At 43.4% G+C, this 144,179-nt stretch overlaps 1 protein-coding gene across 1 annotated transcript; it reads right to left on the bottom strand.

The window, feature by feature from the left end:
* Nucleotides 1-83,145: 83,145 nt before the first annotated feature.
* On the bottom strand, nt 83,146-135,834 carry HSPA4 (heat shock protein family A (Hsp70) member 4). Its single transcript, XM_517930.8, has 19 exons — nt 135,239-135,834; nt 122,541-122,598; nt 120,015-120,155; nt 117,081-117,203; nt 114,258-114,357; nt 113,461-113,594; nt 110,690-110,934; nt 100,714-100,790; nt 99,017-99,168; nt 98,412-98,518; nt 97,878-98,011; nt 96,197-96,378; nt 94,782-94,871; nt 91,340-91,492; nt 90,297-90,422; nt 87,937-88,044; nt 85,711-85,830; nt 83,599-83,760; nt 83,146-83,390 (listed from the first exon to the last, which is right to left on the bottom strand). Exons 1-19 carry the CDS (start codon nt 135,343-135,345, stop codon nt 83,187-83,189), a joined length of 2,523 nt encoding a protein of 840 aa, XP_517930.2. The 5' UTR covers nt 135,346-135,834; the 3' UTR covers nt 83,146-83,186.
* Between the last annotated feature and the right edge of the window lie 8,345 nt (nt 135,835-144,179).

Genomic DNA, 144,179 nt, shown 5'->3' with positions numbered 1-144,179 from the left:
CCTGCAGCTGAGGGTCCTGTCTGTTAGAAGGAAAACTAACAAACAGAAAGGACATTCACACCAAAAACCCATCTGTACATCACCATCATCAAAGACCAAAAGTAGATAAAACCACAAAGATGGGGAAAAAACAGAACAGAAAAACTGGAAACTCTAAAAAGCAGAGCGCCCCTCCTCCCCCAAAGGAACGCAGTTCCTCACCAGCAATGGAACAAAGCTGGACGGAGAACGACTTTGACGAGCTGAGAGAAGAAGGCTTCAGACCATCAAATTACTCTGAGCTACGGGAGGACGTTCAAACCAAAGGAAAAGAAGTTGAAAACTTTGAAAAAAATTTAGAAGAATGTATAACTAGAATAATCAATACAGAGAAGTGCTTAAAGGAGATGATGGAGCTGAAAACCAAGGCTCGAGAACTACGGGAAGAATGCAGAAGCCTCAGGAGCCGATGCGATCAACTGGAAGAAAGGGTATCAGCAATGAAAGATGAAATGAATGAAATGAAGCGAGAAGGAAAGTTTAGAGAAAAAAGAATAAAAAGAAATGAGCAAAGCCTCCAAGAAATATGGGACTATGTGAAAAGACCAAATCTACGTCTGATTGGTGTACCTGAAAGTGACGGGGAGAATGGAACCAAGTTGGAAAACACTCTGCAGGATATTATCCAGGAGAACTTCCCCAATCTAGCAAGGCAGGCCAACGTTCAGATTCAGGAAATACAGAGAACGCCACAAAGATACTCCTCGAGAAGAGCAACTCCAAGACACATAATTGTCAGATTCACCAAAGTTGAAATGAAGGAAAAAATGTTAAGGGCAGCCAGAGAGAAAGGTCGGGTTACCCTCAAAGGGAAGCCCATCAGACTAACAGCGGATCTCTCGGCAGAAACCCTACAAGCCAGAAGAGAGACGGGGCCAATATTCAACATTCTTAAAGAAAAGAATTTTCAACACAGAATTTCATATCCAGCCAAACTAAGCTTCATAAGTGAAGGAGAAATAAAATACTTTACAGACAAGCAAATGCTGAGAGATTTTGTCACCACCAGGCCTGCCCTAAAAGAGCTCCTGAAGGAAGCGCTAAACATGGAAAGGAACAACCAGTACCAGCCGCTGCAAAATCATGCCAAAATGTAAAGACCATCGAGACTAGGAAGAAACTGCATCAACTAACAAGCAAAATAACCAGCTAACATCATCATGACAGGATCAAATTCACACATAACAATATTAACTTTAAATGTAAATGGACTAAATGCTCCAATTAAAAGACACAGACTGGCAAATTGGATAAAGAGTCAAGACCCATCAGTGTGCTGTATTCAGGAAACCCAGCTCACGTGCAGAGACGCACATAGGCTCAAAATAAAAGAATGGAGGAAGATCTACCAAGCAAACGGAAAACAAAAAAAGGAAGGGGTTGCAATCCTAGTCTCTGATAAAACAGACTTTAAACCAACAAAGATCAAAAGAGACAAAGGAGGCCATTACATAACGGTAAAGGGATCAATTCAACAAGAAGAGCTAACTATCCTAAATATATATGCACCCAAGACAGGAGCACCCAGATTCATAAAGCAAGTCCTGAGTGACCTACAAAGAGACTTAGACTCCCACACATTAATAATGGGAGACTTTAACACCCCACTGTCAACATTAGATAGATCAACAAGACAGAAGGTCAACAAGGATACCCAGGAATTGAACTCAGCTCTGCACCAAGCAGACCTAATAGACATCTACAGAACTCTCCACCCAAATTCAACAGAATATACATTTTTTTCAGCACCACACCACACCTATTCCAAAATTGACCACATACTTGGAAGTAAAGCTCTCCTCCGCAAATGTAAAAGAACAGAAATTATAACAAACTATCTCTCAGACCACAGTGCAATCAAACTAGAACTCAGGATTAAAAATCTCACTCAAAACCGCTCAACTACATGGAAACTGAACAACCTGCTCCTGAATGACTACTGGGTACATAACGAAATGAAGGCAGAAATAAAGATGTTCTTTGAAACCAATGAGAACAAAGACACAACATACCAGAATCTCTGGGATGCATTCAAAGCAGTGTGTAGAGGGAAATTTATAGCACTAAATGCCCACAAGAGAAAGCAGGAAAGATCCAAAACTGACACCCTAACATCACAATTAAAAGAACTAGAAAAGCAAGAGCAAACACATTCAAAAGCTAGCAGAAGGCAAGAAATAACTAAAATCAGAGCAGAACTGAAGGAAATAGAGACACAAAAAACCCTTCAAAAAATTAATGAATCCAGGAGCTGGTTTTTTGAAAGGATCAACAAAATAGATACACCGCTAGCAAGACTAATAAAGAAAAAAAGAAGAATCAAATAGACGCAATAAAAAATGATAAAGGGGATATCACCACCAATCCCACAGAAATAAAAACTATCATCAGAGAATACTACAAACACCTCTACGCAAATAAACTAGAAAATCTAGAAGAAATGGATACATTCCTCAACACATACACTCTCCCAAGACTCAACCAGGAAGAAGTTGAATCTCTGAATAGACCAATAACAGGAGCTGAAATTGTGGCAATAATCAATAGCTTACCAACCAAAAAGAGTCCAGGACCAGATGGATTCACAGCTGAATTCTACCAGAGGTACAAGGAGGAACTGGTACCATTCCTTCTGAAACTATTCCAATCAACAGAAAAAGAGGGAATCCTCCCTAACTCATTTTATGAGGCCAGCATCATTCTGATACCAAAGCCTGGCAGAGACACAACCAAAAAAGAGAATTTTAGACCAATATCCTTGATGAACATTGATGCAAAAATCCTCAATAAAATACTGGCAAAACGAATCCAGCAGCACATCAAAAAGCTTATCCACCATGATCAAGTGGGCTTCATCCCTGAGATGCAAGGCTGGTTCAATATACGCAAATCAATAAATGTAATCCAGCATATAAACAGAGCCAAAGACAAAAACCACATGATTATCTCAATAGATGCAGAAAAGGCCTTTGACAAAATTCAACAACCCTTCATGCTAAAAACTCTCAATAAATTAGGTATTGATGGGATGTATCTCAAAATAATAAGAGCTATCTATGACAAACCCACAGCCAATATCATACTGAATGGGCAAAAACTGGAAGCATTCCCTTTGAAAACTGGCACAAGACAGGGATGCCCTCTCTCACCACTCCTATTCAACATAGTGTTGGAACTTCTGGCCAGGGCAATTAGGCAGGAGAAGGAAATAAAGGGTATTCAATTAGGAAAAGAGGAAGTCAAATTGTCCCTGTTTGCTGATGACATGATTGTATATCTAGAAAACCCCATCTTCTCAGCCCAAAATCTCCTTAAGCTGATAAGCAACTTCAGCAAAGTCTCAGGATACAAAATCAATGTGCAAAAATCACAAGCATTCTTATACACCAACAACAGACAAACAGAGAGCCAAATCATGAGTGAACTCCCATTCACAATTGCTTCAAAGAGAATAAAATACCTAGGAATCCAACTTACAAGGGATGTGAAGGACCTCTTCAAGGAGAACTACAAACCACTGCTCAAGGAAATAAAAGAGGATACAAACAAATGGAAGAACATTCCGTGCTCATGGGTAGGAAGAATCAATATCATGAAAATGGCCATACTGCCCAAGGTAATTTATAGATTCAATGCCATCCCCATCAAGCTACCAATGCCTTTCTTCACAGAATTGGAAAAAACTACTTTAAAGTTCATATGGAATCAAAAAAGAGCCTGGATCGCCAAGTCAATTCTAAGCCAAAAGAACAAAGCTAGAGGCATCACGCTACCTGACTTCAAACTATACTACAAGGCTACAGTAACCAAAACAGCATGGTACTGGTACCAAAACAGAGATATAGATCAATGGAACAGAACAGAGCCCTCAGAAATAACGCCGCATATCTACAACTATCCGATCTTTGACAAAACTGAGAAAAACAAGCAATGGGGAAAGGATTCCCTATTTAACAAATGGTGCTGGGAAAACTGGCTAGCCATATGTCAAAGCTGAAACTGGATCCCTTCCTTACACCTTATACAAAAATCAATTCAAGATGGATTAAAGACTTAAACGTTAGACCTAAAACCATAAAAACCCTAGAAGATAACCTAGGCAATACCATTCAGGACATAGGCATGAGCAAGGACTTCATGTCTAAAACACCAAAAGCAATGGCAACAAAAGCCAAAATTGACAAATGGGATCTAATTAAACTAAAGAGCTTCTGCACAGCAAAAGAAACTACCATCAGAGTGAACAGGCAACCTACAAAACGGGAGAAAATTTTCACAACCTACTCATCTGACAAAGGGCTAATATCCAGAATCTACAATGAACTCAAACAAATTTACAAGAAAAAAACAAACAACCCCATCAAAAAGTGGGCAAAGGATATGAACAGACACTTCTCAAAAGAAGACATTTATGCAGCCAAAAAACACATGAAAAAATGCTCATCGTCACTGGCCATCAGAGAAATGCAAATCAAAACCACAATGAGATACCATCTCACACTAATTAGAATGGCAATCATTAAAAAGTCAGGAAACAACAGGTGCTGGAGAGGATGTGGAGAAATAGGAACACTTTTACACTGTTGGTGGGACTGTAAACTAGTTCAACCACTGTGGAAGTCAGTGTGGCGATTCCTCAGGGATCTTGAACTAGAAATACCATTTGACCCAGCCATCCTATTACTGGGTATATACCCAAAGGACTATAAATCATGCTGCTATAAAGACACATGCACACGTATGTTTATTGCGGCACTATTCACAATAGCAAAGACTTGGAACCAACCCAAATGTCCAACAATGATAGACTGGATTAAGAAAATGTGGCACATATATACCATGGAATACTATGCAGCCATAAAAAATGATGAGTTCATGTCCTTTGTAGGGACATGGATGAAATTGGAAATCATCATTCTCAGTAAACTATCGCAAGAACAAAAAACCAAACACCGCATATTCTCACTCATAGGTGGAAATTGAACAATGAGATCACATGGACACAGGAAGGGGAACATCACACTCTGGGGACTGTTGTGGGGTGGGGGGAGGGGGGAGGGATAGCATTGGGAGATGTACCTAATGCTAGATGACGAGTTAGTGGGTGCAGCGCACCAGCATGGCACATGTATACATAAGTAACTAACCTGCACAATGTGCACATGTACCCTAAAACTTAAAGTATAATAATAAAAGAAAAAAAATATATAGGAATCAGAAATAAATATATGTATATATGAAAATGTTATCTATAGCAGAGGTAGCACTCCAGATTGGTGGGGAAAAGACAAACTTTTTCAATAAATGTTGCTGGAATACATACACCAGGGTACATGTTCATGAATAGTCATTGCAGCAGTTGTTGTAATAGCAAAGGCTGGAAACAATGCAAATATCCTTCAGTAGCAGAACAAAGAAAAAAATGATACGTTTATATAATGGAATACAGCAATGAAAATGAACTAAGTACAGCTACACAAAACATTACAAATAAGTCTCACAAACATGTCAAACAAAAGGGTAGACATAGCTCAAAAACAGCCAAAATTAAATTAAACTGTCCTTTATCACAGACACATATAAGTAATAAAACTAAGAAGAGAGACAAGAAAATGGTTATCCCAAAAGTCAGAATCATGAGAAAAGAGAAGAGATTACTACTAAGAAGAGGCACAAAGAGAGGTTCTTGGGTGTTTACAATGTTCTATTCCTTGGCCTGGTAGTGATTATAATTATTCATGGAACTGTACATTTATGTTATATGTACTTTGTGCATTATGTTATATCTTACATTAAAATGTTTATTAAAAGACTTCTGTTTCTGGCAATATCATGAACCATGTTTAAAAAAAAAAATCCACTACTACCCAGAAATGCTGGAGAAAAGAAAACAAATACCTTTAAAAATGTACAGCCAAGAAAAAGAAAAACTACAAAAAACAATAAAGAAAAAGGTAAATACGAGAAAGTATGGACAAATTGGGGCTTGGGTTGTGATACACAAGTGTGAACAGAGATAAAACCTCGGACCCAAGCGAGGTGAAACATTGTCAACTGAGATTCCTGAATAAACCTGAGACACTCAAAGGAATTTATCTTCAGGGAAAGAGTGATCTGGAGAAAAATTTACCCATTAGCTCAGGGAAACTAGAAAAAGTATGAAAAAGTATCAGAAAAAACTCTGACTGCTATTCAGCCATAATAAGGAGTGAAATACTGATTCATGCTACAATCTGAATGAACCTTGAAAACCTTATGCTATGTGAAAGAAGACAGGCACAGCAGTAGGGCATGTGTCATATGAGTGCATTTATATGAAATGCCCAGAATAAGCAAATCTATAGAGACAGAGAGATTCATGGCTGCCAGGGGCTGGGGGAGAGGAAAATGGAGATTGACAGCTAACTATAGTATTTCTTTGGCAGATGAAAATGTTCTGGAAAAAGATTGTGGTGATTATTGCACAACTGTGTGAATAAACTATAACCACCACTGAATTGTATACTTTAAAATGATAGATTTTATGGTATGTGAATTATATCTCAATAAAATATACATAAATTTTTTAAACAATGGATTAGAAATACACACCAAGGAATAATTTTTTAAAAACAAACTGTTGTAGTCATATTAATACCTGACAATAGACTTTAAGGCAAACAGCAGGAATAAAGAGAGTTACTACCTGATAAAAGTGTCCACTCACCAGGCAGATAAAACAAATTCTAAAAACATAGCCTCAAAATATATAAAGCAAAATTGATAGTGTTAGGAGGAACTGACAAATCTATCATCACAGCAGAGAGAGAGAGCATCATAGCTCTCTCAGTAATTGTCTTGAACAAATAAAAACTGATAAAAATGGCCAGACGCAGTGGCTCATGCCTGTAATCCCAGCAGTTTGGGTGGCCGAGGCAGGTGGATCACTTGAGGTCATGAGTTCGAGACCAGCCTGGCCAACATAGCAAAACCCCGTCTCTACTAAAAATACAAAAATCAGCTGAGTGTGGTGGCACATCTGTAATCCTAATGCGCCTGTAATAGTAGCATCCCTACTCAGTAGGCTGAAGCACAAGATTCACTTGAACCCAGGAGGCAGAGGTTGCACTGAGCCAAGATTACACCACTGTACTTAATAAATAAATAAATTTAAAAAGCTGATGAAAATACAGAATATTTGAGCCACACAATAAGCTTGATCCATAGATGCATATAGAAACTTACATATAGAATTTAGAAAAAAATACAATTTTTTTCAAACGCACATGAAACTATACAAAAAACTAACCATTTACTAGGTACAATGCCAAAGAAAATTTCCAATAACTACCACAGAATCAAAATCATAGAGCATATTATCTGACCACATGCAACAAAATAGAAATCAGTGACTAAAAAGCTGACCAAAGAATCTCCATACATTTGGAGACTTAAATGTGTAATTATGCTGGGCGCGGTGGCTCATGCCTGTAATCCCAGCACTTTGGGAGGCCAAGGCAGGCGGATCACTTGAGTTCAGGAGTCTGAGACCAGCCTGGACAACATGGTAAAACCCCATCTCTACTAAAAATATGAAAATTAGCTGGGCTCAGTGGCATGCGCCTGTAGTCCCAGCTACTCGGGAGGCTGAGGCAGGAGAATCGCTTGAACCCAGGAGGTGGAGGCTGCAGTGAGCCGAGATCGTGCCACTGCACTCCAGCCTGGGCGACAAAGCAAGACTCCATCTCAAAAAAAAAAAAAAAAGGTATGATTAATCCAGAACTCAAAGAAGAAATCATAATGGAAATTAGAAAATATTTCCAGTTAAATTACCAGAGATATAACTATACATATACATACATATATCTTGATATGCATAGATATATCAAATCATAAATATACTAGTTGATATATTAGAGATATATATCAGAGCTTTATACTGCACATGAAGTAATAGAAATGTATACATTACAAAAGAATGCCTACATTAGAAAAGAATAGAAGGTTAAATATCAGAGATCTGAGCATTTAATTCAAGAAATCACAAGAAGAACAGCAGAGTAAAACCAAAGAAAGTAGAAGGCCAAAAATAGAGTAGGAAGAGGAGACATTTTAAAAGTAGAAAACAAATTATGAAAAGGATTGAAAAAAACAAGAGCTGACTCTTTGCAAAAACTAATAGAATAGCAAATGCACAGCAGGACTGATCAGGAAAAAGACTATAAACAATATTAAGTATGAACAAGAAGACACAGTTTTCACAGATTAAGCAAAGATGTTTTAAAACAAAAGATCACTATGAACAACGTTATGCAATTCATATAAAAACCTAAATGAAATGGACCATTTCCTAGAAAAAATGGTTTGCCAAAACAAACTCAAAAAGGAATGGAAAACCCAGGTAAGTCTATAAAAGGAAGCAAATCAATAGTTAATCTACACACAAAAACAAAAGCACTAGGCCCAGACAGTTTAAGAGGCAATTCTATCTTACATAAAATGTTTCAGAAAATAGAAAAGGAAAAGCTCCTCAATTCATTTTATGACACTAGTAAACCCTGAAACAAATGCCATTTGAGAACAGTAAAAGAAATGAAAATTATGGGCCAATCTCACTTAAGAGCAATAGATAGAAAAATTCTAAATAAAATTCTAGCAAATCAGATTTTAGAATACCTCGTGATCAAGAAGGGAATATCCCAGTCATACAAGTGTAGATCAGCTTTAGAAAATCTATTCATATAATTCACTCCATTAACACATTAAAGAAGAAAAATTTGTGATCACCTCAGTAGATACAGAAAAAACATTTGATAAAATTCAATACTCATTCATCGTTTAAAAAAAACTCTGGGCCGGGCATGGTGGCTCGCACCTGTAATGCCAGCATGTTGGGAGGCTGAGACCAATGGATCGCTTGAGCTCAGGAGTTCAAGACCAGCCTGGGAAACATAGCAAAACCCCGTTTCTACAAAAAAATTAAAAAATTAGCCAGGCATGGTGGCGCACACACCTGTAGTCCCAGCTACTCAGGAGGCTGAGGAGGGAGCACTGCTTGAGCCTGGGAGGAGGGGGTTGCAGTAAGCTGAGATTGCACCACCATACTCCAGCCTGGGCAACAGAGCAAGACCCTGTCACAAAATAAAAAAACAAAAATAAAAAACTCCTGCCAGGTGCAGTGGCATGCACCTGTAATCCCAGCTACTCCAGAGGTTGAGGCAAGAGGAGCCCTTGACCCTGGGACTTCAAGTCCAGCCTGAGCAACACAGCAAGACCCCCCCTCTTAATAAAAACACACACACTCCTAATAAATTAGGAATAGATGGCAATTTCCTTAGGAAATAAGTCAGATTTGAGAATTCCCTCTAGTAATGATCTTTGGATGAGACTGCTGGCACTTGAAACTGAGTGGGTAGAGCGACCTCCCAATGCCTACCTGGCAGCTTTTTTTTTTTTTTTTTTTTTTTTTTGAGACGGAGTCTTGCTCTTTCGCCCAGGCTGGAGTGCAGTGGCCCGATCTCAGCTCACTGCAAGCTCCGCCTCCTGGGTTCACGCCATTCTCCTGCCTCAGCCTCCCGAGTAGCTGGGACTACAGGCGCCCGCCACCACGCCCGGCTAATTTTTTCTATTTTTAGTAGAGACGGGGTTTCACCGTGTTAGCTAGGATGGTCTCGATCTCCTGACCTCGTGATCCGCCCGCCTCGGCCTCCCAAAGTACTGGGATTACAGGCGTGAGCCACCGCGCCCGGCCTACCTGGCAGCTTTTAATCATTGCTACTGACCAGGCACGGCTATGTATCTCCTCTTCCTTTTTCTGAATACAAATTCATATTGTGCTTTTTCCTGTGCTTGCAACACCACCGGTCATTCACTGGGGGCACGGGGGGTGGAGGGGCTGGGACTTGTCTTTTGAGTTCATGGATCCCCACATGACAAGAAACTACGTCAGGACTTAAAGGAGAGGCCTGCACATCACCTGGAGTTTGATTTGAAAGCAGGCATCAGTGGTGCACACCACTTCCAGACCTAGCCCATGAAATCCTACTCTGCGAGAGACAGGGTCTCACTCTGTTACCCACGCTGGAGTGTAGTGGCGCAATCTTGGCTCACTTACAGCCTCGACCTTCCAGGTTCAAGCAATCCTCCTGCCTCAGCCCCTCATGCAGCTAGGACTGCAGTTACCCATCACCATGCCTAGCTAATTTTTGTGTTTTTTTGTAGAGACAGGATTTCCCCGGCTGCTCTGGAACTCCTGGGCTCAAGTGATCCACCCACCTTGGCCTCCCAAAGTGCTGGAATTATAGGCATGAGCCACCACGCCCAGCCCACTTAAGTGATCTTTTGGAGACTGGCCACCCATCAGCAATACATGTTTTGAAATTTAATTGAGCAAGAAATAAACTTATTATAGACACTGAGATTTTGATGCTTGTTATAGCCGCTATTAATATTATCTTAATTAACGGAGGTAATGAAACAATACATCACATTTAAGGTGAAATGTTAAACCCATTCGCTTTAGAGTCAACAACAAATCAAGGATGGCTCCCTCCTTTCAGTATGGAGCTGGAGGTCCTAGCAAGTGTAGTAAGGTAGAGAGACAGACAGATGGCAAGCATAAGAACTGCATAAGAAAAAATTAAAATATCATTATTTACAGTGGATGTAAATGCATACAATATCCAAGAGTTTCTAAAGATAAACTATTAAGAACTAATAAGAGTTTGGTAACTTTGCCAATAGATATAGAAAAGTTGGTTGTGATCTTATATAATAGCAACAATTAGAAAATGTAATTTTTAAGTAATAATGTATAATAGCACAAAAATACAACATGCCAAAAAATAAATCTAACCAAAAAGTACGCAGGTGTTTTATGGAGAAAATTATATGTTTATAAAAGACATTATAAAGACTTACGTAAATGATGATATGGCCGGGCATGGTGGCTCACGCCTGTAATCCCAGTACTTTGGGAGGCTGAGGTGGGTGGATCACCTGAGGTCAGGAGTTTGAGACCAGCCTGACCAACATGGCAAAACCCTGTCTCTACTAAAAATACAAAAATTAGCCGGGCGTGGTGACAGGGGCCTGTAATCCCAGCTCCTTGGGAGGCCGAGGCAAGAGAATCGCTTGAACCAGGGAGGCGGAGGTTGCAGTGAACCAAGATCACACCATTGGACTAGAGCCTGGGCGACAAGAGTGAAACTCTGTCTCCAAAAAATAAATAAATAAAATTTTTTAAATGATGATATATGTTATGTTCATGACTAGGAAGGCCTAGTATCCTAAAGATAGAAGTTTTCCCCCAAATTAATCCATAAATGTTATGTACAGTAACACACCACTTAAGGACAGGGATATGTTCTGAGAAACACATCATTAAGTGGTTTCATCATTGTGTGAACATCACAGTTAACACAAACCTAGATGGTATAGCCTACTACATACCTAGCTTATATGGTACAGCATATTGCTCCTAGGCTACAAGCCTGTACAGCATGTTACTGTACTCAATACTACAGGCAATTATAACACAATGGTAAGTATTTGTGTATCTAAACGAATCTATACATAGAAAAGCACTTTTTCAGCTCCATTATAATCTTATGGGACCACCATCACATATGTGGTCCATCATTGGCTGAAACATCATTATGCAGTGCATAACTATAATTCCAATTAAATCCAATCAAATGCCAATAAGGCCAAGAATAACCAAGACAATCTGGGGCACAGGGAATGACAGAATTAATCTTACCAGGTAAGGTTTCTTATAAAGCTATAATAATCAAAACACAGTTGTATTGCTGCAGGGACAGACAAACGTACCCCAATGGATTGAGTAATTACAATAGTGTTAACCATGTGCTTCTACTACCTATTTTACAAACAAGTGTTTTAAAGTCTATACTTTAAAACTATACATGTATATGGTGTCTATACAAAAGACACCATAAGCAAAGTAAAAACACAAGGCATATAATTTGAAGCAAGATATTTATAGTCATACAATAAATAACGCATTAGTATCCAGACTACATAAGGAAATTCTTAAGAAAAAGACAATCTAATACAAACTGGACAAAGATATGAACATGTAGATCACAGAAGGAAACTTGATAGCCAGTAAACAAATGAAAGGTTACTCAATCTCATTAATAATCAGGAAAATGCTGTTTAAATATACATTGCAATACAATTTCACCCTCAGAGGAGTGATAGTAATTAACAGGTTCAATAACACCCAGTGTTGATGAGCACTTGGAAACATAGGATATCTTATACACTTCTAGTGGAGTGCAAATTGACACCACCACTTTGGAGAGCAATTTGGCAAAATCTAATTAAGTTAAAGATGTGTACATCCTGCAATCCAGCAGTAACATTTTTAAGTATATACCCTAGAGAAACTCTAGTACATATGCACAAAGAAACATTTTTAGAAGGTTCACAGTAACACTGTTTGTAATAGAGAAAAGCTGGAAACAACCTAAATGACCATCACAAAACAACAGATAAATCGTGGTATATTTACAGAATGAAATATTAAATGAATGAATTAGATTTACATGTATTAATGGATAAATGTCAAGCAAGTTTAAAAAGGAAATTAGGCCGGGTGTTGTGGCTCACACCTGTAATCCCAATGCTTCAGGAGACTAAGGTGGGAGTTTCACTTGAGGTCAAGAAATTGAGGTTACAATGAACTATGATCATACCACTGCACTGCAGTCTGGGTGACAGAGCAAGACTCTGTCTAAAAACAAAAAGAAAAAGAAGGAAAAAGAAAACAAAAAGGAAATTTTATAAAGATGTGCACAATATGCCATTTATATAGTTTTTTAAATATGCAAAATATTACACTATGCATTGTCCATTGCTACATTTACATGCAGTGAAATATACATGATAATGACAACCAAAAAATCCATATTAATGGTTACCTCAGAAGTAGAAGTAAAAAGAATAGGAGAAGGGAAGGGTGTGTAATGGAATTCAACTGTATCTATAAGACTTTTTCTATTATTTTTTAATCTAAATAAAATTAACCTAAATAAATATGGCATTGACATTTGATAGAGTAGCAAAGAGTAAGTGATGATTACACATCAGCATTTGCTATACACTCCTCTGTACTTTTCTACATAATGAATATAATTTTTAAGTTAAACCCATCCTGTAAATAATTCAAGAATCTTGAGAGAGCTCTTGCAAGATGGTAGGTAAAAAGTCAAGAAGCCAGATACTAAAGAGAAGAAATGTGAAGCCAAGAAGGCTGATGCTGGTGGCAAGGTGAAAAAGGATAATCTCACGGCCAAAAATCCCAAGAAGGGGAAGCCCCACGACAGCTGAAATCCTGTCCTCATCAGAGGAACTGGCAGATATTCCCTATCTGCTATGTATTCCAGTAAAAAAGGAAATACTCAGCCACTAAATCCAGGATTGAAAAGAAAAAGGAGAACGTTCTTGCCACTGTCACACAACCAAAAAACTGGTGGTGATGAGAATGGTAGTACCCAGGTGGGTAAACTTTGCAAAATGCCTAGATATTACCCTACTGAAGATGTACCTTTAAAGCTGCCAAGCCATGGCGAAAACCCTTCAGTCAACATCCCAGAAAACTATGAGCCAGCATCGCTCCCAGGACGCTCTGACCATCATCACTGGGCACTATAGACACAAGAGGGTGGCTTTTCTGAAGCAGCTGAGCTACTTGTGACTAGACCTCTGATCTTCAAGCAAGTTCCTCTTTATAGAACACACCAGAAATTATCATTGCCACCTCCATAAAAATTAATATCAGCAATGTGAAAATCCCAAATAATCTCACTGATGCTTACGTCAAGAAGCAGCTGAGAAAGCCCAGAAGCCAGGAAGGTGAGATCTTTGACACATAAAGGGAAATATGAGATTACAAAGCAGTGCAGGTTTGATCAGAAAGATGTGGACTTGAAAATTTCATCAAAAATCAAAGCTATTTCTCATCTCCAGGGCTACTTGTGATCTATTTGCCCTGAGGAAAGGAGTTTATCCTCAGAAATTGGTAAATTAAATGTCTTACAAAGAACCTAATTAAATAACTGATACATTTTAAAAAAAAACTTGAGAGAATTCCAACTTTTAGACTTTACTGTATTTCATATTTTAAACAACTAACTCATTGCTATACTTTTTATTATTTAAAGTACAAATAAGTATATACCATAAATTGTGATCATCTATTCACACATACAAATGTAACTCTGGATGTTGGATATAATTTTCTAATTTTTTTAATAAATAAAAATCCTTTTCAGTGGCCAGGCACAGTGGCTTATGCATGTAATCCCAGCACTTTGGGAGGCTGAGGCAGGCAGATCATTTGAGGTCAGGAGTTCGAGACTAACCTGGCCAACATGATGAAACCCTGTCTCTACTAAAAATACAAAAATTAGCTTGGCGTGGTAGCAAGCGCCTGTAATCCCAGCTACCTGGGAGGCTGACACAGGAGAATTGCTTGAACCTGGGAGGGAGAGGTTGCAGTGAGCCGAGATCACACCATTGCACTCCAACCTGGGGGCAACAGAGCAAGACTCTGTCTCAAAAAAAAATTCTTTTCAGCTGGGTGTGGTGGCTCACACCTGTAATCCCAGCACTTTGGGAGGCCAAGGCAGGTGGATCACCTGAGGTCAGAAGTTCAAGACCAGCCTGGACAACATGGCAAAACTCCATCTCTACTAAAAAATACAAAAAATTAGCTGGATGTAGTGGTGGGCACCTGTAATCCCAGCTACTCAGGTGGCTGATGCAGGAGAATCGCTTGAACCAAGGAGGCAGAGGTTGCAGTGAGCCGAGATGGCATCACTGCACTCCAGCCTGGGCAACACAGCAAGACTCCATCTCAAAAAAAAAAAAAAAAAAAAAAAAAAAAGGAGGGTGTTCCAAGATGGCCAAATAGGAGAAGCTCCAGTCGGCAGCTCCCAGCATGACTGATGCAGAAGATGGGTGATTTCTGCATTTCTAACTGAGGTATCTGGTTCATCTCATTGGGACTGGTTGCACAGTGGGTGCAGCCCACAGAGGGCAAGCTGAAGCAGGGCGGGGCATCGCCTCACCCGGAAAACTGAAGGAGTCAGGGGATTTCCCTTTTCTAGCCAAGGGAAGCCATGACAGGCTACCTGGAAAAATGGGGCACTCCTGCCCAAATATAGTGCTTTTCCCAAGGTCTTAGCAACTGGCAGACAAGGTGATTCTCTCCCATGCCTGGCTCAGTAGCTCCCACGCCCACAGAGCCTTGCTCATTGCTATTGTGGCAGTCTGAGATGGATCTGCCAGAAGGCAGCCTGGCTGGGGGAGGGGCATCTGCCATTGCTGTGGCTTGAGTAGGTAAACAAAGCGGCCAGGGAAGCTCAAACTGGGTGGAGCCCACCACACTTCAACAAAGCCTACTGCCTCTAGACTTCACCTTTGTGGTCAGGGCATATCTGAACAAAAGGCAGCAGACAACTTCTGCAGACTTAAACGTTCCTGTCTGACAGCTCTTAAGAGAGCAGTGGTTCTCCCAGCGTGGCGTTTGAGCTCTGAGAACAGACAGACTGCCTCCTCAAGTGTCCCTGACCCTCGTGTAGCCTAACTGGGAGACATTTCCCAGTAGGGGCCAACAGACACCTCATATAGGCGTCTGCCCCTCTGGGACGAAGCTTCCAGAGGAAGGATCAGGCAGAAATATTTGCTGTTCTGCAATATTTGCTGTTCTGCAGCCTCCGCTGGTGATACCCAGGCAAACAGGGTCTGGAGTGGAACTCCAGCGAACTCCAACAGACCTGCAGCTGAGGCACCTGACTGTTAGAAGGAAAACTAACAAACAGAAAGGAATAGCATCAACATCAACAAAAAGGTCATCTACACCAAAACCCCATCTGTAGGTCGCCAACATCAAAGAATAAAGGTAGATAAAACCACAAAGATGGGGAGAAACCAGAGCAGAAAAGCTGAAAATTCTAAAAATCAGAGCACCTCTTCTCCTCCAAAGGATCGCAGCTCCTCGCCAGCAATAGAACAAAGCTGGGTGGAGAATGACTTTAATGAGTTGACAGAAGTAGGCTTCAGAAGGTCAGTAATAACAAACTTCTCCAAGCTACAGAAGGATGTTCGAACACATCACAAGGAAGCTAAAAACCTTGAAAAAAGATTGGACGAATGGCTAACTAGAATAAACAGTGTAGAGAAGACCTTAAATGACCTGATGGAGCTGAAAACCATGGCACAAGAACTTTGTGACACATGCACAAGCTTCAATAGCCAATTCAGTCAAGTGGAAGAAAGGTTACCAGTGACTGAAGATCAAATTAATGAAATAAAGTGAGAAAACAAGGTTAGAGAAAAAAGAGTAAAAAAAATGAACAAAGCCTCCAATAAATATGGGACTATGTGAAAAGACCAAATCTACGTTTGATTTGATCACCTGAAAGTGATGGGGAGAATGGAACCAAGTTGGAAAACACTCTTCAGGATATTATCCAGGAGAACTTCCCCAACATAGCAAGGCAGGCCAACATTCAAATTCAGGAAATAACAGAGAATACCACAAAGATACTCCTCGAGAAGAGCAACCCTAAGACATATAATTGTCAGAATCACCAAGGTTGAAATGAACAAAAAAGTGTTAAGGGCAGCCAGAGAGAAAGGTCAAGTTACCCACAAAGGGAAGCCCATCAGACTAACAGCATTTCTCTCAGCAGAAACCCTAAAAGCCAGAGAGAGTGGGGGCCAATATTCAACATTCTTAAAGAAAAGAATTTTCAACACAGAATTTCATATCCAGCTAAACTAAGCTTCATAAGTGAAGGAGAAATAAAATCCTTTACAGACAAGCAAATGCTGAGAGATTTTGTCACCACCAGGCCTGCCTTACAAGAGCTTCTGAAGGAAGCAGTAAACATGGAAAGGAACAACCGGTACCAGCCATTGCAAAAATAGGCCAAATTGTAAAGACCATCGATGCTATGAAGAAACTACATCAAGTAACATGCAAAATAACCAGCAAACATCATAATGACAGGATCAAATTCAGCCATAACAATATTAACCTTAAATGTAAATGGGCTAAATGCCTCAATTAAAAGACACAGACTGGCAAACTGGGTGAAGAGTCAAGACCCATCAGTGTGCTGTATTCAGGAGACCCACCTCACGTGCAAAGACACATACAGGCTCAAAATTAAGGGAGGAAGATCTACCAAGCAAATGGAAAGCAAAAAAAAAAAGCAGGGGTTGCAATCCTAGTGTCTGATAAAACAGACTTTAAACCAACAAAGATCAAAAGAGACAAAGAAGGCCATTACATAATGGTAAAGGGAACAATTCAGCAAGAAGAGCTAACTATCCTAAATATATATGCACCCAATACAGGAGCACCCAGATTCATAAAGCAAGTCCTTAGAGACCTACAAAGAGACTTAGACGCCCACACAGTAATAATGGGAGACTTAACACCCCACTGCCAATATTAGATAGATCAATGAGACAGAAGGTTAACAAGGATATCCAGGACCTGAACTCAGCTCTGCAACAAGCAGACCTAATAAACACCTACAGAACTCTCCACCCCAAATCAACAGAATATACATTCTTCTCAGCACCACATCACCGTTATTCTAAAATTGACCACATAATTGGAAGTAAAGCACTCCTTAGCAAATGTAAAAGAACAGAAATCACAAAAAACTGTCTCTCAGACCACAGTGCAATCAAATTAGAACTCAGGATTAAGAAACTCACTCAAAACCACACAACTACATGGAAACTGAACAACTTGCTCCTGAATGACTACTGGGTACATAACGAAATGAAGGCAGAAATAAAGATGTTATTTGAAACCAATGAGAACAAAGACATAACATACCAGAATCTCTGGGACACATTTAAAGCAGTGTGTAGAGGGAAATTTATAGCACTAAATGCCCACAAGAGAAAGCAGGAAAGATCTAAAATCAACACCCTAACATCACAATTAAAAGAACTAGAGAAGCAAGAGCAAACACATTCAAAAGCTAGCGGAAGACAAGACATAACTAAGATCAGAGCAGAACTGAAAGAGATAGAAACACAAAAAGCCCTTCAAAAAAATCAATGAATCTAGGAGCTGTTTTTTTGAAAAGATCAACAAAATTGACAGACCACTAGCAAGACTAATAAAGAAGAAAAGAGAGAAGAATCAAATAGACGCAATAAAAAATGATAAAGGGGTATCACCACCAATCCCACAGAAATACAAACTACCATCAGAGAATACTATAAACACCTCTATGCAAATAAACTAGAAAATCTAAAAGAAATGGATAATTTTCTGGACACATACACCGTCCCAAGATTAAACCAGGAAGAAGTTGGATCTTTGAATAGACTAATAACAGGCTCTGAAATTGAGGCAATAATTAAGAGCCTACCAACCAAAAAAAGTCCAGGACCAGATGGATTCACACCCAAATTCTACTAGAGGTACAAAGAGGAGCTGGTACCATTCCTTCTGAAACTATTCCAATCAATAGAAAAAGAGGGAATCCTCCCTAACTCATTTTATGAGGCCAACATCATCCTGATACCAAAGCCTCACAGAGACACAACAAAAAAACAGAATTTTAGACCAATATCCCTGATGAACATCGATGTGAAAATCCTCTATAAAATACTGGCAAACCGAATCCAGCAGCACATCAAAAATCTTATCCACCACGATCAGATCAGCTTCATCCCTGGGATGCAAGGCTGGTTCAACATATGCAAATCAATAAACGTAATCCATCACATGAACAGAACCAATGACAAAAACCACGTGATTATCTCAATAGATACAGAAAAGCCCTTTGACAAAATTCAATGCCCTTCATGCTAAAAACTCTCAATAAACGAGGCACTGATGGAATGTAAAAAAAAAAAATCTTTTCAGACATCCAAATTGGAAAGAAAGAAGTAAAATTCTCTCCACTCACAGGTTATATGGTCTTATGTAGAAATCCCTAAAGATTCCACAAAAACAGTATTAGAACTAATAAATGAGTCAGCAAAGTAACAGGATATGAAATCAACACACAAAAATCAGTTGCATTTCTATACACTGACAATGAAGTACCTGAATAGAAAGTTAGAAAAAAAAATTCCATTTACAATAGCATCAAAAACAATAAAAACTTAGGAACTTAACCAAGCAGGTGAAAGACTGAACAACAAAAATTATTATATAAAATATTGCTGAAAGAAACTAAAGATAACATAAATAAATGGAAACACATTCCATGTTCATAGATTGAAAGGCTTATATTGTTAAGATATCAATATTACACAGAGCAACCTACAGATTCAATGTAGTCCCTATTAAAATCCCAATGATATTTTTTTGTGAAAATAGAAAAACCCATTCTAAAATTTATGGAATCACTAGGGAACTCAAATAGACAAAAGAATCTTGAGAAAGAAGAACAAAGTGGAAGGATTTACACTTCCTGATTTCAAAACATACTATAAAGCTGCAGTAATCAAAACAGTGTGGTACTAACAGAAAGATGGACATATAGGCCAAAGAAGTACAGAACCCAGATGTAAACTTTCTCATAGTCAAATAAATGATTTTTGAAAGGATGCCAAGACCATTCAATGGGAAAAGAACAGTCTTTTTAAGAAATGATACTGGGAAAACCGAATATCCATGTGCAATAATGAAGTTGGACCCTTACCTAACACCATAATAAAAATTAATTCAAAATAGGTCAAAGACCTAAATGTAAGACTTAAAACCATAAATGCCTTAGAAGAAAACACAGGGCAAGAACTTTGCACCACTGGAGTTAGCAATGATTTCCTGGATATGACACCAAAGACACAGGCAACAGAAGAAAAAATAGACAAATTGGACTTTAAAATTTTTGTGCATCAGAAGACAATTGTATATCAACAAAGTAAAAAGGCAACTCACAAAATGGGAGAAAATATTTGCAAACCATATATCTGATAATGGATTAATATCCAAAATAGAACAAAAAAAAAACCAAAAACCTGATTCAAAAAGAAGCAAAGGATTTGAATAGACATTTCTCTAAAGATACACAAATGCCCAGTGAGCACATGAGAAGATGCTCAATACCAGTAATCATTGGAGAAATGCAAATGAAAGCTACAATTAGTTATCACCTCATATCTATTAGGATGAGTACTATCAAAAAATATATAAAACAGAAAATAACATGTGGGAGAGGATGTAGAGAAACTGGAACCTTGGTGCACTGCTGGTGGGAATGTAAAATGGTACAACCACTGTGGAAAACTGTATGAGGCTTCCATAAAAATTAAAAATACACCAGGTGCAGTGGCTCACACCTATAATCCCAGCACTTTGGGAGGTCTAGGCAGGCAGATCACAAGGTCAGGAGATTGAGAGGAGCCTGGCCAACATGGTGAAACCCTGTCTCTACTAAAAATACAAAAAAATTAGCCAGGTGTGGTGTCATGTGCCTGTAGTCCCAGCTACTCAGGAGGCTGAGGCAGGAGAATCACTTGAACCTGGGAGGTGGAGGCTGCAGTGAGCCAAGATCGCACCATTGCACTCCAGCCTGGGTGACAGAGCGAGAGTCTGTCCCAAAAAAAAAATTAAAAATTAAAAATTAAAAATGGAATTACCATATGATCCAGCAATTCTATTTCTGAGGATACACACAAAGGAATTGAAAACAGGGTCTCAAAGAGATATTTGTACACTTATGTTGACAGCAGCATTATTCACCATAGCTGGAATGTGGAAACAACCCAAGCGTTCATCAGTAGACGAATGAATAAGTGAAATGTGGTATACACATACTATTCAGCCATAAAAAGGTAAGAATGCCAGGCACAGTGGCTCACACTTATAATCCCAGCACTCTGGGAGGCCAAGGCAGGAGGATCCCTTGAGCCCATAGCAAGACCCAGTTTCTACAAAATAAAATTTTAAAATTAGCCAGGTGTGGTGGCATGCACCTTGCAGTCCCAGCTACTCGGGAGGCTGAGCTGGGAGGATTGCTTGAACTTGGGAGGTTGAGGAGTAAACCATGATGGCACCACTGCACTCTAGCTTGGGTGACAGAGCGAGACTCTGTCTCAAAAACAACAACACAATAACAAAAAAAAGGTAAGAAATTCTGATATATGCTACAACATGGATAAACCTTTAGGCCATTATGTTAAGTGAAATAAGCCAGTCACAAAAAGACAAATACTATACGATTCTACTTATATGAGGTCCTTAGAGTAGTGAAATTCATAGAAACAGAAAGTAGGATGGTGGCATCCAGGGGCTGGAGGGAGTGCTAACGGGAAGTAGCTTAGCAGGTACACAGTTTCACTTTTATAAGATGAAAAGAGTCTGGGAGAAAAAGGGTGGTGATGTTTGCACAACATTATTAATGTATTTAATACCACTGAACTGTACATTTTAAAATGGTTAAGATGGTAAATTTTATGTTATGTATATTCCAACATATTTTTTAATTGGGGGAAAATTACCATGAATCCTGAAAAAAATTATTTCAAAATTTTAAAAAGGAAAGAAAAGAGAAAACATGATGAAGTTGCAGTTTCAAGATGATGAACTGAATCAAAGATAGTCTCCCACTCCTGCAACAAATCTATTCAAATACTGGGCAAAATTTTAATAATTACTATATACTCATGCTCAAAACAAGAAGGGACACTCTGGCTGACCACAAAATATGAGAAGTCCCTGAAAGACAAAAAAAAAAAAAAAAAAAAAGCGGCAAAGGAATGCCATTGGCCAGGATAAGAAAGAAAGAAAGAAAAGAAAGAGGGAAAGGAGAGGAGAAAAGAAAAGAAAAGGATGGTAAAACACAAGATGTTTCATGCTCACAGTAGAAACCCAGAGCTAGAGAAGGCTTGGGTCAGAGGTGACTTAATAGGGCAATTATCATAACAGGCAACAGACAGGCACTAAAGGATTCTCCATTAAAAATAAGTGCACAATGACAGATCTCCAAACATTTGAGGACTGTCTACGCCATGAAGGAGAGACAAACTCACCAAACAGGAGAGCTCAAAGGAAACAGGGTCAATAGCGTGACTCGAACAGAATCTTTTACCATAAGAATATTTTATATACTTAGAAAAATATGGGAGGATACCACATCCATTAAGTAAAAAGAACAGGCAATGAAAAAAGAACCAGTCTCAATAAAAATTGAACTGTTGATATTAAGAAGATAATAAAAGCGCTGAGTTGCAGAATTAACACATCTAAAGAATGAATCAGAGGCCCAGAGCTCTTCCAGAAATGGTCACCAAAGAATAGAATGATAGAAACTACACAAGAAAATTAGCAAAGGAAAAGAAGAAGGAAGAAAAATAAACACCTCCCATAACAGAAGATAGACATGTGTCTGCAGAATGAAAGGGCCCACTAAATGCCAAAATAAATAAATCACACACACCCAGCCCTACTAGGCATGAAAACTCATTATAAGGCTTTTATGGTTAAGACAGTAGAGTACTGTGCATGACTAGACAGATTAATGGAACAGAAGAGAAAACTCAGAAATAAGAACATTTAGTTTACATTAGGGCAGTATCTCAAATCAGTGGGGAACGATAGGCTTTAGGGATAAAATGGAGTTGGTGCACTAGGATAGTCAAGGAGAAGAAGATAAAACTGGGTCCATCCTTTACACCAAACCCTGGAATAAATGCCAAACAGATCAGAGGCCTAAAAGTTAAAAACTGAAATCATACAAGTACTAGAAAAAAACACAGGTGAATATCCATCATGATGATTGGGAGAGAACGTTCCTTCATATAATTTAAAATCTAGAAGCTGTTAAAGTTAAAAAAAAAATCATAAATGCGACTACAACTACAACCAAGTCAAACTTCTATATAGCAAAAAATCAATTGCTCCTATATATTAGCACTAACCAGTTTTATAGTAGGAAAGGAAAGATATCAGTACCATAATGTGCCTTGGCATACACCTGATAAGAAATGTGCAAGAAATAGTATAACTGTAAGACTTAACTGAACAATAATGAAAATGACCCGGAGAGAGAAACCATTTTCGAGAACAGTAAGATTTTTTATAATAACATTTTCAGCTCCCTTCCAATAATCTAAACATTCAATGCAAACACAATCCCAATACCAAAACAAGATTTGCAAGGACTTGCATGAGGTGATTCTAAAATGCACATGAAAATGTAAATATGTGAACGTAGTAAATAACTGTTTTGAAATGAAAAGAGGAGAACTTGCCCTACCAAGTATCAAAACATGTTATGAAACGATAGGTATTAATATTGTTTGGTTTTAGAGTAAGGAGAGATGGACCAAAGAAATGTAATTGAGAGCTCAGAAATGGGTTCATGTGTAGATAGCATCATTTCAAGTCAGTGGGAGAAAACTGGATGTGTTAATAATGGTATTGAGGCAACTGACTCTCTATTTTTGAATAAAATTATGTCCCTACACACTATTCTCAAAAATAAATTCCAGATAGATGAAAGAACCTAAATATTCCAAAAAGTCAAAGCTTTGAAGACAATATAAAGTTTGAGAAAATCTTCTTAAAACACAAACAGGCCAAGTGTAGTGGCTCATACCTGTAATCCCAGTGCTTTGGGAGGCTGTGGCAGGAGGATCTCTTGAGGCCAGGAGTTCAAGACCAGCCTGGGCAATACAGTGAGACCCCCCCCCCACCTCTACAGAAAACTTTAAAAATTAGGCAGGGCGTGGTGGCTCGCACCAGCACTTTGGGAGGCCAAGGCAGGTGGATCACCTGAGGTTAGGAGTTCGAGACCAGCCTGACATGGTGGAGTTTGAGACCACCAACATGGTGAAACCCTGCCTCTACTAAAAATTCAAAAGTTAGCCAGCCATGGTGGCACACACCTGTAATCCCAGCTTCTCGGGAGACTGAGACAGGAGAATCGCTTGAACCCAGGAGGCGGAGGTTACAGTGAGCCAAGATAGTGCCACTGCACTCCAGCCTGGGTGACAGAGCGAGACTCTGTCTCAAAAAAAAAAAAAAAAAAAAAAATTAGCTGGTTGTGGTGATGGGTGCCTATAGTCCTACCTCCTCCAGAGGCTGAGATGGAGGGATCGCCTGAGACTAGGATTCAAGTGAGCCATGATCAGGCCACTGCTCTCTAGCCTGTGTAACAGAATGAGACCCTGTCTCTAGAAACATACATAATAATCACAAACTGATGTATATAAAGAAAAAATAATACAGTTGACTAAATCAAAATGTAAAATTTTGGCAAAAAACAACATAAGCAACACAAAAAGTCATGTTACACACTGGAAAATATGTATGTATCATACATATAACTAGGTATCCAGTCTATATGAAGATCTCCCAGGAAAAAAGAGAACCCAATGGGAAAGTGGATAGACAGGCAATTCATTAGAGGAAAAACACCATAGACAATAATGTGAAAGTATGTTCCATGTTCCTTGCCTCTTCCACTTCCTGGTGGTACTGGTATTTCTCGGCTTGTGGCTGCATCATGCCAACCTCTGCCTCTGTGGCCACATTGCCTTCTCCTCTTCTGCTGTGTGGTACCTCCCTCTGCCTCCTTCTCATGAGGATACTTATGATTACACTGGAGGCACACCCAAATAATTCAGGATAATTTCACCTCAATTATATATCTTGCCATATAAAATCCATCCTTTAGGTAATATCCACAGGTTCCAGGAATAATGATGTGGTTATCTTTGGGGTGGTGCATTATTTAACCTAGCACAAACTGGTTCACCCAGTTTTCTAGGTGTAGGGTAAGGTTAATAATAAAAACTATCCAAAAGAGTTATGATAATTGAATTAGTTAATACACTTAGAACAGTGCCTGGCACATAGTAACTGTTGGAGAAATAGTAGCTGCTACTACTAGTAGTAACAGTAGTGAAGAATTTTTTAGACAAGACACAAAAATTTCAAACCATTAAAAAATTAATTTTTAAAATTCAACTCCATTAAACTCAAATTATCTGTATAATAAAGAACACTACAAACAAGTTAAACTTCAGAATGGAAGAAGATATTTGCAACACACCAACAAAAGATTAGTGTCTATAATATATAAAGAATTTCTACAAATCAGTAAGAAAAAGACAACCCTAAAAATGTGGAAAAGATCTAAACAGACAATTCACAGAAAGAAAACCTAAATGGCCAAGAAATATGAAGCAATGTTTAACCTAACTAGTAATCAGAAAAGTAAATTTAAAATTGCAGTGAGATACCATTTCACAACTATCATGTTGGCAAATCACGGAAAACTAACTATGAACCAATTATTGGCAAGGATGGAAAGCAGTGCTGAGAGTATAAATGGTTAAACTGATTCAGCAATCAGTCCAAGCAGAATGTTCATAAACATTTGTATCACATTTTATCAAACCTAAAGCAACACTGATTACAAGATGCATTGTTATTCTACATACTAAGAATAAAACTTCCAAATACTTGTAAGGTATCATAATAATATCAGAGATGATAAAACGAAGGGGGGGAAAGTACATCTCAGACTGTATAAAGTAATAGTGAAAAAATTAGAAATAACCTAAATGTTCGTTCATCACAGAAATGGCTCAGTAAAATGCACTATACATTTGTACTATGAAATTCTTATAGCAGTTAAAAGAAATTTATCAAAGAAAAGATATTACTAAGTGAAAATAGCAAGATGCAGAATCATATACAGTTAATATTTATGTGCGCACACACCCAAGAAATCACACCAAAATTTTTTAAATTACCTTTTATGATAGATGGATTGCATTAAAGCCTCAATTTTTCATATTTCCCTGAATCCATGCCCTCTTGCACTGCCTGCCCATACTAACACTGGGCTTAGCTATGTATTTGCTTTGGCCAATGGAGCAATAGAAAACTTGGCATAAGCAGAAGCTTGAATGAACACTTGGTATTGCCTTATAGTTCTTGTCCCTGAAGAAAGGGAACCTAGGAGTCTTTAAAACATGTCTGACATGCCCAGAGCAGCAGTGGTTAAGTCTAAAAAAGAAAGTTCTCAAAAAATTATGGGTGTGGCTTTTGACAAATGGCATTAAATGCAATGAGAAGCCTAGAAAACCCACAATGTTTTTGAGGATGTTCCATTGTCATAAATGCCCCCAGTCTGAGTAGAAATTATTCAAAATGAAAAAAGGTCTGTGGACAGGAAGAAGGCTGAGAAGGACATTGCTTAAAGGGCACATCTTGTCTTCAGAAGTGGCCAAGGAGGATAATGAAAAAAGGAGGACACCTCAAAGGGTGAAGCCAAGGGCCTTGGAAAATAGTGGATTTGAAAACTTCATAGAAACCAGAAGCCCTCTTTCAAAAAAAAAAAAAAAGAAAAGAAAAGAAAGCCACTCTGAGTGAGCAGAATTGGGTGTTAATCAAGGGATATTCACCACCCCTGTGGTAAGGGGTATCTGCAAGTGAAGTTCTTCCCAAAACAGGGGAAACTGACAATGTTTTCCAAGCTGGATTGTAGAATTGCTACCGACAGTGATGCAATGTGCCTCCCACTCTTTTGAGTAGGAGTACCTATTGCAATTTTCCTGTCCCTGTCTTACCACTGTATGTTGGGAGGAGGAGATAAATTATCTTTTTAGTTCATAGGTCCCCAGATCAAGAGAAATTTCATCCAAGGAGCCACAAGCAGAGCTGATATAGATCATGAGATCCTAGGCTTCAAACATAATGATGTGATTGGATAACCTTTTGGGGATCCTAGAATGGGGGTGAGCATATTTTGCGTATGGGAGGGATACGGTTAGTTGTGGCCAAAAGTGCACAATGGTAGACTGACTACATTAGTGGCCCCAAAGTTTCACGCCTCCCTCTATCTGTGCCTGTTAGTAGTATCACTGCACACTAACTCTGTACTTAACCATGTGACTTGCTTTGGCCAATGGACAGAGGCAAAATTGACGCAAGAAGGGTCTTCAAAAAGTGCTTGAATGTTTCTTGGACTCACATGATGAGAATATTCCCAGAATACCCTAATGGAAGGATATGAAAGATAACAGCAGGAAAGCAAAGTCGTTCCAGTCCAGGCCATCAGACCAACTACACCACAGGCATCCAGCTTGCTGACCAAGGTCATGATGCATGAGCAAGGTCAGCCCAAATCAGTTGAACTACCCATCCAACCTGTAGACTCATGGATAAATGATTGTCATTTTAAGCAACTAAGTGTTGGGGTGATATGTTAAGAGACAGAATGGTATTCAAAGGGACTTTAGCCTTACCGATAATTTTCCTTTTTAAAAAAAATGATTAAGAATAATAAGACAAGCTGGGCCCAGTGGCCCACGCCTGTAATCCCAGCACTTTGGGAGGCCAAGGCAGGTAAATCACTTGAGCTCTAGAGTTCGAGACCACCCTGAACAACATGGCAAAACCCCTTTGTTATCAGTCCATTCTCACACTGCTAATAAAGACATATTTGAGACAGCATAATTTATAAAGGAAAGAAGTTCAATTGACTCACAGTTCTGCATGGCTGGGGAGGCCTCAGGAAACTTACAATTATGGCAGAAAGTGAGAAAGAAGCAAGGCACCTTCTTCACAAGGCAGCAGGAAGGAGAAGTGTCCCATCAGATCTCACGAGAACTCACTATCATGAGAACAGCATGAGGGTAACCACCGCCATGATTCAATAACCTCCGACCAGGTCCCTCCCACGACATGTGGAGATTATGGGAACTACAATTCAAGATGAGATTTAGGTGGAGACACAGCCAAATCAAATCACCCATCTCTACTAAAAATACAAAAATTAGCTGGGTGTGGTGGCACTGGCCTGTAATCCCAGCTACTCGGGAGGCTGGGGTAGGAGGATTTGCTTGAGCCTGGGAGGTAGAGGTTGCAATGAGCCAAGATGTTGCCACTGCACTCCAGCCTGGGCAACAGAGACAGACTCTGTCTCAAAATATAAATAAATAAATAAATAAATAAATAAATAAATAAGATGTAATTTATTTGTGTGATTAAAGATTCATTTTTAAGTGGCAAAAGCTACAAACAGATCATTTTTGAGAATACAAATGTCCAAAACATTATAAAAAGATGCTTATCTTTACTAGTATTCAGTCAAATGCAGATTAAAATAGTTGGATCAATTGTGACACATCAAGTTGGAAAAAAAAAGAATAAGGTTAACAACATTAAATATTTATGAAGGTATGTGGAAACAGGAACCCCAAAAAGTGCTAGAAGTATAAACTACTATAGTCACTTTGTCTATGTCTGATTATTCAAAGACCAGAAATTTCAAAGCTTAGTATGCATTCAGCACTAAAAATCACCAAAAAATATTGTGCTTCTACCACATCTCCCAACAGACTAGCATGAAACTCTCAAAATAAAAAACAATACACATGAAGAGACATCTCGCTGAAAAGAATATACAGACGGCAAATAAGCCCATGAAAGATGTTCAACATCATTAGCCATTAGGGAAACGCAAATCAAGATTACAATGAGCTATCACTATAGCTGTTAGAGCAGCTAAAATAAATAGTGACAATGCCAACTGCTGACAAGGAAGTGGAGAAACTGTATCTCTCTCACACTGCTGATATAGCCACTCCAGAAAGCAACTTAGCAATTTATTTAAAAATTAAATATATACGGCCAGGCGCGGTGGCTCACGCCTGTAATCCCAGCACTTTGGGAGGCCGAGGCAGGTGGATCACAAGGTCAAGAGATCGAGACCATCCTGGCTAACATGTTGTAACCTCGTCTCTACTAAAAATAAAAAAAATTAACTGGGCATGGTGGCAGGCACCTGTAGTCCCAGCGACTCGGGAGACTAAGGCAGAAGAATGGCGTGAACCTGGGAGGCGGAGTTTGCAGTGAGCCGAGATCGCGCCACTGCACTCCAGCCTGGGCGACAGAGTGAGACTCCAACTCAAAAAAAAAAAAAAATTTAAATATATACTTATCATATGACTGGCAATTGCATATGACCCAGAAGTCAATGAGGAATACTAATATATCCATATGACACTTGAACATGGTTATTCATAAAAGCTTTATTTACAATAGCCAAAAATTGGAAACAATAAAAACCTCCCTTAATACAATGATGGTCAAACACCCATACCATGGAATACTACTATCAATGAAAAGGAATGAACTATTCATACATGCAACAACTTGGATGGAGCTCCAGGACATTATGCTAAGTGAAAAAAAACCCATCTTAAAAGGTCACATATTTTTCCATCTATATAACATTCTCAAAATGACAAATTTATAGAGACAGAAAATAGATTAGTGGCTGCAGAGGTTCAGAATGGCTGAGGAAGAGGCATGAGTCTGACTCTAAAGGGGTAGCACCAGGGAGATCTTTACAGGAAGATACTAGTTCTGTATCTTGATTGCACTGTCTACAGGAATCCACACAACTGATAAAGTGATATTAACCATACAATACATCATACCAATGTCAGTTTCCTGGTTTCAATCTTGTTCTATAATTATATAAGATGTGGCTGGGCATGGTGGCTCACACTTGTAATCCCAGGACTTTGGGAGGCCAAGGTGGGTGGATCACTTGAGATCAGGAGTTCCAGACCAGCCTGGTCAACATGGTGAAACCCCGTCTCTACTAAAAATACAAAAACTAGCCCGGCGTGGTGGTGGGTGCCTGTAATCCTAGCTACTTGGGAGGCTGAGGTAGGAGAATCGCTTGAATTCGGGAGGCGGAGGTTCCAGTGAGCCGAGATCACACCATTGCACTCCAGCCTGAGCAACAAAGTGAGGCTCCATCTCAAAAAAATATTATGTAAGATGTAACCATTGGGGAAAATTGGATGATGGGCACACAGGACTTCTATGTAGTGTCTTTGTAACTTCTTGGGACTCAATATTTCCAAATAAAAAGTTTTTAAATTTAATGAATAAGAGCAATACTAAACCATAAAACATATGCTAAAATCACTTATTTCTAAATTTTCTGATGGCAGAATTGTAGATTATGTCATCAAAAAATGAATCCTCAAAATTAAGAACCAAAAAAAAAAATGAATCCTCATTTTTTGGTGTCCCTGCTGGGCTGAGTGGTGATCAGAGCACACGTTCACTTAGTTTACCACATGATAGCCTAGCCAAGCGGCTTCTAGAGTAGTATTTTTTCAAACTTTCGTTTGAAATCCATTCAGGAACTGTGAAATAAAGTTAGTGGCTGGCAACCAGCATTTGTTCTGAATGGAATAGAATAGAGTAGCCCAGAAAATAATCAGAATGTAACACAGGTATTGAGGACAAGTATAGTTTCTTGAAGTTTTGTTTAATATGTGGGTATGTCCACTGGATCATTACATAAAATGTATTTCTTACTGGAGATTATCAAAGATATTTTTAGAAAACCCTGTCCTAGAACAACACCTTTCCTTGTGTACACACTTCCCATAAAGCATTCCATTAAAGAAAATGAGGAATGTAAACTTCCGCCACCAACAGGGGAATAGCTAAATAAACCATGGGGAGGCTACCCCAAGGAACACTGTTGTGGTCTTTTTCATTGCTGCCATGACAAATTACCAACTTAAAACAACACAAATTTATTCCTTTTCAGTTCTGGTACTCAGAAGTCCAGTGCGTGTCTCCCCAGACTAAAATCAAGGTGTTTCCAGGCTGTGTTCCTTTCTGGAGGCTTGTGGGGAGAATTCATTTCCTACTGATTTGTTCTTTTTCTTGCTGGCTGCAAGCCGAGAGCCATTCCCAGTTTCTAGAGGTTGCTGCATCACTTGGCTCATGGCCCAATTCCTCCACCCTCCAAACAGCAGGTCCTTCTCCCATCGCCTCTCTGTGACCTACCCTCTGCCTCCCTCTTCCACTTTTAATGCCCCCATTAATTAGATTGGGCCCACCTTCATAATCCAAAATAATCTCTTCCTCTCAAGGTCCTTACCCATAATCACATTTACAAAGTTCCTCTGCCATGGAAGATAATATATTCACAGTGGACATCTGGTGAGGGCTGGGGGGCAGAGTGTATTCTTCTGCCTACCACAATCCTGAAGCCGTTTTTAAAAAATAAGAGACCTTTAGATATTGATAATGTGGCTGGATAGCCAAGAAATTTTGTTAAATGAAAAAAGCAAGTTTGTAGAATGTATTTATTACCTCTCCTATTTTTAAACACACACATAAACATAACCACAAGTACTATGAATTTTCAATGGGTATATTTGTATTTATGTAGATACATAGAATATACCATATATGTATATATGTATAAATACCATATTTGTACTGTACGTTTTCTATGTTTAGATACACAAATACTTAGGATTGTTTTACAAGTACCTACCGTAATCAGTACAGTAACCTGCTGTACAGGTTTGTAGCCTAGGAGCAACAGGCCATATCATATAGCCTAGGTGTGTATTGGGCTGTACCATCTAGGTTTGTGGTAGTACACTCTATGATATTTGCACAATGATGAAATCACCTAAGGACACATTTCTCAGAATGCATCCCCATCCTAAGTGGTGCATGACTGTATATATGTTTGAGAGGCTTTTTTTTGAGATGGAATCTCACTCTGTTGCCAGATTGCAGTGCGGTGGCATAATCTTGGCTCCCTGCAACCTCCACCTCCCAGGTTCAAGCAATTCTCCTTCCTCAGCCACCCAAGTAGCTGGGATTACAAGCACGCACCACCATGCCCAGTTAATTTTTGTATTTTAGTAGACGGGGTTTCACCACGTTGGCCAGGCTGGTCTCAAACTCCTGACCTCAGGTGATCCACCAACCTCTGCCTCCCAATGTGCAGGGATTACAGGCGTGAGTCACCGCGCCCGGCCTGGGAGAGGTTTTAAGGGTGGAAGTGACACCTACCAGCACCTGCTGGTTTCCTGTTGTCTTTACTAGCCATGAGCTCTGTCCAGTATTTAAGAGCCTCTGTCCCCTCCTAGTTGCGGCAACTCCCAGGCTCTCATGGTTCCAACCCTCAGGAAGGACAGTCATTGCCTTAGACAACCTTGCCTGCAAAGGGCAAAAAGACCAAGAAAGAGCCCTCCAAAATGGTTCTGACCTGAACAAATACAGTCAAGAGTGAACTTCATTCCTCACACACTCCTTTCCTGGCTAAAGAACTGGCCTACCTCTCTGTCTAGTGTCTGGGGTGTGACCACAAAGATGACCCCTCCATCAGGATCCTCTACACAATCTCTTCTAGGCAAAGTCCCAGGGCCTGATCTGGGACTCAACATTTAAGAAACATCTTCCTCCTTGGGCTCCCTCTGCTCATCTTCGGTGAATATGAAATTTGTGCTTGAGCCAGATGCGGTGGCTCACGCCTATAATCCCAGCACTTTGGGAGGTCAAGGTGGGTGGATCACCTGAGGTCAGGAGTTCGAGACCAGCCTAACATGGTGAAGCCCTGTCTCTACTAAAAACACAAAAATTAGCCGGGCGTGGTAGCAGGTGCCTGTTATCCCAGCTACGCAGGATGCTGAGGCAGGAGAGTTGCTTGAACCCAGGAGGTAGAGTTGTAGTGAGCCAAGATCCAGGCTGGGTGACAGAGTGAGACTCCGTCTCAAAAAAAAAAAAAAAAAAAAATGTGCACGAAATTCCAATTCCTTTTGAAGACACTCATCAGCTCCTGGGCATTTTCTTCACTCCAATTCCATGCTCTGATTGTGACACCTAAATTATTTCTCTGGAAATTACAGGTATTAGCTGAATCTCTGTTGTACTCCCTGCATCAGATGGTGCCACACTCCAGGCTGGAGAGACATCCTGGTTCTGCTACTCACTGGTCTGGCTACCCAGCCTGCATGTGGCACTTTGATGAAATTTGATTATCAAATCTGTATCTCCCACCTCAGACATGAGCCCCAAAGGATTTTCTGTCTTAATTATTTATGCTCCCCTTGTTTTCAGCTTTGTGGCTGTGGGAACATTTTCTTTCTACCCATGATCATTTTACTGAGCTCCAAGAGAAAATCCCCCTCACTGCACCCAGTCCTCAAATATCCCCAACCTGGCACCTTCGTTAACCCCTGGAAGAGGCCAGGCACCAGCACACAGGCCCAAGCTTTGTCGTTCCCAGTCCGGAAACAGGAACATAACACAGGAGAGATGCATGCTGGAGGAGCTCAGGCAGAGCTTGGAACACAACTTCCTCAGGAGGGGGCCCTGGCAGCCCCCAACAGAAGAGTTCCTTAGGGTTAGGAACACCCATCCCTACAAGCCACCCTGTTCTAGACACTCTGGCCTCCTGTCAGGGCTCAGGAGCCCAGGCCTCGCCCCTCACAGACACTAAGCCAGGACAAGGACACTGAGGAAAGCTGGGCCTTCCCACCCGAGCCAATTGTCTGCCTGAAGCTCAGCCACTTTGCATACAGAGACCCACCTAAGGCCCCAGAGAGCCACCAGAAAACTCCAAGAGAAAAAAGTGGGGCTACCACAGCACAGATAGGACTGAGAGATTTTTTTGAGCCAGAGAAGCTAAGGAGCTGGCAAAGACAAATACAGAGCTACAGAGGAGGGAGGGACACCAAGGAGGAGAGGGGCCCAACTGCTAACGGCATCCTCTTAAGGGAGACTGGAGAAGCTGGCTGTATAGGAAGTTCAATGAGGACACAGGGAGCGGAGGCCGGCCATCTCCACACAGCACCTACCTCTGGCAATCACCTTCTTCCAATCACCTTCTCTTCTCTGAGATTGGGGCTTGCAAGGAACTTGGACCAGCTAAATCCATGTCACTATTTTTTTTTTTTAATGGAGACAGGGTCCCACTCTGTCACCCAGTCTAGAGTGCAGTGGTGTGACCATAACTCACTGCAGACTCGAACTCCTGGGCTCAAGTGATCCTCCCACCTCAGGCTCCCGAGTAGCTGGGATTACAGGTGCGTGTCACCATGTCCAGCTTTTTTTTTTTTTTTAATTTGAGACGAAGTCTTGCTCTGCCACCCAGGCTGGAGTGCAGCAGCATGATCTCAGCTCACTGCAACCTCCGCCTCCCAGGTTCAAGCGATTCTCCTGCCTCAGCCTCCTGAGTAGCTGGGATTACAGGCGCCCGCCACCATGCCCAGCTAATTTTTGTATTTTTAGTAGAGATGGGGTTTCACCATGTTTGCCAGGCTGGTCTTGAACTCCTGACCTCAAGTGACCCTCCCACCTCAGCCTCCCAAAGTGCTGGGATTACAAGCATGAGCCACCAAGCCTGGCTACCCCAACTATTTTTTTAATTTTTGTAGAGATGAGGTCTTGCCATCTTGCCCAGGCTGGTCTTGAACTCCTGGGCTCTAGCAATCCTCCTGCCTCTCCCAAAGTGTTGGGATTACAGTCATGAACCACTGCACCCAGCCTTGTCAGTTTCCCTTTCAGCTCTTATAATCCCAGAATTTACTGAATCCCAGGGCCGAAGTCAAGCAGCCCCAGGAAACACCTTCACTTCAGTGACTAAGTTCTTCTTTACCAGGCTGGAGAGGACTGCATCACTCTGAAACAAACTGACAGTGTGACATGGGACAAAGCTCCCAGGCCCCGTATGGCTTTGGAGATTCTACCTCACCGGTCCCAGGGCCCAGCCCTGACCTTGGAGAAAGGAGCTGAACCACCAGTGTCCTCCAGCACCATGGTCATAGTTATATGGATACTCCCTCATGGGGGCGGGGAGTGTCTTAACACAAAAAGGGTAGCGCCCTAGGATGTCAAACACAAATGCAAGTTGGTGGGGACAGTGTTTCAGGGTAATGAAATTACCTCTGTTTCAGGGTAATGGGGGACTTTTCTGATGCCCTTGCAAACCCCACCACAAAGAGCTATGTACCTCTATAGGCTTGGGTCCAGGTGAAAGAGGAAAGCTAGTGACTGGGTACAACTTCTTTCCAGGCCAACAACACTCTGAGCTTTAGCAAAGTGATCTGCTATAAGCCTGCACTGCCTGTCCTGCAGGCCCACTCCTTGCCCTACGGACCAAGACATGGCTCCTGACACCAGGAAGGGGGTTCTCGCAGGAGAATGGAAAGCCAGATGCACACATGTGCCACCATTCCCTCAAGTCTGGGGATATGCCTGAGGAAGCCCTCAAACACAGATACAGGCTTTACAAATGAGCAGCCACGCTTCTGTTGTGAGAGTTACTGTGGGGACCACTGAAGGCCCTGATGGATTCCATAACCGGAAATCCATCTGTTAACCAGTCAGGTGTTACACCAAAGAGTATCCCTGTGGCTACTGGGCAATTGAATTCTTGACCTTCAGTTCCACTTTACTAGAGCAAGTCACAGCACATTGATTTAATGTATGAATACATAAGGAAGAATAAGATGAAATATGGAAATATTAGTCAAGATAAATAAGATTTTGCAAAGCTAGACAAACTAGATAAGGATCTTACTTTTCAATATTCTTCCTGCTTTGGCTCAATCTAACTATTTTTCTTTTTCTCCCTTTTTTTTTCCTTTTTTTTTTTTTTTTTTTTTTTTTTTGAGATGGAGTTTCGCTCTTGTTGCCCAGGCTGGAGTGCAATGGCACAATCTCGGCTCACCGCAACCTCTGCCTCCCGGGTTCAAGCAATTCTCTTGCCTCAGCCTCCCGAGTAGCTAAGATTACAGGCATGTGCCACCATGCCCGGCTAATTCCACATTTTTAGTAGAGACACGGTTTCTCCACCTTGGTCAGGCTGGTCTTAAACTCCCGACCTCAGGCGATCTGCCTGCCTCTGCCTCCCAAAGTGCTGGGATTACAGGCATGAGCCACCACACCCAGCCCCTTTTTCTTGTTTTAAGAAAACTACCTACTAATGCTTTTGAAAAGAGGCAATATACAAGACACACAATGGAAAATATAAAAGAAAAAAGAATTCTATGGCTAACCAGCAAACCAGGCTCCCGTGTCCTGAGCAGGAAGCATATCTGTTGGCATCATGGGCATTCCAGCTGCCTTTGCCACCATCCCTCAGACTTTTCCAGAACCAAGAACAAAATACCCATGAGAGAGACCCCAGGAGGCAGAACACAAGGGGATTTTGACAAACGTTGCATCTTGTTTCCATTAACAGTTTCCTAACCCCAGAATAGCCAGGCCCATGCAGCAACCCTCTCAAGGGACCTATAACCCTGGCTGTTTGGAAGATAAATGGAAAGCTTTGGGAGCTTAGAGCACTTTCATCAAGGGTGGTGAGAGCTGAGTGATCACCCATTCTCCTCCGTGAGACCAGAACTCTGCATCAGAGGGGCTGTGAGGGAATTTTCCATAACCTGTATTATGAGAGGTAGTGACATGGTCACAAGGCCAGGCCAGAGAGGCAAAATGGTCACATAGCAAATAAGCAGCAGAGCCTGACTTCCAGGCCCAGCTCTTTCCCTCTGACTCTACTCACCAGGGATTTTGCATATAAAAACTAGCAGGACTGAGATAAAGTGGAAACGGAGGATACCTTTAGACACTTTAAAAAAAAAGAACAACCTCTGCTAGATCCTGGGAGCTCTGAGAGCAACTTGAGCCCCCGCAGGGCTGCTGCCCAGACAGTTCTCACACCATTATCTGATAAAATGTGTTCAAACGGTGGCAGATGACTGTCTCCAGGACTCTGGATTATCTGCCCATTAAATCAGATTGCTAATAAAGAAGTTTTAATGTAGAGTATGAATCTTCAAGCAGTAACTGCTTACCCCAAGTTCTTGTACTAAATACTCCACAGTGAATCTCTAAGCAAAAGAACATCTGTCACAGCAGCAGCTTTAGTCAACATTAGACAGCTGGGCAAATCCCAGGCCCCCAGCAGGCACAGTGAGGCCTCCGTGGCCATGTATGCGCACATGCCCATGTGCGTACGGCCCTCCCCTGCTGAGGAGCACACAATTGATAGTATAGGGACACCCAGACTTGCCACAAGAAGTCCTTTGTTACCTGCCCCAACCACACCAAACATTTCTCCTTCATGGTTGTATTGCCAAACACCTTAAGCAGGAATAACCTGAGACAGAAGAGTCTTCCCCAAGCAGGGAGGCACACAGCTGCCTGGAACACCCTCCTGAAGATGTTTTATTCAATCACCGAATAAATTAGTCTCAGGATAGGAATCACAGATGATTCTACTCTGGAAGGAAGAAAGAATATAGAAACCAGTCTGTCTGGTAGCACATGGGAGACTGCAACCCAAATTCAATGTGTGCTAGCAATTCTAAGTCGAAACAGAACTAAAACTATACCTACCCTATACTTAACATTCACACTGTGCCAGGCCTAGTGGTGAGCACTTGCTTTGTCTCATTTTGTTTTCACAACCACTCTAGGAGGCTGGAATTGTCACCTCCAATTTACAGATGAGGAAACTGAGGCCCAAAGAGGTGAGTAACATGCCCTAAGTCACAGAGCTAATAAGTGACAGAACCTGAACTCAAATCTACTCTATCTTAATCATTCACTGCCTTGTGGCAATTACAAATTTATGGACACATGTGTCTAAGATGCACTTTTGGGAAAGGACTCAGTAAAGGAAAGAGACGTGAGGGGCTCTGACTTTCCCAAGCTGCATGTCAGTCCTCTGTTCACACTGATGGACAGTGCTGGCCATGCTTCTTCCATGTCAAGACCTCACAATGGAGACTTGAACTCGGACTCTGCAACATCACCAAGAACCTTCCCTGGATGGCTGGCACCCTCTTGGTGCTTTTCATCGAGTTCTTTATGTAAGATCCAGGCCTGACACACAGTATTTACATCATAATTTTCTCACCCACCACACAAAACAGATAGCAAGGCAGAAATAGGATATCTCTGTTTCATTTCAAACTGAAATAACATTTGTAGGTTTAGGAAATTAAAATTCACTTTGCTCACAGTCCACCAGCAACCACAACAGGAAGCAAGCAAGACTGTGACACTCACAGCTCACATGTGCAGCCAGGAATCCCAGCTGAGGAGCAAACTTCAGAAGGAAACAAACTGAGTCGTGACCTGAACTCACTGAATTTCAACAAATACCCATTTCTATGCAACACAATACACTTACTCCTCAGGGAGCCAAAGTGCAGCCTCTGAGCAGGGGTGATTGGCAGCCTCCTCCCCTTTCTGTCACTTCTCCATGGACCCTCCATATACATCTATTCCCAGAAGTCCATGTGTTTGGGCAACCCTGTGAGTACAGGAGCATGGGAACTCGGGCACATGCCAGTCAAAACAGGCAGAGAAGGGGCCACGTACTGTGATTTTTCTCCGGGGTGCAGAGGCTATGGAGGGGATTCATCCCACTTACCAAATAACAACTATGTGCCAGGCCTGGTGCCAATGATGGGGGCTGCAGCCGTGAATGGGACCTGGGTCTTCCTCATACAACCCCTGAGCTAGGAAGACAAACGGACTGGTGAGCAGATGCCGGCAGCCCAATGTGATCAGAGCTGGGGTACAAGACACACAGAACACCCTGGGAGGATGCTGGACACCATACCAGGCAGAGGATGGGCACCCTGGCAGAAGCAGTGAAGCTTCCTGGAAGAACTTCTCAGCCAAGACTTGAAGAATTATAAGTTAGCTTTGCAAAGCAAAAGAGACAGTGAGGGGCCAGTGTTCTTGAAAGAAGCATCGACATGTCCAAATGCCTGGAAGCCAGGAAGGCTGTAGCCCACTCACAAAACAGAAACAGCTGCTGCAGTTGGTGTGCAATATGGGAGGATTTACCCTCCACTTGCTCGCTCCATCCTGAGCCCTGACAGGATGAGGAACGCAGCCAGCAGCCAGCAGCCAGCACATGGCCTTCACAGGGGAAGCAGGCCTACCGCAGCCTGATGGCAGGTGTCCAGCCTTCTCTGAGAACGACCTCCTTGTGATGTTGTTACCAGAAAGGAGTCCCAATCTAGACCCCAAGAGAGGGTTCTTGGATCTAGCACAAGAAAGAATTCGGGGCAAGTCTATCTTGAAAGCAACTTTATTAGGAAACTAAAGGAATAAAAGAATGGCTACTCCATAGGCAGAGCAGCCACAAGGGCTGCTGGCTGCCCATTTTTATGGTTATTTCTTAATGATGTGCTAAACAAGGGGTGGAGTATTCATGCCTCCCCTTTTTAGACCATATAGGGTAACCTCCTGATGTTGCCATAGCACGTGTAAGCTGTCATGGCGCTGCTGGGAGTGTAGCAGTGAGGACGACCAGAGGTCACTCTTGTCGCCATCTTGGTTTTAGTGGAGTTTGGCCAGCTTCTTTATTGCAACCTGTTTTATCAGCAAGGTCTTATGACCTGTATCTCCTGTCGACCTCCTATATTATTCCATGACTTAGAATGCCTAATGGTCTGGGAATGCAGCCCAGTAGGTCTTAGCCTTATTTTACCCAGCTCCTATTCAAGATGAAGTTGCTCTGGTTCTAATGCCTCTGAGAACGTTCTGGAGGTCCAGAGGTGTTTCCAGCCAGCCTGCCCAGCTCTGCATGCCATGAGGGATCAGCACAATGAGGACAGCAGACCCTGTCGTCAATGAGCAGTTTGGGAGTTGGGGTGAGGTAGAGGTGACATTACTGTTACCAAATTTGGCCCAGGCAAATTCATGGAGATGGAAAGAATAGTAGAGGCCACCAGCGAATGAGGGAGACTGGAAATTTACTGTTTATTATTAATATGTACAGAGTTTGTTTGAAATGATGAAAAGGATCTGGAAATGGACAGTGGTGATGGTTGCACAGTGTTGTAAACTTGCTTCATGCCACTGAATCTTACACTTCAAAATAATTAAAATGGTAAATTTTATGTCATTTTAGCATGATTTTTTTCAATTGGCCAAAGCAAGGGACTGCCAGTTCTTCGTGGTCTCCAAGAACAATCAGTGGTCTAAACACTAATCAGGAATTAACCATTCTTAGTCCCTGGTGGTAGATAGAGCTCCCTCTCCCCTCTCCCCTCTCCCCTCCCCCCTCTCCCCTCTCCCCTCTCCTCTCTTTCCACGGTCTCCCTCTGATGCCGAGCCGAAGCTGGACGGTACTGCTGCCATCTCAGCTCACTGCAACCTCCCTGCCCGATTCTCCTGCCTCAGCCTGCCGAGTGCCTGCGATTGCAGGTGCGCGCCGCCACGCCTGACTGGTTTTCGTATTTTTTTTGGTGGAGACGGGGTTTCGATGTGTCGGCTGGGCTGGTCTCCAGCTCCTAACCGCGAGTGATCCGCCAGCCTCGGCCTCCCGAGGTGCCGGGATTGCAGACGGAGCCTCGTTAACTCAGTGCTCAATGGCGCCCAGGCTGGAGTGCAGTGGCGTGATCTCGGCTCGCTACAACCACCTCCCAGCCGCTTGCCTTGGCCTCCCTAAGTGCCGAGATTGCAGCCTCTGCCTGGCAGCCACCCCGTCTGGGAAGTGAGGAGCGTCTCCGCCTGACCACCCATCGTCTGGGATGTGAGGAGCCCCTCTGCCTGGCTGCCCAGTCTGGAAAGTGAGGAGCGTCTCTGCCCGGCCGCCATCCCATCTAGGAAGTGAGGAGCGCCTCTTCCTGGCCGCCATCACATCTGGGAAGTGAGGAGCGTCTCTGCCCGGCCGCCCATCGTCTGAGATGTGGGGAGCACCTCTGCCCTGCCGCCCCGTCCGGGATGTGAGGAGCGTCTCTGCCCGGCCGCCCTGTCTGAGAAGTGAGGAGACCCTCTGCCTGGCAACCGCCCCGTCTGAGAAGTGAGGAGCCCCTCCACCCGGCAGCCACCCCGTCTGAGAAGTGAGGAGCGTCCTCCCTCCTCGTCCAGGAGGGAGGTGGGGGGGTCAGCCCCCCGCCCGGCCAGCCGCCCCGTCCGGGAGGTGAGGGGCGCCTCTGCCCGGCCGCCCCTACCGGGAAGTGAGGAGCCCCTCTGCCCGGCCAGCCGCTCTGTCCGGGAGGGAGGTGGGGGGGTCAGCCCCCCGCCCGGCCAGCCGCCCCGTCCGGGAGGGAGGTGGGGGGGGTCAGCCCCCCGCCCGGCCAGCCGCCCCGTCGGGGAGGGAGGTGGGGGGGTCAGCCCCCCGCCCGGCCAGCCGCCCCGTCCGGGAGGGAGGTGGGGGGATCAGCCCCCCACCCGGCCAGCCGCCCTGTCTGGGAGGTGAGGGGCGCCTCTGCCCGGCCAGCCGCCCCGTCCGGGAGGGAGGTGGGGGGTCAGCCCCCCGCCGGGCCAGCCACCCCGTCGGGGAAGTGAGGGGCGCCTCTGCCCGGCCGCCCCTACTGGGAAGTGAGGAGCCCCTCTGCCCGGCCAGCCGCCCTGTCCGGAAGGGAGGTGGGGGGTCAGCCCCCCGCCCGGCCAGCCGCCCCGTCCGGGAGGGAGGTGGGGGGGGTCAGCCCCCCGCCCGGCCAGCCGCCCCATCTGGGAGGTGAGGGACGCTTCTGCCCGGCCGCCCCTACTGGGAAGTGAGGAGCTCCTCTGCCCGGCCACCACCCCATCTGGGAGGTGTGCTCAACAGCTCATTGAGAACGGGCCATGAGGACAGTGGAGGTTTTGTGGAATAGAAAGGGGGGAAGGGTGGGGAAAGGATTGAGAAATCGGATGGTTGCCGTGTCTGTGTAGAGGGAGGTAGACATGGGAGACTTTTCATTTTGTTCTGTACTAAGAGGAATTCTTCTGCCTTGGGATCCTGTTGATCTGTGACCTTACCCCCAACCCTGTGCTCTCTGAAACATGTGCTGTATCCACTCAGGGTTGAATGGATTAAGGGCGGTGCAAGATGTGCTTTGTTAAACAGATGCTTGAAGGCAGCATGTTCGTTAAGAGTCATCACCACTCCCTAATCTCAAGTACCCAGGGACACAAACACTGCGGAAGGCCGCAGGGTCCTCTGCCTAGGAAAACCAGAGAACTTTGTTCACTTGTTTATCTGCTGACCTTCCCTCCACTATTGTCCTGTGACCCTGCCAAATCCCCCTCTGCGAGAAACACCCAAGAATGATCAATAAAAAAGAAAAAAAAAAGAAAAACAAAACAAAACAAAACAAAAAAAAAGATTTAATTTGGTGATTATTGCTTATCAGTACCTGTAGGTCTCTCTCATTATTATTTATAATTACATCATTATTCCATAGGGTATTTTACCATAATTTGGTCACTTTTTCACTGAGGAATTTTTATGTCAGTTTCAGTTATTTGTTATTGTTACCAATGCTGTACTGGGCATCCCTGTATATCCACCTTTTTGTTGCATTAGTTAAGTGGTTTTTTCCTTTTATGATTGATTTCTAAAAATAAAATACTGCAGCAAAAAAAAAAATTTTTAAAAAAAACACTAATCAGATAGATACAGGTTCAAGTCCATTATCTGACACATAGTAGGTGCCCAACACATAAGAGTAATCATTGTTATCATTATTGAATCCACATGGCTTTTCTTGTGATCACCTAAGTTATGAATGAGTCTATCTGGTATTAACGTTCCTTAAGTGCTGTTAGAGAGTTTCTATTACAATTAACTGTTAATTAACTTAATGATCATCGTAGAATCCCTATTACAATTCCACATCATGAGTTTTCCAATTTCAAATTCAGCTTCTCCTTCCATTGCGTACTTCCATCTCTCACAATAAGCTGTTTACCCTTTCAATTATTTTCATTCCAACCACTGTGATCACTGTACTTAAAATTCAATCAGGCTTCTAATTTTAAGCATCTTTTTTTGTGTATCGCGCCAACAATTGACAAGCGTCCTGAATTTAACATCTGTTCCCAGCAGTAAATGGTTTTAAATTTGAGAACTGAAAACACATATGAGGCAATTATAAGCAGTTCTCACACTGTGATTCATGGTTGTGCATCGGCAACTTCTTCCATGACAGCAACAGTTCTGATAGACAGGGCCTGCAGCAGCAGTGTTTGTGCAACAAGAAGGCTAGACAAGCTGCTCGGACATCCCACTGCCAGAAGAATGCCTTCGACTAGCAAAACACACAACCTACTATGTACCAAGCAACTTGCTAAACATTTTTATAGGCTCTCTCCCATTTGATCCTCAAGTAAGATTTCCCCAGAAATATGAGTAAAAATGGGGTCTCTGGGGCAATCACTCGTGAGGTCAAACAGCCCTCTCTGGGAGTGTTGTGGATGACAGCGCCTCACTCCTGCCACATGCTGCCCATGCCCAGGGCCTGCTGTTCAGAAGGATGGTGGCTGGGGAGAATCCAGCCGGAAGCTGACTTGGATACTGGTCCCCAGCTGGGCTCATGGATTCAGGTGTGAACTTATGGAAAGAGGGGATGCAATTAGAGCAGAAGGTACTTTTACTCAGATTTGGAAGGTGACATGCCAACTGAGACAACAGTGGAATCATAAAGTATATAGAAAGAAAGCAGGAATTTGGCCTCAATCAGATGCTAATTATACTTAGATTGATAAACTGTGAAGGAAAATAAGTATAAATATGATAAATACATTAAGGATGTCTGAAATTTTCTTTTTTTGAAACCAAGTCTCGCTCTGTCATCCAGGCTGGAGTGCGGTGGCACGATCTCAGCTCACTGCAACCTCTGCCTCCCAGGTTCAAGTGATTCTCCTGCCTCAGCCTCCTGAGTAGCTGGGACTGCAGGTGAACACCACCACACCCAGCTAGTTTGTTGTATTTTTAGTAGAGATGGGGTTTCACCATGTTGGCCAGGCTGGTCTCAAACTCCTGACCTCAAGTGATCTGCCCACCTTGTCCTCCCAAAGTGCTGGAATTACAGGCATGAGTCACTGCACCTGGCCTAAGATGTCTGAAATTTTCTATTAAGACTTTTACTATTTGCAAGTCTGTAGGACAGGCTCTCTTAACACCCCAGCCTTCCGCTGGGCCTTCCAGAGCTGCAGCTCCACAACTTAAAAACCTTTCCATATCACCAGCCTCTACTCAAAACCCTTCCATATCACCAGCCTTCAGGCCTTCTCTGCCTTGAATGAAACCTGGCTTTCCACAGTGGATGCCACCTCCCCAGGGCCCTCAGGGATGGGAAGTGGAGTCCCTGTCCTCTCTGCTCTTACATTATTACTTCCCCACCGCCAGGACCCTCCTCACTGTGTTAACCAAGGTTGGGCAACTCATCTGAAACTTGGGCACCTAGTGCCCATCTTCCTCTCCACCCTCAGGCCTTCCTTCCTCCTAGGCAACCAACATCCACATGGACGGCCCAACCTGCACCCTGACCTTCACTTCCTTCACCACCTGTATTAGTCTATTTTCATGCTGCTGATAAAGACATACCCAAGACAGGGCAATTTACAAAAGAAAAAGGTTTAATTGGACTTACAGTTCCACGTGGCTGGGGAAGCCTCACAATCATGGTGGAAAGCAAGAAGGAGCAAGTCACGTCTTACATGGATGGCAGCAGGCAAAGAGAGAATGAGGAACACACAAAAGCAGAAACCTCTGATAAAACCATCAGATCTCGTGAGACTTATTCACTACCATGAGAACAGTAGGTGGGAACCACCCCTGTGATTCAATTATCTCTCAAGGGGTCCCTCCCCATGACACCTGGGAATTATGGGAGTACAATTCAAGACGAAATTTGGGTGAGGACACAGAGCCAAACCATATCACCATCTCACTCCCGTGTCCTCGTTCACTCCATCTTGGCTGCTCAGCATCCCATCTTGGACCTTGTCATCCACCAATAATACTCCCCTATGAGTATCACTAATTCAAACCATGCCCACGCCCTCCCTTTCCAGCTTGTTAGACTACTGCTACACTGGACAATCACTGACCACTCCAGACCCTCCAGTTCTTTGTCCTTTCTCTTTCTTCCCAGACCATCAGTGCAGGTATGTAAGTACCTCATTTAATTTGAATGCTTTCATTATTTCATCAGTAAGTATAATGCCAGCTTTGACTTGGGGTATATGTGTAGAATATTTTTTAAACTCACCTTAAGAAATCATATCAGTCTACAGAGAGGTAGGGAGGGAAGGCCTTCAGTGACATTTGAACAAAAATCTGAAAGGAAGTAAGAGTGCGAGCCACCTGGATTTCTGGAAATAACTTTACAGGCAGTAGGAATGGTAAGTCCTAAGGCCCAGAGGTAGCAGCAGGCCTGGCAAGTCCAAAGGACACCAATGAGGCCAGCACAGCGGGGGCAGAGAAAACAATGGGGAGACGAAGCCAAAGACAAGGAGCAGGATGGCAGGAGGACAGGGGCATGGATGGCCTCCAAGCTGTGGGACAGCTGGGCTTTAACTCTGATGGGAGGGAAGCCATAAGAGGGTTTGAGCAGAGAAGTGACATGATGCAACTTGCATTTTGAAAGGCTCACTACACCTGCTGGGTTCAGAACAGGCTATAGGGCAGGGCCAGGGCAGAAGCAGGGATTTCAGGTAGGAGGCTATGATAATAGTCCACATCAGAGATGGACAAGGTGAGAGAAATGGTAAGACCCATTTTGAAGATCATATTTGGAAGACAGAAGTAACTATACAAATAAATAGAAAGAGATAAAACAGAGATGAAAGAAATGTCAATGAGAGCTAGGTCAACAGGCAATAGATAGAATGATGTAGGTGCATACATACACCTGAGTGAACATCCACAATTTATTGAGTGAAAAAGCACATCAGTATGTATGATTCTACTGACATGTTTTCAATGTACATATATATAGCATAGGAAGGTATTTGGAATGATACACACCCAACTGCTGACAGTGATTTCCTCTGAGGAATAGGATTAGCAGGGGCATAGGAGAAGCCAACATCTTTTACTTTATATGCATTTTTGGTTTAAACAATGGGTGTATACTAATTATGCTGAATGGAACACGTCATTGGCAGTGAGCACCACTCCACAAGAGGTGTTTAAGCCTGGACTAGATGACCTCATCATGGGTAAGTCACCAAAGGGAGCCAGGCCAGGTGTCGTGGCTCACACCTGGATTCCTAACACCTTGGGAGGCCAAGGCAAGAGGATCACTTGAGCCCGGAGTTGGAGATCAGCCCGAGTAATATGGCGAAACTCTGTCTCTACAAAAAAATTTTTAAATAAACTGGGAGTGATGGCACAGGCTTGTGGTCCCAGCTACTTAGGAGGGTGAGGTGGGAGGATCACTTGAGACCAGGAGGTCAAAGCTGCAGTGAGCTTTGTTCACCACTGCATTCCAGCCTGGGTGACCCAATGAGACCCTGTCTCAAAAAAAAAGAAAAAAAGGGAGTCGGGGAGAGGGGTCGAACATCTGAGGGTATATGGCATATTGAACCTAAAGATTCCCTCCAGCTGTAGGCTTCCTTCCCAAGCTTGCAGAAATCCTCTCATCTCTCTGAGCTTCCATCTCCTCCCTGGCCGCACAGGAATAACAGTACCTGCCCAATCGGAGGCTGCAATCATGTGCATGAAGTGTGCAGCAGAGGGCCCGGAGCACATCCGCACTCAGTAAGGAACAGCTTCCTTCCCCTCCCCAACAAGGGCTCCAAGGACGCCCAGGAGGAAAGGCGGCTCCAAAAGACTAGAGGTGCCCTAGTTCCAGGGAGGCAGGAAGGTTGCTGGGCTAAAGGTATTCTAGCACACATACCCCAAAAAGAGAATGTGTCTCAGAGGAAAGAGCACAGCTGTCTCCCCCAGACCCACTCTAGAAGGCAGCAAAGAGTAATGTATAAATATCCCCACTCTGCCAGGAAGAGCACATATGGCTGGACTCCCACCTGAAATTCTAAGTCAAGGTCAGAAGTTCCTGATGATTTGTAATTTTCCTCTCTTGGCTTGCAAGAAGGCCATGGGGAAAGGGAAAGAAGAGCTGAATGCTATTTATCTAAAATCACTGATACTTCTTGAGAAGCCATAAAATGTGCGTGCTCTTGCCAAATGGATGTTGAAAGAGCTTTGATCTCCATTTTGGCCAGAAATGATCCGTTCCCTTCCTAATGCAGATATATGGTTTTTGTGCCTCAACTCTGCCCACTCAGATGCACAGCACATTCTTAATTATTTTGAAATGATTTAAAATGGAACTATAAATCTATGCTTTGACATGACATGGTGATTTGACCCCCAGACATATCATAATGGGTTATTAGCAATGCTTCCCAAACCTATTGAAATTTTTTCCAAAGCTATTCACTAATTAATAGCTGTTCACACAATGATCATTTCTGAGTAATTATGGAACTGTGCCACATTATTTTGGGATGAGAACATAATTATGTCCATAAAAATTATTTGTATAGTTTTTAACCTTCTGCCAGAAATAAATGAGGCTAATCTGAGGGTAACACAAACTTTGTGACAATACCTAGAGGTTGTCTCCTTCACAACACTTACTTCCCAAAGCTTACTTTCTAGCCCAGAAAGTTAGAATTTGACCTTCAGCTTTTCCAGAGCACGTGGGAGCAGACAGCACCGAGGAAGTACCTGGGAGGGGGTGCTCAGGACCTTCCTGCTTTGCCCCTGCCACTCTACACCATTGGGCTGCTCCCCTCGGCCTCTGGTCACCTCCTGCCTGCCCCTCCTCCCCACCTCATCTTCCAGCCCACCATCCTGATTGTGCCCCTCACCCTAGGTTACAGAAGCCCACCAGCCTGCCTAGACTCCTATTTCCGGGGCCTATGCCTCACCTTGCTCTGACTGACTGTGGCTTGCTGGAAGGTAAGCACTCCTCACGCTCTTCTCTGTGTCCAGCAGAGCCTATAAAGCTGGCCAGAAGGCGACCCCCAAGCAGAGGAGGGTGTAGAGAGTGTGCTTAGTTCATGCTTCCATTTGAGAAGCAAGAGTAGATGAGGGAGGAGGGGTATTGCTCATTGGCGGCTAAAGATTTCCCTTTTGCTGGGAATATTTTGGGGGGATATAGGGTAGAGGGAGGCGCCTTCCTGCCTTCCCAGTGAGAAGCCCCTCCCAGGTCCTGGGAGTCCCCTCCCTCAGAGATGGGTAAATCAAGAGGTCCCAAATCCATGGGACAAACTCATACTAAAGAAATATGCTCATCATTTATGTGAAATTCTAATTTAACTGGACATCCTGCATTTTTTCTGGCGACTCTAGCTGAAGATGAAGTGAAGGCAGATGTCCACCTTCAGGGCCTCTCCTGACCAGCCCACAGGGCCCCCCTCATCCCTAAGGCAGAGTCTGATGCAGTCACCCTCATGGTCAGCAGCCACAGCTCAGCTATCCTGGGCTCAAGCTCAGAGCTTTCCAGGACCAGAAGTTAAACCTTACCTAAAGTAACTGTCTTCTTACTTCAACCCCTGTCCCAAGACCTCCTCCATCAAGCCCCTCATCCCAGTGACTCATCTCCTGCCCTAGCGGTCACCTTCTCCACCTCCAGGAGCCCGCCTGTCTCCCCACCATCATGCTCCTGCCTGCGCATCTCTGTGATCAGAAGGCCTCACTGCCCTGAAAGCTCAGGCCTGGGAGCAGGGAGCTCAGAGGGAACGGTCCCTTACACCAGTCACCCATCAACAACTCCAAGAAAGAATTCCGTTCGAACTGTGTGGTCGGTGGTTGTGGGTGGGTGAGGCGGGGAGTGGTCATAGCAAAAGTTCACCTTTGCAGACAGGAGAAGACCTGTCGCCTACTTCTTTCTGTCCTTATGAGGTCTTCCCTGAAAAGGAGGCTTCTGACAGCTTCTCACCTGTTTCCCCACAGTCATTTTCTCATTTGCCCAATGAATAAGTATTGCACCACTACTATGGCCAGGAAGTGTTCTAGATGCTCAGGAAACATCGGAGAGTGAAAGAACAAAGCCCCTTTCCCCTTAGCATTTACTCACAGAACAATGACGAAACACTGAAACTCAGCAGCAAAACAGTCACAGGTCAAAGTAGGAACCCAATTCTCGCCACCTGTCAAAAAAAAGAAAAAAAAAAAGGCCAGGCACTGTGGCTCACGCATGTAATCCCAACACTTTGGGAGGCAGAGGCAAGTGGATCCCGAGGTCAGGAGATCGAGACCATCCCGGCTAAGACGGTGAAACCCTGTCTCTACTAAAAATATAAAAAACATTAGCCGGGTGTGGTGGTGGGCAGCCATAGTCCCAGCTCCTCAGGAGGCTGAGGCAGGAGAATGGTGTGAACCCAGGAGGTGGAGGTTGCAGTGAGCCGAGATTGTGCCACTGCACTCCAGCCTGGGAGACAGAGCAAGACTCCATCAAAAAAAGAAAAGAAAAGAGAAGAAAAGAGATGAGATGAGACGAGATGAGACGTAACACTGATTGGATTGAGAACATTAGATGACTTCAATAAAAGCAGAGAGGAGCTAAGTAAATTAATTCAAAAATAATAAAACAGGCTGGGCGCAGTGGCTCATGCCTGTACTCCTAGCACTTTGGGAGACTGAGGTGGGTGGATCACTTGAGGCCAGGAGTTTGAGACAAGCCTGGCCAACACGGTGAAATCCATCTCTACTAAAACTACAAAAATTAGCCAGGCATCATGGTGTACGCCTATAATCCCAGTGACTAGGGAGGCTGAGGCAGGAGAATTGCTTGAACCCAGGAGGTGGAGATTGCGGTGAACCTAGATCATGCCACCGCACTGCAGCCTGGGCAACAGAGCGAGACTCCGTCTCAAAATAAAATAAATAAAATAAAAAATAAAAATAAATAAATGAAACAGATAAAGGGAAGACTTAAAAATTATAAGATACTTCACTATTATTTGCTAATGAATTTGAAGATCTCAATGACAAGAATTTCTGTGGGAAAATATAAATTCTCAAAACTGACCCTATAAGGCTTTTTAAGACCAATAATCAAGAAAAAAGTTGAAGACGTTACCAAATATTTACTTCCGTAAAAGACTCTAGGTCCAGATGTTGAATTTGCTTTCAAGAACTGCTAATTTTTGTCATACAAACTGTTCTACCACATTAAAAAAAGATGCACAACCATCGAGTTTATGTAATGAAATGATCATAACTGTTACACCACAATCTGACAGGAATAGGCAAAAAAAAAAAAAAAAATACCATGGATCCTCCTCACTTAGGAAAATAGCTGTAATAATCCTAAATAAAATACCAGAAATACAATTCAACATACTATTAAAAGAATAATACAGAGCAATAAAGTAGGGTTTGTCCCAGGATCGCAAAAATGGTTTAGCATTAGGAAATTATTAATATCAGGGCATCAGTCTTTCTAATGATAGCCTTACGCTTAGACTCTTGTTAAATTCAACATCCATTTCTCATGAAAATTCTAAAATAGAATACAATGATACTTGCTGAACATCATAAAGTATATACTGTATAAAGAATTTATCTGGCCAGGCACAGTGGCTCATGCCTGTAATCCCAACACTTTGGGAGGTTGAGGTGGGCGGGCCACCTGAGGTCAGGAGTTTGAAGCCACCCTGGACAACAGTGGCAAAACCCCGTCTCTACTAAAAATACAAAAATTAGCAGGGTGTGGTGGCAGGCGCCTGTAATCCCAGCTATCTGGAAGACGGAGGCAGGAGACTGAACTCAGGAGATGGAGGTTGTAGTAAGCTGAGATCGTGCCACTGCACCCCAGCCTGGGTGACACAGCGAGACTCCAACTCAGAAAAAAAAAAAAAAAGAACTTATCTTCTGTGAGGATACTGCTTACATCAATTGAGTGTGTATTTAATTATGACACTAACAATGGAAGGGAAAATTTTTTATATAATTTTTCCTTTAGTTATTCTAAGGTACGTTTGTTTCACATTTACCTTCATTGCAATAAGAGTATTTTTCAATGTGTAAGGTTAATATTAAGTAGCTTTTTCCCCTCCCCACTCCATCCTCCAAAAGTTGTTATTAAGTTGGTGCATCTTATAAGCAATAGCTTAATTTGAGAAAATAAGAAATATCTCAAACGAACAACTCACATCAAACCTACCAAAACAACACTGTAGTTTTGACATTAAAATCAGGAAAACACGGCTGTGCACGGTGGCTCACGCCTGTAATCCCAGCACTTTGGGAGGCCGAGGTGGGCGGATCACAAGGTCAGGAGATCAAGACCATCCTGGCCAACACGGTGAAACCCCATCTCCACTAAAAATACAAAAAATTAGCCGGGCACGGTGGCGGGCGCCTGTAGTCCCAGCTACTCGGGAGGCTGAGGCAGGAGAATGGCGTGAACCCAGGAGGTGGAGGTTGCAGTGAGCCAAGACTGTGCCACTGCACTTCAGCCTGGGCAACAGAGTGAGACTCCATCTCAAAAAAAAAAAAAAAATCAGGAAAACACAAGGAGTTCATCACCACCATTATCTAACACTGTTCAGAAAGGCCTCATCAATACATATAAGTTAAAAATAATACTTAAAAATGTAACCATTCAGCCAGAGAGAAAGGTCAGGTTACCCACAAAAGGAAGCCCATCAGACTAATAGCTCATCTCTCAGCAGAAACTCTACAAGCCAGAAGAGAGTGGGGGCCAATATTCAACATTCTTAAAGAAAAGAATTTTCAACCCAGAATTTCACATCCAGCCAAACTAAGCTTCATAAGTGAAGGAGAAATAAAATCCTTTACAGACAATCAAATGCTGAGAGATTGTGTCACCACCAGGCCTGCCCTAAAAGAGCTCCTGAAGGAAGCACTAAACATGGAAAGGAACAACCAGTAACAGCCACTGCAAAAACATGCCAAATTGTAAAGACCATCAAGGCTAGGAAGAAACTGCATCAACTAACAAGCAAAATAACCAGCTAACATCATCATGACAGGATCAAATTCACACATAACAATATTAACCTTAAATGTAAATGGGCTAAATGCTGCAATTAAAAGGCACAGACTGGCAAATTGGATAAAGAGTCAAGACCCATCAGTGTGCTGTATTCAGGAAACCTATCTCACATGCAGAGACACACATAGGCTCAAAATAAAGGGATGGAGGAAGATCTACCAAGCAAATGGAAAACAAAAAAAGGCAGGGGTTGCAATCCTAGTCTCTGATAAAACAGACTTTAAATCAACAAAGATCAAAAGAGACAAAGAAGGCCATTACATAATGGTAAAGGGAACAATTCAACAAGAAGAACTAACTATCCTAAATATATATGCACCCAATACAGGAGCACCCAGATTCATAAAGCAAGTCCTTAGTGACCTACAAAGAGACTTAGACTCCCAAGCAATAATAATGGGAGACTTTAACACCCCACTGTCAACATTAGACAGATCAACGAGACAGAAAGTTAACAAGGATATCCAGGAATTGAACTCAGCTCTGCACCAAGCAGACCTAATAGACATCTACAGAACTCTCCACCCAAAATCAACAGAATATACATTCTTTTCAGCACCACACCCATTCCAAAATTGACCACATAGTTGGAAGTAAAGCTCTCCCCAGCAAATGTAAAAGAACAGAAATTATAACAAACTGTCTCTCAGACCACAGTGCAATCAAACTAGAACTCAGGATTCAGAAACTCACTCAAAACCACTCAACTACATGGAAACTGAACAACCTGCTCCTGAATGACTACTGGGTACATAACGAAATGAAGGCAGAAATAAAGGTGTTCTTTGAAACCAACGAGAACAAAGACACAACATACCAGAATCTCTGGGACACATTCAAAGCAGTGTGTAGAGGGAAATTTATAGCACTAAATGCCCACAAGAGAAAGTAGGAAAGATCTAAAATCGACACCCTAACATCACAATTAAAAGAACTAGAGAAGCAAGAGCAAACACATTCAAAAGCTAGCAGAAGACAATACATAACTAAGATCAGAGCAGAACTGAAAGAGATAGAAACACAAAAAACCCTTCAAAAAATCAATGAATCCAGGAGCTGGTTTTTTGAAAAGATCAACAAAATTAATAGACCGCTAGCAAGACTAATAAAGAAGAAAAGAGAGAAGAATCAAATAGACGCAATAAAAAATGACAAAGGGGATATCACCACCGATCTCACAGAAATACAAACTACCATCAGAGAATACTATGAACACCTCTACGCAAATAAACTACAAAATCTAGAAGAAATGGATAAATTCCTCGACACATACAGTCTCCCAAGACTCAACGGGGAAGAAGCTGAATCTCTGAATAGACTAATAACAGGCTCTGAAATTGAGGCAATAATTAATAGCTTACAACCAAAAAAAGTCCAGGACCAGATGGATTCACAGCCAAATTCTACCAGAGGTACAAGGAGGAGCTGGTACCCTTCCTTCTGAAACTATTCCAATCAATAGAAAAAGAGGGAATCCTCCCTAACTCATTTTATGAGGCCAGCATCATCCTGATACCAAAGCCTGGCAGAGACACAACCAAAAAAGAGAATTTTAGACCAATATCCTTGATGAACATTGATGCAAAAATCCTCAATAAAACACTGGCAAACTGAATCCAGCAGCACATCAAAAAGCTTATCCACCATGATCAAGTGGGCTTCATCCCTGGGATGCAAGGGCTGGTTCAACATACGAAAATCAATAAATGTAATCCAGCATATAAACAGAACCAAAGACAAAAACCACATGATTATCTCAATAGATGCAGAAAAGGCCTTTGACAAAATTCAACAACCCTTCATGCTAAAAACTCTCAATAAATTAGGTATTGATGGGACATATCTCAAAATAATAAGAGCTATCTATGACAAACCCACAGCCAATATCATACTGAATGGGCAAAAACTGGAAGCATTCCCTTTGAAAACTGGCACAAGACAGGGATGCCCTCTCTCACCACTCCTATTCAACATAGTGTTGGAACTTCTGGCCAGGGCAATTAGGCAGGAGAAGGGAATAAAGGGTATTCAATTAGGAAAAGAGGAAGTCAAATTGTCCCTCTTTGCAGACGACATGATTGTATATCTAGAAAACCCCATCTTCTCAGCCCAAAATCTCCTTAAGCTGATAAGCAACTTCAGCAAAGTCTCAGGATACAAAATCAATGTGCAAAAATCACAAGTATTCTTATACACCAATAACAGACAAACAGAGAGCCAAATCACGAATGAACTCCCATTCACACTTGCTTCAAAGAGAATAAAATACCTAGGAATCCAACTTACAAGGAATATGAAGGACCTCTTCAAGGAGAACTACAAACCACTGCTCAAGGAAATAAAAGAGGATACAAACAAATGGAATAACATTCCATGCTCATGGATAGGAAGAATCAATATTGTGAAAATGGCCATACTGCTCAAGGTAATTTATAGATTCAATGCAATCCCCATCAAGCTACCAATGACTTTCTTCACAGAATTGGAAAAAAACTACTTTAAAGTTCATATGGAACCAAAAAAGAGCCCACATTGCCAAGTCAATTCTAAGCCAAAAGAACAAAGCTGGAGGCATCATGCTACCTGACTTCAAACTATACTACAAGGCTACAGTAACCAAAACAGCATGGTAGTGGTACCAAAACAGAGATATAGACAAATGGAACAGAACAGAGCCCTCAGAAATAATGCCGCATATCTACAACTATCTGATCTTTGACAAACCTGACAAAAAGAAGAAATGGGGAAAGGATTCCCTATTTAACAAATGGTGCTGGGAAAACTGGCTAGCCATATGTCAAAGCTGAAACTGGATCCCTTCCTTACACCTTATACAAAAATTAATTCAAGATGGATCAAAGACTTACATGTTAGACCTAAAACCATAAAAACCCTAGAAGAAAACCTAGGCAATACCATTCAGGACATAGGCATGGGCAAGGACTTCATGTCTAAAACACCAAAAGCAATGGCAACAAAAGACAAAATTGACAAATGGGATCTAATTAAACTAAAGAGCTTCTGCCCAGCAAAAGAAACCACCATCAGAGTGAACAGGCAACCTACAGAATGGGAGAACATTTTTGCAACCTACTCATCTGACAAAGGGCTAATATCCAGAATCTACAATGAACTCAAACAAATTTACAAGAAAAAAACAAACAACCCCATCAAAAAGTGGGCAAAGGATATGAACAGACACTTCTCAAAAGAAGACATTTATGCAGCCAGAAAACACATGAAAAAATGCTCATCATCACTGGCCATCAGAGAAATGCAAATCAAAACCACAATGAGATACCATCTCACACCAGTTAGAATGGCAATCATTAAAAAGTCAGGAAACAACAGGTGCTGGAGAGGATGTGGAGAAATAGGAACACTTTTACACTGTTGGTGGGACTGTAAACTAGTTCAACCACTGTGGAAGTCAGTGTGGCGATTCCTCAGGGATCTAGAACTGGAAATACCATTTGACCCAGCCATCCCATTACTGGGTATATACCCAAAGGACTATAAATCATGCTGCTATAAAGACACATGCACATGTATGTTTATTGCGGCACTATTCACAATAGCAAAGACTTGGAACCAACCTAAATGTCCATCTATGATAGACTGGATTAAGAAAATGTGGCATATATACACCATGGAATACTATGCAACCATAAAAAAGGATGAGTTCATGTCCTTTGTAGGGACAAGGATGAAGCTGGAAACCATCATTCTCAGCAAACTATCACAAGAACAAAAAACCAAAGACCGCATGTTCTCACTCATAGGTGGGAATTGAAAAATGAGAACACATGGACACAGGAAGGGGAACATCACACACTGGCAACTGTTGTGGGGTGGGGGGAGGGGGGAGGGATAGCATTAGGAGATATACCTAATGCTAAATGACGAGTTAATGGGTGCAGCACACCAACATGGCACATGTATACATATGTAACAAACCTGCACATTCTGCACATGTACCCTAAAACTTAAAGTATAATAATAAATAAATAAATAAATAAATAAAATGTAACCATTAAAAATGAGACTAAAATCATTTCCACTTATTCATTCATAAGATTGTATTTCTATAAAATTCAAGGTCATTTAATCTAAAAAACTATCAGAACTACTAAGAATAGAGTTCAGTACTATGGTTATAAATAAATATGTGAAACTAGCTGGCAAGGATGTGGTAAAACATATAGACCCATATGCTGTTCATAAGAATTTGAGTTGGTACAACCACTTTGGAGATAATTTGGCAATATGCATCAAGAGTCTTAAAACGTTCATACAAAAAAAGTTAATACCCCTTGTGGCAGATACTATTACTTTCCCAAGAGCTGCTCGTTCCTGCTAACAGAACCTAGCAGCTGAGGCTAGGCACAGTGGCTTATACCTGTAATCCCAACACTTTGGGAGGCCAAGGCGGGAGGATCCCTTGAGGCCAAATGTCAGAGACAAGCCTAGGCAACATAGGGAGAACTCATCTCTATAAAAATAGAAAATGGAAATAGCCAGGCATGATAGCATGTGCCTGTAGTCCCAGCTACTTGGAAGGCTAAGTCAGGAGGATCACTTGAGGCCAGGAGTTTGAGGTTGCAGTGACCTATGATCACACCACTGCACTCCAGCCTGGGTTGCAATGTCCCCAGCCTTGATGCAACCAGGGTAGTCCCGTTATCTTTGCCAGAGATAGGTCTAGGAGTGGGTACTTGACTTAGACCATTATAAGAAAGTCTGTTGGAGACTTCTTTTTCCCTTTTGAGACAGAGTCTCGCTCTGTCACCCAGGCTGGAGTGCAGTGGTGCGATCTCGGCTCCCTGCAACCTCCACCTCCTGGATTCAAGTGATTCTCCTGCCTCAGCCTCCCGAGTAGCTGGGATTACAGGTGTGCGCCACCATGCCTGGCTACCACATATACATATACATATATATATTCATACACACACACACACACATATATATAAATATATATATATTTTTAGTAGAGACAGGGTTTCACCATGTTGCCCAAGCTGGTCTCAAACTCCTGGGCTCAAATGATCCTCCCACCTCAGCCTCCCAAAGTGCTGGGATTACAGGCATGAGCCACTGTGCCCGGCCCTGCTGGAGACTTTGATTCCTGGAAAGGGAGAGCTCTTAAGAATAAATCCCCTTTGCTCCCATACCTTCCTTTCCTCCTTGGACACTCTGTCAACACATTGGAAGAGAGAAAGCACCTGAGCTTTTAACAATATCACTGAGCCATTCCTCCAGCCTGTATAGTTTTTCCTCTAAACTTACATCTGAACACATAGTAGGTATCCACCATTCATAGACAACTGGCATCTTTTTAATAACCGCTTGATATTTTGGCAGTCTCATGTGTCCTACCTTCCTGTACTACAAAGCCAAAGCTCACTTATCAGACATCCTCACTCTACACTGAGGACATGTGTCCCGGGTTCTGCCAATCAGACCCAACCATATGGATGGAAGGGGAGATGAATTGACAGCCATGTGCAAGCAGCTCAGTCTTCTACTAGTATGCTGTTGGAGAAAACTGGTCCTTTTAGAGAATCTATGGCAGAGCTTCTGAAGACCGGCCCTGGGGTCATTTGTGCCAGTCAGCAGGCTGCAGCAGCACCAATATTTCACTGGAAAGTCCCATAATGGGGCAGAGCACTGATCCTAGCAACATCATTCCTTGCTGTCATATCCCAACCTGGTTCTTTGCACCCATCCCCCAAAGTGGCTAAGTATCTTCTATAAAGACTCCTTTCTCCTTAAACATCAACGTCTAGAGAAAGTGGATTCTCTCATTTGCAAATAAAAACTCTAACCTATAATTCCACCTCTGGCAATCTATTTCAAAGAAAATAATCCAAAACCTAGATAGAGGCCTATGCATAAGGATGACTATTGTTGTTTTACCTGTAATAGTAGAAACAAAATTAAAACCTGTCCCACAATGAGATTCTTATTAAGTAATTTGTAATAAAGTCACTTAAAGTCTCTATTATAAAATGTTTGTAATAACATGGAAAACTGCTCAGACAATAGTGCAAAATCCTATGTAGTCTGATTAGCCACATTAATAGCAACAGGAGCCCCATAAGCATTTCCCCCACTTGGGTGATGTATTTGTCACATAAGTGCCTCCTGCGGGAAACACCTTAAAGGGATGACTCACCCAGCCCATGGGTCATCCCATTGTCCTGAAAACTGCCTTCCCACACCACAAGTGTGGGTCACGGCAGCCATGTGTGCACCTCAGAAGCACATCTCCCTGGCCAGAGGTGACAGGACCTATTACCTGGGAAGATTACCTGCCCCAAGGTGGGTCAGTGAGAATCTTCTCCAGGTAGACTCAGTTATTAACTTCCTCGTGGGACTGGAACTGAGAGCCAAGTAAAGCTCAAAGAGTGTGGGGGTGGCCATCTTCCCCGTTATGGCCAGAGAAAGCTGGTCTACAGAGAAAAAAGAGGGGAGGAGAGAGAAGAGAGGAAGTGGAAGGGGGGAGGGAGAGAGAAGAATCGAAGGGAGGAGAGGGAGGGAGCAAGGGAGGAAGCGAGGAAAGTGACAACTTTCCAGGTTCTAGTCTCCGCCCATTCCCGAGTTCCAGCTTCCTTCCTGGTCTTAGGCTCTGAAATCAACTCCTATGTCTTTATAGTAATTTTTGCCATGAACTAGTATAAGTGGGCTTCTGTTACTCAAGGACAATTTTCTAACACATTTCTAAAGATGAAATCTCAGGATGGCAGGAGCACTCTGAGGGCACCTCATTCAGCATCCCTGACTTCTCTCCACCTCAGCCTTCATCTTTCAGAGGCTGCCACTCGTAGCTCAGTCTGCACATCCAAAAGCTAGAATTACCCCAGGCACGTTTGGCCAAAACTGCTTGGCGGGCTGCCTTCATCATACTGATCAGGGTGAGAAACCAGAAGAGAACAGGAATGAGCCGGAGTCTAAATCATCTGCATAAGGATGGGCTTGCCTTTGCTGGAAGGAAAACAAAAGTTTGGAGCTGGGAGTTGTTTAAACGGTCTTGGCCAGAGCCAGAGAGAAGAAAGCCAGCCCAGAGATTGAGCATTTTGAAGAGAAAGCAGAGAGCTCAGCAGTTGCTAGAAAATCCAGGCATCAGGGAAATAAACGGGTAAGAGAGAACATTTAGGAAATTTGCCAAATAACTCCCCATTGGCAACCCCCCTAAGGAAACCTTCAGCAACGCTGTTCATGACCCTCACAAGGCTTCTAGGGCCTTGTGCATTTCCTTTAGATGCTTAATTGTACTGAGATTGTATTAATAAAAGGAGGTCCAGTTTTCTTTCAATTATACAGTAGGGAAAGTGATTTATTTGCTACTTAGGGTATTGAGGATGATATTTGGTGGGTTTTAATCTTAAAAATAAGAGGAAAGGGAGCTAGAGGAAGGTTTGGACATCTCCTGAGAAAAGTACTGCCGGCAACTACACATTCAGACTACTCCCCAGCATGCAGAACAAGCTGTGGTGTGCAGAAGGGCTCCAGCCGTCCTTCTGCACCATTTGCAGTGGAACCTCTCCAGGAAGCTTGTTCAAAATGTAATTCAATTAATGGTGATGAGTTGACTGCTGATCACAATGATTAAAACCTTTGCGGATGCAGAAAATTCAGGCGCCCCCACCCACTGTCCTGGGCAGTGATGCAGCCTCACTAGCTGACAATGAATGACTATTCTCTCCTCTGTACTGTTAGGATCCCTGTCACTAGAGAGGCTACGAGCTTCCCATTCAGCACCCACTCCTGCCACCTCCAGAGAAACCACTCAAACCCAGAAATGCCAAGGCAGTACTTTGTTCTGAGACTCAGGCTTTCCATGTGGCCTTCTAGGACATGAAAAAGGAGAATGGGCTACAGAGAAAGGACTTTCTGGAAGGTCATAGTCATGTCTGTACATGTGAAGGCAGTTATTATACTCCGACAAGCATCAGGAATAGGGTTGTAAAAAGAAATCTCTATCTTCTCTCCCCTATCCCATTCATTCAGAATCCTTCGAGTCTCTTTCTATTCTCTCTTCCTCTCTCACACTCTTGACTCCTTGATTATTTGGAGAATCCTATGATGTTTGTATAAAACAACGATTGTCATAAAGAATTTCCCAGAGAGTCTAACAAACACATCATCTGCACCCTCATACACATGTCCCAGCCTGCCAACCTGCTCTCCAACCCTCAAAATGACAGAGGTGGCCCACCAGGAAGCTAACAGTTCTAATTAGGGAGAGAGACTTGATTAGCACAGCCATAGCAATGAGAACTCTCCAGAGAATCCAATGAAAGCCTGGAGAAGCTCCAGACATGTCTGAGCAAAACAAAAAGAGTTAGGGAAAGGTGCTGCACACTGAGCAGGAGGTAAAATGTCCGCAACAAACCTTGACCAATGCTTGCTTGTGTTGGGATGAGCCCCTTCATTCTTTTTCCATCCTCCATCAACCCACCATTCAATTATCTAGCTGCCTAATCATCCATCTTCCTTTTACCCATTCCATCTATTTATCCATCCATCCATCCATCTCCCTTTCATCTATCCACCCCCAGATTCAACACCCTCTATCTCCATCTACCCCTTCATTCATTCATCTTTTCACCCAGCCACCCAACTGTCCATCTCTCTGAGCCTTATCCAGCCACCATTCATCCAGCTGCACTGTCTTTAGTCTCTATGTTTCATTTGTGTCCTTAAAAAACCATCCTGCCACCATCCACCTATCCATCCAGTCAGCCTACTGTATGAAGGATCTGTGCCAGGTTTTGTGGCTATAGGAATGAATATGAGCTGCTCCCCATCCAGAGAGACCTCTGTCTAATGAATAGGAGCCTTTATGAATAACGGCCATGCAGTAACCTCCTCTGTAGGCCTGAATATGTTCTCTGTCTGGGATCCTCAACACTTTCTGGTTATCCCAGCCCCATCACTGCCTGGCCCAGAGACAGTTTCCCAGAAGGCTCAGAAAGCAGAAGAGGGGAACAACCACCCATGTGGGGCTGCTATTAACTGAATGCGCAGCTTCCCAGAGCAGCTGCCACTCAAGTGGCCAGTCTAGGCAGGAGGAAGTCCTCTTTGGAGATGCAAAGAGCTCTTCATCTACAATGCTTCCTCCCTTCAGCCTCTAGACCAGCACTGTCCAATTGAAATATAGTGCAAATCACATTTAATTTTAAAATTTCTAGTAGTCATGTTAAAAAGTAAAAAGAAACAGGTGAAGTTATAATGCTATATTTTATATATATTTCATTTCACTCAACCCAATATATCTAAAATATTATTTCACCATGTACTCAGCTTATATTTTTTGTACAAAGTCATCAAAATCCAGTGTGTATCTTTATGTTTACAGCATATCTTAATTCAGTCCAGGCACATTCCACATGCTCAATAGCCACATGTGGCTAGTGGCTACCACACTGGCCAGTGCGGTTCTAGACCCTACCACCATTATTTTAAGTCCAGACCAAGACATGAGGCCACCCTAACCATTTGGGACCTTTTCGAATTGACATTTGCTAACTATTTGCTTAGCAGCTACTCAGAAGAACAGCCAGGCACCATGGCAAGGACAGAAAGCAAAGGGTACTGAAGATGACTCACAGGACCTCCACTGTCCTGAGCAAATAAGGTCTAGCCCCAAATTTGCACACCCCTCTCAGCAAAGCCCAGGCCCCATGGTTGCCAGGCTGGCCTCCTCCAACCATTCTAGTCACCCTCTGTGTACTGAACTTCGCCCCTCAGAAGGCTATCCCCCTCCCTAGAAGCCCCTCAAGGTCATCTGTTCCAGCCACTTGCAGAGAGAGCTGTTCTGTCACCGCAGTCTTCTTCCACTTCTCACACGATCCAGGCAGTGTTAGCTCCTCTCAGCAGTGAGGCTCCAGGACACCACCCAGCCAGCCTGCCTCTTCACTAGCTTCACCACTGCTCAGGTGAGCTCCTCTCTCAGGCAAACCTTTTCTTCCCCAGGACCAGCAGAGAAGGCAGGGAAAACACAGAGATACCTATCCCTGGGACAGAGACTGCCTCATTCTGTGTACCTGGGGCTCCTGTGACTTCATCAGACTCTCACAGCAGCCAACAGGCAGGGAAGAGGTGGGTTACTGTCACATTCTAGGGATGAGAAAACTGAGGCTCAAAGGGGCTGAGTGATTTACCCAAAGACACATAGGGTATCGGTAAAAGTGATGCAGTAGATGAGGTCCCAGGTTGCCCACTGCCCACTCTGTGCCCATTTCCTCTCTCTCTTTCCCACAGGCAGCCCCTCTAGATATGGAATCAGGCTGAAGAGATGGGTCTCAGATGGGTTCCTCCAAAATCCCAAAAACTATTCCATCCTGAAGACAGGCCCATGAGGAGGAGCCCAGTCTGAGTTATCATTCAAGACCCCTCACAATTGGGTCCCACCCTCCTCCCACTCTCTCCCCCTCAAAGAGCACCCTCTGGAAACTGCACCTGCCCACTGCCTTCAACAACAGCAGGACTTCACACCTCTGCACCCTTGCCCATGATGTCCCTTCTGCCTGGACTGTCCTTCCTTCCCTTCCCTTCTCTGCTTGGAATAGTTCTTACAGCCTTCAAGGCTCAGCCAGACCCTTAGCTCAGTGAAGCGTTCCCTGAGAGCCCCAGGCAGAATGATCGCTGGCCCACATTCTGTCCTATGAACGACATACTTGGTGGTACTCAAGTCTCACTGCTCTTCCACACTCTGAGCTCTGCAGAGGACAGATGTGGAACCTATTACCCCAGCAGTGTCCAACAGGCACATAGTAGAGACTCAGAAAATGTGTATTAAATAGCCATGTGTGGCCAGGCATGGTGGCTCATGCCTGTAATCCCAGCACTTTGGGAGGCCGAGGCGGGCAGATCATCTGAGGTCAAGAGTTCAAGACCAGCCTGGCCAATGTGGTGAAACACCATCTCTACTAATAAAAAAAAAATTAGCCAGGCATGGTGGCAGGCGCCTGTAATCCTAGCTACTCAGGAGGCTGAGCAGGAGAATCACTTGAACCCAGGAGGCGGAGGTTGCAATGAGCCAAGATCTCACCATTGCACTCCAGCCTGGGCAACAGAGCGAGACTCCGTCTCAAAAAAATTAAAAAAAAAATAAACAGCCATGTGGTCACTATGGCAGCACATTTACTAAAATGTCAGCTGGAAAGCTCGTGATGCACAAATAGCCTGCATCATGAGAGGGCTGGCTGTGCTCCAGCCTCCTTCCATTTCTCTGGACTCCCATGTGACTGCGGACATAGCTAAATTTGACTCCCAGCCTTGGTGCAGCAATGCCATTGGGAAACTCCTGCATATATTTACACATGCAGGGATCCTTTTCAAGTGATTCTCCATTGGGACCCAATTTCCATCTTTAATCCACTGTCTCCTTTGCTGCAGAATTCCCATGAATCTCTAGCATCCTCCACAAACACCCTCACGCTCCAAGTGACATCCCTTGGTTCCGTAGGGGGGATATCAAATGTCACAGGTAATTTAATTTGCTCAAGAGAATATTGGGAGATTATTTATCTGTGTTCTCTAGAAAATGAGGGCTGTAGTAGATCTCGCTGATTATATTACCCCACTGAGAGGCAGAAATAATCCTGAAGGTGGCAAGTTAAATCACTACTTTGTAATTTACTAAAACAAAACTAATACCCAAAGAAATGTTTTCTCTGCCATTTTATAGCAATTTCCCCATTACACTGTCTTTGACTGCAATTCATAACGATGAATAAAGCAAAGCAAAAAGGATAACTTCAGCCGGCCAAGAAACTTCTTCTGAACACTAATGATTTTTCCCATAAGCAAAACACTGGGCATCATTTCCAGAGAAGCCACAGCCCACCCAAAAGGGTGTGTGGGAGTGAACAGGGTCACACTGCATAAGGAAACTGTTCCCCTCATCATTCCTGTTGCCCAAAGGAAGCCCCAAGTCCTCTTGGCTGAGTCTGAGGCCTGGACATGTGTGTTCTTTCTCGTCGTTACCCACACACGCACCCCACCCTTCGTGCTCAATTACTCAAGGTCATCTTTCAGGTTCTCAGCTTAAACATGCCTTCCCATGGTGCAAGACTCCCTGCCCATGTACATTTTCCTCACAGCACTTGTCAGTTTACAGCAATGCTTTCATATGTGTGGTTATTAAGTGTCTATCCCCAGTAGAGTCCAGGAGCCATAGCATCTATTTTGCTCATCATTCACCTTCGGTAAAAACTTATTGTATAAATAAACAATGAACAAGGACAAGATCAGGGTCTTAATGTCATAGGTCAAGCAGCCTTTCTCAGAGGCAGCACATGCTCTCCCTAAGACAGCCTGTCTTAAGTCAGTCCCCAGTGGCCCAAGACTGACCCTTGACACCAACCCTTCATTTATAACTCCCTCGAGTGAGACTGGATGCCTGTGATGGTTGATTTTAGGTATCTGCTTGACTGATTAAGGGATAGTCAGATGGTAAAGCATTATTTCTGGGTATGTGAGGATGTTTCCATAAGAGATTGGCATTTGAATCAATGGACCCAATAAGGAAGATCCGCCCTCACCCAATGTGGGCAGGCACCATCCAAATGACTGAGGGCCTGGAGAGAACAAAAAGGCAGAGGAAAGAAGAGCTCACCCTCTTTCCCCACTGGAACTGGGACATCTGTCTTCTCCTGCCCTTCGACATCAGAACTCCAGTCTCTCCGGTCTTCTGACTCTGGAACTTGCACCAGTGGCCTGCCAGTTTCTCAGGCCTTGGACCTCAGGCTGAGAGTTGCACCATCAGCTCCCCTGGTCTGAGGTTTTCGGATTCGGACTGAGCCATGCTACCAGCATTCCAGAGTCTCCAGTTTGCAGACAGCCTGGAGTGGGACTTCTCAGCCTCCATAATCATGTGAGCCAATCCCCCTAATAAATTCCCTCCCACATTTCTTTCTTCTTTCTCTTTCTCTCTCTCTCCCTTCCTTATCTCCTACTGGTTCTGTCTTTCTGGAGAATCCTAATACAATAGCTCAGGGCCACTTATCCATATCCTCAGGGACGTACATCCCAGCACTCTCCCAGACACAGTCTTGAGGCCCCTCTAAGGAACACCAGTGACCATAGGACAATTAGCATTAGGCATTTCTCTAAGAAATCTGGGGTCCGCTAAACCAGAATCACCAACCCACCCATGGGCAGCTCCATCTTCCCTTACCTGTCCCCACCCATACATGCAGCCTTCATCTTGCAGGCCCCTCAACATTCTTCAGAGAAAAATATCATCCCTAAAAAACCCCCTAAAGCCTAAAGCATATGGAGAGATGTTTCAGGGTGACCCTGGCTGGGCTCATGAATGGCAGGCTTCACAGCCTGGAATGACAGCCCCCAGGTATCCACCTGCTGAGACATTGAGGCCTCTCCCAGGAGAGGACTTGTCCTGAGACAAAAAGGGCCAGGCACGATGAACTGGACCCAGAGACAAACCTGGCAGTAAGAGAGGAGGCATGGCCAGCTCTGTCCCTGGTGATTCAACCTGGGTGCAAGAAAGAAGAGAGCTAGAAATTGAAACCTGAGAACCTCTCTCATGCAAACACTGCAGTGCTAAAGGACCCCAAACACCTGACTACAGGACCGCACAGCTGAATCAAACACAAATAAGGAAGAGGTACCTTTCTACTTCTGCGTGAGCTCAGGGCCACATGCGTAAACCTGAAGTACTCTAGAAAGTGGCTCCAGGGAGAGATGACAGTGCCCTTCAGAACAGGAGCCAGAGTCAGCAGGGCCCATGGGACCTGCCAGTGCCCAGCAGACAGGACCTGGAGCAAGGAGAAAGAACACAACTGAGATACCACCATGGTCCCCATCTCAGCCTGCCCGTGAACATACAAGGGAATCACAAAATGTTGGGGGAGAGTGTGCTGGGCACTGGCTCCCGATGGGGCTGAGTGTCAGGGAACAGATGTGAATATGTTGAGCCAGGATAGAGTTTAGACCCCTGGTTACTTTAAAAATTTTGTAAAATCAAAATGGCCCCCAGAGACACAGGCCTTCCAAATCTAAGTCCAGAGAGACAGGTTTATGGATCATTATTAAGCTGCTGAGAAAAGGTATAAACCAGTAGAATATTAAACATAAATCAAACAAATGAAGCTGCAGTCCCGTTAGTAATGAGGAGGCTTGGACGTGGGCCAGCAGCCCCTAAGTCTTATGGACACTGAGTTCAGAGTGGGGGAGAAGAGACAGGGAAGGGTGAGGGCCTGAGCTCCACTCCCCTGGGCTCCTAACGCAGCTCTCCCCAAACCCTCTGCCAGTGGACCTCAAGCTAAAGAAGGCAGAAATGGGAGTCTTGTTCACAGCAGGTAGTGAGTACATGTTTGTGGAGTGAATGCGGTGTTCTAGTAGTTGCATGCTCTGACACTTCAGCCAAGTGGGGAGATAGGAAGAGGGGGAGAAGATAGAAGGGGAGCGAGGAAGTGGGAGAGGGGGAAGCCCCTCCCCTCCAATAAATTGTTACTTGGCCAGGCTGATCTCCTGACGAAGCAGTCAATGATGGTAGATGGGATTTTCCTGATTTGAAATTTGGATTGAATCCCAAAACTCAGGACACTGGGAGGAAAGTCCCACTCTAAAAAGAGCACCTAGGCAACCTGAGCAGAACTTACTAAGATGTGGCCAAGTGGGCCCTTCATCTAGCCACCCTGTCACCCCTCCTGCCTGTAGAAGAGAGGCTGGAGGAGACACTCTCCAGCCTTTTTAACACTTACGTTATGAAAAGGGAATTCTTAGGAAGGGGCAGAGTATTGAGGAGTGTCCCTTCCCAGAGGGGACAAGAAAAGGGGTGCAGCTCCCACACCTATGTGTGGCTTGAGTGCCACTCGTGACGGGCAGGGGTGCCACCAAGAGGGGAGACTCCAGTTCACCTGCCTAGATGGTTTCTGAACTGTGGAATTCTAAGTCCTGGTGCTGCCGCAGGCCTAAAAGTATGGCAGATGCAGAGGGGAGAGGAGATAATAAGACAAATGTCTATTTCCACACAAGACTGAGGCTCTAAGAGGTCACATGAAGTGTCCAAGATGAGGTAAGCAAAGTGGGCTCAGCCACCTGTCTCCCTGCTGCTCAGGAGGCAGACGCCAACACCTCTGAGTGTTCTCCCACTCAGTGGGCCAGGCACACCCTGAGGGCCACACTGCCAGCCCCTTCTCCCATTCGCCCCTCAGGAAAACTGGACACGGGCCCATCTTCCAAAGCACTTGCCATCCTTGCCCCAAAGGCCCCTCTCTACTCATCTCCCAGGGCCAAAGGACCAGGCTGGGCTGCAGTGGACACCAGGGGCAAAGTCCAGGCCATTGTGCAGACCCCCATGGGAATCCGAGCACCAGAAGGCAGAGCCAACAGTCCCCAGCACTCCCCACCCTGCACACCAGGGCGGATAGCCTTTTATGGCAGATAGCCTTTGTGAAGGGCAAGGGAAGGCCAGGCTGACTTCTGCCCCCTGCCCCATTTCACCTCCACCACTGTGACCAAGACGCTCCTGCTACAGCAGAGCTCGGTGCCAAGCCTGAGTGGGAAGGAGGGACACCCTTTTGTTTTATAAATCATTTTTCTGAGGGAAAGCATAAAATTGAACCAGAGCATTTGAGTCAAAATAATTTGAAATGTTTTGACCTAGGGCTGTCAGTGTGGAATGAACAAAGTTCAAGCCCCAGAACAAGCCTCTCTGCACCTAAGGCCAGGCTCTGCTATTCACTGTGATCACCTTGGCACCATTGGTTTATTCAGTGAGCATTTACTAAGCACCCTTGATATCCTGGAGTACAGCAATAAACCAGTTAGATGTGGTTCCTCCTAGAATTTATAGGCCAGCAGCTGCAATACCAGTAACGAAGTATAGACTGTGATAATAATAGCTCTTATTTCCTGAGCACTGACTCTGCAGCAAGCACGATTCTCAGCATTTCACATGGATTAACTCACTTAGTCCTTTAAGGGAAAGTCCTGTTATTATCTCCACTTTATGTATGAGGCACAGAGGGAGTAAGTAGCTTGTCCAAGGTCACACAGCCAGTGAACGGGGAGATCAAGAACAGCCACCCCAGGTGTGTCTAGGTCTGAGGCCTTCCTCTCAATCCCCTCACTCTGCACCTTTTGTGATAAGACCTGTAAAGGAAACGGGGTGATAGAAAAGAGCGATTGGTGAGGCCATTCTTGCAGAGGGAAATCAAGGAAAGCCTCTCTGGGGAGAAACAGAGACCTGAAGGAAGTGAGGAAGGGAGGCAGGACAGTGTGTGTGGGGAGGCTTCCAGGGAGTAGAAACTGCTACACAAAGCCCCTGACTCAGAACCAATCATGGGCACATTCAAGGAATAAAAGGCAGGCTCAGGGAGCCAGAGTCCAGGGGAGAAGGAAGACAGTGGGTCAGGGTGAGGCCAGACCCAGATCTCCTCGGTAAAGAGGGAGGGTTTGATTCAAAGCACACCAGAAGCCACTGGGGAGCATGCTCCGATTCACTTGGGTAGAAGGTGGGCTGGGGCAGGACCTCAGACACCGAGTCACTGTTCCTCACCTACTGATGAGGCCCTGGCCTGTTCCAAGGCCTTTGAGATCACACAAGACAAAGTCTTATTGCTGGTGGAAAACAGAGGCCTGGTGCACTTTCCTGGGCTGTAACAGGAAGAAGCTGGCGCCTCTCAGGATAGTCACTCCCAGGGGTGCCCAAAGGCCGAAGGCAGCACTGCATTCACCCTGGGGTGGGAGGGGGGACACGCAGGTTTATTTCTTGGGTGAGACCAGAGCTCTAGCTGCCAGTGAGAATGCCTCTGAATCCAGCTGGCAGACAACGTGGCACAAGCTCTCTGCCAAACTGGCCTCTCCTGCCACTAATTTCCTATTTGGGGCAAAAAAATATCATTTCCCTCCTGGACCTGCAAGGACCTGAATGCAAATTACACCAGCTTCTGGTTGTGCCTTGAGACTCAAGGCTTCCCTGGGCAGTTTGGAGTCGGGGGCGAGAGGATACATGGATACATGCTGATCCCAGGGAAACTGTGGGTGAATCTTTTGGCCTCAGGGGATCCTCACCTCTCATGCCAAACACTGAAAGGGTTTGCCCCCACACACCCCCCACATAGCTGGACACTGGGCCAGGGCATGTTGGGCTGGAGAAGCAGGCTCAAAAAAAAAAAAAAAAAAAAAAAAGTTCCTTTGAATGTGAATAATACTATTAATAACAACAAAACTTATATTTACTGAGACAGTTTCATTTAATCTTCACAATAACCCTATGAGATAGGTCATATTCTTACGCTCACTTTACAGAGGAGGACATGGAGCCCCAGAGGCGGTAACTTCCCCAAGGTCACACAGACGGTAGAGGCAGGATTTGAACCAGGCCTCGTGCGACTCAAGAGGCTGTGTTCTTTATGCCTCACCAAGAAGCCCGGATTAGGTTTATCTCCCACTGAATGCCAGCGCCTCATGTAACCCGATGAACAAGAACAGCTAACACTGATTTAGGGCTTAGTAGGTGACAGGTGTGGCACTAAGCATTTGCCACGCATTAGCTTGTTCAATCTTCACAGGTGGATTCTATTATTACCCCCAGTTCACAAATGAAGACGCTGAGGTTTAGAGAGGTTAATTAGAGGCTCCAGGGCTGGGTCACAGGGGAGTGGGGATTCAGGCTCAGGGCTGTCTGAGCTACACAGCCAGGCTGTGTGTTTGTTGCTGGGATCCCATTACCCTCAGGTGCTCTGGGGCAGACTGGGACTCCTCATCATCCCACCCAGGGAGGCCAGTTTGGAGCTTTTGGTCATGAACAGGAAAGCTGAGCCTGTCTCTGGCCCAGGCTGAGAGCAGCCATCCTGGGACATGCACCTCCCAGAGAAATTGCTCCAGCTTCAGCTCTTCCAGGCAGGCCAGCCAGCCAGGCTGTGCCAAGGCCAATAAACCCAAAAGAGAGGCCCCAAGCCAGGCAATCCCTCCACGCAAACCCTGATGTTCATGCCTGCAGACCAACTGGTTTCCCACTATCCTCCTGTCCTGTGAGTGACCCAACATACAAATAAGGAAGTAAACTGGGCCAGACCCTACCCCTAATCCTCCTTAAGAAGAACCACCCACCCATGGGAGTCCCCTGCAGCCAACCACAGCCCACACTAGGCCTTGCTCAGCACCCCCAAAGGAGTGGAGGCAGAGTGGTGGGCCGGCAGGTGGACAAGATGTCGGGCAAAGGGCTGCGGGTGCACCAGGACCACCTAAGGGCTAGAATGAGGCCTGCAGAGCTAGCAGGGGCCAGGCAGTGCAGGGACACCGCCCACTCTCCCAGCCCTGACACGGAGGTACAGTCAGCAACTTCCCCCTCCTGATAGGCCCACACCTGGAAGCCACATGGAACTGTGGGTGAAGCAGCTCTGTTGGCTCCCCAGGGCCCCCCAGTGCTCCTGCAGACAACCATCTCCTTCTCCAGCTATTTAGTTCCGCCTTCTCCTTTCACTTCCCTGGTACTAATATCCCACCTGCCGGGTCTCTCCATGTGCCCAGACAGTGCTGAGCCCTCACACGTGTTCACGTTAATCTCCACAATCACCTCAGGAAATAGGAGTATTATCTCCATTTTTACAGATATGGAAACAGAGGCACAGAAAACATAAACGCTTTGCCCGTCATTACCGAGCTTACCTGTGGTGAAGCCAGGATGAGACCACCTTTGTCCCACCGGACACCTCTGCGCCCAAATCTCCCAAGACCGGCCCCCAGGGCAGGTCAGGCTGTGGGAACAAACCTCCTTCCCAGGAAGCTGCACCTTCTAGCTTCTCTCCCTCTCCCTCCTGCCCCACGGGCTTCTTGAGAAGTAGAGGCTCCCTGGGTTAGAAGCTCTTGACTGCCCAGGAAAGCACTGATGCAGAGGCCCTAACTCAGACACTTCAAGCTCCCTGGCTACAGTGCGGCGGCATCAGCCTCCCCAAATGTTGTTTACTAATAAATCCCCGAGAATTTATAATAAAGTTGATGGGGCCTAACTGATGGGCCTAGGACAAAAGGGAGCCAATTACCCAACACTCTCTGCTACAATCTTAAAACAGATGTTTGAGGGTGTAAAATTATGGCTTGTGGTTGGGAACTGCAGATACGATTCCAACCTTCCCTTTTACTGCCACTCATAAATGTTAAATGCGATGAGCTCTACATCTGAAATTCAGTTGTTGCCATTTTGTCCCACGTTTCTGAAGCCAAGGCTACATTTTAGAGTTGATGTCCTCATAATTTACTCAACTCCTGTGAACAACATGCAGAAAAGAACCTTGCACGACACACAGCAGAGGACAGACATGCAGCAGAGCCCAGGCCACCCAGGGCTCAGCCCTGACCACCCCGGTCCTGGGAGGAGAGGTAGAGGGGGTCGCCAGCCCCTGTCTTTCAGAATTTACAGGTCAAGCGATGCAAACCTGGACCAGCAGGCAAGGCCCCTCCCATCCCTCCAGAACCCAGATCAGCCTGATTCTTGGCACGTATATACAGGCCAAGTAGGAGGGTGGGTTCATGCACATTTGGATGTGATTTGCCTATAGGTTCTCTGGAACTTTCCCAGGACTCCCATAGTGGAGGCTCCAGGAAGCCAGTCATGCAACCAGTTCTGCTCCCAAGCCTCCTTACACAACTGCCCATTGAGGAACTGGGGAGACACGGAGGTAGGGAGAACAGCGAAGAGTCTGCCCCAACAATTCTCAACGCAGTTCCTTGGCATTCTTCCTCAAGCCCAGAGCCCTTCCTGGCAGGCCAGCTGCTGCGCCTGCTCCAAGGGCGATCCTAGAAACCCTCAGCCAACACGGCCCTGCCTGAGCATGTGTGCCCTGGAAGTCCCCGAGAAACCCACAGGCAAAGGGGGCTGTAATGGTTTCTGTCCGCTTAAAAAAGATATGTTGAAGTCCTAACCTCCAGCACCTCAGAATATCCCCTTATTTGGAAATAAGGTCTTTAGAGTTAAGTTAAAATGAGGTCATTAGGGTGGGCCCTAATCTAATCTGGCGTCCTTACGAAAAGGGGATATTTATACACAGGGACCTGCAGAGAGGGAAGACTATGTGAAGAGACACTGGGAGATGGCTCTCCATGAGCCAAGGAATGCCTGGGACTACCAGAAGCCAGGAGGGAAGTGTGAAGCCAATTCTCTCACAGCCCTGAGAAGGAACCAGCCCTGCTGGCCTCTTGATCTTAGACTTCCAGCCTCCAGAATTGTGAGAGAACAAACTTTTGTTGTTTAAGCTGCCTAGGCTGTAGTACTTTTTTATGACAGCCCTGCGAAACCAGTACACTCACTATCACTGGGCCATCTGGCACTGACAACACAGCTTTGCACTTGGCCCATTGCAGATTCAGGGCAGAGGCGCATCCACCCTAACATGAGGCTCCACCTCCAGGGCCCAGGAGGGGCCCTAACAAAGTATCCACATGATTCCATGGTTTTGGTGTAGTGTAAACTGGGCCATTTTAACACAAATAGAGCTAAAGAAAAGGGAAGTTTACTCACCATCAGCTCTGCCTATGAAAGAAGAAAAAGGCCCAAGAAAATAGCATGAAGGGGACATCCCCAGAACCTCTAAAGAAACCCTTTAACACACTGCCCAGCTTGTCCCCCAAGGGCCCAGTGTGAAAGGGAGGTAGGGATGTCAATCCACATTTTCACCAGGAGGAGAAAATGACCAATGATAGCACATGTAGGTCCACTAGGAACAAAGTGGGCGCTAAGTAGAAGACACACAAGGGACTGGCCTGAAAGAGCAGCGTCCATGTGTCCTTTTTTTTTTTTTTTTTTTTCTCCTGAGATGCAGTCTCACTCTGTTGCCCAGACTGGAGTGCAGTGGCATGATCTCAGCTAACTACAACCTCTACCTCCCAGATTCAAGCAATTCTCATGCCTTAGCCTATGAGTAGCCTATGAGCAGCTGGGATACAGGTGCGCACCACAACTCCATTTTTGCATTTTTAGTACAGATGAGGTTTCACCATGTTGGCCAGGCTGTTCTCAAACTCCTGACCTCAAGTGATCCAACCGCCTCAGCCTCCCAAAGTACTGGGATTACAGGTGTGAGCCACCGCACCTGGCCCCATGTGTCCTTCCTAAGAACTGTAGCCCTGCTATTGGGCCCTGACCCTGCTGGACTGTATCCTCTGCCACCCGGGAGGGACCTATTCTTCTTTCCCACTTGCGTCAGAGAAAAAGTGAGGTCACACATTATCTGGGAACTGCCTTGATCACTGCTATTATAAATGGGGGCCAACCCTTCCAGGGGCAGCTCAGCCACAGAGCTATTTTACAACAGAATGTGAGACATTAGAGAGGCTCGTTGAACGAGGATAACAGCCAGCATGTCTTATAGTGAGCACTCCCAGAGCCCACTGGGGTCTGAGTCCCCTAGTTCTGCCCTCATCCCAAACCACCTGCATCCTCACAAAAGCCTCTCTTCCTGCAAACCCACCCAGTCCTTCCCCTTAACCCTCAACTCCCTGTCCCTTGAGGGCCAGGCATTGGAGGAGAAGGGCTGTGTCCTAGCTTTAAAACTCACCATGGCTGTCCAGGCGTGGTGGCTTATGCCTGGAGTCCCAGTTACTCAGAATGCTGAGGCAAGAAGATCACTTAGAGCCCAGGAGTTTGAGGATGCATTGAGCTATGATCATGTCACTGTCCTTTAGCCTGGGCAAAAGAGTGAGACCCTGCCTCTAAAACCAAACAAAAACTCAACATGGTTTACCAATACCCTAAGGAAAAAATCAAGGCCCTTTGTCTAGGTACAAATGAAGCCCTCATTTGTCTCAGTATGAAAGATACAAGTGTTCTGAGCCCCAGGATTTCCCTCCATCCAATATTTCAGGCCTCCCTGAGATGTTGCTTACATGGATGACTTGGCTGCTGTCTAACAAGGGGCACCAGGCATCAGCAGGTTCCATAGCCAGGCCCCAGAGCCACAAGCAGCCCCCAAGATGTGCTACACCTGCTGAACTTTCTGACCCACTCTCCTGCCTATTCAAGCGTGCCACACTTAGGCAGCAGTGCCCCCCAGCAAGGGTGCCTGGGCCTAAGGCATTGTGACTCAGGGGCCAGCTCTCTCCATGCCCACACCCAGATGCCTTCAAGCTGCAGGGGCTGGGGTAAGGATGCCCTCCTCCCTCCTGTATCATGAGGCCAGATTCCTCCCCGCCAGGGACCCTTTGCCCTTTCCTAGAATCTGACTTTGCTTGTCACCACCCCATCTCTGATGGTGTCTATCATCTTGAATATCACAAGGCTCCCTTTTCAAGAGCAGCATCCTCCTAACCCCTATATCAAGCAGTGACTGCAAAAAGAAGGTGGGGGAGCCTTTTATGTGACCTCACCCACTGACAGCATCTGTGCTGCAGGCCCCAGCTAGCATCTTGTCAGCCTTATCTCTCTCCTTTCTCTGCCCTGAGCTTTCCACTCCAACTACTGGTCACTCCCTGCATGTCTGTGGTCCAGCTGTCCCCTTTGCCTCCAGCTCCCTCACCAAACCCTCTCTCTACTCACTTATGCAACCGACATGCACTCATCCTTTACCCCCGCGCCGCTCCTGGCTACCTCCTCAGGCTGCTCCCTAGCTCCTTGTACTTCTCTTATTGCTACCTTGCACGTTGATTATTAATTATCTATTTACCTGTAGGCCCCACTAGACGAAGAGCTGACCGCTCAGAGAATGGTTACGAAAGGGACAAACAAGCCAACAAACGAAGTCCAGGCTCCCCATTTGTTGTAACCGCCGGGTCCCCTTCGGTTGCCACGGCACTTGAGGCCAGAAAGTCCTCAGCTCCCAGGTGAAGTCCTCCACCAGCTGCCCATTCCTGGGGGTGGATGCCGTGACAGCCACGCCAGATTGTCAGGTGATACTTATTTTGTAAACTCAAATTAACAGGAAGGAATTTCATTAACAGATAGTGCTGCTTGAGGAGCTCCAATTTAGGGCTTATTTTTAGTGTCCTTAAAAGCTGTGTGGAGCAAGCTGAAGCGCTGGATCTGATTTAATGGAAATTGACTGACATGCATGTCTCACTCGGGTACATCAGAGACCCTGAGGCCTTTCCCTTGGGCTGTGAAGGCCCCTCCAAGCCACAGAGCCATTCTCCACTTTGAGGACAGGGGTGGAGAGGGGCAGACAGGGGTGCAGCTTGGCTTGTGGGTACCATTAGAGAAGGGACCTTAACCTGGCAAACGTCTCCTCCACCCTGGGGAAGCTTTCCACCTGGCCAGGAAAAAGACACACGTGGATAAAGAAGTCACAGACGTGCCAACTACTCAGCGAGGCCAGGGAGCCAGGAGCATCATGGAGATAAGCCAGCCGCCCAGAGAAGAGCTGCTCCACACACTAGCACTGGCCACAACCAAGCTAGGGCCAAGTCACATAGCCCACAAGACACAATGTCCTGTGGTCAGAAACAGTTCCAGAGAAATACCAAACTTTCTTTGGCATTTCTTCAGAAACGCTTGTGCCTCTCCCTCTCCTCCTACTCCTCACCATTGTACTCAGCCTCGCTCTTTCCACCTCCCGCCCACAACCTCCATCACCCGCAGCTGTTTGTGATGTGAATCAGCAGCCCCAGTTATTTCTCCTTTACCCGTCACCCGGACTCTCTATCCACAGAACAAAAGCAGCAGGCTCACCTGGGAGCTTGTTAGAAATGAAACTCCAGGACCCCACTGAAGACCTATGGAATCTGAAACTTGGAGGGCGGGCCCAGTCATCTGTGTAACCAGGCCCCCAGGGGATTCAGACGCACACTCGAGCCACTGCTTTACCTCAAAGGAGAGCCTGGGAGCTGGTCCACAAGGAGATTCCTCCCACCCTTTCTCCTCCGCCTCTCCTGTGTTGTCTCTTCTGCCCATTTTCCAGATTGGGCATTATAGAAATCTGCAAAACAAGATGACCAAGACCGAACTTGTAGACAGTGATGAATGCCAAGGGGCAATCCTCTTTGAAGGAAGGGGGGAACCCTCATACACCAAGAAATCTTGTTTTTTTTTTTTTTTGAGACAGAGTCTCGCTTTGTCGCCCAGGTTGGAGTACAGTGGTGCAATCATGGCTCACTGCAACCTCTGCCTCCCAGGTTCAAGCAATTCTCATGCCTCAGCCTCCCAAGTAGCTGGGATTACAGGCACCCGCCACCACACCAGGGTAATTTTTGTATTTTTAGTAGAGACGGAGTTTCACCATGTTGGCCAGGCTGGTCTCAAACCCCTGACCTCAGGCAATCCACCTGCCTCAGCCTCCCAAAGTGCTGGGATTATAGCATGAGCCACCACACCCTTGTCTCTTTTATGCCATGCATATTTGGCCTCTCCACCACAAGTTAGGCAAGGAAATAAAACTGGGCCTCAGGAGCCTCACACGGAGCCCAGGCATTCTGAAGCTCTTCCTCACTTTTCTACAGCAGATGTTCAGGATTCAGAGGCAAATCGCTGCTTTCTAGGAGTCTCTACCCACAGCTACAGAACTCCACCTTGAACAGGGGTCAGTGTGTTGTTCCTGCTCCTTGCTGAAGCTACTAATAGGATCACACGAGGCTGAGTCCATTGGACTGGCTCAAGTCAAAAGGAAAGAGGGACCTCCGTTCCTCCATCCAGGTGGGATGGATTCACGTGTCACCCCAGGGGCAGGAAGCAGCACTCCCTCCCCATCCGGGGACTATGACCATGTCACACGGGAGGGCGGTACATCTTTGGTTCTTAGGTTGACTTTCTACCTTGTTCCTCTGGAGCCTGGGCTCCTGGTGGGGTAAGGACAAGAAAGGCCAGGAGGCTATGGTAACTCGGACTACTTATGTCTGGGTCAGCTACTCTGCACTTTAAAGGGCAAGTTGCACACCTGTTGTGAGCAATACCTTTATTCTTCCTGTCTTCAGTGCCTTCCGCATGCATCATCTCACATGCCAGACAGGCCTGGTGTTACCCCCGTTTTACAGGCGAAGGAACTGAGGCTCCTATAGGTTGTCTTTCTCAGTCAAAGCACAGTCCATGATAGGCATCTCCTGGGAACTTGTTAGAAATGGACTCTTCGCCGGGCATGGTGGCTCACACCTGTAATCCCAGCCCTTTGGGAGGCCAAGGCAGGTATATCACGAGGTCAGGAATTCAAGACCAGCCTGGCCAAGATGGTGAAACCCCATCCCTACTAAAACTACAAAAATTAGCCGGGCGTTGTGGCAGGCACCTGTAATCCCAGCTACTTGGTAGGCTGAGGCAGGAGAATCGCTTGAACCCGGGCAGCAGAGGTTGCAGTGAGCTGAGCTCGCGCCACTGCACTCCAGCCTGGGTGACAGAGTGAGACTCCATCAAAAAAAAAAGAAAAGAAAAAAAATGGACTCTTCAGCCCCACTCTGACCTGCTGAATCAGAATCTGCATTTTCGCAAGATCCCCAGGTATACTGAGAAGCACTGGGCTGGGATCTACCTGAGGTCTGGGAGCAGTCCAAGATTCTTCTTTTTAACAGTGATGTCAGACTTTGGGTGGTAAGGACCTAAGAGATTAGTAGCAAAAGGCCTACTTTCTTGCTTGAGCCCCTGCTTGCTAGCTTGAGGCCTCTGTTAAACCATACTTATTTTGCTTTTAGCTACCCAGAAGGAGAGGAGGTGGCCGTCTGTGTTCTCCAAACTTCTGGGACTCCTCAAGGAGTGAAGTCTGATCTACGCACGGAACGAACCACCACGGCAAAGGAAGAGCGATGGCGCCCCCATGTGGCAACACAAGCACTGCGATTTCACACAAGACCAAATCAGAATTGGCCGGAGGGGAACGTCAGATTCTTAGGGAGTGTTACTCCAACTAATGCTACACTCAGGGCGACTTCTTGGAAGGCAAAAGCCCCATAGTCTAGCCATACAACTTTCCAGAAAAGTAGCACTCTTCAAAACAGCTGGCATTAAAATTCTTGGCTCTGCCATCCACCCGTTCTGTGAGACTCTCCTCATCCCCAAAAATGGAAGGTCTGATGACTTCAAAAAGAGTTTTACCGTTTTTCCCCTCATTGAAAATAATAGAAAACAGTAAAATACTGCATTTCTGCCTTCAAGTATTCACTGAGCGCCTTCTCCATTCCCTGCTTCTTGCCGGGCTGCACGGAGGCAGCTGTAACCCAGGCAGAGTCCCTCCTTCAGTTGTGGGATGTAGAAGACAAGGACAGGACCAGTCACAGAGGAAAGACCTTCACTCATGCTGCGGCCTCCTTTACCACTGCATGGGCCCTTTCAACTTTCCTAACCCACACAGCTCACCGGCTCCTCATGGCAACCTTACACGGGTCCTACAAAGCTCCCCACTGGCACTCCTGAAAGGTACCCTATAACTGGAACCATCCTTTTGTGGAATATATACTGACCCAGCTCATCCTTAGAAATGCTTTGCTGGGATTTACATCCTGGAAGCTGGGCCACTGACTGGTCTTCCAAGACCATTTGTTTCCAGCTTTCTCTTCTGCAAGCATTAGCTGAGTCTAATTTAAATAATAGATATTTTAAAATACATTTTAAAGTTCATGTAGAAAAAAAAAAACGGGAGACCTCCAGTATGTGGTGAGTAAAGGTCTGCTTACTTGTGGTAAGTACTTGCAGTGCTTTCTCTCCCTCAACTGATCCAGGACTCCAAATCTAATAGTCCATCTGGCCCTTGAAGGATGTAAACCCAGACACACTAGTGAACAGGCCCGATAAAAACACAGCTTTCTGTAGTCTTTTCTGTGTTGTGTTTGAAGCTGGCGAATGCCACTTACGAAGTGAGAGTAAAGAGTCTCTACTCACCCTGTCCTAATGACATGTGCTGAAACTGGAGGAATAAGGTCAGGATTAGCCTGGCACTTGCCCATGGATATTGAGCAAATCTGGAAAGCATTCTGTATTTTTTTAAATACTCTGAGGTCTTTCCTTCCCTGATCCTCCAGAAATTTACACCCTCCTTTATCTTTCCAGATGTGTTGCTTGTACCTCAACTTGGCCATTTTCCCTATTTGCCTCCTAGACTGATGCTTAAGAAGTCACCTCTTTAGTTTCTACACTTCTTGCAACATCTGCTCAAAATAGCAGTTCACAAAAACAGTGGCATTCCAGGTTAGAGGGTCATGGCCCAGGGCTGCCCCAGCCAAAGCCAAGTACATCCAAGGAATGTACTGGCAACTCCAAGATTCCCAATGGTCTCAAGTAAGGGGTGGGAACCATCCCCATTTACACACAGGACACTGCCCAACCTCCTTTCTCGCAGACTGATGCCTCATTTCAGAGGCCAAGCTTCTTGACCAAGTACTCAGCACCTGCAGCCTCACCTCAAGCCCCTTCACCCCACCCAGCTCCCACCCTGCTGAAGCATCTAACCCTGCTGGCCACTGCCACATCTCACATCTCTAGCTCCCTTCCTCCCAACATGCTTTATGCATCATAACTCCTCTCTGGCAGTTCCTTCTTTCAAAGCTTTTACTTCCTCTTCCTAACACATCTCAACACAAGCCTTCATCCCGTCAATGAGGAACACGACTCCAGCCCCAAAAGCTTCCATCCACACCCACCTGGAGCTTCGATGTCTCAACCCCACCCAGGAAAACTTCTCAATCTAAACTCCCACCACATCTCCAATGACTCAAGACTAGAAGCTCCACATGTACAATCATATCCCGTATTCTAGGTTTGAAACCTTGGAGCCATTCTTCTTAAAACACACTTCTAGTTTTCTTAACATTATAAAATTCCTAAATGCTTTTATTAGTGACAGGAGGCGGTGGGGGGTAGGGGCTTGTCTCCCCATGTTGCCCAGGCTGGTCTTGAACTCCTGGACCCAAGAGATCCTCCCACTTTGGCTGGGATTACAGGCATGAGCCACCATGCCTGCCCTAAATGCTTATTGTAGCAATCTTTGAAAACAGAAACAAGCAAAAATAAACAATCACCCACAATCCCACCCTAAAAACCACTTCATCTGGGAAAATCCTTCTGGCTTTTTTATTGCAAACCCATTTAATGTTCTTTCAAAACATGAGAGGCTATGTAGTTTTATAACCTACATTGTGTGTGTAAAAATGTAGGCCGGGCATGGTGGCTCACACCTGTAATCCTGGCACTTTGGGAGGCCAAGGCGGGCAGATCACAAGGTCAGGAGTTTGAGACCAGCCTGGCCAATACAGTGAAACCCTGTCTCTACTAAAAATACAAAAATTAGCAGTGCATGGTGGCGCACGCCTCCAGTCCGTTACTCGGGAGGCTGAGGCAGAAGAATCACTTGAACCCGGGAGGCAGAGGTTGCAGAAAACCAAGATCCCGCCACTGCACTGCAGCCTGGGTGACAAAGCGAGACTCCATCTCAAAAAAAAAAAAAAGTAATACACACCTTTCTATTAAAGCCACTTAAAATTATTGAAATAGATCAAGTGTGCATGAGTACACTATCAAAAGTCAGATCAAAAAACAAGCATCACCAAGCCTCACATCATCTTGTCACTACTCCACAAAGAGTAACTATCCCAACTTCTAAAGCATGGTTTTGAGCTGGAACCATGCTTACATCTTCCCTCTTCCTGCAGGTACCAAAACCAGCAATTTCCCCCTTCATTTGGCTGTCCCCTCAAAGGTGGACTAAGTCCCACTACCTCCAACAACCCCCAGGCCCCCTGTGCCCCTGCAAAGCAGCTCCCACTGCCCCACAACAGAACCCTGATCTCTCAGGCCCCCACCTTTTATGGAGACAGGGTATCACTTTATCACCCAGGCTGGAGTTGCAATAGCACAATCTCGGTTCACTGCAGCTTTGACCACCTGGGCTCAAGTGATCCTCCTGCCTCAGCCCCCCAAGTATCTGGAATCACAGGTGCACACCACCACACCCAGCTATCTCAGCTCTTTCTACCACATCTAACAATTCCCCTACAGAAACCACTTACATGCTCAGGAGGAAACCAAACCTACTAGACACACGTTTCTCAGACACATGGCTACAATAGGCCCTGGGTAGGCCCTGGCAGGTAAGCTGCTCCTACAGCCAGAGGACTAGGACTGTGTAAGGGGCATGACCCAGGGAACAAGACCCCTGACCCCTCCTCATCTAGACCCATGCCTTATCCAGTTAAGGTCTTTTTCACTGGCTTAATGCCCTTTAAACACCCATCACCACCACATACATACACCAACACACATTCCACACAGCCACACCACATATCCAGTGGCGCCAACTATTCTAGCACACTCTGGACCGTGCTGTTCTTTGGCCAGGTGTAAGTCCTAGCACTTACCTTTATGCCATAACCCCCGCCTTCTGCTAACAAAACCCTCAAAGTAAGGCCCAGTCACAGGAGCAAGACAAGGATTCCTAACACCAAAGGAACTGAGCCAAGACTCAACTGGAGAGTCTGAGTACAGAAAAATTAGGCAACATTTTCTCACAAAGTAGGCAGTGTGCTTCAGCTGTCACTCTTCAGGCTGGAAGTCTTCAACGGATGTTAAGTGAAATTTAGCTCAGAGGGTTCCTACTCCTAGAGAACATTTTTATTGAAAACACACCCCCTGCCCCCACCCCACACACACATACACACAGACACACACACCCAGCAGCCTTCATTATGGAATTAAGGAAACCATTCAAGTGTAAGACAGGTTTATTTTATTAGTTTTTCCTAAACTTGTCTCATGTTTACTGAATGATTTTCTTAGTGTAAGAACGTGACCTGGAGCTTTAACAAATCAGTTTGGATAACACAACCTGGATAAATGCTTGTCTGTACACAAGCCATCAATTACCACTCTCTGTCCTGGCCTCCATGAAAATCCAATTGGTCTTAAAGCCTGTCTAAGCAGAGAGCAAGCAGACCACATCATCGTGTTTCAACTTCAAATTCACCCCCATCCCAGCACCCACACCCTTCCCCACACACACACACACACACACATCAAAAAAAAAACAAAAAAAAATTTTTTTTTTTTAAGAAGAAATGGCCATTACGGTCTGGGCCAGTTGTAAAGGGTTGGCTTAATCCTGCAGCCAGCACTTTTAAAATAGCTACTGGCTTCACAGCAGGCCAGCTGAAACTCTTGAAGCATGGCATGACAGGTAGAGAACAGAGGATGTGCTAAGAACCTGGCCTTGTTGTGGTGCCTCGAGGCCTCCATGCGTGCTTACACACCAACATAAGTATACTTTCCCCTTCCTCCTCCTAAGCAATTGTTCTCCATTGCACTTTAGAGCCTGTAACACTCAAACTTTTCAATGTTATCTAGAGATGGACAAACGCTTAATTCTAACTATGCAAGATAGCATCTTATTTCTAACAACATAGGCCAAAAGTAACAGAGAGGCACTCTGTTATACAGAATATCAATTTTTACAAAGATTCAAAATATTACCAACAAGCCCTGTAACAGTTTCTTAAAGCAGGTACCAACTCTGGCCTCAAACACAGGCTTCCCTTGGAGTTTCCAAAATGCCTCACTCCTGTCAACACTGCCCCAAAAAGCAGTCAGAGGAATGCTTTGGTATACCTGACATTGGCCACACAGTTAAGAATGAAGTGTTGTTATAACATCAGGCACCACACTTCTTTAACACTAATTTCAGACTCATCCAGTACAATCCAGTGTATCTTAGTTTTTTTGCATCATCTGTCAGCTGCTTAACACGTACAAATTGGCAGGTTCATGACAGATATTAACACTTAACACACAAGTGATTGTGAATGAGCTAAAAAGAACTTTTAACTCTTGTTCTAGGAGTTCAAGCTATACCTCAAAATTATACAGAACATCTCCCACCTGAATAAACAGGCCAGGATACAAATCTTTACACCAAAATTAACAAGGATTTAATTCCTCAGTTAAATTTACCATGGCTATATCCAACAGTATATCTACCCAATTCTAATCTTCTGAAAATTATTTAGACCTTGATGCTTGGGGTATTCATGAACATACTTTCAGGAAGAGCCTCCAAGTTTAAAGCCCTCAGTTAACAACTTACTCTAGGCAAGGGGGTCTATTTTCCCAAGAGAAGTACATGGCATTTATAATGGGAGCCCTTTTATTGGGAGAGAGGGAAGAGAACACAGGTGAGGGTGAAGGTGAAATATGAAGAAGCTCAGAGCACACCTTTGTTCCTCTGCCGTGTTAATCCATGCCGTGCCATGCTCCAGCCCTCACAAAGAGGGGGACCCCATCCCCACACCAGGCAGGGAGCCTTTAAAGCAATCTCCACAACAGATTTTTAAAGCATAATTAGAGCTCCTGCCATGTAAGTCATAATGAAAAGTCTGCTGGATAGCTAGAGCTGTAGCTATAGCTCAACTTTCCAAAACAAACTTATTCTTGTAGACACATGGTTAAACATAAAGGAGTGAAGCATAAGCTCAGTAAGACTAACTGGGCTTCTAAATAGTACCATTATGAAAAAGATACAATGCACTTAATTTCTGTATCTAACTATTTAGAAGTCAAAATGCTCCATACATTACCTATTTCCCCTCCCCGAAAATCCCCTAAAAACTGACTAAGAAATCTTCAGTATTCACTTGCGCTAGTTGATATTTAGAACAAAGTTGACAACTTAAAGCTTTATAATAGTCTGTTTTAATAGAAACAAGTGTTGGAATCAATCAATGTCCATTTCAGGAAGCTTCTTGTCTGAATCCGAAGGCACAGCTGTGTCTGTACCCTGCTCAGCAGGCTGGGGGCCTGGGTTGTCTCCTTGTCCATCCACTGGTCCATTCTGCTCTGCGTTTTTTTGTTCCTCTTTTGGAGGTTCCACTTTGGGTTTGGGCTTTGAAATTATAGGGCTACAAATACTTGTCAGCTCCTGGAATGGGTAAGACAGAAAACTGTGGTTTCTTATAAAATTAACAAATTTTACAAGCCATGCTAAACCCAAATCCACCCTCTCCCACCACCCAATCCTCAACCTAGAAGCTAAAACACTATAATAAAGTTCCCTCCTAAGTGTCACTTGAGGACTATTAATAATAAGGCTGTCAAGAAAAGACTATTTAAAAAAAGTCTTAAATTACCTTAATTTTAGCTTCAATCTCTTTTGACTTGACAACTGGATCCATGGTCAAACTCTGCTTGTTCTGCAGATTTAGCTTGTTATTCATCCACTCCATTGCTTCATTTGTGCTTTTTTCTACCTTTGTCATGTCAGCAGCATCCAAATGATCATACTGGTCCTCCTGCAACCAGGAGACAGTCAGACAAGTGCTAAAAGGGTGATACCCTCCCTCCCCGCAACTACTGTCTAGTTTCTGCCATTTTTCAAAAACTTATAATCTTTCAAAAAATAAAGCATATTTAGCCTCACAATCTGAACAGAATTATTCAAAAGAAACCTAACCACAATTTTTGAATACACTCAGGATAGATTTAAATTTTAAAGGTCAAGAAAATTCATAAGGTATCAATTAAAAGGCTTCAACAAGATAAACAGCAGCACCCGATTTATACAAAATCTTAGGAAGATAATTTCACAATGCAAAAAAATTACATTAGATATGAAAGCTGAAGTTTCAGCATGCTAGTTCGGAACCAAAACTATAATGAATACTATTTTTAAAAGAAGGCCTTTGACGTGAACCCAGGAGGCGGAGCTTGCAGTGAGCCGAGATCACACCACTGCACTCCAGACTGGGCAACAGAGCGAGACTACATCTCAAAAAAAAAAAAGAAGAAGAAGGCCTTTCGGGCTAGGCGTGGTGGCTCACGCTCGTAATCTTAGCACTTTGGGAGGCTGAGGCAGGAGGATCGCTTAAGTTCATGACTTCAAGACCTGGACAACACAATGAGCCCATCTCCACAAAAAATACAAAAATTAGCCAGGCATGAGGGCCATGTGCCTATAGTCCCAGCTTCAGGAGGCTGAGGCAGGACAGTCACTTGAGCCCAGGAGGTTGAGGATGCAGTGAACTACGATCACACCACTGCACTAGAGCATGGGCAACAGACTGAGACCCTGTCTCACAAAAAAGGAGGAGGAAAAAAACAAAAAAAGGCAGGGAGTGATGGCTAATGCCTATAATCCTAGCACTTTGGGAGGTCGAGGTGGGTGGATCATTTGAGCTAAGAAGTTCAAGACCAGCCTGGGTAACATGGTGAAATGCCATCTCAAAAAAAAAAAAAAAAAAAAAAAAAAAGACAACCCTAGTTGGGTGTGGTGGTACGTGCCTATAGTCCCAGCTACTTAGAAAGTAGCTGAGGCAGGAGAACTGCTTGAGTCAGAGAGATTGAGGCTGCAGTGAGCAGTGAGCCGAGATTTCACCACTGCACCCCAGCCTGGGTGACAAAGTGAGAACTTGTCAAAACACAAAAACAAACAAACAAAAACCAACAAAAGCTCAATTTATCATTCAAAGTTTCTTACACTAACAATATGTCAAGAACCTGGGGTATAATGTCAGACTTCTGGCTAAATGACAGTTCTCCCAATTTAGTGACCCTGAATGTTGCTTAAGGAAAGTGAGGCTTCAATAAGTTGGAATTTATCTATAAATGTTGATACCACCCCCTACCTTATAAAGGTACTGTGTGGATAATTACTGGCCTCAGGTGTTAGAAAGACCAGGATAGTGCATGTTAAGTCAAACACCAACGAAAAGGAAACTGAACAACACTGTTCAATTCCAGATTCCACCTATTAAAGAGATACAGCAAATCCTATGGTTCTTATTAAGTCGCTATAAAACATTACACATTACATTAATATCCAAAATAAAAAGTGCTATTAAACAAGTTAATGAGAACAAGAGAAAAAAATGGTATGTAAATGCCTCAGAAGTTAACTTTACGGCCGGGAGCAGTGGCTCACGCCTGTAATACCAGCCAGCACTTTGGGAGGCCAAGGCAGGTGGATCACTTGAGGTCAGGAGTTCGAGACCAGCCTGGCCAACATGGCAAAACTCCATCTCTACTAAAAATACAAAAATAAGCTGGGCGTGGTGGTGCATGCCTGTAATCCCAGCTACTCGGGAAGCTGAGGCAGAATTGCTTAAACCCAGGAGGTGGAGGTTGCACTGAGCCGAGACTGTACCACTGTACTCCAGCCTGGGCAACAGAGCAAGACTCCGTCTCAAAAAAAAAAAAAAAAGTTAACTTTACTAAAATAAGAGTAGGACAAAGAAAAAAGTTACCTTGTTTTTGAAAGAGCTGATTATTTTCATATACTGTTGGATCTGTTTCCCTAGTTCTTCAAATAATTTTGGTCGTTCTTCGGATTCCTGGAAACGTATCTTAATAGGTTGACCTAGATTCTTAACAGAAGAATACACAGTCTTCATATGGCAGTTCAACGATCCAGAGTACTGATTCCACTAAAACTAGTGATAAAGTACATTTAATCTCCGTGTGCTATATATAAGAAGTTAAATATATTTCTCCAGGCCTTTGGAAATATGAAGCTACTTCAGGAGGGGAATGAAACTATACCTCAACACTGATCCATCTGGAATCGCTTCAATTTGTCACCTGAGCCCTCAAAACACAGCAGGGAGACCACCAAAAATTAGGTGCCTCCTAATAGAGATACACAGTACTAAATATAAAGTATACTTGCCAAAAATAAAAAATGTTTTAATTTAAAATCTTAAACACCTGAATCTGATGGAGCCTCTAAATGTAACCATCAATTTAACAAATAATGTTAAATACCACCAGGGAGGTGAAAATCAGCAAAATCCAACTAGAGGAAAATCCTACAGGACCAATGATCCCATTTCCTCATAAACTAAACTAAGGAAAGGGTGGGGCGACATGGGGAAATAACGGAAGAAGAACTATAGACACAGTTATAAGCGACATCAATAAAATCTGTGAGCCCTATACGGATACTGATTCAAACAAAAAAATCATTTATGAAATAACTGGAACTTGAAAACTTAATACAACAGTGATATTAAGATGTGCTTGGTCAGGTTCGGTGGCTCATGCCTGTAATCCCAGCACTTTGGGAGACCAAGGCAGGAGAATTGCTTGAGTCCAGGAGTACCCATACCAGTCTGGGCAACACAGGGAGACCCTTTCCCTACAAAAAAAATTAAAACAGCCAGGCGTGATGGCGCACAGCTGTAGTCCTAGCTACTTGGGAGACTAAGGCAGAAGGACCACTTGAGCATGGGAGGTCGAGGCTGCAGTAAGCCGTGATAACACCACTGAACTCCAGCCCGACTGACAGAGTGAGATTCAAAATGGCCCAATTCCACAAGAAACCAAGTAATCCAGAGCTAAATTTAAAGAGAAATGTAAAAAGTTCATTCTTGTGCATCTGCAACCTTTTCTGAACAAAAGAATTATGTAATTCTTTCATTTTTAATCCTAATGTTAAAAGATCAGATGCTGGGACTACAGGCACCCGCCACCACGCTTGGCTAATGTTTGTATTTTTAGTAGAGACAGGGTTTCACCTTGGTCTCGATCTCCGACCTCATGATCCGCCCGCCTAGGCCTCCCAAAGTGCTGGGATTACAGGCATGAGCCACCGCGCTTGGGAGGCTGAGGCAGGAGAATGGCGTGAACCCGGGAGGCGGAGCTTGCAGTGAGCCAAGGTCACACCACTGCACTCCAGCCTGGGCAACAGAGTAAGGCTCCATCTCAAAAAAAAAAAAAAAAAAGATCAGATGCTTTAAATACAAAACCAGATGCTTTGGCTAGGCATGGTGGCTCACACCTATAATTCCAGCACTTTGGGAGGCCAAGGCATGCAGATCACTTGAAGTCAGGAGTTCAAGACCAGCCTGGCCAACATGGTGAAAAGAAACCCTGTCTCTACTAAAAATACAAAAATTAGCTAGGCATGGTGGCACGCGCCTGTAATCCCAGCTACTCTGGAGGCTGAAGCATGAGAATCCCCTGAACCCAGGAGGCAGAGGTTGCAGTGAGCCGAGACTGCGCCACTGCACTCCAGCCTGGGCAACAGAGCAAGACTGTGTATTTAAAAATAAATAAATGAATAAATAAATAATAAATAAATAAAATAATAAAAAATAAACCACCAGATGCTTTGCTTTTATCAAGAATCCAAACTACATAAACAGAAACAGCCCTGCTCCAGCTGCATTCCCTGTGCCTTTAGGGCAGGTACTAAGTCTTGCAGTCATTTTATCTCTTGACACCAAGAATGCACTAAACATCCAATTCAGTGAAACATTACAAACCTAAAGTCAATTTTCAGAAAAATCATTTTGTTATTACAAGGTTCTAAAAGTGAGAATGATAATGAGCCTAAGTCATAAAGGATTTATTTTAGTTCATCAAACATCATTTTCAGTCTGTCTTTACTTGAGAATTCCTCCCAAATTTGAGCTCCTCAGAGGAAGCTTCAACAAGGGTTCTGGATACCTCTGCTCTCAAGAATCACTTACTTTTAATTCAGCCAACTTATCAACATAAACTTGCTTTGGCTGGTCTTCTCCATCCTCATACAACCAATTTTCAGTATCTTCCAGTTTCAAAGTAAAACTGTTACGATCCTAATGATAAAGAAAATATTATAATTAGGTCAATCAAAAATTACATCCCCAATACAGTCAGAGGCATAGAATATAATGATGTATCTGAGATTTGCTTTAAAATACAGAGGGCAGCCAGGTGCAGTGGCTCACACTTGTAATCCCAGCACTTTGGGAGGCTGAGGCAGGTGGATCACCTGAGGTCAGGAGTTCAAGAACAGCCTGGCCAACATGGTGAAACCCCATCTCCACTAAAAATACAAAAAAAATTACCCGGGCGTGATGGCAGACACCTGTAATCGCAGCTACTACAAAGGCTGAAGCAGGGGAACTGCTTGAACTCAGGAGGCGGAGGTTGCAGTGACCCAAGATGGGGCCACTGCACTCCAGCCTGGGCAACAGAGCAAGGCTCCATTTCAATAAAAATAAGATAAGATACAGGGGGAGTAAGGAGATGCGAGATACAGAAAACAAGGATGGCAAATGTTGGTCTACTTGATAGGTATGGGGAGTTTTATTATATTATTCTCCCTGCCGTGGAGGGCTTTCGGTAAGTTAAAAAATTTCAGAATAAAAACTGCATGTAAAAGCAAGTGCAGCCGGGAACAGTGGCTCACGCCTGTAATCCCAGCACTTTGGGAGGCTGAGGCGGGTGGATCACCTGAGGTAAGGACAGACTAGCCTGGCCAACATGGTGAAACCCCGTCTCTACTAAAAATACAAAAATTAGCCAGGCATGGTGGAGCATGCCTGTAGTCCCAGCTACTAGGGAGGCTGAGGCAGAAGAATCACTTGAACCAGGGAGGCAGAGGTTGCAGTGAGCCAAGATCGTACCACTGTACTCCAGCCTGGGCAATAAGACCGAAACTCCATCCCAAAAAAATAAAAAAATAAAAACAACTAAGTACCCATCAACCAATGAGTAAATAAAGAAAACATGGTAGACCGGGCACGGTGGCTCACGCCTGTAATTCCAGCACTCTGGGAGGCCGAGGCAGGTGGATCACGAAGTCAGGAGATCGAGACCATCCTGGCTAACACGGTGAAACCCCATCTCTACTAAAAAAAAATACAAAAAAAAAAAATTAGCCAGGCGTGGTAGCAGGCACCTGTACTCCCGGCTACTCGGGAGGCTGAGGCAGGAGAATGGCGTGAACCTGAGAGGCAGAGCCTGCAGTGAGCCAAGATTGCGTCACCGCACTCCAGCCTGGGCGACAGAGCGAGACTCCGTCTCAAAAATAAATAAATAAAAAATAAAAATAAAATAAAGAAAACGTGGTATATACACACCATGGAATACTACTGAGTCATAAAAAGTAGCAAAATGTCTTTTGCAGCAACTGGATGGAGCTGGAGGCCATTATTCTAAGTGAAGTAACTTGGGAATGGAAAACCAAATACTGCTATGTTTTCCCTTATAAGTAGGAGCTAAGCTATGGAGCATACGCAGAAATATAATGGACTTTGGAGACTCAAAAGCGGGAGGACAGAAGTGGGGTGTGGGATAAAAAAACTACCATCTTAGGTATGATGTACAGGACGTGGATGACAGGTGCACCAAAATCTCAGAATTCACCACTATATAATTCATCCATGTAACCAAAAACCACCTGTACCCAAGAGCTATTCAAATTTAAAAAAAAAAAAAAAGCTAAAAATTCTGAGTTACAATAAACAGGAAAAAGTGAGCTTTAACAATTTAAAGAAAAATACAGGCTGGGCGCAGTGGCTCACACCTGTAATCCCAGCACTTCGGGGGGCCAAGGCGGGCGGATCACCTGAGGTCAGGAGTTAGAGACCAGCCTGATCAACATGGAGAAATCCCATCTCTACTAAAAATACAAAAATTAGCCAGGCTTGGTGGCACATGCCTGTAATCCCAGCTATTCGGGAGGCTGGGGGAGGAGAACTGCTTGAACCTGGGAAGCGGAGGCTGCAGTGAGCCGAGATCACACCATTGCACTCCAGCCTGAGCAACAAGAGCAAAACTCTGTCTCAAAAAAAAAAAAAAGAAAAGAAAAGAAAGATACAAGATAAATAACAATATTCGAATGTGTCAAAAGTGATTTGTGAACGTGATGCACAAAGACCAAACCTTACTAAACACTGTACTAATAGAGAAATATATTAAAAAATATAAAATTTTGCCCCCCCCGAAAAACTCCATTTTTAATAATTCTACTATACACATATAGCTGCACACTTCCCTTCTAACCCACTTAAAGATGTTCACAGAAGACACACAGTAGTTAGGCATATTGTGGCAGACTTACATCTTCACTCACAAACTTCTCATATTCACCACTAAGCTTGTCTCTCATTTCATACACATATTCCTCCACTGCGTTCTTAGCATCATTCCGCTCCTTCTCCAGTTTATCCTGCATGATCATCTTACCCTGAGAATAAATATTATGTATAAATCAGACATTAGGACAACTAATTTCCTCTTAAATACCAATATAATTATAAAAGTAGAGACTCTTTCTTCCCCAAATCCTTTTAGTTCTGCAAGTCACATAACAAAGGTAAGTGGGAAGACTAATCCTTGACAGACTTTGAATATCAAAAAGAGTTTTGTGGGTGGGATTAAAAAAAAGAACAATAGAAATATCAAGGTGTAGACACTCAAAAGCAAAATTAAAGAATTTAAGACAAGAGAAATTTAAAAAACTATTGGTTCAATGTCACTAAGTGATATCCTCTGCTGTATTATTATGAGATAAGAAAAATCAAATTCATTCACGCAGTATAAATGCTGAAGTTTCCATAAGACAAAACTATTCTAAGATCCAGTGGAAACCTGGTAAGAAACCTCATAGACAAAAATTAATTCAATAAATGTGCTCACAAATCCCAAACCTTGCATCACTCAGTAAGAGTTACTATATTTACATACTGACTGGCAACGGAAAGGAATAAGCAAAATACTTATTTTGCCACCTAATGGTGGCAAACGATTTCTCCTACTGAATAACTTCCATGACCACCAACCTCAAATATCCCAATCTCTAGTGAACAAATATACCCACGTATTCAAAAATGAACAATACCTCCCCTACACCAAAGACATTATATGTCAAAATTTTCATAACAGAGCTTCTAGCAATACAGACATCTTAGTACCACCATAAAAGAATTGACATAACATGGGATCTATTGCTTCAACTTGCCCTTACAATACCACACAAAAGTCTAATTTATTTTCTCTAAGTCCAAACAATCAAAAATGCAAAAAGTCACTAGACACAGAGTCTCAATACTACGGTAACATTAATTTGTTAGCTCATTGTTCCAATAGACTTTAAATAACAACCTCATTTTCAATGTACAAGTTGAGCATCTCTCTGTCTATCTGCCATAATAGCTGATTCTCGATTGGCAGGTCCACAGTACTGGTCTTCACTTTTGCCTTCTTGGCTTGGGGTGGTTGGTCCATCTTTTTATCCTTGGATCCAGCTTGAGAGGTCTAAAACAACAGAAATCATTAAGAACAAACACATATACAGACTACCTTAAACTTCAAAATGAGTCATGTTGGAAAACTGTTTTTGCTTTTTTTACTTCGTTCTCTTTTGATGATGATCTAAGTAACTTAGGACTACCATAACATCTAGAAAATAAAAAATAAGTAAATACAATGAGGTATCTAGAGCAGTCAAATTCATAAAAATGGAAGCAGAATAGTGGCTGTCAGGGGATGGGGGAGGGGAATAATAGTTATTTAATGGGTATGGAGTTTCAGTTTTTCAAGATGAAGTTCTGAAGATTGGTTACACCACAATGTCTATCTACTTAACACTACTGAATGGTACACTTAAAAGCAGTTAAGATGGTAAATTTTATAAAATACATATCTCCTACAATCCCATATCAATATATAATTACTATTAAAAATTTTTCTACCTTTATTTAAACATATAGACATTCAAATGAAGTTAGGAGGAGGGTATGAAATATCTATGGATCAGTAGTAACATATTGGTAATTTGTTTCTATACTGTCTGTAACTATTTACATTCTCACAAGGAAAAAACTCATTCCACTGCACCCTGTCCACAAATGAGAATTCATTTAACATCATCTCACTGTTATTCAGTATGAGTTTCTTTTAACCTTTTTCAGACACTTACAAGCCATATGTAACTATTTCCTCAAACTGCCTAGTAATATTTTATCCACTCTTCTCTTAGGATTGCAGTGTTTCTTTCCCCCACAAACAACTGACTCTTCTAGTTTTTTTGTTTGTTTTTTTGAGATGGAGTCTCGCTCTGTAGCCCAGGCTGGAGTGCAATGGCACAATCTGAGCTCACTGCAACCTCTGCCTCTCAGGTTCAAGAGATTCTCCTGCCTCAGCCTCCTGAGTAGCTGGGATTACAGGCGCCTGCCCGGCTAATTTTTGTATTTTTAGTAGAGATGGGGTTTCACCATGTTGGCTAGGCTGGTCTCGAACTCCTGACCTTACGTGATCCGCTGCCTCAGCCTCCCAAAGTGCTGGATTACAGGTGTGAGCCACAGCGACTCTTCTAGTTTTTTCTAACTGTATTATTTGTCTATATATAAGTTTTGACTGTCAAATCTATCCATCTTTTCCTTTGAGATTACTTATGTTGCTTTCATACTCTGAAAGCCCTTCCTCATCCACAGATTAGAAAAATATTCACTTCAAGCTTTTTCAACTTTCAACTTTAGAATTCATCTGGAATTCAATTTGTTCTATGATAAAGCAAAATCTTAATGTCATTTCCCACCTCCTATAACTAACTTAAGTCGGCTGCTGAAATTTATCTATCATTTCTATTTCATTTGCCTTTAGAAGCAATGCTATGCAAAAGGCACTTTAGTTTCTGAGCCATCCCAAGGAAGCCTAGATAACTAATACCTCTAAAACCCCCTCCCACAGCTCAAAGGCATTGGGGAAGCAGCCGTCACTTCTCCCTTCTCTTCACCCACCTTCCACAAACATATAGGAGAACAAGTCCTTGTCTCTGCCACTGCTGCCCCCATCCCACCCAACAACATAAAGGGTCTTCCATCTTGAAAAAGGCCTGACCCAACTAAAGAATCTGTAAGCACCATTTCCTGTCCATTTTCTTTTTTAATATTACTTGCACAGCTAAAGAAAAGCAATTAAATTTTGTTAATTGACATGAAAATATATAACAGACTTAAGCCACTTTAAGGTTCTGTCCAACTTTTTTAAATGTCACTTTTAAATTAGAAATTTGTAAAAATTAGAAACTTTTTAAAATTAGAAACTCCTAAGATGGTGAGATTATACATTGTAATTTTATAAATAAAAGATATTTTCAATGATAAAAAAATTTAAACATGACAACTCAAAATTAAAGAATAGGTTGTAAAGGATTCAAAAATGTTACTACTCTTTTTGAAATAAATACATTATTTACATTAATCACAAAATATATTTAAATCCATTATTCCATTATTTAAAATAACTTTTTAAGATGGAGTCTTGCTCTGTCGCCCAAATTGGAGTGCAGTGGCACAATCTCAGCTCACATAACCTCCATCTCCCTCCCAGGTTCAAACAATTCTCATGCCTCAGCCTCCTGGGTGGCTGGGGCTACCGGCGTGTACCACCCCACTGGGATAAATTTTGTATTTTTAGTAGAGACGGGGTTTCACCATGTTGGCCAGGCTGGTCTCACTCCTGACCCCAAGTGATCCACCCACCTCGGCCTCTCAAAGTGCTGGGATTACAAGCATGAACCACCGAACCAGGCCCCATGCCTTTTTATTAAAAGTTGTTATTTTGGCTAGGCGCAGTGGCTCATGCCTGTAATCCCAGGGTGCTGAAGTGGGAGGATCACTTGAGGTCAGGAGTTCAACACCAGCCTGGCCAACATGGAGAAACCCTGTCCCTACTAAAAATACAAAAATTATCCGGGCGTGATGGTGCACGCCTGTAGTCCCAGCTACCCAGGAGGCTGAGGCATAAGAATCGCTTGAACCTGGAAGGCGGGGGCTGCAGTGAGCCAAGATTATGCCACTGTACTCCAGCCTGGGCGACAGAGCTAGAGTCCATCTCAAAAAAATAAAAAGATTAAAAAGTAAAAGGCATGGATCATTGATGATTTTGAAAATTTTTTCAGTTTCATTATTGTTTATCAGTAATGAATTAAATTATGGGTAGAAAGACTTAGTATAAGCCATTCAGAAACTAGCATAAATAAATCACTAGCCTAGTAAAACTAGGATTCCTGTGTGCTTTCTTCCCATGTATCAACCAGGAGAGAGTTTAAAGGCCATCTTGCAAATAGCACATTACAAATCACTACAAAATCTTGCTAAAAAAATTGTTCAAATAAATTAAGAGTTTCTAGTATAACTATCTTTCAAGACACTGCCCCTCAGCCAAAACCATGTACTTTAAAAAGACTGCAGTGCATACTCTAAAACACAACTCAGCCGGGCATGGTGGCTCATGCCTCTAATACTAGCACTTTGGGAGGACAAGGCAGGTGGATCACCTGAGGTCAGAAGTTCGAGACCTGCCTAGCCAACACAGTGAAACCCTAACTCTACTAAAAAAATACAAAAAAAAAAAAAAATAGCTGCCGTGGTGGTGGGCGTCTGTAATCCCAGCTACTCAGCAGGCTGAGGTAGGAGAATCACTTGAACCCAGGAGGTGGAGGATGCAGCGAGCCGAGATCATGTCACTGCACTCCAGCCTGGGCAACAGAGTGAAACTCTGTCTCAAAAAAAAAAAAAAAAAAAAACCACCCAACGCATACCTCCATTTCTTCAGACTCTGCCTTATTTTCTGCTGGTGTCTGCTGCTGTTGCTCTTCAACATGTGGTTCCTCCTGGTCCACTTGCATCTTCTGAAAAACAGGTCAAATTAAATCCTGCAATTAGGAAGACTAAACAACCTTCATTACACATTGACAAAGTCACATAGTTATGTAATTCCTGCTGAATTACCAGCAATCAGAAGGCCTATGCTAAAATTCCAGGTAGGCCACATTACCTAGGACACAGAAGTTTTCCGCTCTGGATCTTAGTTAATACATCTGTACAATGAGGATAACACTCGCCATGCCCTACCCTTACATACACAAGAATAACTGTGGAACTGCTTTGTACACCATTAAGTACTCACAGTTCACAATGTGGCATCATTTAATACAATCTACAAAATACAACCTGAAGAGAGCATAAGCTTCTCCAGGCTTCCTCAAAGGTATTTTCTCTCAAAAGTTCCAACTTTTTCAAATAGTTCCTAAGTCAGCCTCTTTTCATCCTCAAAAGTATGACCACTGCATGTGCTCGGGGAGGCGAACACGTTAAAATTACAAAGCCTAAAAATAACAATGAAAGAAGGTTTGTGGAGAGCCTGAACCAGTGGCTTCTCAATGCCTGCAACATATTAGAATGACCTGAGAGGCTTTTAAAACTACTGCTACCTGGGTCTCAGCTCAGACCAACTTCAGTAAAATCTGTGGGGATGAAACCCAAGCATTTGTAGTTTTGTTTTCCTTGAGGCAGGGTCACACTCTGACACATAGGCTAGAGTGCAGTGGCGCAAACAGGACTCACTGCAGCCTTGACCTCCTAGGCTCACGCAATCCTCCTGCCTCAGCCTCCCATGCGGGTGGGACCACAGGTGTGTGCCACCACACCTGGCTAGTTTTGTTGTTGTTGTTGTTGTTAACTTTTTGTAGAGATGAGGGTCTCACTTTGTTGCCCAGGCTGGCCTCAAACTTCTGGGCTCAAGCAATCTTCCTGCCTCAGCCTCCCAAAGTGCTGGAATCATAGGTAATTTGTAGTTTTGTAAAGCTTTGATTCTGATGCACAATGAAGACAAGACCCAGTGCATAATTCCAACAAATGAGTGTACAATCAATTCTACTTTTGAAAATAATTAACTGAGACTCAGAGCACTCTTCAACAACCAGAATCAAGAATAACTCAAGTTGAGAAGTGTATGATCTGAAAGAAGAAATCAACTTGTGTTCCACTTCTATACAAATTCTGCATTAAAATCTACTGCTGGTTCACTTATATTGGGGGAAGGGCAAACATACAAACCCACTCTCACTCAGCAGCTCTGTCACAATGCTCCGGCCTTGCCACCAAGTCTGCTTGCTACAATTTCTAGACAAGTCACCTCTGGGCCATCACAAGTGGTATACAATGTCTAGATTACCTCTTCCTCCTTTGCATTCTGATCTGTTTCCATTGGCTCCTCATTTTCCTCAGACTTGTGAACCTCCACTAAAGATGCACTGGACACACTGAAAATGCCATGGACATTTACTCGAACTTTGACTTTCACTTTTGAACTGGAGCCATCAGACTGAGGAGTGACTTTCTGAACTGAAAACTGAGCTAGGGACATACGAGAGACAAAAGAACACATAACCTAAGAGGATGAATTCAAGCATGAATATATGCCTACATTGCTAGATTATGTCTACTTTCAATGATAGCTCAGTAACATGATGCTTAAAATAAGCAAAATCGGTCCTTTTAGAATCTTATTAAATCATCAGATTTCTCTTTCTTCTTTCACAGTCTCTTATTATCTTATCCTGCCCCAATTAAGAACTCAAATATCTCCCGATTCTTTCCTCTCTTCCAATTTCTTATTTCCATTTATCTTTATATGCTACTTTCAGATTAATTCCTAAAACAGATTTGTCACATTCTCTACTCAAAAAACAAAACAGAAAAAAAAAAATGATTCCACTCTGCTTGTCGTTTATCAGTAAATTGCCATTTCTAGGTCCAGTGACTGTACAAGGTTTTTATTTACATTTTCTTCATTCCCAGAACTCTGCAAAGTATGAATTATCATTGTTATTCCTGGTTTTACAGATTTACAGATGGGGAAAAAAGAATAGGTTAACTTTCCACAGCTTCTAAATGCCATTCAGGATACTCCTAATTTCTTTACCCATATATTCTAGATCTTTATAGTATAACTAGTTTCTATCTCTTCTCAACTAGTATTATTTCCAGATAAGAGTTTCCCAGAGTCTATAACTACTCTAGATAACACGGTTCTGAAACCTAGTATGTTTTGATATTGTATCACCATCTCCTAATGATTTTCTATATACATCCTTTTTTTTTTTTTTTTTTTTTTTTGAGACAGAGTCTCGCTCTGTCGCCTAGGCTGGAGTGCAGTGGCGTCATCTCAGCTCACTGCAAGCTCTGCCTACCGGGTTCACGCCAGTCTCCTGCCTCAGCCTCCCAAGTAGCTGGGATTACAGGCGCCTGCCACCACGCCTGGCTAATTTTTTTTTGTATTTTTTTAGTAGAGACGGGGTTTCACCATGTTAGCCAGGATGGTCTCGATCTCCTGACCTGCCCGCCTTGGCCTCCCAAAGTGCTGGGATTACAGGCGTGAGCCACTGCACCTGGCTATTTTCTATATACATCTTATAACTGTATGTTAGGGTCCAAACTGAATTTCGTTAACTCCTTATAGTATATAGCACCACCTTATACATAAGTTATAATTACAATGTGCGCTAACCAAGAAAAACTGCCGATACAATGGGAGATCCAATTAAATAACAGCCATTTGGCTGGTTCTAAACCTGCTAACGAGACTGGAAGAGGTTTTCTTTTGCAATCTAAAGCCTCTAAATTTCAGAATACCATACTTGTTCTTTCTACTATGCCAACTCTCCAAGTAGATAAGCTTTTTGTTGTTGTTGTTTAAATAGAGACGGGGTCCCACTATGTTGCCCAGGCTGATCTCGAACTCCTCAGCTCAAGTGATCCTCCCACCTTAGCCTTCCAAAGTGTTGGGATTACAGTTGTGAGCCACTGTGCTTTTTTTTTTTTTTTTCTTTTTTAATTCCCAACTCTTTACTTACCTATAGCAGGATCTGGATAGGGCAAATCCTGAGGAGAGCTGTAGTAGGCCTCAAGAGTGAAAGGTTCCTTTCTATAAAATGTAAGAACTTTAGAGAAAGGAGCAGCATGATTTTTGGAAAAGACTTCACAGTCACTGAATGGAGGAAAAAGACAAAAACACAAATTCAGGATATTCCTAACACTTTTACCCATGTGTTCTAGGTTTGTAATTATTGTATAGTGTTAGTTTCTCTCTCTTTTCAATTGGTATAATTTCCAGATTGTAAGAGTTCCCAAGAATCTTTATATATAAAGTCAGTAAAAAAGGAATATACGTCAATCTGCACATAAAAGGCACCGATGATTTCAGCAGAATCAAGTGTGAGAAACTAATTAAGGACACAAATTTATTCTGACTAAAATAAATGACCACTTCCTTCATGCACTATGATAAAATGTTACAGATTTATGTAAACTGAAATGAAAAGCAACATATTACTCAGACCTAATAGTCAATTAACTTTAGATATGTAAATGATTAATAAACATGATACCTTGACCCTTCTTCAGCTGGAGAATTCCATCTCAGAGATATTGGATATGGTACTACATCAGTGATAGAAAATTCTCTGACTTTGAAAGCAGGCGATAAGATGGCACACTAGAATAATAATTTTCAAAAATTCCGTTTAACAAGTATAGACAATATAAACTGATAATATCACTAAACATACAAATTACTTCAGAAAATCAATGGTCTTTTAAAAATATTTATATTAGTAATTTAATGGTGTCTGAACAGTTTTACAAACTTCTATCATGTCAATTACCTATATAATCTAGCTATTCCTTATTTTTCTATTAACCCCAACCCTTATTTAATTGATGTACACTATTTCATATAGACATACATAACAGGCCAAACTTCCAGTCATACTTCAGGCTCAGAGTTACCTATGTTTCTAGTCAATTAATTCATCTTATGTGCTATAGAGTACAATTACTTTTAGGAACATCACCTCTATTTTAAAACAAAGGTTTTGGAATCTCAACACCCTGAAATCACCCTGAGCTAACCCCAGGTTATTAGATACATAAACCACTGCCATCTTGTTACAATGATTTATAAATGGTTACCTATAAAAGAAAGAATATTCACCTGCAATGCACAGCCTCGAGTGACAGCTTCATCAGCATTTAATGTTGTACTAAGTTCTTTACCGAAAAATTTGCTGATCTTCTCTTTTACCGCAGGGATTCGTGTAGCACCACCAACTATCTCCACTGCATAAATATCTTCTTTCTTTAACTCTATTTTTAAAGAATTAGACAGATTTTTTTAATGAAATGAAAGAACAATAACATCTTACCATGACGAAATAACTCAGATGTGTAACAAAAGTCCTCCAACTCCCTCACCCACCTCCACAACACACATATACTCATGCCCACACTCACAGAGGCATGTGGCATCTGGAAACAAGTAGGTGTTTTAATTCTCAAAATAATGGGGGAAGGGTAGCTAGTGGGATTTAGGAGGTGAGGGCCAGGAATCCTCAAATGTACTGCAGTGTACAGGTCCTAAATTTCTCACACAGTCTCACACAAACAAGTGTTAAAACATCAACAGACCAAACATTCAAATATGCTAGCCATCAGGAAAATAAGAGGGCCTCAAACCACTGAGTTACTCTGACCTGACATTAAAGGAAAAAAAAGAAGAATCACATCCAGCTACTACAGTGTTCTAATCCAAGGCATAAACATAGTCCACATTAAAACACAGGTAGAGGCCAGGCATGGTGGCTCATGCTTGTAATCCCAGTACTTTAGGAGGCCGAAGTGGGCGGATCACCTGAGGTCAGGAGTTCAAAACCAGCCTGACCAACATGGTAAAACCCCGTCTCCACTAAAAATACAAAAATTAGCCAGAAGTGGTGGCGCATGCCTGTAATCCCAGCTACTCAGGAGGCTGAGGCAGGAGAATTGCTTTAACCCAGGAGGTGGAGGTTGCAGTGAGCTGAGATTAAACCACTGCACTCCAGCCTGGGTGACAGAGCAAGACTCCCATCTCAAAAAATAAAGATAAAATAAAAAATAAACTACAGGTACAGTTTCTTCGTATCAGAAAGAAGGTGTGTATCAAAGGATCTGCTATTGCTCATAAAATACTTCTTAATATCACCTGATTTCCTGGTCACATTTTATCTAACAACCATTGATAACTTCTTGAGAAGGGCTATTTAAAGAAATGGGCTTTCCCAGTGTGGAAATAAGCCCATTTGCCATCATCACTAAAGAGGAAAGCCTGTGCCAAGCTGACAGTATATCCCAACACTCTGAAATAGCAATCAACACAACAGTGAAGTCCAGGTAAATGGTCTGTCAAAGAAAGATTTTAGGAAAATTAGTATATATTCCTAAATCAAACAGTCACCTTTTAGCCTGAGACAAAATTAAAGCATCTTGTTAAATAAGTATGTGGTTATCCTACCTTCCCACTTTGCTGTAGCTCTCATCCAGCTAGGGAAGAATTCACTGACAGAAAAGCTTATAAGACTACCATATCAGCATCACAAAAGACAATTTTTACCACCATTAAATAATTGTGAGGCTTATATCCAACTTTCAGTCTGAATTCAGTTTCTTGGAGAAATTTTTATTAGATTTCCCTAGACATTTCAAAAGATTACTTTGGGCAGGGGGAAGATACAGATTGAAAAAAAGTTTAATATATACCACTGAATTAGTTCATACAATAAAAATTTCTATCACTGCTTGCAAAAGTAAGATAATAAATAACAATTTCCAAAGAGTCTGAGATACGCAAACAAATTCAATCACAAAAATACTTACTGGTTTGTTCCAAAACACTACGAAGTGGTGGCTCCACTCTAGCTAAGAGATCATTGCACATCTCCAGAAATTTGCCTCTATAAAAAACAAAACAAAACAAAAAACACAGCACATTAAATCACATGCCACTTTTATGTGGAATGGATGGCTATAATAAAAAACAGGTAACAACAAGTGCTGACAAAATGTGGAGAGAGTGGATCCTTCATACATTCCCAGGTAATAGAAAATGAAAATGGTGCAGCCACTTGGGAAAAGTGTTTGGCAGTTCCTCAAGATGTTAGAGAGTTAGCATATGATTCATCAATTCCATTCTAGGTATATAGCCAAAAGAACAGACAACACATGTTCACACACAAAACTGGTATATCAACGTTCACAAGCAGCTGAAACAACCCAGATGCCTATCAACTGTATAAAGCAATACAAATGAATGAATACAATAAGAGGAACTAATACATATCACAACACATGAAAACATTATGCTGGGTTAAAGTCAAACAAGAACAAAAATTTATGTGAAATATTCAGAATAGGTATATCCAGAGAAAGGAGACGAGTGGCAACAAATGACAAAAGGGAAGAAGAAGAGATGGGAAGGACACCTAATGAGTACAGAGTTTGTTTTTTGTTTGTTTGTTTGTTTTTGAGACAGGGTCTAACTCTATTGCCCAGACTGGAGTGCAGTGGCACGATCTTGGCTCACTCTCACTGCAACCTCAGCAGTGAGTTCCCAGGCTCAGGTGATTTTCCCACCTTAGCCTCCCAAGTAGCTGGGTCTACAGGCATGCACAACCACGTCTCTTTCTTTTATATTAATACACATTTTTAGATGTTTTAGGTCTACAGAGAAATGAACATAACAAGAATCCCCATACATCCCCTCCTCACTCCCAGCCCAGTTCCTCTATTAACATCTTGCATTAGTATGGTACATTTGTTACAATTAATGAGTCAATGCTGATAAATGATAGTTCCTATTAGTGTTTTATGAGTTTTAACAATGTATAAGTATTCACCACTTGAGTAACATACAGAATAATTTCACTGTGCTCCAACTATTCATCCTTCCCTGTGCTCCAACTATTCATCCCTCCCTGTGCTCCAACTATTCATCCCTCCCTGCTCCAAACTCCAGGTAACTGACTGTTTTATTGTCTGCATAGTTTTTTTTTTTGGGGGGGGGGCGGCAGGGCTTTTTTTCAGACGGAGTTTCAATCTTGTTGCCCAGGCTAGAGTGCAGTGGCGCAATCCCAGCTCACTGCAACCTCCACCTTCCGGGTTCAAGCAATTCTCCTGCCTCAGCCTCCTGAGAAGCTGGGATTACAGGCATGCACCACCTACGCCCGGCTAATTTTGTTTTTTGTTTTGTTTTGTTTTTTAGTAGAGATGGGATTTCACCATGTTGGTCAGGCTGGTCTTGAACTCCTGACCTCAAGTGATTCACCTCCCTCAGCCTCCCAAAGTGCTGAGATTACAGGCATGAGCCATCGCACCCGGTCGTCTGCATAGTTTTGCCTTTTCCAAAATGTCATATAGTTGGAATCCTACAGTATGCAGATTTTTCAAATTGGCTTCTTTCACTTGGCAATATGCATTTAAGGTTCCTCAATGTCTTTTCACAGCCTGATTACTCACTCATTTAGGGTTTAAGAAGTAATGAAAACGTTCTAAAATTTAGTTGTGATGATGGCTGCTGAGCTCTACGAACATACTAAAAAAAAAAAAATTTTTTTTTTTAAATCACTGAATTATACACGTTAAAAGGGTGACTTCTAGTTGGGTGCAGTGGCTCACGCCTGTAGTCCCAACACATCATGAAGCTAAGGCTTAAGCCCAGGAGTTCAAGACCAGCCTGGACAACACAGCAAAACCCCATCTCTACAAAACATACAAGAAATTAGCCAGGCATGGTGGCGCACACCTGTAGTCTCAGCTACCCAGGAAGCTGAGGCAGGAGGATCACCTGGGCCTGGGAGGTCGAAGCTACAGTGAGCCATGATCAACCCATTGCACTCCAGCCTGGGCAATAGGTATCCTTTCTCCAAAAAAAAGGGAAAAGGGGGTAACTTTATTAAATTACATCTCAATAAAAAAGAATAGTAGGCTGGGTGCGGTGGCTCATGCCTGTAAACTCAGCACTTCGGGAGGCCGAGGCGGGTGGATCACCTCAAGTCGGGAGTTTGAGACCAGCCTGACCAACATGGAGAAAGCCCGTCTCTACCAAAAAATACAAAATTAGCCAGGCGTGGTGGTGCATGCCTGTAATCCCAGCTATTTGGGAGGCTGAGGCAGGAGAATCGCTTGAACCTGGAAGGCAGAGGTTGCAGTGAGCCGAGATCAGGACACTGCACTCCAACCTGGACAAAAAGAGTGAAACTCCGTCTCAAAAAAAAAAGAATAGTAAAGTATAGAATGCACCCACCAGAGCATGCAAAACTTAAGGACTGCTAACCTCAATACTGGTGAGATGTGTAGCAACCAGAGATCTTACATGTTAGAAGTTTAAAATGTTTTACTTCTAATAGAAAAGAAAGCTGAAGAGTCACTGTCCATCAATAACAACAAACCTACAATGGCACAGTAGTTAGCAATACAGAAGAACAACAAATGGCATGTGAAACAAACAAATGAATCTCAATTTTATGCTGACTAAAAAATGCCTTACACAAAAAACTACATACTACATGATTCCACTTACAAGAAGTTACAGAATTGGCAAACTTAATCTAGGGACTGAAAAATACAAAAAGCACATCAGTGGTTATGGAAGCCTGAGGAAACATTCCAACATAATGGTCTATTTCATAATAATGGCATTAGTTACAAAGATATATGTGTATGTTGAAACTCAGCAAATGAGCACTTAAAACCTGAGTATGTCATATAAAAATATATCCAAAAAACAATGAATTCTGGTTAATATGCAAACCTTAGTATTTGGGGAGAAGTCTACATTTATAGATGTCCGCAATTTAAGTTTCTGCAAGAAGTATACAGATGCAATTTACTTTGAGATATGCAAAAACAAAATTGAGGCCAGGCCACGCAGTGGCTCACACCTGTAATCCCAGCACTTTGGGAGACTGAGGCGGGCGGATCACCTGAGGCTGGGAGTTCAAGACCAGCCTGACCAACACGGAGAAACAACATCTCTACAAAAAATACAAAATTAGCTGGGTGTGGTGGTGCATGCCTGTAACCCCAGCTACTTGGGAAGCTGAGGCGGGAGAATCACTTGAACCTGGGAGGCAGAGGTTAAGGTGAGCTGAAATCATGCCATTGCACTCCAGCCTGGGCAACAAGAGCAAAACTCCGTCTCAAAAAATAATAATAATAAAAAAATTAAAAATTGATGGCTTTATACGATATATGAACAAGTATATAATAAAACAAGTACAGTAAATGTTATCAGTAGACTCTAAGTGGTGGGATGAGGACATTTACTGTAAAATTCTTCCAACTTTGTTGCATGTCTGAAACTATCTGAAATCAAAATTGTGAAAAGCAAAGGAAAAGATTGTTAAGAAGATAGCAACAGCGGTAGGGGTTTCTTTGTTTGTTTTTTTGAGATGGAGTCTCATTCTGTCACCCAGGCTGGAGTGCACTGGCACGATCTCAGCTCACTGCTACCTCCGCCTCCCAGGTTCAAGCAATTCTCCCACCTCAGCCTCCCGAGTAGCTGGGACTACAGGTGCACGCCACCAAGCCCGGGTAATTTTTTTTTTTTTTTTTTTTTTTTTGAGATGGAGTCTCGCTCTGTCATCCAGGCTGGAGTGCAGTGGCAGTATCTCGGCTCACTGCAGCCTCCACCTCCCGGGTCCAAGCAATTCTCCTGCCTCAGCCTCCCGAGTAGTTGGGATTACAGGCACCCACCACTACACCCGGCTAATTTTTGTATTTTTAGTAGAGATGGGGTTTCACCATATTGGCCAGCTGGTCTCAAACTCCTGAACTCAGGTGATCCACCCACCTCAGCCTCCCAAAATGCTGGGATTACAGGCGTGAGCCACCATGCCTGGACAGTAGAGGTTTTTTGATAGTTTCTTTTTAAAAAGTTTTATTGCAATATAATTTACATGCTATAGAATTCACCCATTTAAAGTATATAATTCCTGTCCGGGTGAGGTGGCTCACACCTGTAATCCTAGGACTTTGGGAGTCTGAGGAGGGTGGCCGAGCTCAGGAATCTGAGACCAGCCTGAGCAATATGGCAAAATCCTGTCTCTACAAAAAATACAAAAATTAGCCAGACATGTCGGTGAACACCTATACTCCCATCTACTTGGGGGTCTGAGGTGGGAGGATCTCTAGAACCTGACAGAGTGAGGCTGCAGTGAGCGGAGATAGTACCACTGCACTCCAGACTGCATGACAACGTGAGAACTTGTTTCAAAACGAAATAAATTTTAAAAATTAAAAAAATAATAAAGTATGTAATTATTGACTTTTGGGCATGAGGTTTTGGTACAAAAATATTTTTAAAGTATACAATTCAGTGACTTCATATATACAGAGTTGTGCAAGCATCGCCATAATCAATTTTAAAACATTTTCAGTCTAAAAAAGAATATTTTCATCACCCTTAACTATTACTTTCCTCAACTCCCACAGCCCTAGGCAACCACTAAATCTACTTTCTGTCTCTATAGATTTGCCAATTCGGGGCATTTCATATAAATAGAATCATACAAAATGTGGCCTTTTGTGACTTCTTTCAGCAGCGTGAACTTTTGAAGGTTCACCCATGTTTTAGTATGTATCTGTATTACATTTTTTTCAAGTACCAAAAATATCCCATTGTATGAACATAGCATGTTTTATTTATCCACTTCATCAGTTGATGAACATTTGGGTTGTTTCCACTTTTTGTCTATTATGAGTAGTGCAATGAACATTCACATATGAGTTTTTCTGTGGACATGTGTTTCCGTTTCTCTTGAATATGTATCTAGAAATACAACTGCTGAATGATGTGATAATTTGATGCAGATTTTTTTGGTTTTGTTTTTGAGAGGCTTTCCCTCTGTCACCCAGGCTGGAGCGCAGTGGCACAATCATGGTTCACAGCAGCCTCCATCTCCTGGGCTTAAACAATCCTGCAACAAAACTAGGTAATGAAATATGCCCACAAACCTCAAAATACATATAGGCAGAGACAAACCACCCACAACTACAATTCCTGCTTAGTATCAGCTCTGTACAAAATAAACAGAAGGAAACAAAAGGGTATATAATTGACCTGAAAACTCCAGAATAACCTAACTCAGAGGGCCAAATTGAAAACAGCAGCTGAAATCAGCAGGGGTTTGGCATCCTCCAAAACAAGTATAAAAGGTCCTAAAATAAGGTATTCAGGAACCACAGCAAACTGGGCCCTACCTAAAGTTATCTTCAAAGAAAAAAGAACTCACTGAAGAAAAACTACTGATTAAAAAATCCAAACTAAGCAGAACAACACAGTAAACAACAAAAGAAGAGGGAGGGAAAACATCTCAGAAAGTTAAGCCACATTTTAAAAATATTTCACAAAAACAAAAGAGGGACTCACACTTATAATCCCTGCACTTTGAGAGGCAGAGGCGGGTGGATGACTCGAGGTCAGCAGTTCAAGACCAGCATGGCCAACATGGCGAAACCCCATCTCTACTAAAAATACGAAAATTAGCTGGGCGTGGTGGCCCACACCTGTAATTCCAGCTACTGAGGAGGCTGAGGCATGAGAATCATTTAAACCCGGGAGGTGGAGGTTGAAGCAAGCCAAGATCATACCACTGCACTCCAGCCTGGGTGACCTACTGAGACTCTGTCTCAAAAAAAAAAGAACAGGCAAATCTATAGAGACAGAAAACATATTGGTAATTGCCTAGGGTATGGAGGGAAATGGAGAGTAAATGCTAATGGGTACAAGGTTTCTTTTTGGGGTGATAAAAACATTCTAGAATTAAATAGTGGTCACAGTTGCACAACCCTGGAATTGTACACTTTAAAATAGTAAGGTTTTATGGTATGTGAATTATATCTCAATAAAAGTGATACAGGAAATGAAAGAACAAATCAGAATTAGAAAGACCTAGAACAGAACTAGAAGTATAAGAATAAATGTCAGAAACGAAAACTAAACAGTACACAAGAAAAATGCCATGAAGGACTGGACCAAAAATGGCAAATACAAAAAAAAGGCAAACTAAAAAAATATATATATATATGTAAGATAGGCAAGGAAAATCCAACATAATTATGTAGGAATTCCCAAAAGAGAAAACCACAGCACTACAACAGAATACTAGAAAATATAATTCAAGAAAACTTAAGAAATTTTAATTAAACTTAAATTTGTAATGTCAAACTATATAATGAAAAGGCACACTGCGTACCTGGAAAAAAACTGATGCAAAATAACCAACATCAAAACATAGTGTAGTAAAATTATTGGTTTTGTTTTTTGTTTTTTTTTGAGACAGGGTCTCACTCTCATCACCCTGGCTGGAGTGCAATGTGGTGTGATCATGGTTCGCTGCAGCCTCGACTTAGTAAGCTCAGGTGATCCTCCCACCTCCGCCTCCCGAGTAGCCGGGACTACAAGCGAACACCACCACATCAAGCTACTTTTTTGTATTTTTAGTAGAGACGAGGTTTTGCCATGTTGCCCAGGCTGGTCTCGAACTCCTGAGCTCAAGCCATCCGCCCACCTCGACGTCCCAAAGTGCTAGGATTACAGGTGTGAGCCACCACACCCAAATGGACTTTCAAGAAAAAAAAAAATCAAAAACATTTGGGCATCTAAGCAAAAAGAACAAGTGACAAATATCTAAAAACTATGCTGTCACACTTTGACAGCAATATTATACACCAAAAGAAAATAGATTGTTACTGCATTTAAGATCCTCAACAAGGAAAGAAAAGCTAAGAATGTTCTATACAGCTAAAGTGACTTTTAAGTATAAACATGGCAAACTGTCATCAACATGCAAGAACTTAAGGAACACTATTCACACGTGCTATCCCTTAGGAATCTGCAGGAGAATGCACTTCCAACCATCAAAACGATGAATTAACACAAAGCTACTAGTAATCTACCAAAATAATCCAAAAAATTGAAAATAAGTGTTGACAAAGACGTGGAGAAACTGAAACCCAGTAGGGCGCTGGTGGGGATAATCACTGAGAAATATAGTTTGGAGATTCCTCAAAAAGTTAAACATAGAATTGCTGTATAAGCCAGCAATTCCACTCCTAGGTATATAAGCAAAAGACCTGAAAACAAGTACTTGTTCACAAATGTCCATAGCACTATTCACAATAGCTAAAAAGTAGAAACCCAAATGTCCATCAGCAAACGAATGGATGAATAAAATATGGTATATCCATACAAGAAAATAATATCTGCCCAAAAAAACAAATTAAGTACTGATACAGAATGTGGATGAACCTCAAAAACATTACACTGAGAAGTCAGAACGAAAGAAGCCAGACGCATATTACATGATTACACTTATATGAAATATCCAGAATAGACAAATCCACAGAAACAGAAAACAGGCTGTTGATCACCAGGGACCAGAGGTAAGGGCAAACAAGAAATAATCACCTACTGGGTATGAAGTTTTATTCTGGGGTGATGAAAATGTTTTTCCATTACATAGAGGTGGCCATTGCACAACCCTGTGAATTTACTAAATTCCAGTGAATTGTTTACTTTAAAATGCTTAATTTTATGATACTTGAATTTCACCTCAAGTTTTTAAGTGAAGAAACCATTAATTAAAAGAAATATAATGTCAAATAATCTGGTTTCATCGATTTAAACAAAGGTGAATGTTAAAGACTAAATGAAGGGGGCCAGGCACAGTATCTCGTGCCTGTAACCCCAGCACTTTGGGAGGCTAAGGCAGGCAGATCACTTGAGTCCAGGAGTTCAAGACCAGCCTGGGCAACATGGTGACACCCAGTCTCTACAAAAAATACAAAAATTAGCCAGGCATGGTGGCACGTGCCTGTAGTCCCAGCTACTCAGGAGACTGAGGCAGGAGGATCACTTGAGCCTAGGAAACAGAGGGTGCAGTGAGCCAAGATCACACCACTACACTCCAGCCTAGGTGACAGAGTAAGATCCTGTCTCAAAAAAATAACAACAACAATAATCACACTAAATGAAGGCTATAATATAGAACATATAAGAGCTACGTATTCTGATGATGTAAATACAGTACAACTTTTTTTTTTTTTTTTTTTTTTTTTGGAGACAGTGTCTCACTTTGTTGCCCAAGCTAGGGTACAGTGGCACGATCTCAGCTCACTGCAACCTTCGTCTCCCAAGTTCAAGTGATTCTCCTGCCTCAGCCTCCCGAGTAGCTGGGATTACAGGCGCCTGCCACCACACCCAGCTAGTTTTTGTATTTTTAGTAGAGAAAGAGTTTCACAACGTTGGCTAGGCTGGTCTCTAACTCCTAACCTCAAGTGATCCACCTGCCTCCCAAAGTGCTGGGATTACAGGAGTGAGCCACCATGCCCCATCACAGTACAACTTTTTTTTTTTTTTCTTTTGAGACGGAGTCTCACTGTCGCCCAGGCTGGAGTGCAGTGGTGCGATCTCAGCTCACTGCAAGCTACACCTCCCAGGTTCACACCATTCTCCTGCCTCAGCCTCCCCAGCAGCTGGGACTACAGGCACCCGCCACCACACCCGGCTAATTTTTTGTATTTTTAGTAGAGACGGGGTTTCACCATGTTAGCCAGGATGGTCTCAATCTCCTGACCTCGTGATCCGCCTGCCTCTGCCTCCCAAACTGCTAGGATTACAGGCATGAGCCACCGTACCAGGCCACAACTATTTTCAAACAACAGCACGCAGGCAAATTCAGTTTTTAAAAAATTTAAACTACTTAATAAGTATCTACTTAGCTCTTACAAACACATAACATTTCACTAACAATTTCTTAAACATATTGGCTTACCTCCAGACTTCATGGAACACACATACACACACACAAGATTGCTGCTTAACAAAAACGAAAGCCATCTCTTCCAAGTAGGGGGAGAGGTGACTAAAAATGTGGATACAAAGCAACAATAAACACCATTTCAATTTTTTTACGGATAGCTCAGGCCCATGTCTCCAAATACACCATCAGTCTTGCCTGAATTCTACCAGTAGAGTTCACAGCCAAAAGAACATCTTACTCCCATCATCCAAGCAACTGAACCAGGCAACAATAACACTCTGGGTGTTTCTGAGGATAACCCCGAAATGTCAATTACCCAGAATTCTTGCAGCACTATACAAAAAGAGCTGTCACCCTCAAGTGAACCCGAATATTTCAAAAAGAAAAATTTCAGGCTAGGCACAGTGGCTCACACCTGTAATCCTCATACTTTGGGAGGCTGAGGTGGGTAGATCACCTGAGGTCAGGAGTTTGAGACCAGCCTGGCCAACATGGCGAAACACCGTCCCTACTAAAAATACAAAAATTAGCTGGGCGTGGTGGCAGGCACCTATAACCCCAGCTACTCAGGAGGCTGAGGCAGGAGAATCGCTTGAACCTGGGGGCGGAGGTTGCAGTGAGTTGAGATTGTGCCACTTTACTCCAGCCTGGGCAAAACAGCAAAAACCTCCATCTCAAAAAAAAATTACAATTTCTTAATCACTGGGTAAATTAAATTCAATGTAATTCTGCATTACAGCCCTTTGCCCTGATTTTTTGGAAACTGAAATCTCGTGTATAACAAATGCATATGTAAAGAACTACCAACATGTTGGAATATTCAATTAATCAGAACAAAAACATTAGTCTACATTATTAACCAGACCCAACTTTACATAAAAAGCAGGGTCCTCAATGGCTTCTAATTTTTAAAATAGAACCAAAATTATCATATAACCCCCATGATGATTTTAACAATTAGCCAATTAAAGGTTAATATATGTGGAGAAAACTCACTCTTCACTTTAACATCGAAATAGTAATATACTTACCTATTCATAGTTCCAGATACATCAACATCATTCATAAAACATTCAATGCTCAAAGGGAGATCTGAAGCATTTGCACTCATCAATTTCTTGAGTTTCTCACACTCCTGAGAGAGTCGTAATAATGCACGGATTTTGGACTTAATGTCTAGCTTGTATTTCTTCCCAAATTCTTCACAGAAGTGATTTACTAACACTTCATCAAATTTTCTACCTCCCAATGTCGTGTCAAATGCAGTGGCCAGAACCTTAAGGAAAAAATGAGAATTAATCTAACAATTAACCAATCGATTTTGAAACAGATGATATATATTTACCTGGTAAGTTGTTTATCTAAAAAAAAAAGAGGGAGGGTTACATTAAGGTTAAAACAAAGCAATGTATACATCATTTAATCCTTATTACCCCACACTGTAAAAATAGGCACTATAATCCCCAATTTACAGATAATGCTACAGACCTAGACAGATGAGATAAACTGCAGTTCACAAAGCTACTAAGTGGTAGAAGTGGAATTCAAAGCCAAATCTCCTTAATTCCAAAGTCCATGCCCTCCCCACTACACCAGTCTGACAACCAATAGCAGTTACATGTCCAAGGTAAAATATACTAACATGTCATGTACATACTTCTAGTCTACTCACTATCACAAAACTGAGTAATACCAAAGGCTCAACTCTCTGCAGTTTACTACCAAAGGATTCCTTAAAGCCTTAGCTCACAGCAATGTGTTTCTATTTAACCTGGAAGTCTAATTAGCCTGGGTTACCCGTTTTCAAATCTCTAACAGATTAGAAGCAAACTAGATCTAATTAGATTCAGTAATAGAAGTTAGGCTAAATAAGTGATGACATCCTTATGAAGGAATAAAACCAGTAAAAACAATCTCTTCAAAGAATGCTACACGTCATGGGGGAAATTTTCTTAGTATGTTAACTTAAAAAAAGACAGGACACAGAGCTAAATATAGTGACTCCAATTCTGTTTTCTTAGAAAATTAGAATGAAATACATCAAGCTGTTAAGAATGGTAAGATTGTAAGTAACTTTTCTTTATTTTTTTTTTCTTTTTTTTGAGACAGGGTCTCACTCTGTTGCCCAGGCTGGAGTGCAGTGGCACGATCTCAGCTCACTGTAGCCTCGACCATCCAGGCTCAAGCAATCCTGCCACCCCAGCATCCCAAGTAGCTAGGACTACAGGCACACATCACTACATCCAGCTAATTTTTGTACTTTCTTTGTAGAGACGGGGTTTTGCCATGTTGCCCAGGCTGTTCTCAAACTCCGGGCTCAAGCAATCCCCCCACCTCAGCCTCCAGAGTAGCTAGGACTACAAGCACACCGCCACACCCAGCTAACTTTTGTAGAGACAGGGTTTTACCATGTTGCCCAGACTTGTCTTTACACATAAATGTTTTCCAATTTGGGGAGATTTTTGTAATGAATATTTTTATAATTTAAAAGTAATCAAAAGGATTGCAAAACTGACAGGTGACAGATAACACAGAAGGACAATTTAGAAAAACAGAAGCAGATGGCTACTAATACACATCATTCTGATCCAAAGCCAGGATAAATTATAACCAGAGTCTTCCGTTTAAAAAGATGAAAGCATAGCATAGATCTTAGAAATTCTATTAGTGATTAAAGTTTAAACACTGAGAATTACATTTGGTCCACCATTTATAGCTGTCAAAAAGCAAAATCACAAATCTCTCATTTCCCAATTATCTAAAAGATTCGCTTTATTTTTCTTTAAAAACAAAACCACCTAGAAACAATATAAAACCAGAAAATAAAGTGGAAACGTCTATTTTTCAAAGAAACAAGACCATAACAAATGAAGTCTCAAAATGCCTCCAAAATTACCAAATATTTAGTTTGGGGTAATCCCTCTCCACCAATCTCCAATGGGTACAAGGCAGTCAATTCAGACCTTGGCACCAACAATTTTAATATACAATTCAAATAATTAAAGCAAACACTTGAGAAATCCTTGGTTCCTCACCAAATTCTAGATAAAATCATCTAGACAGAGAATTTTATACCCTACTGTGGAACTAGCATAAACCAGCAAACTCAACTATGACAGAGATCACCCTCTGGCCCCTCCTTGCCTTCTATACTTCTGTGTGTACAAAACTGCTTAAACTTTAGGCTTTCTAGAAATCTATAATTCCTAGTCCAGTTTGTTTTGGCATCCAAAAGAAACCCCTTTTCCAGAACACTCAAAACCTCATGAGCAAGAGTACAGAGCACCTGTACCACCCTCTCAATCCCCAGTGTAAAATTCACCAAGGAACTACATGTTAAAAAATCCTCCTGCTGGGCGCCGTGGCTCACGCCTGTAACGCCAGCACTTTGGGAGGCCGAGGCAGGTGGATCACCTCAGGTCGGGAGTTCGAGACCAGGCTGACCAACATGGATAAACCCCGTCTCTACTAAAAATACAAAATTAGCCAGGCGTGGTGGCACATGCCCGTAATCCCAGCTACTAGGGAGGCTGAGGCAGGAGAATCGCTTGAACCTGGGAGGTGGAGGTTGCGGTGAGCCAAGATCGCGCCATTGCACTCCAGCCTGGGCAACAAGAGCGAAACTCTATCTCAAAAAAAAAAAGAGAAAAAAAAGAAAGAAAAGAAAAAAAATCCTCTGAATAACCCTGTAAGGTATGCATTGTTTCTCCCATATTGTAGATGAGAAAAAATCATTGTCTCTCAAAATTTCATAATTACCATACTACTAACACAGTCTTCTGGAAAAAAAATATATACTTACTTTCAGTTTTCCTCTATTAAATGCACATACAGAAACTTGATAAGCAGAGTGGCCCATGTCTACAAAAACTACATTTCTTGGTTTCTCTTCTAAGGCAGGAAGATCCTGCTTATAGATTCCATATGCAAGAGCAACTACAGAAGAAAAAACACAAAAATTAAAAATAACATCTAAGTAAATAAAATTCATTTAAGCAGGAAAAAAGAGGTTTTATATATAACGAATGCAACTACATGTGTTATGTTTTAGAAATCAAATTCTTTATAAGCACTGTATAATTTATTCAAGAAAAAGATTATCTTCCAAGAGTTAAATACTGATATTCACTTAGACTTCCTTACAGTTGCCAATAGACTTTGGCATAATTTTCTCCAAGCCATTTCCCCCATTTTCCAAATATATTTTCCTGGATCTTTTCTACCCCTATGCTATGTTAACATCCCCACATGTTCTGTCCATGAGATGCTGCTTAATGTCCCATTCCTCTGACTCTACCAGTCCACAAGTCTAAGAGAAGACCAGTCTTTAACCCAAAGCACTGCTCCACACGCTAAGTGTTCTCCTTCCCCAACAAGCATGTGTTTAAATACCAAAATGCATGCTATGAAGGTACACAAAAAGCACTGGTCAGATTAATTCTTCACAAGTGACACAGTATCCAAAAACACCATGACCCCAGTGGTAAGCAAGAGCAGCAGTGCTGAAAGCAAAATAAAGAGCAAGAAACCCCAGGGTTTTAAAATTTCACAATCTTCAAGATTAACCAAGTCAAAAAAATAATCAACGGTCCTCCTTACCTGCAGTGGTTTCATTCATTAATCGCAAGCAATTAAGACCAGCAATCTGTGTTGCATCCATCACTGATCGTCTTTCTGCATCAGTATAGAAACAAGGAACCTACAAAAAAAAAAAAAAAAGAATGCTTACTGTATTATAGATTCTAATTTTAGTTAGTAAAATCCAGGAACACCATCAAATACCTACAGCAACTTATTCTGTATATGATCAAGAAAATATTTCAAACTAGTAGGGAAAAGTTAGAATATTTAGTAAGCAGTGTTAGGATAAACAAATAGCCGTACCATTACCTTACATATACTCATTACATGGCAGACCAAAATACCAACAGCTAAAGTAGTGACTGCAGAGAAGAGTTAATATAAAGGCCAGAAACTGCTATCCTTAGAAAACGCCTGCTTGCATGTTGGTCCTTGCCTGGCATCTAGGACCTTGATTTGCAAACAGTTCACTAAATCAATAGAAAAAATTTCCCTAAATGATTAAGAGTGGTTCACTGTACCTAAACTGTTTATATAAACATGCAGCTTGTGCTGACTACCGGCTTTCCTTCTGGGAGTTGGAATTTTGGTTCATGCTAGGTATAGGGTACCAATGTGACTGACCCCTGATGAAAACCATGGACTAGCCAGGCGTGGTGGCTCACGCCTGTAATCCCAGCACTTTGGGGGGCCGTGGTGGGTGGATCACCTGATGTCAGGAGTTTGAGACCAGCCCGGCCAACATGGTGAAACCCCATCTCTACAAAAAATACAAAAAAAAAAAAAAAAAAACCACTAGCTGGGTGTGGTGGCACATGCCTGTAATCCCAGCTACTCTAAAGGCTGAGGCTTGAACCTGGGAGGTGGAAGCTGCAGTGAGCCAAGATCATGCTACTGCACTCCCAGCTGGGAAACAAGAGCGAAACTCAGTCTCCAAAAAAAACAAAAAAAACAAAAAAAACCCTGGACCAGGCTAGGCAGAACTCCTGTGGTAGAGGACATTTCACCCGTATTGTTACAACCTGTTGCTGGAGTTAAGCACAGGCTGACTCTGGGAAGCTTGTGCCTGGTTTCCTCCAGATTCTGCCTCATGTGCCTTTTCCCTTTGTTGATTTTGCTTTGTATCCCTTCACTACAATAAATCTTAGCATGAGAATAGCTATATGCTAGGGCCCGTGAACCCTCCTAAGCAAATTACCAAAACTCCAGTGTGATCTTGAGGCCCCACCCAAACATGACTCAACACTATCACCTTTTAACTTGATACCCAAAACTGGAAGACACTTAGGCATTCCAATATTTTACATAAATTTTACTCCCACACAGAGTGTTATGCAGGATCAAAGCTAGGGGCACTAGATGGAGGAATGGAAACAAATCTGGGAGACCAATGGAAGAGCTGAGGAAAGGTAGGAAACATCTAAGAAATACAGGATCTGGTGTATCAGCCACTGGGGAATCAAGGTCACTGAATCTGACCTTTTTAAAGGAACACAGAATTTTCATTCTTCTATAAAGAATAAAGCCCATCCCCAGAATGGTGTACACAACTATAATCTAATTCTTTCTGACAAATGTCAATTCTACTTTACAATAACCAAGGACCAAGGAATCCGCCAGGCAACAGACTCTGGGGTGAAAAAGCCACCTAACAGTCCTTGCTTTGCCAATCAATGCACCAACATTAAGACAAAAGAGGCCATGAAACTAAAGTGTCAGGTAACAATTACAGAATGAGGAGATTCGGTGGCAAAGCCAATGTAACCACACATATTTCAACAGTCCCTAAGGATTCCACCAAACTAAAGCACAAAACTACAGTAGTCAGGCTTCCATCTTAACAGGGATATGCAAAAGATAAAGTCAACTGCTGCCATGTCTTTGTTTTTTGGATAAGTTTTTTGAGACAGGGTCTCAGTCTGTTGTCCAGGCTAGAATGCAGTGGTGTGATCACAGCTCACTGCAGCCTCAAACTCCTGGGCTCGAATGAGCCTCCCAAGTAGCTGGGACTACAGGTGTGTGCCACCATGCCCAGCTAATTTTTTTTTTTTTTGGTAAAGACAGGGATCTCATTGTGTTGCCCAGGCTGGTCTCAAACAATCTTCCTGCCCTGGCCTCCCACAGTGCTGGGATTAAACCACCATGCCCAGCCCTTGCCTTTGTCTTTAACGCTAGATACCAACAGCAAATACAAATACAGAACAAGTGCCATTTACAATTAGGGGTATCCAACTAATTCAACAAACGAGTGGCTACCCTGTGCTATGCTAGGCGATGAAAAAAATACAGGAAGAAGTGGGCAGGCTGAGATGAATGCACCTTGAAAAACAGAAGAGATTTAAATAGGCAGAATAACAAAGGAGGCCTGAGCAAAAGCTAAGCAGCAGAAGAGAGTAAGAAAATGAAGACTAGTTTCATAAATTTTTTTTTTCTTTGAAACAGAGTTTTGCTCTTGTCACCCAGGCCGAAGTGCAATGGCATGATCTCGGCTCACCGCAACCTCAGCCTCCCGGGTTGAAGTGATTCTCCTGCCTCAGCCTCCCGAGTAGCTGGGATTACAGGTGCCCATCACCACGCCCAACTAATTTTTGTATTTTTAGTAGAGACGGGGTTTCACCATGTTGGCCAGGCTGGTCTCGAACTCCTGATCTCAGGTGATCCACCCACCTTGGCCTCTCAAAGTGCTGGGATTACAGGCGTGAGCCACCGCACCCGGCCTGACAAACATTTTAAATAACCATTACAACCTGAGACAAAAAAACAACTTTACTTGAAATTAGCAGCTTTCTTCTCTCCGCTTCTTCATGCAAATTCCCAATAATGTATAGGGATCAAACTCACCGAAACAACACAGTCAACTACAGGCTTCTTAAGAACACTTTCGGCTGTCTCCTTCAGTTTGGACAAAAGCATGGCAGTCACTTGCTCAGTGGTAAAATTTCGCTCTTCCTCCATATATGTCACCTGCAAGAAAACAACAAAGGGGCCTAGACTTATTATATTTCTTTCTTCATGTCCTAGTCCTAAAAGCTAAAATGAACAATGCTTCCCATTATCAATGCAACATTATCTCAAGAGGGGATTGAAGAAAAAAAAAAGCTAGTTTTCGAAGTAATACCTTGAAGGTCACTTTTAGCTTCTTTTTTTATTATTATTATTAGTTTGGAGGCAGGGTCTCTCTCTCTGTCATTCTCTCTCTCTGGAGCGCCGTGGCATGATCACAGCTCACTGGAGACTTAACCTCCTGGGTTTAAGCAATCCTCCTGCCTCAGCCTCCCAAGTAGCAGGGAGCAAAAGCACATGTCACCATACCTAGCTAATTTATTTTTTTCTTGCAGAGACAGGGTTCTTGCTTTGTTGCCGATGCTGGTCTCAAAACTGGCTTCAAGCAATCCTCCTGCCTCGGCCTCCCAAAGTGCTGGGATTACAGGCATGAGCCACCACGCATAGCCTATTTTAGCTTTCAACCAAACACGATACTTGGAGATGAAGGACCACAGTATAAAACAACAAATCTTAAGACAAGTTCCTTTGCAAAGACAAATCAGTGTAGCTCACCATGACCCACACTGTCCCTCCATAAAGAGGCTGCTGGTAGAAACTATTTTACTATCTGACATACTATGTGTATTTTAATGTGTTTACTGTTTATTATCCATCTCCACAATTAGGATTCAATCTAATATGAGGACATGCATTTGTCTGATTGTTCACTGCCATAGCTCCAGCACCTAGAACAAGACCTGGCACAATAAATACTGGTTGAATTAAATAATAAAAGATGGGCTAAGTGCAGTGGCTCACACCTGTAGTCCCAGCATTTTGGGAGGCTGAGGCGGGCAAATCACTTGAGGTTAGGAGTTCAAGACCAGCGTGACCAAAATGGTGAAACCCCATCTCTACTAAAAACACAAAAAATTAGCTGGGCATGATGGTCCATGCCTGTAATCCCAGCTACTAGGGAGACTGAAGCATGAGAATTGCTTGAACCCAGGAGGCAGACGTTGCAGTAAACCTACATCGTGCCACTGCACTCCAGCCTAGGCGACACAGTGATAGTCTCAAAAAAAAAAAAATTTTTTTTAATAAGTAACAATAATGAACAAAGTTTCAAGATAAAGCCCTATTCCAGATAAAAGTCTGCAAATGTGATAACAGTTACGAATTTTAAATATTGAAAGACTGCCTAAAACAATCCCAACCCATCCTACATGCCCATATTCCCAAATTACAATCCAGAATAGAACATGTTGCTCTCTTCTTTTAGCTGCTGCCCTAACTCAGCTTGCGTGCCACCTTCTGACTCCCCAGCCCAACCACAATTTATTATGGTTTAGAACTGAACAGTTCTTACTTTATTGCATGATAAAGATGGGGAAATATCCCTCCTGGTGCCCTTTCTAAATTATCTCTTTCTTCCCTGCTATTTGCCTAATTCTGAGGTCAATTCCACCACTTTTAGACTTGCATCTACTTGTTTCCCAAATCTTCTTCCTAGTCTTTTTCTCCTTTGCTTCTTGCAATGCTTATGAATAAATCTGCCAATACCTATCCTATTTCTTTATTTCTTATTTCTAATAAGTATTGCACATTTCTTCACCTCCCTTTTTAACCCCTTTCTCTCTCCTGTGCTTCAGCTTCATCTTTTACTATCCCATTCAAACTGTCCTTAATTACCACAGATATTTTAAGAAAACCCAGTCATCATTCTTTAATTTTCAGAATTTTTCACTTCTAAATACAACTAAATTATCAGCTACACTGCAACAGCAGACTACCTTTTTCTCATGGTTCTCAACATCTCTTGGCTTTCCAGCCTGTTCTCCTGATTCTTGGCCTCCAAAATCAAATCTCTCCGTAAACTCACCTGCCTGGAAAGCCAATCACGCCCCCCTCCCCCCTCGTGGATTCCTCTTACTACCTCTGAGTGCAAGAAAGGCAAATGTGTCCACCCTATCCATCTCCCAGCCTCTTACCCTTTTTCTGTGATCAGTTCACTGCATACTTCACAGAGACTCCACTAGATGTACCAGAGATAAAGACCAAACTCACTTTTCCCCAAAAGAACATCTCTTTCTAAATTAAATCCTATCTCCAAGAGTATGTCCATCTATCCGCTAGTGACTTAAAACTGTGATTCCTACCAGGCGCGGTGGCTCACGCCTGTAATCCCAGCACTTTGGGAGGCTGAGGCAGGCGAATCACAAGGTCAGGAGTTCGAGACCAATGTGGCCAACACAGTGAAACCCCGTCTCTACTAAAGATGCAAAAAACTACCCAGGCATGGTGGCACGTGCCTATAATCCCAGCTACTTGGTAGGCTGAGGCAGGAGAATCGCTTGAACCCAGGAGGCAGAGGTGGCAGTGAGCCAAGATCACACCATTGCCCGCCAGCCTGGGTGACAAGGCGAGAGTCCATCTCAAAAAAAAAAAAAAAAAACTGTGATTCCTTTGCCTGCTCTTCCAGAAGTCATTCCCTAAAATCATGCTAAAAAGCCCACTGCATCAGTGAGCAAAACAAGCAGCAATGGCAGTATTAACTTCAAACCATCACTACCCAGGCCTCCAACCCATATTAAGAGCACCACTCACGGCTCCCAATCAACATCCAGATCATTCAAAAAATGTCAAATAGTCTTTACTAGAAAAAAGCTTTCCCTAAGCATCTGTAAGCATTTTCATTACAATCTGACATCAGAAAAGTACAGATAGATATTGAACTGATAAAATATAATAATGCATTTTAATTAAAAGGCATTAACCTGACAACCTTACCTTTATACCTGTTAATCCTGTAGGCAACTGCACAATATCATATGCAAGGTTAGATTTTTCTGCCTCCACAAATGGATCAGAGAATGCTCGGCCATGGAATCTTTTAAATCCTTGGACTGTGTTCTTTGCATTAGAAATTACCTAAGAGAAAGAATATCAAAGAGTGGAAAGACTACTACTAATTTTTTTTTTTATTTCAACAGCCTCAGATTAAATTAGCAACATTTTAACTTTATATAGAGTCTCCTTCTTGGTTTTGGTTTCTTCAGACCCTAAACTTTTCTAAATGGTGCCCACTAGCATGCGAAGTGAGGGAGGAGGGATATGCATGGGTCTCAGAGTGGCAGGGCTAAAAATAGAGCCCTGCTCTTCCTATATCCCATGAAGTCAGGTCATTATACTTGCATAAGTATTTTCTGTTCTTAAACTTCTAATAAACATTTACATAAAATAACTTTTAGCCTTTAAAAATTGCCCATAGTTTATGGTTGAAAGTTTCCAGGAACCAACTCAGCAATACATAAATTGATTTAGAAATTCTAGTTAAGGCCGGGTGTCATGGCTCACGCCTGTAATCCCAGCACTTTGAAAGAAGCCAGGGCCTCATTTGAGGTCAGGAGTTCGAGACCAGCCTGACCAACATGGTGAAACGCTGTCTCTACTAAAAATACAAAAAATTAGCCAGGCATGGTGGTGTGCACCTGTAACCCCAGCTACTCAGGAGGCTGAGGCATGAGAATCATTTGAACCTGGGAGGTGGAGGTTGCACTGACAGGGCCACTGCACTCTCAAAAACTGCACTCTCAAAAAAAAAAAAAGAAAGAAAAAAGAAAAGAAAAAAAATTCCAGTGAAACAAATTTCTCATAAAGGGGAAAAAAAAAATCATACTAAGTACACAAAAATGAACACAAAAGGATATTGGGAGAGTATTATTTGTAGTAGCAGACGCCTAGAAACAGCCTAAATGGTTAATAACAGGGAAATGCTTAAATAAATTATGGGCTATTCATACAATGAAATATCAACAGGTAAAGTTTTCAGAAGGTGGTAAGACAAATGTCTATATGATTTTTGGATAATGATTGAACAGGTGACTTACACTTTTTTATCTATGTTTTCTAATTCCTCTAGAATAAACTATCACAATTTATGAGGGGAAAATGCTGACAAAAATATTCAAAAAATTCCAGAATGACCTTCTGCTTAAGATTTACAGGCTGCTCCTCCCAATGCAGGAGATGTAGTAAGCTCCTGTATCAACCAGATGAAAGGGAACACACAGAAGTCCTTTTATGAAACAGATGAGGCCACCCAAATCATGCCTTCCTCGAGCAAGCTGCCAAACAGAAACTCTGTAACACAATAACTGTATCAACCTAGAACTGGGCAGCCAGTTTAGTATAGTAACTGTCTCTCAATCATGAAAAGCAGGTTTAAAAAACAGGAGCGATTTGCTCAAATTTTAGAAGGAAGAGATTTCAAAATTGCCCAATATTTTCTACCTGCTCTCTCCTAAAAGATCTTGAACACTGTGAAAATGAACTATAAAACATCCAACTTAATTAAAAACCAATTGGCCAAGCACCACTTTTTTAGGCTAATAAATTTTAGGCCCTGCCCCATTCAAAAACAGATTCACCCTATAGGGTTGCTCCAGGCTGAACCATAAGAAGGTCAAACATGCAACTCCTTAATTTTACAAATATCTCAGACACTTAGAATAACAGAACTCTTGGGGTTCTGCTGCTCTGGTTATTCAGAAACCAGCAACTACGTCAGGTTCCTGGTTTACAGAGTAAACTAAAAGCAAGTCCTTTAATGTATTTCTAGAGGTATGCTTTCGTTCCTTGAGAAACTTGTTTAACAAGATCAACACTTACCTTATATATGAGTAAGATGAAAGGCCCAACAAGACAGACTTAAGGAGCATGTAAAATATCAAGGAACAAGCAAGCCTTGCTTAACAAGATCTGGACAAAATACACCCTGGCAGTTTGCATTAAACAGATTATACTGCTAATGCTATTTTAAGGCCAGGTGCTTCTCACTGAAGCAGTGGTTCCTGGGTATCTGCAGGGGACTGATTCCAGGGCACCCCTTGAATTAGACCAAAATCCACAGATGCTCAAGTCCCTTAGACAAAAATGACATAGTATTGGCCTATAACCTATGCACATCCTCCTGTATACTTGAAGTTGTCTCTAGATTACTTATAACACCTAATACAATGTAAATGCTATGTAAGTAGTTGTTACACTGGATTGTTTTTATTTGTATTTTTTATTGTTCCAGTGTTGTATTTTTTCCCAAAAATATTTTTGATCCACAGTTGTTTGAATCTACAGATGCAGAACCCATGGAATTCTGAGGGCTGACTGTACATGGGAACAGAGAAGAGGTCTGTATCTGCCAGTTGTATTCCCAAGGCCTACCAGTGTTAGGCACATAATGGGCATTCAACTACTTGCTGAACACATGGATGAAGAGGAGAAATAAGTCATTTTAGGAAAAAAATGAAACTTTACCTGGCTTTTAGCTGCTGCTCCAATTGAACGATTCTTAGGACCAAAAGAAATGCAAGCCCTAGAAGACAAAAAAAGCACTTAAGAATTAAATCTTACTACAATAATAAATCCAAAAGCATAGCAGGCAAGATCTGAGTATCAGCTAAAATGCCATATATTTTAATGGTACAAATCTATGATTTTGACCTTTCTATTGAGTAAATCTGTCCATGGAACAGGTTGCCTCTTACAACTGAGTCCTGTCATTTACATGCTGGAGCACAGATCTGATGTGATAACTACCTGTCTAGAATACTAGAGAGGTGGGCTAGACAGTCTCTACCATCCTCTAATTACTTTTCAAGTCTCCTGCTCAAAATTCCAGTATAAAATAATGTACCCTCACATCAATGTATCAATTAACATTTTTAAGACAGCTCACAACTTCACCAAGAATATAGTCTACAAACCCTGAAAACAACTCTCGCCCTATTAAATAAGTAAAAAAGTAATTTTTCTACAACTAGTTTCCAGGCACTCAATTTTTTTTTTTTTTCAAGAGTCTCACTCTGTTGCCTAGGCAGAACTGCAGTGGCCCTATCTCAGCTCACTGCAACCTCCACCTCCCAGGTTCAAGTGATTTTCATGCCTCAGCCTCCCAAGTAGCTGGGATTACAGGCATGCACCATCACGCCCAGCTAATTTTTGTATTTTTAGTAGAGATGGAGTTTCACCATGTTGGTCAGGCTGGTCTCGAACTCCTGACCTCAGATGATTCACCCACCTTGGACTCCCAAAATGCTGACATTATAGGCGTGAGCCACCGCACCTGGCCAGGACTCAGAATTTCTGACAAGGAACTTTAACCCCACTTCTGAACATTCTTCTAAATCACCAATTCATACACAATCTCCTGATTTAATCCATTTACTGCTTCTTTTAGAAAGGCGAAACTGAAACCTGCTTGAAGGTTAAATAAAAACTCTGTGCTTATGCTTAAAAAGTGCAGTGGCTCACGCCTGTAATCCCAGCACTTTGGCGGGCTGAGGCAGGCGGATCACCTGAGGTCAGGAGTTCGAGACTAGCCAGGCCAACATGGTGAAACCCTGTCCCTACTAAAAATACAACAAGTAGCTGGGCGTGGTGGCATGTGCCTGTAATCCCACCTACTCAAGAGGCTGAGGCAGGAGAATTGCTTGAACCAAGGAGTCAGAAGTTGCAGTGAGCCGAGATTGTGCCACTGCACTCCAGCCTGGCAACAGAGCAAGACCCTATCTCAAAAACAAAACAAACAAAAAAGGGCATTAATAAGTATAAGTAAATTTTGGCCGAGCGTGGTGGCTCATGCCTGTAATTCCAGCACTTTGGGGGGCCGAGGCGGGCAGATCACCTGAGGTCTGGAGTTCGAGACCAGCCATGCCCACATGATGAAACCCCGTCTCTACTAAAAATACAAAAAAATTAGCTGGGCATGGTGGCGGGCGCCTATAATCCCAGCTACTCGGGAGGCTGAGGCAGGAGAATCACTTGAACCTGGGAGACGGAGGTTGCAGTGAGCCAAGATAGCGCCACTGCACTCCAGCCTGGGCAACAACAGCGAGACTCCGTCTCAAAAACAAAACAAAAAAAAGAGTAAATTTGGCTGGGCGCAGTGGCTCAAGCCTGTAATCCCAACGTTTTGGGAGGCCAAAGCAAGTGGATCATTTGAGTACCGGAATTCAAGACCAGCCTGGGCAGCATGGTGAAACCCTGTCTCTATAAAAAAAAAAAAAAAAATACAAAAAAATTAGCTGGGCATGGTGGTGAGCACCTGTAATCCCAGCTATGGGGCAGTCACGGGGTGGGGGTGGCTGAGGCAGGAGGATCACCTGAACCCAGGAGCCTGAGGCTGCAGTAAGCTGTGATCATGCTATTGCACTCCAGCCTGGGGAAGAGAGCAAGCAAGACCCTGCCTTAAAAAAAAAAAGATAGTAAATAAATTTATCCAGGGTCATGCAACCTGAAAGCAATGAAGTCAGGACTCTAGGTGATGTCTGAAGCTTTGACTCTCATCCTCCCTGAACTCCTAATTCTTCCAAGTCAACAGAGTAAATAAGAGCTCTGGAACCATACTGCCTTGGTCCAAACCTGACTAAATTAGATGAACTACTGATTTGGTAGAAACATAAACTTAAGAGCCCTGTGGAAACTGGCAGAATGCTGGGCCTCCCTGGGCTTCAGTGGTCCTTCACAACCAATGGCTAAGAACCCCTGTAAGCCAATCTCCCAGGGCAGCCACAGGAAGCCATGACTTCTATTAAATGACAGGAAGAACAAACATGGTACACCCTAGGACTTCATCAGAATTCCTCCAAATCCTAAGCTTTTGGGCCTAGAAAGTGCTGGGAGTAGCCCCTCAAAAGCAAAGGTGTCAAGCTCAGCCTTTCTGCAACTATGCCACCAATCACTAAAACAAAATCTGTTTTAGACACTAGATGCAAATAAATAAAAAAAAATCCTCACTACCACGTAAATGTCTCTCCTCTCAAAGCCCATATTACCCTTTAGGAAATTGCCCAAGGCAATCTTACCCACTTCCTCCACCTCAAAAAGGCTGCCTAGCATAAGCCTAATAATTGGCACACCTCCATCTTTCTAAATACCACCAGATCTAAATTTCTAAGGTATATCCCACCATGACCCCAATCACAACATAACTAAAAGGCAATGTTACTCATCTTCCATTGTTTCCTGCAGCCCTTTTTCAAACCTTTATCTCCTCAAAACAATTACAATTCCCAACTTTCCTGCAAATCCTGCTGAAGGGTTAATTTCCTATTCTACGTCAGTAACTCTGAAACTGTCTTGCTTCTAATAACCTTCCAAACAAAACCAACTACCAACAAATAAAACCTATATTCCTTAATATGGAACCTAAGGCCTCTCCCAACCCAATCCCATTTTCCAGCTGTATTTCATCCACACAATCAACACAAGTTGAATAAAGTATCCCAATCTTCCTGCTTTGCTTGTGTCACTTTTGACATCTGAAATGCCTAGTACCTTCACGTATTCTCTAGAAATTCCACCTATTTTGTCTGTAAAGCCTTCTCAACCCACCCCAACCCCCAAATAAAAAGTAATCGTTTACCGGGCACGGTGGCTCACGTCTGTAATCCCAGCACTTAGGGAGGCCAAGGCAGGCAGATCACCTGAGGTCAGGAGTTCAAGATCAGCCTGGCCAACATGGCGAAACTCTGTCTCTACTAAAAATACAAAACAAAAAACAAAAAAATTAGCCAGGCGTGGTGGCACACGCCTGTAGTCCCAGCTACTCGGGAGGCTGAGGCACCAGAATCGCTTGAACCCAGGATGTGGAGGTTGTAGTGAGCCAAGATCACGCCACTGCACTCCAGCCTGGGCAAGAGAGCAAGACTCAGTCGGGTGGTGGGGAAGGGTGGTAATCCTTTTTACCTCTTAAAACTGATTGGACTTGGTTTAATTTCTACTTAACACCAACCACAAACCGAATTACATTATCAATACTAACACATTTATTTCCCTTGCTAAAACAATGTTTTATAAGCCGTAAGTCACAACCCACGTGTGGGTCTAAAATCAATCAGGGGTTGGAAGAAGTCATGAACAGCAACTTAAATAGAAAATACAGCCGGGCGCGGTGGCTCACACCTGTAATCCCAGCACTTTGGGAGGCCGAGGCGGGTGGATCACGAGATCAAGAAATCGAGACCATCCTGGCTAACACAGTGAAACCCTATCTCTACTAAAAATACAAAAAATTAGCCAGGCATGGTGGCGGGCGCCTGTAGTCCCAGCTACTTGGGAGGCTGAGGCAGGAGAATGGCGTGAACCCAGCAGGTGGAGCTTGCAGTGAGGAGAGATCACGTCACTGCACTCCAGCCTGGGTGACAGGGCAAGACTCCGTCTCAAAAAAAAAAAAAAAAAGAAAACAAAACACATGTATGCACTGCATGTGAAAGTACTGTTGTTTAATGAAGCTTTTCAGTTGTGTGTGTGCACGTACCAAGTCTTAATGAAAAATGTAAAATCTGAGGTCTTCAGTTACAGATACATGCTGTCTAATGAAGTAGCCACTAGCCACATGTGGCTATTTAAATTTAAATTATTTAAAATTAAATAAAATTTAAAACTCAGTTCTTGCAGTCAAGGTTGCAGTGAGCTAAAATCATGCCACTACACTCCAGCCTGAGTGACAGAGTGAGACCTTGTCTCAAAAAAAAAAAAAAAAAAAGTCCTGTTTCACCTACTGGAACTGAAATCTAGTCAGCTACCTTTAAAATTATCTATTGATGTGGGATTTAAAAAAAAAGTCCTACTTCCATTAAAAAACGACAACTGAAAACAGAATATGATCAATTTGCTGAATTGGGTCAGTATGTAAAACAGCACCAGGCGTGCTGGCTCAGGCCTGTAATCCCAACACTTTGAGAGGCCGAGGTGGGCAGATCATCTGAGGTCAGGAGTTTGAGACCAGCCTGGACAACACAGTGAAACCCGTCTCTACTAAAAATACAAAAATTAGCCAGGCATGGTGGCGCGCGCCTGTAATCCCAGCTACTCAGGGGGCTGAGGCAGAAGAATCACTTGAACCGGGGAGGCAGAGATTGCAGTGAGCCGAGATTGCACCACTGCATTCCGGCCTGGGCGACAGAGAGAACTCCGTCGCAAAAAAAAAAAAGTATAACAGCACAAATTGAAGGATTTTGAAAACTAAAGGCTCACATACAGAAACCTAATATTTAAATGATATGAATACTCAAAAAGATTAACTTGAATATTAGCGCTAGCACTAGAACATAGGTCAATGCTTCTTGGTACAAGTTTACTGTAGAAAATTAGAAAACAGACAAGTATGAAGAAAAAAATAAAAATTATATATACTTCCACAACCCTCCCCCCACCACAGAGGGCCACTATTAACATTTAGGTAAATACTCCTATGTAATCCTACTAAATCTAGTAAGTCCTTAAAAAAAAAAAGTAAAACTGATATACCACAATCAGTTTGCTTCTCCTCAACAAATGCTCTGAAAAGTCTTCAATGGCTGAATTATTGAGGATTTTGACATGGAATAAGCAAGACAAGAATATTTAAAGGAAATATACCTACTACTTTCCAGTCAACAAGAACTTTCAAATCTTGCAGTCTACATCCCTGATCCCTATCCACGGCAGGAATCCTCTCTCATCCAAGCAGGTCAAGCTCCCGTGTTTCATAGTTCTCATTACAGAGCCTTCTGGTGCCAGGTGGTGTGCTAAGCATCCTACACTTGATAATCCTATATTCTCTGAGAAATGGGATTAGTATACAGGAAAAGCTGATTCAAGTCAAGTCAATGTGCCCAGAAACGTATTAGAGTCTATGATTCAAAATTAGGACCATCAGACTCCAAACCCCACGTATACACACATTTTGGATTTTTTTTCTGGTTTTGAGACAGGGTCTCTCACTCTGTCACCCAGGCTGGAATGCAGTGGCTCGATATCTGCTCACTGCAACCTCCCCCTCCCAGGCTCAAGCAATCCTCCTACCTCAGCCTCCCAAGAAGCTGGGACTATAGGTGTGTACCACCATGCCTAGCTAATTTTTTTTTTTTTTTTTTTTTTTTTGAGACGAAGTCTCACTCTTGTCACCCAGGCTGGATGCAATGAAATAATCTCGGCTTACTGCAACCTCTGCCTCCCGGGTTCAAGTGATTCTCCTGCCTCAGCCTCCCAAGTAGCTGGGATTACAGGAACCTGCCACCACACCCAGCTAATTTTTTTATTTTTAGTAGAGACAAGGTTTCCCCATCTTGGCCAGGCTGGTCTCAAACTCCTGACCTCAGGCGAACCGCCTGCCTTGGCCTCCCGAAGTGCTGGGATTACAGGCACGAGCCACCACACCCAGCCTCTTTTATTATTCTATTATTATTATTATTACTATTTTTGAGACGGAGTCTCACTCTGTCACCCAGGCTGGAGTGCAGTGGCACCATCTCGGCTCACTGCAACCTCTGCCTCCTGGATTCAAGCAATTCTCCTGCCTCAGCCTCCTGAGGAGCTGGGATTACAGGCGCGTGCCACCACACCCAGCTAATTTTTGTATCTTTAGTAGAGGCAGGGTTTCAGCATACTGGCCAGGCTGGTCTCAAACTCCTGGCCTCAGTGGATCCGCCCACCTCGGCCTCCGAAAGCGCTGGGATTACAGGTGTGAGCCACCACACCCGGCCAATTTTTGTACTTTTTGTAGAGATGGGGTTTCGCCATGTTGTCCAGGCTGGTCCCAAACTCCGGAGCTCAAGTGATCCCCCCACCTCGGCCTCCCAAAGTGCTGGGATTACAGATGTAAACCACCACACCCGGCCCTATTTTGTTTTGGTTTTGTTTTTGGGGTTTTGAGATGGAGTTTCACTCCTGTTGGCCAGGCTGGAGTGCAATGGCATGACCTCAGCTCACTGCAACCTCCACCTCCCGAATTCAAGCAATTCTCATGCCTCAGCCTCATCCTCAGCTGGGATTACAGGCATGCACCACCACACCCAGCTAATTTTGTATTTTTTAGTAGAGACAAGGTTTCACCGGGTTGGCCAGGCTGGTCTCAAACTCCTGACTTCAGGCGACCCGCCCACCTCAGCCTCTTCAAGTGCTGAGATTACAGGCGTGAGCCACTGTGCCCAGCCCCGTTATGTTTTTTAAGAGATGGTTCTCACTCTGTTGCCCAGGCTTGGAGTGTAGTACTCAATCACGGCTCACTGCAGCCTTGATCACTGACCTCAAGTGATCCTCCCACCTCAGTTTCCCAAGTAGCTGGCATGCCACCACAGCCTGCTAATGTTTTAAATTTTTTATAGAGACAGAGTCTCGCTATATTGCCCAGGCTGGTCTCACACTCCTAACTTCAAGCAATCCTCCTGCCTCGGCCTCCCAAAGTGCTGGGATAACAGGCATGAGCCACCACAGCCAGCCTTAATTCATTCCTACTTCTATCCTTCACTCAAACTATCTGAATCCTTTATTCCATGTATTATCTAATCCTATTTGTTCAAGTCTCACTCCAGCCTTTCCTCATCAGTTCAGCCTCCACTGCTTACATCTCCTTTGAACATGGTATTTTATGTCTGTATCACACAGCCTTGTCCATAATTGGACTCATTCTATTTACTGCTGCTTATGTTATTCATATTTTAACCACATTGATTACAACTAGACAGCAGGAATCTCTATCTTACACTTCCTCTATACTACACACAATGCCAAGTCAGTGCTGCTTAATCCATAAGAAGTACTCACACATTTGCTGCTTGACTGACGTTGCTTTTCCTCCATTCCAAATTGCAGGGAGTTAATTCAAATCAAGTTTAAGATCCCTCTGTTCTAATCTTTAAGTCCTAGAAATTACTTCTTTTTTCAGCCAGACAATATCACTGTTTTCCTTTTCTTAAAAGAAACTACTGACCGAATATTTATACACATTCTGAGAGGATATTATGAACAGCTGCAACTGGCATAGGTCCTTTAAAAGGTATAGTTTCATTTTTATAAGTGTATGCATAGCTAGGCGCGGTGGCATGCACCTGTAGTCCCAGCTATTCGGGAGGCTGAGGCACCAGAACTGCTTGAGCCTGAAAGGCGGAGGTTGCAGTGAGCCAAGATTGCACCATTGCACTCCAGCCTGAGCAAAAGAGTGGGACATTGTCTCAAAAAAAAAAAAAAAAAAAAAAGGTACGCAGAACTACTCTCAGGATATTACAACAGCCATTGCTCTAATTCACTTTCTTCAACAATAGGAGAAAATGAGCTTTTCAGAGAAACCGCAATAATTAGACTATCACATACAACTGATAGGCAAAACTAGAATGGAAATAGAGACATTAATCAGAGTACTCTCTGGTTACTGCATTAGCCATGGACTAGAAAGTACCAAAAAGAGCTGATACCCAACAGACCAAACAACTCATACTTTTGAGATTTGCTGTTCCTAAAAACACAGCAAATTCCTCAGTAATTAACCTTTGCACTTTAAAAGTACACAGTTGTAGAACCCAAAAGGTAAACTTCCATAGATTTCATCTTACTGTCCTAATCTCATAAAAAATTAATAAAAAATACAAAAAGTAATAGTATTATTAGCAAATACTTTGGCAGTATTTACTGAATCCCAGGCATTTTTCTGAGCACTATGGCAAAAAAAAAAGGTATAAGTTATAGTTTTAACTCATTATAATTCTCATAATCTCCAATGAAGTAGAGAAATCACATCTGTTCCTACTGCAAATTAATCTGTTATATTTGTGTAAAGAATTCTGGCAATATTACTGAAACTTTAAGTATATACAGTATATCCCTTACCCTAGCAAATTCACCTCTGGAAATCTATACAACAAAAATAAAAGCATTAACATTACAACATAAATATGTAAGGCTACTTATTGAAGAACTATTTGTAACAGCAAAAAGTTAGAAATAACCTGTTTGAAGAAAACGTGTTAGAGCCATAATAAAGAATTTTACAGGCCGGGCGCGGTGGCTCACGCCTGTATTCCCAGCACTTTGGGAGGTCAAGGCGGGCGGATCACTTGAGACCAGGAGTTTGAGACCATCCTGGCCAACATGGCGAAACCACGTCTACCTAAAAATACAAAAATTAGCCGCATGTACGCACATGACCGCAACAATGCACTCCAGCCTGGGTGACAGAGCCAGACTCCGTCTCAAAAAATAATCTTCCCACCGCACCTAGGTAAAAATCATTATTATTATTTACAAGGCTCTGCCTAATTCCTCAGATTCATCTCACAGCATTCTCTCAAGCAGCTGAAAGAGTCGTGGCTGCTCTTCAATGTATCAAGGATGCAGCTTTTCTTGCTCAGGTCTTTCCCACTTGCTGTTCCTTCTGCCGGGAACAACTCTTCCTCAAACCTACTGTGACCTCCAAGGTAAAATCCTACTCATCCTCAGGTCTCAGATGGTACTTCTTTCAAAGCACCTTCTACCCAACTTATTTTTGAGACAGAGTCTCGCTCTGTCACCTAGGTTGGAGTGCAGTGCATGATCTCGGCTCACTGCAACCTCCGCCTACCAGGTTCGATTCTTCTGCCTCAGCCTCCAGAGTAGCTGGGACCACAGGCGCCCGCCACCACACCCAGCTAATTTTTGTATTTTTAGTAGAGACAGGGTTCCAGCATGTTGGCCAGGCTGGTTGCGAACTCCTGACCTCAAGCGATCCTCCTACCTCAGCCTCCCAGAGTGCTGGGATTACAGGCATGAGCTATCGTGCCAGGTCCTTCCATCCAATTTAAATTAGACCCGCTTATTCTATACTCTCACTGTATTCTGTACTTTTCCACCTTGCCCTTTACCACAGTTAGTAATTACTACATATTTTTGTTTAGTATTTGGTTTAATCCACCAGCCATGTCCATAATGGCATGACCTTATTTGTTCACCAAAGTACCTCCAGTGCTTAGAAAAATGGCTACCACATCAGAGGCACTCAACATCTGATAAAATGAAGGAAGCCTAAATTGGGTGGAAAATCAAGGGTCTCTTCTGGATGAGACTCCACTGGCTCCTCAAAAACCTAATCCAGATTGTTACACCCATATCTGAAACAAGGTACTTCCACCATCATAAACCCTCTAAGACTTGCATCTCATTTCCACTCTCATGTTAAAACAAACACACAACATGCAGTCTTTTTGTACATGAGCTCCAAATCCATTCCTCCATAACCACTACCAAAAAAAAAAAAAAAAATCAACCTTCCTGCTACCATTTTCTATTTAGCCCAAGACTCCAAAACAGAGTAATCAAAGTGAATCAAAATCATACAGTTCAGAAATTACTTGAAATGTATGGCATGCCTGTAAGTTAATGAAAACTATGAAGGAAAATATGAAGAAAACATGTAAGGAAAATTATTTAAATGGAATTTTCTTATCACAATTCCGTGGTGTATGGGGTCATATATATCACAATGTCTTTGAGGCAAATTTTTTATCTGAAACAACTCAGTTTCAAATAGAATTCATGGTATAATTGTTGTAGCTATTGTCTTTCTAAAAGAAAAACAGGAGCATGTGATAATAATCTAAAAGAAAGGATAGGAACACTGTTCTTCCCCATACTTGGGATTCTCTTCCTGTGCGCCCTTTGGAGCTAAAGCGTGTTCAATCACAGGGCAGGAAAGGACCAAAACACTAAATACATTAACTCAGCGCTTTAGCCTTTTCAGTTCCTTAGGGGAGACATTTTATAGACCAAGAAAACACGGATACAAAGATATTCTCAAATACTAAAATGCTTAAAAACAAACTTTAATGCTTAAAAAAAAACTTCAGGGCACAATACACTTCCCCGGAGATGCCAAGTTAGACTACCCATTGTTAAAAAGTACAAATAGGGAAAATAAACTGCTAAAGGGCACAGGACTTTGGGGGAGTGATGAAAATGTTCTAAAATTGATTACAGTAATGGTTGCACTGTTTTGTGACTACACTAAAAACGATCACTTCATCTGGTTAAATTGTATAGTATATGAATTAAACCTTAATAAAGCTGTGCCAGGTGCGGTGGCTCACTCCTGTAAACCCAGCACTTTGGAAGGCCGAGGCAGGCAGATCACTTGAGGTCAAGAGTTCGAGCCCACCCTGGCCAACATGGTGAAACCCTGTCTCTACCAAAAAAAGACAAAAATTAGCCAGGCGTGGTGGCGCACACCTGTAATCCCAGCTACTCGGGAGGCTGACGCAGGAGAATCGCTTGAACCCAGGAGACGGAGGCTGCAGTGAGCCGAGATTACGCCACTGCACTCCAGCGTAGGGAACAGAGTAAGACTCCTTTTCTCAAAATAAATAAATAAATAAATAAATAAACCTTAATAGGGCTGTTAACAAGACTAAACTCAGCAAAGGGACAGCAAACTACAGTTTTGGCTTCTGGGATGAGTTTTCAGGGGAAGCACCTGGGTTAGGAGGTGGGGGGTGCGGAAATTTGACAAGTGGAAAGGAAATGTGAGACTTCTGAACAATCCAGTTTGGCTGAAACCTGCTGAAGAAATGTGACAAAAATTGAGGGTGAAAATAATGGACCTTAGAATTGAGCCCCTGGGGCCGGGCACCTGACTCACGCCTGTAATCCTAGCACTTTGGGAGACCGAGGCGGGAGGATCACTTGAGGTCAGGAGTTCGAGACCAGCCTGAGCAACTCGACAACACCCCGTCTCTACTAAAAATACAAAATTTAGCCGGGCATGGTAGCACGGGCCTGTAATCCCAGCTCCTCAGGAGACTGAGGCAGGAGAATCTCATGAACCCCAGAGGCCGAGGTTGCAATGAGCCGAGAGCATGCCACTGCACTCCAGCCTGGGGCGACAGAACGAGACTCCATCTCAATCAATCAATAACAAGTGAGCCCCTGGGCAGGGCACGGTGGTTCATGCCTGTAATCCCAGTACTCCGGAAGGCCGAGGCTGGAGGACTGCTTGAGTCCAGAAGTTCGAGACCAGCCTGAGTGACATAGTGAAACCCGATTTCTACTAAAAATAAAGAAAATTAGCCAAGCATGGTGGCGCACGCCTGCAACGCCAGCTACTCAGGAGGCTGAGGTGGGAGAATCACCTGAGCCAGGAGCCAGGGAGGTCGAGGCTGCAGTGAACCAAGATCGCACCACTGCACTCCAGCCTGGGCAGCCAGAGTGAGACCCTGTCGGTCTCAAAAAAGAAAAAAAAAAAAAAAAAAAGAATAGAGACCCTGAATGGCAAATAATACAGAACTTCTTACAAGATTTTGTCTAAGAACATGACAATGGATTAAAATGTATCTACAAGTATTCAAAAGGCAGACTCTTTCACTGTAACCAGTGAAAGACCTGAGTGACTCACCATTTTTTAGAACTGTGTCTATGCTGGTCCCAAAACTTACTATGGGTTCTAGAAGTCAAGGCGGGCCCTTGAGCCACTAACAATTGTGGCCAACACACTGGTTAGAATCCATTATCGTTAAAGTGCAACCCTATTGAGGGGTTAACGCGCACAAAACAGAGAGTGACCCAATATAGTACAATATCCCGAAATAATGTGGAAAACAAAAGCGATTGCAAAGTTATCATAAGAGCACCGATTTTATTAAATTCCTATCCGTGCCAACCCAACCTCAAGACCCCGAGTCCATCCGGAACCCGTGCCTGAGGCTGTTCCAGCTCGCTCTCTTCCGGGCGCTGCCCCGCCCCCACTCACGTGGGACGCTGACCGCTCCACGGTCTCGCGGCTGGCAAGCCCCAGAACCCGTTCGATTCAACTATTATTAAGCGCCTGCTGTGTGCAAAGTTCTGAGCTTTCTGTTGGACTCAAAAGACTCAGTACGACCTGGGCCTGGTCTCTGCCCTCAAGAAAAGGACCGCGATCCGTTTACATCCTAGGCCTGCAGTCCTTCCAGTTCCTACCCGTGCCCTCCGCTGGTCCGAGTACCGGCCAGAAGCCTTTCTTCGGCCGACGGGCCACCGGGGAAAAGGCCCTCGCGCTTAGCACACACCCACGCTCATGGTGGGCCGCGGCCCCTAGTGTCCTAATACCTACTGGGGGTCCCTGACCTACCGGGACCTCGGCTCGGAACGGAGGCGACTCCTCGGCCCGCGTTCCCCAAGCAGCGAGGGTCCCAGACTGGAACAAGCATTATCTCCTAACCCCAGTGCACGCGGCCGGCCCGGCCCACACTTACGGCGTGCAGCGGTCGCTATACTCATTAGCGATAGTCTCGATGCCGCCGGCGCGGGCCACAGCGACGTAGCAGCTCTGGAAGCCCAGGTCTATGCCCACCACCGACATGGCGCCGGCTACTGCTCGGGCTCGGGCCCGGGTCCGGCCACCGAGACAGGACACGGACCCCCGGCGGGGCTAGCGAGTAGAAAGCAGGCCTCTTGGGCCGAGGCTACTGAGGGGCGTGCGGTGTCCACGCGAGCGCCTAAGTCCTTCCAGTGGGGACTGCAACCGAGAGCGCTGCTCAGCCCGGCTCCGGCTAAGTGGCCGCAGAGGAGGCGCCGGTAGCGGGGGCGGAGAAGATCTCGAAAGATCTCGTTGCGACGAGAGCGGAGCCGCAGCACGAGAGCTACGAAAGAACGGAATGTTCTCGCGATATCCCGGCTCAGGCGCTTTTCCCCTTGAGGCCCCGCCCCCAGTACGTCTGAATACGTCACGTCCTGGCTCGAGAACCTGGGAAAGGACTGGGTGGCTGAAAGATGGCTGGAAAGCGCATTTGGCCAACCGAGCCTGCGCATGGAACCTGCGGCGCTGCACAGCTGCATAGAGATGTGGAGCACCTCCCTTTACCGTAGAAAGTAGGCGAGCCAGCTCGAGGCACTATACTGAGGAAGCGCTGCGGCCTACTTCCGCCGTTTTTCTTAACATCAAAGAAACTTCCGGTAGTGGGGTGTCTTGCATTCCACCGTGTCGGTGCCCCAGAATGAGACGCAGGCTGATCTGCAGATCCCGCAGGGTGCCTTCTGCTCTTCTCGGGGCAGGTTGGCCGGTAGGGGAGAAGGCCGCCATTGGAACGCGGCCTTTATGTCGGGTTCTCTCAAGAGTCTAAGATCGCACCCTCACCAGCGGAGGGAAGGAGCCCACTCCCAGCCACACCGCTTTGTTTTCTTTCGCTTAGCCTTGTTGCGCCGTTCTCTAAGCCACTCATGTCCTTAGATCAGATTGAGGGGCCCGCAGGATTTAAGCCTTTAATCCACAGCACATTCCAAGCACCTACCCGGTGGTAGGCCCTAACAAGGAACACAGGCAAGTAACACGCTGCCTGGCCTGAAAGGTCCGCTCAGACCTTTACGTGAAGTTAATAAATGTTAAGCTTCAGGGCCCCTCGCTTGTATGGCCTCCTGGGAGAACAGATAGTTGCTGAGTTGTGGAGAGGGGAAGCCAGCTTGAGATTAGGAAGCAAATCTATGTAAGCATTTCTAATAAATTACCCAGAGAGATCTAAGGAGAATCTGAATCTCCAAGTCTCTAGTAATGTGTTGTGATTTGTCGTTTTAATTATTTGTTTTGTGTATTTTTAGGGCCCCCCAATGGTATATAAGTTTCACCTCTGCAAAACCTGGATCATCCCCATCATGAGGGTGGCTAAACAAGTAAAGGTGACCCCAGTACAGAATGGCAAGTGCTATATGCACAGAATGGTGGAGACTAGGACAACTTCCCAGAAAAGGAAAAGGCTGTGTTCAAGTTTGGAAAACTAGCAATAGAGACCATAGTTTAAGGACTAAAAAGAAATTCTCCGTTGCTGGAGGGTACATCATGAGTTGAAGGTCTCAAGGCTAGAGTACCTGCCCTTCAGCCATTTTAAAAGTGAATGAGCAAAGAAGAAATTACATTGCCCTGGTATGCCCTTCCCTTTAAATACCTGCATTTCCTGCCACCCCAGGAGGTACTTCACTCTATAGGAGCAACCCCAAACCCGGGTTGATTACCATTAAAACTTGCAAATGGCCACACTGTTCTCACATTTTGCCTAACTAAAACCTGTTTGTTCTTCAAAGACAAGTACCAGGTGCTACCTGTAAAAGGGTACTGGGAGTAAAAAGAGTAGAGGCAGCCAGGAACAGCCTTTGGAAAAACGAGAGCAGGGACATATTTGTACATTGTATACCCATGTTCATAGTAGCTTATTCACGGTAGCTAAAAGGAGGAAACAATCCACATGTCCATTGACAGATGAATGAGTTTTCTAAATTTAGTGTATACGCGTAACAGTACATTATACAGCTTTGAAAAGACAAAGGAATGAAAGTCTGATAAATGCTACAGCATGAATGAACCTTGAAAATACGCTAAGTGGAAAGCCAAACAAATCAAAATTAATTTTTTTTAATTTTTAATTTTATATTCAAAATTTAATATGATTCCACTTGTATCAGGCACCTACAATAAACTACATAAAGACAGAAAAGCGGTTTCACAAGTAGAGTGAAATGGAGAGTTAAGGGATACAGAGTTTCAGTTTGGGAAGATGAGAAAGTTCTGGAGATAGATGCTGGTGGTAGTTGCATAAAAATGTGCATGATCAGTGACAGATTTGTACATTTAAAAATGATGAAAATGGTAAATTTTATGTATATTTCACCACAATTTTTAAAAGTTTTTTTAAGTTAGGTTGACCTTGACCTTCCTTCCTCTGTTTTTCTCCTACCTAGGGGCAATATCAATAATACCAAGCACACTGTTGACCTTAATTATGACAGAGTCCTGTCTCCATCTGTTTATCTCAGTTGTTAATCACTGAGCAAACAACCCGAGCTGCCTAAGCTAAAGTGTCCAGTGGACCTAAAAGATCACTGTCTGTGTTACTGCCTGTTTCTGCCTTCCTTCTATTGGAAGACCTCCCTAGGTCTTAGCTAAGTTGATGAAAATTACACCCATATCTTATTATGTTCCAACTTCATACCTCAACTGCCTTGTTTGCCTTGGTACTGCTTTCAGTTTAAAATACCACTAGCCCTATCAATCTTTTTAATGATTTGTCCTTCTCAAAATAAAACATAACTACCATCAGTCACAGAGAGTACTCATCCTCCTATAAATAGTTTCCTGGATCATCAAACTTATAGCTCAAGAGATTATTCTGGGATATTTAAATAAATGAAGTCAGGAAAAGGTTATTTTAGAATCCTGAAGAATCTAAAGTGGCAAGTTTCCAAGTATCACAATTGCGAACCAACGAAGTGTCCAGAATATTTAATGTTGGAGGCACTGTGTTCGGAGAACAAATTCTTTCCATTTGGCAGAGTATCTTAGGTATTTAAGTATTTTAAAAGCAGGAAGTTGTTAAATGCCACTCTCAAATACAACGATTAAATTTAGTCCTAAGCAATCACAGAAGTGTTTGTTTTTAAATATACAGTGTTCATAGGCTGCCCAACAAAAGACAAAAGGTTCTCCATCAGCTGGTGACTCATATTTCTCCCTGACAAGTGTCCAGTGGAATCCTGCCCTACACTCTGGAGCAGCTTCTGCAATTTTTTGCTTCACAAGGAAACTACCTGCTCAGATAATGGTGATTTTCTGACCTCCCTGATCTTACAGTGAGTGGAGCAATGCTTTTAGTCAAAGCAACAACCCTTTCTTAAACACCAAAACTTCAATAACTCAATAATAATGGTAATTACCATGTCTCTGGCATTCCTACAGCATATGCTAGCATTACGCCAGACACTGTATTGATACCAATATAATTCCTTTACTCGTCATAGCAAGCCCATCAGGTAGGTGATATTTTTCCTATTTTATAGAGACCTGATAAGGTTAAGGTACTTGTTCAAGGTCACACAACTTTCTCACAACTACACTGCTTCTCTATTTCTTCTTTTAGATGATCGCTTTCTGTCACCCAGACTGGAGTGCAGTGTCACGTTCATAGCTCACTGCAGCCTGGGCTCAAACAATCCTCCCACCTCAGCCTCCTGAGTAGCTAGGACTACAGGCATGTGCTGCCACATACAACTCATTTTTTCATTTCTTTGTAAAAATGAGGATCTCTTTGCCAGGCACAGTGGCTCATGCCTGTAATCCCAGTGTGTCCAGAATTGGTGGGTTCTTGGTCTCCCTAACTTCAAGAATGAAGCTGCAGACCCTCACGGTGAGTGTTACATTTCTTAAAGATGGTGTGTCCAGAGTTTGTTCCTTCTGCTGTTCGGACGTGTCTGAAGTTTCTTCCTTCTGGTGGGTTCGTGTTCTACGCTGACTTCAGGAGTGAAGCTGCAGAACTTTGCAGTGAGTGTTATAGCTTTTAAAGACAGTGCAGACTCAAAGAGTGAGCAGCAGCAAGATCTATTGTGAAGAGCAAAAGAACAAAACTTTCGCAGTGTGGAAGGGGACCTGACCAGGTTGCGCTGCTGGTTGTTGGGGAAGGTTGGGGGGGCACGCAGCCTGCTTTTATTCCTTTATCTGGCCCCACCGACATCCTGCTGATTGGTCCATTTTACAGAGTGCCAATTGGTCCATTTTACAGAGAGCTGACTGGTCCGTTTTGCCTGGTCCGTTTTGACCGAGTGCTGATTGGTGTCTTTACAAACCTTTAGCTAGACACAGAGTGCTGATTGGTGCATTTACAATCCTTTAGCTAGACACAGAAGTTCTCCAAGTACCCTACCTGATTAGCTAGACACAGAGTGCTGATTGGTGCGTTTATAAACCTTTAGCTAGACATAGGGTTCTGATTGGTGCATTTACAGTCCTTTAGCTGGACAGAAAAGTTCTCCAAGTCCCCACCAGACCCAGAAGCGCAGCCGGCTTCACCTCTTAATGGCACTCACCATGGGACTTCGTGGCATCTAGCCGGGGCACTCCAGCAGCCCAGAGGGAGTTCATCCCCCCATCAAGCCCAGCAGGCACCAGTCGGCAGCGCTGAGTGCAGGCCACCGAGCCCTCGCCCACGCGAAACCCACTCCCACCCGGATCCCACACCAGGCCACTAGTGCTGCAGGCAGCCCCGGCTCCTGCCTGTGCTTCTCCCTCCACACCTCCCCTCGAGCAGTGGGAGCCTGCTCCAGCCTCGGCCAGCCCCAGAGAGGGGCCCCCACAGCGCAGGGGCGAGCTGAAGGGCTCCTCGAGCATGGCCAGAGTGGACGCCAGGCTGAGGAGGCGCCGAGAGCGAGCGAGGACTGCTAGCACGTTGTCACCTCTCATCAGCACTTTGGGAGGCTTAGGCAGGTGGATCACCTGAAGTTGGGAGTTCAAGACCAGCCTGACCAACATGGTGAAACCCCTTCTCTACTAAAAACAGAAAAATTAGCTGGGCCTGATATCACGCATCTGTAATCCCAGCTACTCAGGAGGCAGGGGCAGGAGAACCCCTTGAGCCCAGGAGGTGGAGGTTGCAGAGGTTGCAGTGAACTGAGATGGTACCACAGCACTCCAACTGTAGGCGAGAGAAAGAGACTCCGTCTCAAAGGAAGAAAGAGAGCGAGAGAAAGGAAAAATGGAAGAAAGAAAGAGAAGTAGGAAGGAAGGAAAGAAAGAAAGAAAGAAAAAAAGAGGCCGGGCACAGTGGCTCATGCCTCTAATCCCAGCACTTTGGGAGGCCCAGGTGGGCAGATCACAAGGTCAGGAGATCGAGACCATCCTGGCTAACACAGTGAAACCCTGTCTCTACTAAAAATACAAAAAATTAGCCAGGCATGGTGGCGGGTGCATGTAGTCCTAGCTACTCAGAAGGCTGATGCAGGAGAATGGCATGAATCTGGGAGGCGGAGCTTGCAGTGAGCTGAGATCACGCCACTGCACTCCAACCTGGGCAACAGAGCAAGACTCTGGGGAAAAAAAAAAAGAGGAAGGAAAGAAAGAATGAAATGAATGGGGGTCTCGCTACATTGCTCAGACAGGTCTTGAATTCCTGGCCTCAAGCAGTTCTCCCACCTCGGCCTCCCAAACTGTGTTTCACAGGACAGCGTTTGTTCTAGGAGATATCGATAGATTAATATTACCATGTTTAAGGTTCTGAGAAGTCCTGTGGGAAACCTCTTTAACTTTGTATAATCATAAATAGAAATATAAGAAATACTGGGGGCTGGGGGCAGTGGCTCACACCTGTAATCCCAGCACTTTGGGGGGCCGAGGTGGGCAGATCACGAGGTCAGGAGTTCGAGACCAGCCTGACCAATATGGTGAAACCCCTTCTCTACCAGAAATACAAAAATTAGGCATGGTGGCACACACCTATAACCCCAGCAACCCAGGAGGCTGAGGCAGGAGAATCACTTGAACCCGGGAAGAAGAGATTGCAGTGAGCTGAGATCGCACCACTGCACTCCAGCCTGAACCACAGAGCAAGACTCTGTCAAAAAAAAAAAAAAAACACAACTACCAGATTAATGGCTGGGCACAGTGGCTCACGCCTGTAATCCCAGAACTTTGGGAGGCCGAGGAGGGCAGATCACAAGGTCAAGAGATCAAGACCATCCTGGCCGACGTGGTGTAACCCCATCTCTATGAAGAATACAAAAATTAGCCGGGCGTAACACTGCGCGCCTGTAGTCCCAGCTGCTCAGGAGGCTGAGGCAGAAGAATTGCTTGAACCCAGGAGGCAGAGGCTGCAGTGAGCCGAGATCGTGCCACTGCACTCCAGCCTGGGCGACAGAACAAGACTTCTCAAACAAAAAAAAGAAAAAAAAGAAATACCGGGTTAAAAATACTGGGAGAACATAGTTTAGTCTTCTGCTTTTTTTACTCAAGCTTTTTTTTTTTAGTTGGAGTCTCACTCTGTTGCCCAGGCTGGAGTGCAGTGGCGTGATCTCCGCTCACTGCAACCTCTACCTCCTGGGTTCAAGCGATTCCCCCTGCCTCAGCCTTCCAGGTAGCTGGGATTACAGATGCCCACCACCATGCCCAGCTAATTTTTTTTTGGGGGGGGGTTTTGAGACGGACTCTCACTCTTGTTGCCCAGGCTGGAGTGCAATGGCACAATCTCAGCTCACCGCAACCTCTGCCTCCAAGGTTCAAGCGATTCTCCTGCCTCAACCTCCCGAGTAGCTGGGATTAGAGACATGCACCACCACACCCGGCTAATTTTGTATTTTTAGTAGAGACAGGGTTTCTCCTTGTTGGTCAGGCTGGTCTCAAACTCCTGACCTAAGGTGATCCACCCACCTTGGCCTCCCAAAGTGCTGGGATTACAGACATGAGTCACTGCACCTGGCCAATTTTTGTATTTTTAGTAGAGACAGGGTTTCACTATTTTGCCAGGCTGGACTCAAACTCTTGACCTGAAGTGATCCACCCACCTTGGCCTCCCAAAGTGTTGGGATTACAGGCCTGAGCCACCTCGCACGGCCACTCAAGCATTTTTCTAAGCATAACGCTTTTTTTTTTTTGACACAGGGTCTCACTCTGTGGCCCAGGCTGGAGTGCAATGGCTTGATCATGGTACACTGCAACTTCAACCTCCCTGGCTCAGGCCGTCCTCCTGCTTCAGCCTCCTGAGTAGTCAGGCCACAAGTGCATGCCACCACACCCAGCTAATTTTTTAATTATTTGTGTATATGGGGGTCTCTCTTTGTTGCCCAGACTGGACTCAAACTCCTATGTTCAAGTGATCCTCCCACCTTGGCCTCCCAAAGTGCTGGAATTACAGGCATGAGCCACCATGCCAGGCCCATAATGCTCTTTTGATACAAAAACTACCATCACAGTTCACTTCTCTTTTTTTTTTTTTTTTTTTTGAGATGCAGTCTCACTGTGTTGCCAGGCTGGAGTGCAGTGGCACGATCTTGGCTCACTGCAACCTCTGACTCCCTGGTTCAAGCGATTCTCCTGCCTCAGCCTCCTGAGTAGCTGGGATTACAGGCACGCGCCACCACGCCCAGCTAATTTTTGTATTTTTAATAGAGACGGGGTTTCACCATGTTGGCCCGGATTGTCTGGGTCTCCTGACCTCGTGATCCGCTCGCCTCGGCCTCCCAAAGTGCTGGGATTACAGGAATGAGCCACCGCTCCCGGCCTCACAATTCACTTCTAACTCCAAATTGGCTAAAATCCCAGGGTCTTTACTCCACTCTAGCTATCAAACTGTCGGCTTACATAACAGCACTATGATCTCATCCAGTGGCCTTTTCTCTTAAGCCCTATTTTTTTGTCCTTATTCAGGCTGGTTCACTTAATGTATATGGCTTGCAGCGTCATTAGTAGTCCCAGCGCTTTCCCTCTTTGTAACTTTTAAATGCTGGGGGAGGCTGGGTTCAGTGGCTCACGCCTGTAATCTCAGCACTTTGGGAGGCCGAGGCGGGCAGATCACGAGGTCAGGAGATTGAGACTGTACTAGCTAACATGGTGAAATCCTGTCTCTCCTAAAAATACAAAAAAATTAGCCAGGTGTGGTGGCGGGCACCTGTAGTCCCAGCTACTCCGGAGGCTGAGGCAGGAGATGGCATGAACCCAGGAGGCGGAGCTTACAGTGAGCCGAGATCCTGCCACTGCACTCCAGCCTGGGCGACAGAGCGAGACACCGTCTCAAAAAAAAAAAAAAAAAAAAAAGTGCTGGGGGAACACTGCACAGATTTCTCTGGGCCATATAAGCTGACATTCTGAAATTTTAAACCTTCCGTCTAGGCCCCTTGATCACCAGTGATTTTCCTGACATGACTCACATTTTCACTGGCTCCAACACTCCTCACCTAGCCCCAGACTAGGTTTTTTTCCACCTCTGGCAGCTAACGTTCCAACTCCACCCCCAAGTCCTCCCTATTGGCCTAGTCTGCTGATGCCCAACATGACTCCTCCTCAGCCCAGCTCTGCTCTAGCGTGGCCTGTCCCTGTCCTGTCCCTAAGTATAGAGGCCCCTACAGGGAACTGTACTGCAGTAATAGCAGCTGCCATCTCATTCCTGCAACTTACAAAACTTTTTTTTTTTTTTTTGAGACAGAGTCTCACTCTGTTTCCCAGGCTTGAGTGCAATGGCATAATCTCAGCTTACTGCAACCTCCGCCTCCCGGGTTCAAGCGATTCTCCTTCCTCAGCCTCCCAAGTAGCTGGGACTACAAGCGCTCACTACCACACCCAGCTAATTTGTTTGTATTTTTAATAAAGATGGGTTTTCACCATTTTGGCCAGGCTGGTCTCGAACCCCTGACCTCAGGTGATCCACCCACCTCAGCTTCCCAAAGTGCTGG

This window comes from Pan troglodytes, chromosome 4 (assembly GCF_028858775.2).
Source record: "Pan troglodytes isolate AG18354 chromosome 4, NHGRI_mPanTro3-v2.0_pri, whole genome shotgun sequence".
In the NCBI taxonomy this organism is placed as follows: Eukaryota; Metazoa; Chordata; class Mammalia; order Primates; family Hominidae; genus Pan; species Pan troglodytes.
Note: the sequence above shows the minus strand (reverse complement) of the source record. Positions and strands in the feature narration are given on the sequence as shown.

What these genes read in the sequence shown, in the direction of transcription:
- HSPA4 (XM_517930.8), bottom strand. Translation starts at nt 135,345, where the DNA reads ATGTCGGTGGTGGGCATAGACCTGGGCTTCCAGAGCTGCTACGTCGCT. An exon ending in TAGTTGACTGTGTTGTTTCG is followed by an intron (nt 114,358 to 117,080) that starts GTGAGTTTGATC and finishes TTTTTTTTGTAG; the next exon opens with GTTCCTTGTTTCTATACTGA. An exon ending in TTAATAGAGGAAAACTGAAA is followed by an intron (nt 110,935 to 113,460) that starts GTAAGTATATAT and finishes TTTTTCCTTAAG; the next exon opens with GTTCTGGCCACTGCATTTGA.